Below are 133360 nucleotides of genomic sequence, written 5' to 3'. Positions count from 1 at the left end.
CTTCCTTAAAATGACTAATGAAGGAAATGAGAAGCCAGAGGGGTAGAGCCAAGGAAAAAGGGTTTCAAAATGAGAGTGAAAAACAATCAAAGATGTTGCAAAGAAGTAAGATGTGGGCTAAGGTGTATCTGCTGGGTTGAGTAAAGGGAGAGGACTTTGGTGGAGCATCTGGTCAGCCGGGGAGTGGGAGGGAGGGCCAGGGAGTCATCAGTGAAGGGATGGTTGTGGAAGCCTGGGGAAGGATGGGGGTGTGGAGTACGAGTAGACGATTTCGGTTGTTTTAGTAATCGATTGAGGGAATTCCCTGGCAGTCCAGTGGTTAGGACTCCACACTTCCCCTGCAGGGGCCATAGGTTCAATCCTTGGACGGGGAACTAAGATCTTGCAAGCCTCGAGGCGTTGACAAAAACAGACAACAAAAAGTTGAAGTTTTGAGCTTCCGAATTTTGACAGAAAGTGTGTGTGGTGGTGACTTGGGAGGGTGGTGATAAACAGCTAGCCCTCTTCTAGGCTTGCTACCGACTCCAGCTGCCTGGGATTGTCCCGAGTTTAGCATTGAACGTCCCTCGTCCTGGGAACCTTCTCAGCCGGGGTGGTTACTATCCACTCCCAGGTCGCTCCCACCGATATTAACTGGTCACTGCCAGCCTGCGAGGTTATGTTATATTTATTCGTTCAACAAGCTTTTGCTGGCGGTGGAAATACGATGGCCAGCAAAGCAGACACAGCCTCGATCCTTACAGACCACGGGAAATTCCTTCTTTGCCTTGAAGTGGTATTAATCAAACTGGGCCTCTTTTAAAAGAATCTTATTTTCCCTCATTATAATGGTAGAAAAATTGAGAAGAAAAGTGTACAAAGGCAGAGAAAAAAAAATCGCACTGGCAGATTTCCTTTCAGTATTTTTCCTACACATTTCCCCAGTCACTTCCTATCAGTGTCCAAAAAAATGCAAGTTAATTTTAATTTTGGCCGCAAACCAAGAACAAAAAGGTTAAGTGCATTGAATTAATTTTTCAAGCCAAAGTTAAAGGCTCTGAGGATGATCTGCTGTCTCCAAGGGTCCAATCCCTGTTTTTTTCCACTAGCAGGTGTGATCACAGGCCTGGCAGAGGCGGGTAATGACTTTCCCTCCTCAGCAAGGTTTCCTGCTTTGCAATTTTTTTTTCTTTTTACAAATTGAAATGCTGCATTCATTTGATAACGAATCAAGCAGAACAGAGGAGATTATGGTGAAAAACAACAAGTGCCTCGCCCCTTCCCATCCTGTTCCACCCAACACCCTCCTGTGACCTAGAGGCAACCCCATTTTTTTTTTTAACGACATAAATGAAACAGCCAATTTTATTCAAATTCTCCAAAATTTATGCTCAATATGTTAATTGTTTCTAAAATGTTTCACCTTTGTATAATGGTTTTATTATTTCATCTTTCTTTTATAGTTTTTTCATTTTTTCTGTATAGTTCTTCAGTAGAAGCCAGAGTCCTGAGTTGCCAGTTAGGAGCCTCTGACCTATTATTCTGATTAAGTTTCTTCTCAATATTCATGGCCAACATCTGGCTTCTAAATGAAAGGCTTTTAGTCTTTTCAATCACTTGCTGATAGGGTGAGACTGCACTGTTACCCATAACCACATGACCTAATTTAGAATCAATCTTGGCATCCAGTCTTGCATTTCTAATCAAATTTACAATTCACCTTTCAGCTTCTTCTGGAGTCATGTTCAGTTTATCTGCCAACATGTTTATGCTGCTACATTGATGGATGCGACAAAATGTCTCAAATACGAAGAGACGGGCATTTTCAATGAAATCCTCAAGACAAGCCACCAAGAAGAAATCATTCACTAGCATTGATTCACATTCCCTTAGCTTCTTCTGAGCCCCATCAAAGTCAAAGTTAACATATAAGCATTCAACAGACTCTGTAATTGGGTCTTTATATGTGTAAGACTCCTGTTGAATAACTTTGACCAGATCTTTTAGCACCTGCCGGCGTTTTCAGGCATCTTTGTTTGTTATGACTGCTGTGGTCAAATAGCGGAGAATATGTGGACACATTGTCTGAATTGTGTTAAGATACTGTGGCTGGTAAAGGAAGAGATCAATAATGTTATTGCACCCTTTAGGGTGATTGAAGAAAACAGAGACCAATGAACGAGCCACATTCGCTGCTGAAGAGGTTGAAGTGGAGAACTCACAGAATTATTATCTATGGTCTCTTTTAGCGGTGTATGGTCTTCCATGGCTGCATCCCAATTCTGCATTAAGATTTCAGAGGCCAGTTTTCCCCAGAATGAGCTCAAAGCATTTCTATCCGTTGCTGGAACCAACACTCTAAAGAAGTGAAGATATTCTGCTGCTCCAGAGTAATTTCCACATTCATATTGGAATTTTGCATGTCTGTAGAGTGTATCTAAATATTCCTGCCTAAAACCATGCTTATCTGCCAGGTAGTCAAACAGCATCTGACCATCCCTGGTTGACTGCATTTGAGGCAACCCCTTTTAATGGTTTCTGTTTTTATTTCTTTTGGAAGTTGTTTCCAAAAATCCTAGCTCAAATGCCCATACTTTATTCCTTTATATATCAACTTTAGTGAATGTTGAGTTTCCAATATAAAACATGAGGCGTTTAACTCATTTACCCTCCCTCTCCCTCTCTTCTTCCCAATAATGACTATTTATATATATATATATATATATATTTTTTTTTTTTTTTTGGGTGGCTTACACAACAGACATTTATTTTCTTGCAATTCCCGGGGCTAGAAGTCCATAACCAAGGTGTCAGAAGGTTTGGTTTCTTCTAAGACCTCTCTCCTTGGGTTGCAGATGGCCACCTTCTCACTGTGTCCTCACATGGTCTTTCCTCTGTGTGTCTATTTTTGTTTTTATATTAATTATTTTGGTTCCATCTACTTTCCTCAGCGTCTCTAGCAAGAGAGGCCAGCTTGTAACTCCTCTTTCTCTCCTCACTTCCACATGCAAACTTTTCTCAGCTTCACATTTATTGTACAAAGTCAAGATTTTGGGTATTTACAATTGTTCCTGTGACCACAAACAAGTCTTCTTGATTTTTCTATGTTGACTCCAAAGGTTGAGATCCAATGAACAGTATTGACATTATGAGGGCCTTGTGAATACTGGTCACACTCAAACAATGGGCTGGAACCCCGTGCCCCCTGCAGTAGAAGCGTGGGGTCTTAACCATTGGACCACCAGGGAAGTCCCAGGATTACACTTTCTATTCAATGCACTCAATCCCACAACCCAGGAGAATGTTTCAAGCATTAAGGTCATTGATTAATACTATGTCAATTAAATACCATCATGTCATATTATAACTTGCCTATCATTTAAACTATTATTTATTTATTTATTTTGGCTGCGCCGGGTCTTAGTTGCAGCACGCAGGATCTTCCTTGCGGCATGTGGGATCTTTTATTTTAGTTGCGCCACGCAGACTTCTTAGTTGGCCCACAGACTTCTTAGCTGGGGCATACGGACTCTTCGTTGCAGCATGCATGCGGGATCTAGTTCCCCAACCAGGGATCGAACCTGGGCCCCCTGCATTGGGACTGTGAAGTTTTACCCACTGGACCACAAGGGAAGTCCCTTGACTATTATTTAAATCAAGAATTTCTTCTTCAGTTTTTGAATTTTCCTAGAGATTCTGATGGCTTTTCTTTCTTCTTGTACTCCTTACCTATAGCATGTCTTTTTTTCCCCCGAGTTATTGTTCATACTATTTATACAATTCAAGCCACATTTTTGCTTCCTCCTCCAGTTAGAACCCATTACTCCCTAAGTCATCATCCTTCGTTCCCTGATCTTTGGGCTTAGATTCCCTGTTTCCTGTACATTATTTTGTCTTCTTTCTGGTTTGCTACCATATTTTCTGGAATACATCCTCAATTTTCTAGAAAAGTGTGTGTGGAAGCCAACTTTGTGTGTCAGAACAAGTCTTTATCTGCTTGACCAGATATAGAATTCTAGGTAGAAATTCTTTTCTCTCAAAATTGTGCGGGCATGTCTCCATTCAGTCTTCTAGGATTCAGTGGTATTGATGCAAAATCTGTAGCCATTTTGATTCTTGTTCCTTTGGAGAGGAATAGTTTTTCTCTTTAGAAACTTTTAACATCTTCCCTTTATTCCTGACATTCTGAAATTTCATGAGGAAGTATCTAGATATGGATAATTTTTCATTCATCATCTTGAGCATACAATAAACCCTTTCAGAATGAAGACATGACTTTTTCTGGAAATTATCTCTTATTTTTTTCTAAGAGAGTTTCCTTCCTTCCAATTTATTCATTATTATTTTCTGGGGTTCCTAATAACTGTATGATCCTTCTGGATTGGTCCTCTGTGTTTGCTATCTTTTCTCCCTGATTTCCATTTTTCCTCTTTTCTTTTTTTTTAATAAATTTATTTATATATATTTTTGGCTGCGTTGGGTCTTTGTTGCTGTGCGTGGGCTTTCTCTAGTTGCGGCGAGCGGGGGCTACTCTTCGTTGCAGTGCGTGGGCTTCTCATTGCAATGGCTTCTCTTCATTGCAGAGCACGGGCTCTAGGTGCTTGGGCTTCAGTAGTTGTGGCACACGGCCTCAGTAGTTGTGGCTCACGGGCTCAGTAGTTGTGGTACACGGGCTTAGGTGCTCCACGGCATGCAGGATCTTCCCAGACCAGGGCTCGAACCTATGTCTCGTGCATTGGCCGGTGGATTCTTAACCACTGTGCCACCAGCAAAGTCCCTCATTTTTCCTCTTTTTATTCTATATTTTTAGAGATTTTTTTCTTAACTCTACGTTGTAATCCTTCTATTGAACATTTATTTTTGCAACCACATTTTTAGTCTCTGCAAAATAATTTTTGTTCTCTGATTGTTCCTCTCTCACACAACATACTGTTCTTGCTTTATGGATATTTTGTCTTCTTGAATCTCCAAGTATATTAGATAGTTCTCTTTGTACTATGAATTATCTCTGTTTTCTCCAGTGTCAGTTTTTTTGTTTGCTTATTTTGGTCTTTCTTTGCATGCTACTGGTTCTCCCATATGCATGGTGATCATTGGTAATATTTAATAAAGAACTACCTAGGTATCCTGGATTTCCTCTGCTGGTATATAAATTATACTATTTCTCCTCTAGGTTTTTCCCTGGTGGAAATTTGGCCTAGAAATTCTTTGTGCATCAAGATAGGACATATCAACTGAAAGGCTTCAATTGGGGTAGGGAAGGTTGATGGTCAACTGTCAGGCAGTGGGCCACCCCAAATGCTAGAATGAGAAACACTTATTCTGAACCTCCAACATTCATACCAGAAGCATTAACTTCCCTCAGACAATTGATTCCATTTCTTTGGAGACAAGATGTCTGACATTTTGTCTGAGGGAAAATGCCCTCTGGTGAGGAAGGGAAGTAGAGTCATACTGATGCTGGTGGCCTGTCTTCCAGGCCTTCAATCAATTCTGGGTTTTCAGTCCCCCTTCTCCCACTTTCCTTTGCCTGTTGGCCAAGAACGTGGCCTCTCCTTGGCAGCCTAAGCAGCCAGGCTTGGCTGGACACCCCCTCCATCTTGGCTCTCTTTCCTTTTGATACTGTCTACTTTGATTTCAATGGGATCTGAGGGGAGATTGGTGATGAGGAGTATGCCTGACCTGGGATCAGAAATCCTGTTTTATTTCCTAATTTTTCCCACGTCCAATACCTAGACTGACAGAGGCCCATGGTAATGCCTCACTCATCAAGCTCAGTGAAAATCAAAGAACTATTTAATGAATATCAGGGTCATCTCTAAACACAAGGCTCGCATGTTCATCTCAGGGCTCTGGCCTCAGAGCTGAGGAGAGAGTAGGTAAACAGAGGAAGGAAACCGAATTACTTCAAGAAAACACAAGCATTGCCTTTATGTGGGTCAGGCTTTTCCAGATGGAGGTCTCTCTGGTCACCTGAAGGAAGGGGGCTTGTGCAGGAACAGATCCCCGTGGCTGACAAAACCAAGACCTTCCTCAGCTCAAGGCCTGGTGGGAAGAGCCAGCCACCCTCAGGAGTGCACACAAACTCCTCAGATTTTCTTCAGTTCCTCACTTGGCTCAGACAATGGTTTCTGGTACCAATTTGCATCTTGCTATTCTTTCCTTGACTTTTTCCAACTCTTGCCCAATAACCTCAGAGAATCCCTTTCCTCTCTGTCATCCCTTTCTTCAACTCATTTGTATGCACCCAGAAAACCCTAATCACACACCTATTAAGCACAGAATAATAACAGAGAAAACCTTGCTTCAAGGGAAAAAGGAAAGTCACAAGTTTGAAGTAAAATTAAATTTAAGTCAGTGTCATTAAGTGATATAAATCCTGAAAATGACCAGAATTCCTTCTGGGCTTTCCACCAAAGTCTCTTGGGCTTCTTCCTTCTCCCTGTATTAAATGTGAACCACTAGAATCCCAAATAAAGATCTGTCCATTCATTCATTAAATATTTATTGACTGCTCCCTGTTTGCGTGATACTTCGCTAGTCACCAAGTATAAACAGAGGAGAAGACATATGTCGTCCCTGTCCCCTTGGGGCTTTCAGTTCAATCAACCAACAAATGTCTATTAAGCATCTATTATGTAGGTTGAGAACTGAAACCAGGGATACTCATTCAGCTTAACATTGATTTTTTTTTTTTTTAAATTTATTTTTGGCTGCGTTGGGTCTTTGTTGCTGCACGCAGGCTTTCTCTAGTTGCGGCGAGCGGGGGCTACACTTCGTTGCGGTGCGTGGGCTTCTCATTGCGGTGGCTTCTCTTTGTTGCAGAGCGTGGGCTCCAGGCACGCGGGCTTCAGTAGTTGTGGCACACGGGCTCAGTAGTTGTGGCTCGCGGGCTCTAGAGCGCAGGCTCAGTAGTTGTGGCGTACGGGCTTAGTTGCTCCGTGGCATGTGGGATCTTCCCAGACTAGGGCTCGAACCCGTGTCCCCTGCATTGGCAGGCAGATTCTTAACCACTGCACCACCAGGGAAGTCCCAACATTGATATATATATATATATTTTTTTGGCTGCGTTGGGTCTTCGTTGCTGCGCACAGGCTTTCTCTTGTTGCAGCGAGCGGGGGCTATTCTTCGTTGTGGTGCTCGGGCTTCTCATTGCAATCGCTTCTCTTGTTGCAGAGCACGGGCTCTAGGCGTGCAGGCTTCGGTAGTTGTGGCACACGGGCTCTAGAGCACAGGCTTAGTAGTTGTGGTGCACGGGCTTAGTTCCTCCGCGGCATGTGGGATCTTCCCGGACCAGGGCTCGAACCCATGTCCCCTGCGTTGGCAGGCGGATTCTTAACCACTGCGCCACCAGGGAAGTCCCTTAACATTGATATTAACATGACTATTCCACTGCCTTCATTGGCATAACATTCCAAGAGACTTCTGCCCAGAAAGATGAATGTTGCAAATTAACTTTATTGCTTATTTATTGCTGACAGTTTGCACCCTAAGACTGTTTGAACCCCTCACCTCAAAATCCTCATTATTCTGTGTTCATTCTAAACTATTACGCCATGACCCTTCCCCAACCCTAATCAACCCCCGCTCCTACCCCATCATGGAAAGACTCTCCCCCTTTAAATGAGACTTCAGAGTCTCAATAAATGTCATGGCCTTACTCATCTCCCTGTGAAGTGTTGTCAGACTGTCAAGGGGTAAGCAATAAACCTGGCTTTATCTTGTCAACAGGTTGCTCTTGTGATATCTGGGGAGCCAGCATTTGACAAGGTGCTGGGAGCACAGTAGTAACTGATGTCCTCATAGAGTTTACATTCTAGAGATAGCCGATAAGCAGATAAACCAGGAAATATGTAATTTGTATTTTACAATGTAGTTGGGGAGATAGTAGCCAAACAGATCATTACAAATTACAAACAGATCATTACAAAATAACTAAGAAAGAAATAGAGAACGGGGGAAGTTGGGAACCTAATTTTAAAAAATGATCTAGAAAACTCTCTTTGAAATGACTTGAGCTGGGGGTGAGGGTGGTCTGAGTGTTCCAAGTAAGGGGAGTAACTGGTGTTGAGACCCTGAAGCAGGAATGTGGTTCAGAAAGGTTCCATAACGGAAAAGAAACCAAGACAGGAGGGCAGCGGGGGAGCGGGCAGGACTGAGCAGAGGGGGAAGGCAGAAGGTTCTCCACATCCTTAACTTGTTCAGAACCACTGCTTTACCTTGCTGTTTAACTATGACTTTTGCAACAGAGTTTTTTTCTAATACAGTACTTTTCTTTGCAAATATGCAGAGGTGAACATTGCATAGTTTAAATGAATTTTGGAGGGTCTTACTGTTTACAAAAGTGTTTTCATGGCAAAAAGGGTCCAGCTTTTATGAAATTCAACTGAATAAATTTGAAGATCTAATTGGCTTTATTCAACATTCACGAATCGGGCAGCATCCCATTTAACAAGCAGAAAGGCCTCTGAGGAGTTGAACCAAACGGATCTTTTATAGGGACAAGGCATTTATTAGCAAAAGAATAGAAAGGATTGTTTCAGGCAAGGTCCCCTTCCCTTTGGGGCCAGGAAGGGCAGAAGTCTTTTGGAGACTACCTCACTAGTGTGGATCAGGAAATTCCAGACTGATTGGTTGAAAACTCAACTCCTGGGAGAGGCTGTAACTGCAATTAGGTTAGGTATTACGTTTTGGTTTTGCTAACGTGGCTTAGCGCCACGTTAAATTTAAAGAGTTCTTGTAGCTCCACTTGAGCTCAGGTTAGCCCTATTTTTTGCTTAAGTGGCTTCTCTGTTTCCAGAGAAGGGCGTTTGGGGAACACACTTGGCGGGGTTGGGGGGGCTATGTTTCTGGCATACAGGTCTAGAAGCTTGCTCTCTCCAGCTGCATGACCCCGGGGTTTAAATCAACTACCAACTGATTTGCTAAAAGAAGTGAAAACCCAACCCGCGCTAATGGTTGCCCTCAGGCTCTTTCCGTCACTTGCAGGAAAGAATTGTCTTTCGGTGCCGCTGCTAAAATCCAAATGCGCCTTGGCCTCTGACCGTGTTGACGGAGGGATTGCCTAGTTACCTTGGTCTGGAGGCCTAAATTAGCAATCTCGCTTGGGCAGGACTAGACCTGCAGGAGCTGCAGTGCTGTCGCCCCGGCCACCCGTACACAGCCCGAGTGGAGTTTCTGCTTCTTTCAGCCCTCGCTCCCTCTCTCCCGCCGGCCGGCCGCGTGGAGGGCGCTCCAGCCGCACACCCCATCTCGCCCGCTGCACACTCACACAAACACTGCCCCGCTTTTCCACGCCTGGGCGGTGCGTGCCCCCGGGCCGGGACTCGCTCTGTGGTCTGCAAGCGGAGCGGCGCGCGCCCCGCTGCGTGCACTGCTCTCGGCCGGGCTCGGAGTTTAATCTCACACACAGTGTCCGGCTTCCTGTTCTCATCCCCCCCCTCCCGCCCCGTTTCCCTGGCCCCTCCCTCTCTCCAGCCCGATCCGCCCGCCGGCTCCCCCTCCCCCGATCCCTCGGGTCCCGGGATGGGGGGGCGGTGAGGCAGGCACAGCCCCCCGCCCCCATGGCCGCCCGTCGGAGCCAGAGGCGGAGGGGGCGCCGGGGGGAGCCGGGCACCGCCCTGCTGGCCCCGCTCGTGCTGGGCCTGGGCCTGGCGCTGGCCTGCCTTGGCCTCCTGCTGGCCGTGGTCAGCCTGGGGAGCCGGGCATCGCTGTCTGCCCAGGTGAGGCCCGCCTGCACACCCCTCCCTGGGCAGATCAGGAGCGGACTCTACCGAGTAGCTGATGGGGCCGGGTGGGTCGAGGGCAGGGGGCCAGGAAGATGGGTGGAGGGTGAGATGTCAGGTGGAGAAGGACAGGGTGACGCTGCCTCCTTCCCAGCAGGAGCCTTCCCAGGGGGACCTGGTGGCAGAGGAGGACCCCGACCCGCTGGTGAGTGGGGGTGGGTGCTGGCCTCCGGCTGCCGGGCATGGGAAGTGTGTGCCCGCTGAGGATGCAGGGTGTGCCCCGGTTGTGCCAGCCGTGTGCGGGGGTGTGCACCAGCCGTGCTGTGGGGCATGGGTACGTGAGAGAGAGGGTGACAACTGTGTGTGAGGGGTTTGTACCGCGCTTGTGTCAGCCGAGTACGAAGTGTTTAGTGGCCGTGGTGGAAGTGGGAGTGTGTGGGTGTCTGCGTGGGAGAGGGATGCTGGCTGTGTGTGCGGTGCGTGTACCCACTGTGCATGCTGACTGGGTGTGGGCGTGTGTGCAATGTACCAATGGCTGGTTGGGCAGAGCAGGATAGGGGGATGTGGCTGGTTGTGGGAACGGGGGCGAGGGCTGCAGCCTGACCCTGGAACTTGCCTCCTCATGGCCCTGGCCACTCTTGGCTGAGGGGCTTGGTCTCTCCCTAAGACTTCTGTGGCTCTTGCTGGCTGGGGCCTCTCGTGACGGGCCCCCTGTCGGTCTCAGTTTATGTCTCTGGGAGTCCCTGGCAAGATCCTGGTTTAGCCCTGCCCTTAATGTCCCTAGGACCTGAATCCCCAGACAGAGGAGCGCCAGGATACCCTGCCTTTCCTGAAACTGGTTCGGCCTCGCAGGAGTGGTGAGCAGCCCTTTATCCCAACCTCAGGAATAATAATAGCGGCTGGTCTGTGGTGGCTTCTGGACTCATTATTGCTTTTGTTCCTCATAACAGCCCCGTGAAGCAGGCAGAGCAAAACCCATTATCCTCATTTACGGATAGAGAAACTGAGGCACTGAGAGTAAAGGGGGGGTTCAGAGTCATGGAAACTCGAACCTAGAATTCTGACCCTCCCTCTGAAGCTCATTCCATGGCATAGACCTGCTTCTCACTTCAGACCCTACCCCAGATATGAAGGCGGGATGGCCAGGAATTAGGAGAACCCCTGGGGTCCTGATGAAGATGAGGTGGGGGAGTCAGAGGCCTGAACCCCAAGAAGCAAAGAGACTTATGACTGGGGTGACCGTGTGACCACATATCCAGGTTTGCAGGGGGCTGTCCTGGCTTACACCTGTTAGCTCAGTGCGATGATTAATAACACCCCTATTGCTCTCAGAAGCATCCCAGTTTGGATGATAAATTATCAGCGGCTCTACCTATGGAGGAAGATAAGGCCTGAGGTTCTGAGGCCAGGAGTCTGGAGGAGAATAAGGATGCCAGGGTTTTGAGGGGGATGGAGCTGAGAGAGCAGCTCCTGGCCCCTCTAGACGTGGGGACTGCTTTGCCCATCTGTCTTTCTTTGATTCTCAGCACCTAAAGGCCGGAAACCACGGGCGCGCAGAGCGATTGCAGCCCACTATGAAGGTGGGTGACCGTGAGCCATGCCCAGGGAGAAGGGGTGGCAGAGGGGCAGGGCAGAGCTCACCAACCCTTCCCTGTGTCTTACAGTTCACCCACGACTGGGACAGGACGGAGCGCAGGCGGGTGAGACCCCATCCCCACCTCTGAGCTCTTCCCTGACCCCCACAGCACTGGCCTTCTAGACAAGGCCCCCCCCAAAACCTTGACTTCCCACCCTCATCCCCGCCTTCAGCCTCAGAACCCCAGAAGCCAGTTCAGGAAAGTGCTTAGGGCTCGCTTCTCTCGGCTCCCGAACCTGAACTTTCTCCGTGACTCAGACATAGGACCCTGGGGGAGGCCCCTTCCCCTCCCAGAGCACAGGCAGATTCCCCCCACCAAACTACCAGCCCAGCTTCTTCTTTAGCCCTCGCTTGTCTCCAAGAAGCATCTTTGATTTTTTTTTTCCTCTTCTTTCCCCTCCATATTCCAAGAGTCTTCTTGCTCTGATCATTTTTCTCCAAATGTTTCCAGTCTCTCTGCTCTTCTTTTCCATCCCTACCCTACTCCCCACCTCAGCGCCATGACCTCGGAACCGCAAACTCATTCTCCAGTCCCTTCCCCATTCTAGACTTTCCCCGCCCCTACTCTGTCCCACCTGTGTTGCCAAGCTAAGCCCCCCTGAAGCCCGCCTTCCATTATTCTGTTGCTTTTCTGCTTGGATTGCAGCCTCTCCCCGGTCTGGTCTCAACCTCTTTTCCTGGCACACCCTTATGCCTTCTCCACACTTGTTGGGCTGACACCCCCTCCCCATCAGCGTGCCTCGTCTGGACTTTGCACATCCTATTCTCTCACCTGGAATGCTCTTCCACGTGACAGGTCAGGAGGCAAGACATGAGAGTGGCTTAGTCTAGGGGTCTGGCAGCAGAGATGGAGAGAAGTAGACGGATTCAGAGTGTGGCTTGAAGATAGGGTTTGCTGTGGGGATGAGAAGGATAAGGGAGAGGGGGGAATCAGAAATGACTTCTAGATTTTTAACTTGGGCATCTTTGAGAATAATGGTGCCATTTATTAAAACGGGGGTTAACCAGGGAGGAAATAGGTTGCGAGGTGTGTAAATTAATAATTGAATTTGAGATCTAATAATAACTAAGTGGATACATAATAATAAACAAGTGAGTTTCACAAATAGATGGCTGCACACGGTAGAGTACACATCCTGGGCAGGATGTGTAGAGTCAGGAGTCATCACCAGATGGGGGCATTTAAAGCTATAGGTCTGGATGAGACACCCAGGGGAAAGACGGGCTCCACAAGCGAAGCCCTGAGGCTCTTGGACCTTTACAAATGGAGCAGAGGAGGAGAACCCAGCAGAGACTGAGAAGCAGCCAGAGAGAGGGGAAGAAACCCAGGGAGGGTGGTGTCCTGGAGTCTCGGAGGGGACACAGTTTTAAGAAGGAGCATGTGGCTGTCTGTGTTGAATGCAGATGACCAGTCACGTGAGATGAGAGCAGACAAATGGCCCCTGGGTTTGGTAACATTAAAAGTCAACTGGTGACCTTGACAAGGGCGGTGTCAGTGGTGTGGTTAGGATGGAAGCCAGCACGGATTACGTTAAGAGAAAATGGGAACTAGGAATCGGAGACAGTGACAACCCTTTCCAGAAGTTTCTCTGTGACAGGAGCAGAGAAATGGGCCAGGAGGGAGAGGAGGATATGAATCAAGGAAAAGTTCGGTCCTTTTAGTGATAAACAATACTGCATGAGTCTTAGCTAATACTTATTCAGTGTTTAATCTCATCTAATCCTCGAAACAGTCCTGAAAGGAAGATAATCCGATCATCTCCATTTTACAGATAGAGGTGATGTAACTTGTCATGATGATACTAAGAGGTGGAGCCAGGATTTGAACCCAGCTAGTGTGTGCTTGTGTTCCAGACATTGTATGAGAGGCAACTGCTGGTGCATGGGTGGGGGAACCTGCAGGGCAACATCAAGAAGGTGGGAGGGGGTGGGTTCCAGAAGGAAGAGAGGGACACATCATCCCATCACCATAAGAGGCTCAATGGCAACCATGAGAACAAGTTGGTTTGTGGTTTCAGTGGCAGGACGTGGGGGAGCCCTTACCTGATGACTTCTAGGTCCTCTGGAGAACGAGGGAGACAGGGGCAGGAGAGATGGTGCTAAAGCAAGCGTAGTTGCCATGCAGTACTGCCATGCAGTAAGGAATGAGTTGTGACTGTGAAACTGAGTGACACCACGGTCCCAGACACACCATGCCCTTAGCCACAACCAGCTCAAACTGGTTCCCTAGCCAGGAATGCCCTCTCTCCTTCTCGCCCCCTACTCTTCCTGCTCCAGGCCGACCTTCCTCCCTTCTGTATGGACCATTTATTTCAGCGGTTACCCAGACATTCATTCATTCATTGACTCAACACACACGCCCTGAGATCCCACTGTTTGTAAGGACCCGGCTAGGTGCCCACAGTGAATAATACCCAGACCTATTTACAAGGAATTGCTGTCCAGGAGAAGAGACAAACATATAAATTTGTAAATTACAGTGTGATACAACAAGAACAATAAAGAAAGTAGCCAGAGGTGTATGGCGGCACAGAGGAAGACAAGTTTACAATGGAGTAAGGGACTCCTTCCCCAAGAAGGTGTGGGCCTTGAAGTGTGAGTGTGAGATGGACAGGGGGGCAGGGGCCACTTGTGCAAAAGCCCCGAGTCTGCCAAGAGTATGATGAGGCTGGGGGACCGGAGCAGCTCGATGTGGCTGAGGAGACAGAACTAGAAGAGCAACATGGGGTGAGGCCAGAGAAGAATATGGAGCCAGGTCACAAATGGAATCTGGAAGTTATCCTGAGGTCAAAACAAGAGAGGCAGGCTCGCATCTGCATTTTAGAAACGTCACTCTGTGGCTCTGTGTCGCGTAGCGAGTAAACTGGACCAGGCAAGACTGGAAACAGGGAGTCCAAAAAGGAAGCAGGCTGGGAAGAGTCCCAGTGGGAAGTGGCAGGGGCCAGACCAGGGAGGGAGACAGAGCTATTTAGGTGGCAGAATTGCTAGAAACTGGTGATCAGTGAATGAAACTGGTAAAGGAGAGAGTGGCTTGGCTGCCTGGTAAGAGGTAGAACCAGGAACCCAATGTGGAATGCAGACAGTCAAGCAAGTTTGGGATGGGGCAGCACCAGGCTCAGTTTTGATCTAGGTGAGTTTGAGGTGCCAGGGGCTATTCTGATGGCAGGCAGGTAGCAGTGTCAGGAGGGGCAGGCAAGGGCAGGGCTGGAGACTCAGGTTGGAGTCTGCAAAATAAAGGCCAAGGGAACCCCTAGGTGGGGATGAAAATGCCCAGCGAGCGTCATGTTCTCCTTGAGAAAGCAACAAGAACAGTGCACAGGGGCAGGCAGAGGGTGGGGCTGCTGGGGAAGGAAGCTGGCCAGGCTACTGAGATGAAGCAGTGAAGCCCTGGAGAGTGGCCCATGGACCCAAACAAGAGAGAGCTGTTGCCATGGCCGCCTCCTTCCCTCTATCTTCCCACCAGCGTGTGCTTGGTGCCCACTCAGGGCAGGCCCAGCTCCAGGGGCTGGGGTGCAGTAACAAGACCAATACCTCTGCCCCCTGGGGGAGTCAGACCCCAAACTATCACAGAAGGAAATAAAATGATTTCCCTCCTTGGTGACTGCTGTGAGAGAAACGGGGTGAGTGGAGGAGAGATTATCGGAGACAAGCTATTTCAGGCTGGGAGGACTGGGGAGGTCTCTCAGAGGGACCAGTCTGACAGAAGGGGCCAGGCAGGGGAGGAATCCTGCGGGGAGGGAAGAGCAGTAAAAGCCCTGTGGAAACAATGAGCTTGGTGCGCAGCGGGAACAGAAAGTGGTCTGGAGTGGCTAGAGTCTTGTGACTTGGAGGAATGTGTGAGATTAGATGCGAGAGGTAAACAGGGGCAGCCCATAGAGGACCTGGGAAGCCACTTGAGACCCTGCTCTGTCATTTGATTATTTATCTTCTTTACAATTTGCAATTACCCTCACTCTAGATTTTTTTTTTTTTGGGTAATGGCTTTATTGAGATATAATTCACATTCTATATAATTCACCTGTTTAAAGTGTACAATTAAGTTTTTAGTATATTCACAGAGTTGTGAGATCATCACTACGGTAATTTTAGAGAGTTTTCATTACCTCAAAAAGAAACCCTGTACCCTTTACCCACCACCCCATATTTCCGTGATCCCCCCAGCCCTAAGCAACCACTAATCTACTTTCTGTCTCTATATATTTGCTTACTTGGACATTTCATAGAAATCGTATAATTTGTGATCCTTTGTGACTGGCTTCTTTCACTTAGCATGATGTTGTCAAGGCTCCTCTATATTGTAGTGTGTATTAGTATTCCATTTCTTTTTTTTTTTTTTTTTTTCCCCTTGGCCCCAGTGCGTGGCTTGTGGGATCTTAGTTCCCCAGCCAAGGATCGAACCCGCAACCCCTGAAGTGGAAGTGCAGAGTCTTAACCACTGGACCGCCAGGGAAGTCCCATTATTGCATTTCTTTTTATGGCTGAATCATACCTCATTGTATGGACTTAACACAATTTTCCTTATCCATTCATCAGTGGATGGACATTTGGGTACCATTTTATTATTTTTAATTTTTTTTTCTTTTTTCCCCTCTTTTTAGCTTTTTTTTCATATTTTCCTTTTCTCTTATTTTTAATTTTAATAATCCAAGTAACGTATGATTCAAGTAATGCATCGATACATTCTCTAAGTAGAAGAACAGACAATACAGACACAAACTATAAAAGCCCCCATACTTCTTCAGTCCTCCTCTTCTCCCCAGAAGTGGCTGGTGACAACTTGCCCTGTATGTTCTGGTCATATATGTGGGGTTTCTTCACCGAACTTCCTATTACACTCCCAGCTCCCTAGGCCCTGGCGCCTCCCTTGCCCTGGGCCCTCTAGATATCTTCTGGGTAAGGTAGGCCCAAAGGTTTATAAACTCAGTGGCTGGGGAGTGTGAGAAAGTTCTATAAAGGGATTTCCCCCTGTCTCTGAACATCCACATTCAGGTGTGGACGGGACGGTGAGTGGCTGGGAAGAGGCCAAAATCAACAGCTCCAACCCACTGCGCTATGACCGCCAGAGCGGGCAATTTATGGTCACCCGGGCTGGGCTGTACTACCTGTACTGTCAGGTAAGCCCCACCTGGCTCCACGGGTAGAGCAGGAACTGAGGGAGAAGGGCTGGGCTTAAGGGGTGGGGGCAAGTTAAAGGTGGGGAGTAGGAGCTTGGGGTCTGGGCTGGAGAGGAGCCCAGGGCAAGCAGAGGCCTGGACTCCGCCCCCCCTCCCCCACCCCCTCCCCCGCCCCCCAGGTGCACTTTGATGAGGGGAAGGCTGTCTACCTGAAGCTGGACCTGCTGGTGGATGACACGCTGGCCCTGCGCTGCCTGGAGGAGTTCTCGGCCACAGCGGCCAGTTCCCTCGGGCCCCAGCTCCGTCTCTGCCAGGTGTCCGGGCTGTTGCCCCTGCGGCCAGGGTCCTCCCTGCGGATCCGCACCCTCCCCTGGGCCCATCTCAAGGCTGCCCCCTTCCTCACCTACTTTGGACTCTTCCAAGTTCACTGAGGCGGCCCTGGTCTCCCGGTGGTTTGCCAAGGCCGCTGGCTCCCCACGGCAGCTCTCTGAGCACCCCAGTCCCCTCTGCCCACCCTGAGCGGCTCCTCCCCCAGACCTGCCTCTCCCTCTGCAGGCTGCCAGGGCACGCTCAAGAGATGTCCATGCCACAGAAATAGTCCCCTCATCTCTGACAGCTCCCCGCACCTCCAGCTCTCCACCTCACTAGCTCCCAAACCCCCATTTATCTCCTGACTCCCCACCCTGGCCGCAGCCCCCCAGGACACTGTGTTTACTGTACTCTGGGTGACGATGGGTCCTGAATACCCCTCTTCAGGCACTAAGAGGGGCTGGATGCCAGAGAGACTGGGACTAGGCCAGGAGTTCCCGAATGTGAGGGGTAAGAGACCAAGACATGATAATTCCTCCCCTGATAATTCCCTGTGGATTTTTAAAACAGATATTATTTTTATTATTGTTGTGACAAAATGTTGATAAGTGGATATTAAAAAGAATAAGTCATGGTCGCTCTCTTTATTGGGCCTTAGGGGACATCCTCGGGGTAGCTGAGGGCCATGCGAAGGGGGTCTGGGAATTGGGGAGTGGGGGGCAGGACGCCCGGAATTCCAGGGCGACGTCCAGGCTTGGGAGTGGGGACCTACATGCCTCTAACCCCCAAGCATGAGCAGAGAGCCGAAAGGCAAACTGCCAGGAAAAAAAATCAATCCTCTGCCCAAGGTCCAGCAGAAGCAGCCTCATTTACCTATAGGAGGCGGGCTTCCTCCTGCGGGGAATCCCTGGGCTGGGAGGAGCAGGAGCCCTTCCTCCTGGCAGCCTCGGAAACTTCAGCAGGTGCTGGCACAAGCCCTGGCTGGGACGCGGGGTGGGAGCAGGCCCAGCATGGGGGCTCAGGGTCAGGAAGCGGGACGCCGGGGCCCAGGAACACGGACACCTGCGTCCTTGGGGCCAGGGAGGAATCCTACAGTGGCAGGGTGCTTGGGCTGTCTCTTTCTCTCTTTGTCCAGAGCCTTATGTAAGAGCTTTTCTCGGGAAACAGGAAGTCCTGCCTGCCAAGTTCAGCACAGGGAGTAGTGCAGGCCTTATTCCAACACACCCGGCCTGGCCTTAACCCCAGAACTCAGCCAGTTTCTTGCTTCCGCGACCCTGGTTCTCCTCCCCACTGACGCCCTCCCCTTCTTTCCCACCTTTGGTCTCTCTCAGCAAACTGCCCCAGAGATCTCGCCTGTGCCCGGGCCAGAGGGTCTTCCACTCTCACCCCTTGACCCTCAATGCTGCCCAGCTCGTCCCTCCATCCCGGCTCCTGGCACCATGCCCCATAGCCAGCCAACCTTCCCTCCCCCACTTCTGGGGCCGCCCTGGGGTTCCTGCGCTCTGGCCGCTCCTCCCGGGTGTCACTGGCAGCCCTGTCCTTCTTAGAGAGACTGACAACAAATTCTCCTGAGGCTGGAGGAGGGTGAGGGGTCTCAGGACAACACTGGCCCCGCAGCGGGGTGCCAGGAGCACCAACAGTGCCCCGAGCTTGCTTTCTGCCTCCCTCCTTTTTATTCTCAAGTTCCTTTTTATTTCTCCCTTGCGTAACGCCCTTCTTCCCTTCTGCACCACTGCCTGCACCCCGACCCTCCCCGTCACCTCCTTGCTACCCCACTCCTGAGGCTACAGCTGTTGGCAGGGTCCCCAGCTCATGCCGGCCTTATCTCCTTCTTTACTAGCCCCCAAAGGGCCCCCGGGAGACATGGGGGGCCCAGTCCGAGAGCCGGCACTCTCAGTTGCCCTCTGGTTGAGTTGGGGGGCGGCTCTGGGGGCTGTGGCTTGTGCCATGGTTCTGCTGACCCAACAAACAGAGCTGCAGACCTTAAGGAGAGAGGTGACCCGGCTGCAGAGGACCAGAGGGCCCTCCGAGAAGGGGGAAGGGTATCTGTGGCTGAGCCTCCGGGAGCAGGTGAGTGAGGGGAGAAGGGTGTCTGGGAGAGAAGGATGGGTGGCAGGGTGGTCTCCAGGCCTCTTGGTTCCAGCCGCCTGCTCTGCAAAGTTTTCAATGGGTGCAAGAGAGGGTCCCAGGTTTGGAGGTCAAGGGAGCAACCATTCCAGGAAAGGAAATGGTTAAAGATTAATGCTTCTCGTACCTAACAGATCCTGGAGGACAGCCAGCACCAAGACTCAGGTTGCTGGGGAAAGGTGCAGGAGAGATGTGAGGCATTCCTGGGGCGGGGGAGGCCTGGGGGAAAGGCTTTCTGGGACCCTTGCATCTTAGCCTAACCCTGACCCTCTTTCCATGAGCAGAGCTCTGATGGCGTGGAAGCCCGGGAGAATGGGGAGAGATCCCGGAGGAGGAGAGCAGTGCTCACCAAAAAACAGAAGAGTGAGGCCCCCAGGGTGCAGCAGGGGTGGGAGGTGATCAAGCAGCACGGGGATTTGGAGACTGAGACCCTGAGCCAGGGGTGAGGGTGGAGGGCTGACAACAGAGCAACGGGGGTAGGTGGGCGCTGCTGAGATTTCCTCCTTCTCTCCCCAGAGAAGCGCTCAGTCCTTCATCTCGTTCCCGTTAACATCACCTCCAAGGGTGAGCACTATTTTCAATAATGGCTTTTGAGCAGAGGCAAAATCTAGGAACTGTGGGGCTGGCACCTGGGCCCAAGAGAACCTTAGAGGAGAAAGTGTCTGAGTGTGCACAGAAATCCTGACTGCCACACTCCTTGCCTCCAGAGGACTCTGATGTGACAGAGGTGATGTGGCAACCAGCTCTCTGGCGTGGGAGAGGCCTGGAGGCCCAAGGATATGTCATTCGAGTCTGGGATGCTGGAGTTTATCTGCTGTACAGCCAGGTAACCCCAAACACCCCCGGAGCCTCACCTGAGGGCCTGTTCTCCCAAAGCCTTATGCCCCAGCACTGAGGGTTCCCAACCCCTATGCATACGCAACTTAGAGGACCCTTCTTCATTCCTCGGCTCCCTTGTCAGGGCTCCTGAGGCCGCCCAGACCTGAGCCACACTATCCCGTTTTCTTCATCTCCTCCCCTCCCTGCCAGGTCTTGTTTCATGATGTGACTTTCACCATGGGTCAGGTGGTATCCCGGGAGGGCCAGGGAAGGCAGGAGACTCTATTCCGATGTATACGAAGCATGCCCTCCAACCCCGACTGGGCCTACAATAGCTGTTACAGCGCAGGTGAGAGCCTGAGAGGCGGGTGAGCAGTGGAGGGTGGATGCGAGGAGAGCAGGGGATCTCTGACCTGGGGGCACTGGTGCGGGAGCTACAGCAGGGGGATGGAAGAAGCGTGGGTGTAGAGGCAGAGCTGAGGAGTGAAGGACAGAATACCTTGGTCCTTACAGGAGGCAGAAAAAAGGTTGAGCTGGAGAAGGGAGGGTGAAACATCACAGTATCTTTATGGCCGTGCTTCACTGAGCATCTCTTTTCTCCCTTTTCTCAGGTGTCTTCCATTTACACCAGGGGGATACCCTGAGTGTCATAATCCCCCGGGCAAGGGCGAAACTTAGCCTCTCTCCACATGGAACCTTCCTGGGGCTTGTGAAACTGTGATTGTGTTGTAAAAGGTGGTTCTGAGCTTGGAAGACCAGGGTGGGTTCATTTTGGAGACAGCCCAGAGCTGACCAGACAAAGGACAGGGAACAGTCAGGAACAGAGGCCTCTTCTGGGTTTGACTGGAATCCCAGGTTTGACAGCTCGTGACTCTCCCTTCCTCCCTTCTCCCCCCCCACCCCACCCCCAGGACTTCGAATTCATGGATATTAAAGAGGTAGTAGAATATCTTGCTCTTAGTCTCCATCCAGCCCCAAATTCTTGAGGGAATTGGGCGGGGGTGGGAAATGCCCGGCATTGTCTAGACTTGCTCTGGGTCCCACTGGAATGCTTCCAGAACAGCACCACCATCTAGCGGCAATCTGAGACAATGATCCTGCCTGTTGGCAGATGACCACGAATCCTTCCGCCACTCAGGAAAACTCCTGGTTCTTTACACCACACCTCTCCAGGTATCCTCTGCCTCTCCACTCCACAAGAAGCCTCATCTTCACTCTCCTCTCTCCATCTATTGGGGCCCAGTTTCCATCACTGTCTCCAGAGGTGTAATTATTATGCGCCCGTCTGCAGAAGGTGCCCAACGACGACGGTCCCCTTGCAGCCACATCATTACTCTTCGGGTGCCAACTTTTGCCTTTCACGCTCTCCACTGCCCTGGCGCGGCAGGCCACTCTAAGCCTCTCTGGACTGGGAGGGGAGCCGGGGAGCCTCGGATAAATCGTACGCCCTAGTCCTGATCCTGTCTCACTCCTCTGATCTCTCCTTTCTGCGCAAGCCCTGCCTAAAGTTAAAAAATAAAAGAGAATAAATGGAACCTCGGATCCAATTCCCCTGCTGCTGTGCCTCAGCTCCGTCCCCGTACCAGGATCTCCCGGCCCCCCCGGCCCTCCACCGAAGCGCCTCACTGGACCGAGGCGTCTCACTGGACCAAGGCGTCAGGGTCCCCAGCTGAAGCGCGGCGGCGCGTGGAACGCAGGGCTACGCAGCGCGGGGGCGGAGGGCGGGAGAGCGGCACGGGACACGCAGGCGCAAAAGAGCGAGTGGAAGCACCGCCCGGCACGGCTCGGGTTAAGCGGCTGTGCGCAGGCGTGGGGATCGTGGGCGGGACGGTCCCGTGGCGTCTGCGCTCTCGCGCAGGCGGGACTAGGCGCGTGGTGGCCGCGGCGGCGCTGTTCGCCGGCTGTGACGTACTAATTGTGCGCCACCACCGCCGGTGGGCCTGGGGCTCGCGGGAGGGGAAGGAGGAGGAGGAGGGGGAGGTGGTGGAGGTGGAGGCTGAAGCAGAGCGAGAGGCGGCCGCGGCGGGGCGGCTCGGCGGGGCGGCGCGCGGCCCAGAAGCACTAGAATCCTGAATTGAGACGGCTACGCCTGAAGACAGCAGGAGTGGCGGGGCAGCCGCCGTCGCCGGAGAGATGAGCCGGGAAGCCTGAGGCCGGAGACGCCCGCCCTCGGGCCTGTCCGCCCGGCTTCCCCGCTCCCGGTGAGGACGCCCCCTCCCCTCCCCCCAGCTCTGCCACGGCCTCTCCCATTCCTGGACCCCATTCCTACCTAACCGGTGCCCAGGAGGCCCTCGAAGGGGCTTTTTAAGGCCCTTGCACGCCGAGCCGCCCGAGCCTGTAGGATCATACCGGTGCTGGGACGCATTCTGGTCCCCGGGACGGAGCAGGAGAGGGGGCTGGGCCAACCTAGCTCGGCTCAGTTCAGTCCCAGCGCGCCTTGATTCGGCTACCTAAGCACCGCTTCGGTTCTGTTTCAGTTTCCTCTAAAATCATTCCCTTTCCATTAGATTTTACGACCTGAACCATAGCCCTGGTATCCCCATTCCTTCCTGAGACTACCTGAGCATGCCCACACACCCCACTCATCCCACGGTGATGGAGAACTCTCTTCCCACTCTAGATCACGGTTTCTCTGCGGAAATTGTGTTCTCCTCAGGTATCTCTGTACCATGTCAGGATTCCCGTACTGAGCCTTCTCCCTTATTAGGCTCTCAACTAGGACATTCTTGGTGGTATTAAAATAGAGAAGTGGAGGCTGAAAATACTAGGTTTGATCTGGGGATCTGAGAAATAAGAGCCTCGAGGCCTGCCGCTTAGCCATTCTTCCTTGCCTCTATCTGAGCAGGAGAGAGATGATGGCACAGACTCTGAAGGGCACCTTGTGGACCATATTAACTAGAAAGATATGAAGTTAGGAGTTTTGAAGTTTTTTCTCTTTTCCTTAGTTTATTTGCATTTGATTGCAGAAGAGGCGTGCTGAGGAAGAGAGGCAGAATCCGGGGTGTAGGATGTTTGGATTCTGACGCTCTAACCTTTGTTTTACAGGTTACTGGAAGATGAAAGAGACTATACAAGGGACCGGGTCTTGGGGGCCTGAGCCTCCTGGACCCGGCATAGCCCCAGCTTATTCAAGTCCCAGGCGGGAGCGTCTTCGTTGGCCCCCACCCCCCAAACCCCGACTCAAATCAGGTGGAGGGTTTGGGCCAGATCCTGGTTCAGGGACCACAGTGCCAACCAGACGCCTTCCTGTCCCTCGGCCCTCTTTTGATGCCTCAGCTAGTGAAGAGGAGGAAGAAGAAGAGGACGACGAGGAGGAAGATGAGGAAGAGGAAGTGGCAGCTTGGAGGCTGCCCCCAAGATGGGGTCAGCTGGGAGCCTCCCAGCGGCCTCGCCCTCCCCCTCCCCGCCCTGCTCATCGGAAAACGTGTTCACAGCGCCGACGCAGAGCTATGAGAGCCTTCCGGATGCTGCTCTACTCAAAAAGCACCTCGCTGACATTCCACTGGAAGCTTTGGGGGCGCCACCGGGGCCGGCGGCGGAGCCTTGCACACCCCAAGAACCATCTTTCACCCCAGGAAGGGGGTGTGACACCACAGGTGCCATCCCCCTGCTGTCGTTTTGACTCCCCACGGGGCCCACCTCCCCCCCGGCTGGGTCTGCTAGGTGCTCTCATGGCTGAGGATGGGGTGAGAGGGTCTCCACCAGTGCCCTCTGGGCCCCCCATGGAGGAAGATGGATTAAGGTGGACTCCAAAGTCTCCTCTGGACCCTGACTCGGGTAAGGTGGGAATGGGGCAGAGGAGGGCATGGGGAGAGCTAAGATCCTGGGAGACCAGGAGCCTCTTGCTGTGGTGAGAACTGGGTCTAAGGAAAGTATGAGGGCAGAGAGAGGGAGGGTCCAGAACAGCAGTGAAATGTCTTCAGCCCCACTTTGAGCAGGAACTAAGTCTGGGAAGAGAGTCAAGGCCGGGATACAGGATCCATAAGTAGGTGTCCTGTGCATAGATGAGAAAGGGAGTCGCGGTTTAGAAAAGTCAGTCATGTCTGCTTGAAGTCCCTCTTCGTGTGGCCTCTCAGGATAAGTGCCCCTGCGTGTACATTTCTAGAGGGTGCCGTTCTTATAGTGGTGGGATGGGATCTTTCTGAGTAGTGGAGTACATCACCTGGACAGTTGTGTGTGACATTCTCACTCAGAGTATTTCTCTTTCGGAGAACCCCACTAAACTTCAGGCTTTCTTTTTATTTATTTATTTATTTATCTATTTTTTAAAAATGTTTATTTATTTTGGTTGTGCTGGGTCTGAGTTGCGGCAGGCTTTCTATCTCTTTATTAATTATTTGAGTATTTATCGAGCCTTTGCTGTATGCCAGGTACTATGCTAGGTGCTAGGCATATTGTGGTGAGAAATATTTCTGAAATTTACATCTCTCTGAATCCTAGTGTTTTCTTGCTTTCCTCCTGTTTATGAGTACAGGCATACCTCATTTTATTGCGCTTCGCTTTATTGCAATGCAAAGACATTGCATTTTTTACAAATTGAAGGTATGCGGCAACACCGAGTAGAGCACGTCTGTCAGCGCCATTTTTCCAACAGTATTTGCTCAATTCATGCTTGTATCACGTTTTGATAATTCTCGCAATATTTCGAAGCCTCCACCCATGAAAAGATTACAACTCACTGAAGGCTCAGATGATAGTTAGCATTTTTTAGCAGTAAAGTATTTTTTTAAAAAGTATTTTTATTTTATTGGCATATAATTGATTTACAAAGTTGTGTTAGTTTCAGGGGTACAGCAAAGTGATTCAGTTATACATATACATATATTCATTCTTCTTTTAAGATTCTTTTCTCATATAGGTTATCACAGAATATTGAGTAGAGTTCCCTGTGCTCTATAGTATATCCATGTTGGTTATCTATATTATGTATAATAGTGTGTCTTTGTTCATCCCAAGCTCCTGATTTATCCCTCCCCCCGCCACTGTTTCCCCTTTGGTAACCATAAAGTTTGTTTTTGATATCTGTAAGTCTGTTTCTGTTTTGTAAGTAAGTTCATTTTGTCTTTTTTTTTTAATTAGGTTCCACATATGAGTGATATTGATATTTGTCTTTGTCTGACTCACTTCACTTCGTATAATAATCTTTAGGTCCATCCATGTTGCTGCAAATGGCATTATTTCATTCTTTTTTATGGCTGAGTAATACTCCATTGTGTATATATACCACATTTTCTTTATCCGTTCCTCTGTTGATGGACATTTAGGTTGCTTCCATGTCTTGGCTATTGTAAATAGTGCTGCCATGAACATTGGGGCACATGTATCTTTGCGGATTATGGTTTTCTCCGGTTATATGCCCAGGAGTGGGATTGCTGGGTCATATGGTAGTTCTGTTTTTAGTTAAGGAACCTCCATACTGTTCTTCATAGTGGTTGTACCAATTTACATTCCCACCAGCAGTGTAGGAGGGTTCCCTTTTCTCCATCTCCAGCATTTATTTTTTGTAGACTTTTTGATGGTGGACATTCTGACTGGTGTGAGGTGATACCTCATTGTCGTTTTGATTTTCATTTCTCTGATAGTGATGTTGAGCATCTTTTCATGTGTAATAAAGTATTTCTAAATTAAGGTATGTACATTTTTTTTTTAAGACATAATGCTGTTGCACACTTAATAGATTATAGTAAACATAAGTTTTACATGCACCAGGAAACCAAAAAGTTTGTGTGACTCGCTTTATTACATTATTTGCTTCATTGTAGTGGTCTGGAAGTGAATCCGCAATATCTCTGAGGTATGCCTGTAGTAACTTTTCCTCTCTGTCTTTTATAACCTCTTGGACATAATTATCTCATGCTTTAGGGTTTTCATCCTTTAGAGTTTATATTGGTAGATTTCGTTCCAATTCATCCTTTTTGTGGTCTTACAATTTGTGTGCATCATTTAATCTTCCCATTGGCCTTTGATCTGAGCCAGTTTCTTGCCTCCATTCTGTTTCCCCTGCCCTGCAGGCCTCCTCTCTTGTACTCTGCCCAACGGCTTTGGGGGACCACCTGGGCCAGAAGGGGAGCGAAGTCTGGCACCCCCTGATGCCAGCATCCTCATCAGCAATGTGTGCAGCATCGGGGACCATGTGGCCCAGGAGCTTTTTCAGGGCTCAGATTTGGGCACTGCAGAAGAGGCTGAGCGGACTGGGGAGAAATCTGGCCAGCACAGCCCCCTGCGGGAGGAGCATGTCACCTGTGTGCAGAGTAAGGAACCCTAGAGGATCTAGTCTCTTTCCCACAGCTGACTCCTAGATCGGAGTCCGGAGGCCTTACCTCACTCCTCTCTCTCTCCTCCACTCAGGCATCTTGGATGAATTCCTTCAAACTTACGGCAGCCTCATCCCCCTCAGCACTGATGAGGTAGTAGAGAAACTGGAGGACATTTTCCAGCAGGAGTTTTCTACACCTTCCAGGTGAGGCATGAAAGAGATGCTCTTTGGAAGAGGGCTGGGACCGGGGAGATGGGGTGAGAATGCTGCTGCCTTTTCTCCCATAGGGATGTAGTCAGGGAGGAGGAGGGAGCTAGAACTGAGGGGAGGAATCTGCAGGCAAGATGCCAAGCCCCTGTGAGCCAACCGGGAGGGGCTTTACGTGGGACCCTGAAATACCACGTGTACCTAAGTATTCATGTACCTCTTACTGGGGAGTAAGCCTTTAGCAAGTCCTCAAAAGGACCCATGACCGAAAAAAAGAAAAAAAAAAAAAGGTTAGTTTTAGATTCTTATTCTAGGCAGTAGAAGGTACTTCTGTGTGCCCTAGCCCCCTCGTCTCTTGTGTGACTCCACCCTTGGCCTACCCAGGAAGGGCCTGGTGCTGCAGCTGATCCAGTCATACCAGCGGATGCCAGGCAATGCCATGGTGAGGGGCTTCCGAGTTGCCTATAAGCGGCATGTGCTGACCATGGACGACCTGGGGACCTTATATGGACAGAACTGGCTCAATGACCAGGTAAGGAGGCATGCAAAAACAGGCCCAAGAGGGGATTCAGGGAGCAGGGTGTCTGGGGCCCTCTGCATGGGGGAGCCCTGTACCCATGCCACACCCTCCATGGCAAGTAGCCTCCCATCTTCTCCCCAGGTGATGAACATGTATGGAGACCTCGTCATGGACACGGTCCCTGAAAAGGTAGGCCTAACCAGATACTTCAGTCCCTGCAAGAACTTCTGCAGTTTTAAGCAGCTTTTTCAGTCCCTTTCATCTCCTCCATTTTACATGAAGAGGGTCTTTCTTTCTGGGGAGAGGGAGTAGAAGGTAATTTGTTCAATTCAAATCTGTAATCTTGGTCCTGAACTTAACAATTCTAGTCCTTTCCTCCAGTCTGTAGTGTTTTTCCCCTATGGCTAACCCCACAGATTGGAGTGGGAAGCTATAAGATGAGGTTAAAAATAGTTTGTGTTTTTACCCTCAGTGAGTTGGACTAGAGTTTGTTGAAACCAGTCCTTAGAGCCATAATGAAATGGAGTGGGCTGGGGAGAGGACACTTAGCAGGAGGGCCTGAGGTCTTTTAATTCCATCCAGCTCTTTTGTATCATTGGCACAGGTGCATTTCTTCAACAGTTTCTTCTATGATAAACTCCGTACCAAGGGTTATGATGGGGTGAAAAGGTGGACCAAAAACGTGAGTTATGAATTCACCTCTACTTGTGTAACTCCTTGCCTCTAAAGAAGAGTTCTGTTTCCTGTGAGCCCTTTCCTCAACCCTGTTTATTCAAACTTTCAAGTATTTATTAAATGTCTTCTGTGTGCCAGGTGCTGTTCTGGGCACTAAGGATACAGTATTAAATAAGGAAAACTTCTTGCCTTTATGGGGTGAGAGTAAATATGCAAGTTAAATTTCAGCTAGTGATAAGTGCTGTGAACAAATTAAAACAGTAATGTGGTAGCATGGGGGTGGGTACTTTAGATTGGGTGGTCTGGGAAGGCCTCTGTTAGCTGAGACTTGAATGACAAGGAGCTAACCCTGTGCAGATCTGGGGCAAGGGTGTTCTAAGCAAAGGGGACAGCAAGTACATGGGACACAAAGTGAGAAAGAACGTTTGAGGGTCAGAGGGCCTGTGTGGTTGGAGCAGAGTGAGCAAAGGGAAAACGATAGAAAATTTGGTCAGAGAGTAGATAACGTGAGGCATGGAGGGTAGATTTTTTTTTTTTAAATAAATTTATTTATTTATTTATTTTTGGCTGCGTTGGGTCTTCGTTGCTACGCACGGGCTTTCTCTAGTTGTGGTGAGCGGGGGCTGCTCTTCATTGCAGTGCGGTGGCTTCTCTTGTTGCGGAACACGGGCTCTAGGTGCGCGGGCTTCAGTAGTTGTGGTGCACGGGCTTAGTTGCTCCGCAGCATGTGGGATCTTCCCGGACCAGGGATCAAACCCACGTCTCCTGCGTTGGCAGGTGGATTCTTAACCACTGCGCCACCAGGCAAGTCCCGAAGAAGGGTAGATCTTATTCTTTGTGTTCTGAGAAGCCATTGAAGAGTTTTAAGCAGGGTGGGAAGTGCCTCATGTTTTAAACTCCTGTTTCAATGATAGATTGAAAGAGGCAAGAGTGGAAGCAGGCAGGCTAAATGGAGTAGCCGAGAAGTCCACATGAGAAACTTGGACCAGAGTGGTAAAGGCAGAAATAGAAGTAGTTTTATCTAGGATAAATTTTGCCGGTAGAACCAATAGGACTTTCTGATGGATTGGACATGAGAAATGAAGAAAAGATAAGATTCAAGGGATGAAGGGGAGCCAGCTTGGCGGTGGGGGGGGAGTTCTTTTCCCCTGTCCAGTTAGTTTACCTGCCCTCTGATTCAAAGGCCAGGAAATTTCTACATTGAGGTGGGGCCGTTGACTCCAGCATTTCTTAATTCCTGTCTCCAGGTTCAACAGCTTACACCCTCAGGGACCTGGCAGGCCTTCTTCTGGTAGAGGCAGGGTGACATGCAGTGGAAAGAACTTGGCTTTCTATATGCCGGTGTTTAAATCCCACCTCTGCCATTTCTTACTTCTGTGACCTTGAGCAAGTTACTTTACTTTTCCAAGCCACAGTTTCCTGATGCGAACTTTCTCAGAGGATTGTTGTGAGCGTTAACTGATTGAGCATCTATTAGGTGCCATGCATTGTTCTTAGTGTATCATGGATATTAACTAGTTTAATCTGCATAACAAACAGGTGAGGGTAGGTACTGTTATTTTCACCCTCTTACAGAAAAGGGAACTGAGGTACAGAGAGTTATTAAGTAGCTTGCCTATGGTCATACGCTAGTAAATGGAAGAGCTGGGTTTGAACCCTGAGAGTCTGGCTCCAGGATCCTGAGCCTGGGTTCTTAGCTACTAAGCACTTGTACCTTTAATGTGTGAAAAGTACCTGGCCCTGTCCTGGGCTCTCGAGTGTTTGTTCTGCACCACCTCCTCTGGCCTGCCTTCCTCCTTAAGCCCAAGAATCCAGACATCCAGATGCTGAGCCTTGCCTCACAGTCCAGGGGCTGGGTATTGAGTTCTCCCACTTGGCTCCTTGCCTGCTCCTCCTTTAGAACCCTCCTGGCAATAGGCAGGATTCCTGTGCTGTCTTACCTGATCTCCAGCACTGCTTCCTTAGGTGGACATCTTCAATAAAGAGCTACTGCTAATCCCCATCCACCTGGAGGTGCATTGGTCCCTCATCTCTGTTGACGTGAGGCGGCGCACCATCACCTATTTTGATTCGCAGCGCACCCTGAACCGCCGCTGCCCTAAGGTTTGAGAGGGAACGGGAAAGATGGGCAGAATGTGGGGAGGAGATCCAGTGGCAAGGCATTTCAGGCAGAAGGGTGGGTTTGGGGTCGCTGAGGAGCAACCTGGGCTTGGTGCCTGTGACCACCACAACTTGGGTTCCGTTGGGAAATGTAGGGGCATCACTTCCTCCTTTTCTCCATCTACATAGCATATTGCCAAGTATCTACAGGCAGAGGCAGTGAAGAAAGACCGGCTGGATTTCCACCAGGGCTGGAAAGGTTACTTCAAAATGGTCAGTTTCTAGAGGAGGGTTATTGGGGGGGGGGTTTGGGGGCATGGTAGGAGGCAGAAGTTGAAGCCATACTTGTAGGGTCTCCTCCAGGAGAAGGGCTTACCTTCTTTTTATTCTCTAGAATGTGGCCAGGCAGAATAATGACAGTGACTGCGGCGCCTTTGTGTTGCAGGTAAGCAGATACCAGTTGGGTTAAAGAGTTGGGAGGGAGGCGGGAAGCTGTTCTGCCTCTCTCATTTGGCTCACAGCCACTTAGGGAGCGGGAGTAAGCTTCTGTGTTAGAATGCAGAAACCCTGATTTCATTGTCCTCTCTTGGTTTCTCCATACTGCATGGGGACTGGGTGTGTGGTCCTTGGTCTCTGGCCCTGATATAGCTGCCTTCTGATCCCCTAATGCAAAGTATTTTCTCTGTTAACACTAGGTATTTTATGTACCAAATAGGAACATTGGCTTTAGAGTCAGACTTCTTTTGAGCCCCAGTCTATGGGACTTTGGCTTCCTTTGTGAAATGGGAATGTTCTCGGAAAGATCCAGTGAGATGTGTATCATACAAAATATGTAGCACAGGTCCTGATTTGGGGGGGATGCTCAGTAGATGGTTCTCATGGCCTGCTTTGTTAACACCCAGTATTGCAAGCACCTGGCCCTGTCTCAGCCATTCAGCTTCACTCAGCAGGACATGCCCAAACTTCGTCGGCAGATCTACAAGGAGCTGTGTCACTGCAAACTCACTGTGTGAGCCTCGTATTCCAGGCCTCAAGCCCATTCATTAATGGGCAGGGGGACATGGGAGACCCTTCCTTCCCAAGAAACTCCAGTTCCCTTTGTCTCTAGCCTCTTCCCACCCAATTCCCTTTGGATTTTCATATTTAAATGTTTTAATTGATTTCTGTATTTTTTTTTCTTTGAGAGAACATTTGTTGATTTCTGATGTTCAGGGGTTAGCCATGGAAAATCCCCTTTTTCCTTCTGTCTACAGGGGAGTATGGCCTTGTGGCCTGGGTGGGGCAGTCATCTCCCTTCCATGTGCAGGGCGGGGGGGGCAGGAAAATCTGTGCTGGGGTGGTGGGCGGGCAATGGGATTACTGCCTGCCAGATCTTCAAACTTTTTTTTATATATATATATATATTAAATACCATGGTCCTTCTCTGGTCAATAAAGGATCCTTTGGAGATACATAGTGGTGGTCTTCCTTAAGGGGCCTCAAACTAGTGGATATCTCTCTAGCTTTCCTCCAGTCAATGCTGTTAGCTACCCTTTCATGGATCTTGAGACTTACGGGGGGCGGGGGGCCAGCTTTCCATCCGTGGCTCAGACAGTGCCAAGACCATGTCTTCAACCAAAAGGATCCCCCAGCAGGGGGAGCCAGGGCTGGAAGGAGGGAGAGTAGGTAAGCCTCAAAAATACGGGAGCTTGAGAGGTGCTGAGGTTGGGAACACAGCATACTTAAGGGAGCCCACCAGGATTCATGACAGCAACCCCAAATGCTCTTAAGCCCGTTAAGTCAGTTCCTTCATCCTTTCTCCCTCCAGCCCGGGGCTATGGCCCTTGATTCCATTATCGCTGTACATTCGGAGTTGGTGTCCGATTTATCTTTGCTGCAGGAGAGAACAAAATTAAATGTGGGTCCAGTGGAGACCTGCAGCAGAGGTAGAAGGAAGTGCTGGTCCCGGGAGCCCGGAAGTCCCTGGAGGCTGAAACCTCGCCCCCCTTGCGTGATAGGGTCTGCTAGGCCACATGACCAGGGCACTCTCGCCTCCGCACGTGTAGGGGTGCAGGGCACCAAGATGGCTGCCAGGCCTCGAGGCCTGAGTCCTGTATGTCACTTCCGTACCGGCAAGAACGGCGGGCCCTTTAGCCAATGAGGCTGTGGGGCGGGCCTTCACCTTGATAGGCACTCAAGCTATCCAATGGTGGCTGCGTGCCAGAGCGCCGACGAATGAACGTCACGCCGGGTTGCTGAGCGGCGGCAGGCGGAGCTGAGGAGGCCAAGCCAATGCGATGGCTGGGGCGGGGTCGGGCTCTCTATAAGTTGTCGGTAGGCGGGCACTCCGCCCTAGTTTCTAAGGATCATGTCTGCGAGTCAGGATTCCCGGTAAGAAAGACATTTGCAAGAGATTGTGGCTACTTACCCTGCCGTCCCTTCCGAGGACCCCGCCGGGGGACGCTGAGGTTCACCGCCCTAGGCCCCCCCAGGGTTGCGGGGCGACCAAGCCGGGAGCACCCTTGGGGGGGGTGAGGGGCGGGTCCACGGCCGACGTTGCCGCCAGGGCCTAGGCAGAGGCCGAGGACGGCCCAGGTTTCGGGGCTCGGCGCGCGAGGTGCGCGAAGCCCCGGCGCTGAGCCGGGCGGCGAGGTCGCGACCTGGCGTGGGAAAGAAAGGTGGAGGCGACCGTGCGTGGCCCGGAGCCGCCGGTCCGGTTGCCTCACTGCCGGAGGGAGGGCTCGCGCGATCGGGATTCCGGAGGATTCTGACGGTACCACTCGCCGAAGGTGGGGGTGCCTGCGTCCTCAAATCCAGTCGCTGAGTCGCGTGGAGCTATGGGTCGGGGGAGAAGAAGCCGGCCGTTCAGTGTGCTGGTTTTCTTGACGGCCAGGACCGAGCCTAACCCCGAGGAGCGGCCGCGTGAGGCACCAGGAGCCCACCCGGCGCCGGGCGGGCGGGTCCATTTTGCCGCACAAGCCGGGCAATTGGCAAACTGCGGATGGTCAGGTCCACTTTCCTTCGGGGGTGAGCGGCCTGAGGTATGGGAGGGCGACGCCATTTCGCGACGGGGGCGGGCGGGATGTGGTTTGTTCCGGGGGGGGGGTGGACGCCGCCGAGTGGTCGAGGGAGCAAGCACATGGCGTCCCGAGGTGTTCCCCTCCCCCAGTCCGCTTCGCTTCTAAGTGTTGTGCAATCTCCCCCTTTGCTAGCTCGGCTGGGGCTCATTGTGCGCGAGGCCGCCACCGCCCGTGGCCTCCCACATCCGGGCACTGCGAGGGGGGGAGATGGGCTCGAGGGAGTGGGGGAGGGCGCGGGCTGTATGACGTGGGGGGAAGGGGAAGTCCTACCCTGGCATCTGGGGAGGGGAGGGCGGGACTTCCGGCGCGCAGGGGCCACGGTGGGAGGTGCACGCGTTGGGGCTTGGAGCGTCAGGCTCAGGACACGTGGACCCGGAGGCAGGCACCACCTCCGCGCCCCTTAAGCGCAGATCGGTTCCTTCCAGACTCTGGGTCTTCTAGGAAGGTTATTCTATCATGTCGGGGTCGGCTTGACTTGATCCGCTCCCGAGATGGGGCCTGACTCAGTTGTAAAGTAACTATTCTGTTTTCTGGGAACACGTGGGGCTTGGATTAGGGAGTGAAGGCTGATGGCATCATGCAAGGTTGGTTTGCTGGTAGGAAGAGGCCGGCTGTCAGGATTTCTACATACTGTATTTTTAAACCGACAGATCTAGAGACAATGGCCCCGATGGGATGGAGCCCGAAGGCGTCATCGAGGTGAGGTTGGACCCCTCCCACCATTATCCTTTAACTCTGGGAAAGGCAGTGCCACTGGCATTGTTCTTTGGCTTTTGACGTGGTGGTTTAGTGAATACACCAGTGATTGAAATCCAGGATTCAACTGTACTACGTAACATAAAACTCCCAGGTAGTTAGACATGACACCTTAACTCCCTTGCAGAAATTTGTTTAAAATACTTAAGTTTTTAAAGTGTGTTTAAAACATGTCACTCAGATTCTGTTCTCCTTTCTACAACATCCAGGTTCACTGTTTACAAGTGGGCTGGCCCCTTAGGGGGGTTTCCCAGGTCATGTAGAACCATCAACCATCTGGCTTCCATGGGGAGAAGAGAGGTTGTGGGCTCTGAAGCTATGGTGCAGGCACAAGGTCCTGTTTACTCCAATGCAAGAGCACAGCCTTATTTCTATTTTAATTTCTTTGTTTTCTGTAGAGTAACTGGAATGAGATTGTTGACAGCTTTGATGACATGAACCTTTCGGAGTCACTCCTCCGTGGCATCTACGCCTACGGTTTTGAGAAGCCTTCTGCCATCCAGCAGCGAGCCATTCTTCCTTGTATCAAGGGTAAGACCCTTCTGCCCCAGAACAAGTTCTGGACTGTCCCTGGCCTGGGTAGAGTGGCGCCTGGTTGGTGGTGCCTGTCTCATATCAGCCAGGGACAAAGTAACTCCTTGTTTATCCCAGCTTGGCTTTTGGTTTGTGCCCATGTCTGGTTCATGCCCTGGAAACATGGATTGCTGGTTTAATTTCAACAAGGTAGTGTTTTAGCCAGATCATGCTGGCTTTTTACAGCTGTATTTCTAGCCCAATTTTGTGCAGTACTAAATGACTGAAACCTGGCCTGATTTTCCAGATCTGTTCTTGTTTGGATACTGTGTTGTCATGTAGAGTCTGAAGCACTTACTGCTGGGCACATATTTCTATTGGTTGTTTATTGATCTCATTCAGCAGGGCTGTTCAATGTCCCACGAGTCCAAAGAATGCTTTCTACCATATCAAATATCTCTCCTAATTTGTGTTTAGGTTACGATGTGATCGCTCAAGCCCAATCTGGGACTGGGAAAACGGCCACTTTTGCCATATCAATTTTGCAGCAGATTGAATTGGATCTAAAGGCCACCCAGGCCTTGGTCCTGGCACCCACTAGAGAGTTGGCTCAGCAGGTGAGTTTACCTTTCTTCCCTTGGAGGACTTATTTAGAAGTGATTAGCATAAACCAGAAATCAGAAGTTATGTGCCCCAACTCCTACCACTTTTGGAAGACCTGAAGTATGGGGAAAAGAGATGATGTAAAGTCAGTTGATGACTTTTATGTCTCAAGACTTACTAGGTAAATTGTAAGCCTTTTCCTCACCAAACACTGTAAGCATCCCTTACTCCACCCATTTCCTGAGTCAGACGGGAAGGCTGCTGGGTGGAGCCTGGCCGGCTGGGCAAGTTTGGCTGTTTTATGAACAAAACCCCCTGGCAATGGGCAAAGAGACACCTGATTGGTGGTGGTGTCTTGTATCAGGGGCAAAGCAGATGTCTAGTCCTTTCTTCATCGTAGCTTGATGCCTGGGTTGGTGGCCAGAGCTGTTTCATGGCTGGGGCACATAAAATGTTGGGCTATTTTCCTGGGTCTTGGAGGGGAGGAAGATCAGAAACACTTGTCTCATAAGTTGATTATTGAGTTTAAGGGAATGTATTCTTACAGTGTTCTACGGAGGTATCGTGGTCATTCTATGCCTAACTTCTGAACAAAGGCAGTGTAAGCAAGAAGTTACAGTAGAGCTCCACTCGAGGGCCCTTAACGTTTAGAACATGCTTTAAGAGTGAACATGCCATCTAATATAGGCAGGAGTACAACAGTACATAGGTGTCATTCCACGCACAAAACTAATTGCTGTGACCCATCAAATAAATGGGTCACACAGTTGACTTCCAGAAAGCTGTGAGGTCTAATCGGTTAAGAAGCCATATTGAAGTTATTTCAGGGGGCCATTATTGTGAATCAGTGTGTACATTCAGGAGCCAGACTGAGTTCAAATTCTGAGACTGCCATTTATCAGCAGTCTAATCTTAATTAGATAGTTTAACCTACCTGTTTCTTGCTTAAGAAGTGAGCTTAATAGTGTTTGTCTCAGAGCTGGAAAGAATAAAATACATAAGCACTTAAAATGGTGCATGGCAGTTGTAGCTAATATACAAGCACTTATGTTTTTCTGCTTCAGATACAGAAGGTAGTTATGGCCTTAGGAGATTACATGGGTGCCTCGTGCCACGCCTGCATTGGGGGTACCAATGTGCGTGCTGAGGTGCAGAAGCTGCAGATGGAAGCTCCCCATATCATCGTGGGTACCCCAGGCCGTGTGTTCGACATGCTTAACCGGAGATACTTGTGTGAGTGTACAGTTTTCTAGCCCTCTGGGTCACTTCCTTATGCATGCCTTTCCAGTTTCTTAACGTGGCCACAATTTGATTCCCAATGATATCCTCTGAGAGTTGCTCTGTGATGAACCCCATGCGTGTCACCTGAGCCTGGCTTCCCTGTCATCTCAGCCCAGGTAGTGTTCTACTTCCCAGGGCTATTGTCTGGCCTGGCAAGGGGGTCCCAGGCAGAGGATCAGTCTTTGTTTTCTGAGAGCAGACCGCCTGTCCCTGTTTTTTTTTTATTGGGAAAGTTAGGTGTAGTTCACACTTCTCTAGTAACTACCTGTTGGTGTTCTTCTTTCTGCAGCTCCCAAGTACATCAAGATGTTTGTACTGGATGAAGCTGATGAAATGTTAAGCCGTGGGTTCAAGGACCAGATCTATGACATATTCCAAAAGCTCAATAGCAACACCCAGGTGAGGAGGACATTGGGGTCTTGCTTGCATGGCTGACAGTTGCTTTGTATAGGTTGTGGTGTGCTTGGGGTGATGATGGAGCATTATCAAGTGCCAAAGGAGGGACTTCCCTGGCAGTCCAGTGGTTAAGATCCGGCACTTCCAATGCAGGGGGTATGGATTCGACCCCTGCTCGGGGAACTAAGATCCCACATGCCACGTGTTGTGGCCAAAAAGTTAAAAAAAAAAAAAAAAAAAAAATCTTGGATGATATCCAGGTATCTAAAAAAACACAAAAGTTCCAGGGGAACCATGGAGTTCTGGAGTATCCCCTACCCTGAGACTGCTCTTTTTTTTCATTAGGTGGTTTTGCTGTCGGCTACAATGCCTTCCGACGTGCTTGAGGTGACCAAGAAGTTCATGAGGGACCCAATTAGAATTCTTGTCAAGAAAGAAGAGTTGACACTGGAGGGTATCCGCCAATTCTACATCAATGTGGAACGAGAGGTGGGGCCCAGTGCAGGAGGCGGACCTGGTGGTAAGTTGTTGGGTATAGCCCCTGACTGATCTCCCCCCACCCCACCAGGAGTGGAAGCTGGACACACTGTGTGACTTGTATGAAACCCTGACCATCACCCAGGCAGTCATCTTCATCAACACCCGAAGGAAGGTGGATTGGCTCACTGAGAAGATGCATGCCCGAGACTTCACTGTCTCTGCCATGGTGAGGTTTCTCCACCTTGTTTTACCAGCAGTGTCACATGTCAGGGTCCTACTCACAGTCAGTTCTCTCAGAACCAACACACCTACTTGTTACACCGTTCTATTTCCTGTTCTAGCACGGAGATATGGACCAAAAAGAACGAGACGTTATCATGAGGGAGTTCCGCTCTGGCTCTAGCAGAGTATTGATTACCACTGACCTACTGGTAAGTAGAAGGGCATTTGGACAAGAGTGGAAGGAAGATGGAAGAATCCAAGGTGATTCCCTCTTCCAAGGGGCCTGCTAGTGCCCCTCTTCAGGAAAGTAGCAACTTGGAATAAAATCTGGCATGCCTCAGGTTTCTGGGGAGAGGGGATGTTTGTTTCCTTGCCTTCCTTTGGCTGCCTACATGTATGCTTAAGTCTCTTCTGAATAGACTTACGGTGTCCTCTCATTCACACACTGAAGCTGCCTTCTTTCTGGACATAGGCCAGAGGCATCGATGTGCAGCAGGTTTCCTTAGTCATCAACTATGACCTCCCCACCAACAGGGAAAACTACATCCACAGGTAAATGCAGATCTGGACTGTTAACCAACCCAGTCCCCTCCTGCCCAATCCTCCCTGCACGGAAGCTTCTGATTTTCTCCGTCTCCCTTATCCTCACTTACTCTAAGGGTCCCCTTGTTTTCCAGAATCGGTCGAGGTGGACGTTTTGGCCGTAAGGGTGTGGCTATTAACATGGTGACAGAAGAAGACAAGAGGACTCTTCGAGACATTGAGACCTTCTACAACACCTCCATTGAGGAGATGCCCCTCAATGTTGCTGACCTCATCTGAGAGGGGCTGTCCTGCTACCTAGCCCCAGCCAGGGCTCAATCCTTGGGGGGCGCTGAGGAGCAGCAGGAGGGGGGAGGGAAGGGAGTCAAGGGATGGACATCTTGTCATTTTTTTCTTTTTTTTTTTTTTCTTTGAATAAATGTCACTTTTTGAGGCAAAAGAAGGAACCGTGAACATTTTAGACACCCTTTTCTTTGGGGTAGGCGCCGTCTCTTCTCCCAAAAACACTAATCCATTTCCCTAACCTAGTCAACCTCCAAACCCCAGAGGCTCTCCCCACCCCACCTGAATTCCTCTGAAAATGATTCAGTGGGGGCTACAATGTCACTCCACCTCATTTGCTGGACCAAATCTGGAGGGAGAACCCCCGAGTTAGGTGGCCCAGGGGGTTGTCCCCAGGTGGGGGGAGTAGGGGAGAGAAAATGGTAGCCATTTTTACATTGTTTTGTATAGTATTTATTGATTCAGGAAACAAAGACAAAATTCTGAATAAAATGACTTGGAAACTGCCTGCCTTGGCTTGTCATTTCTTACCTCCCCTTCCCTCCCATCTGCTATTGGGTACAGCTCTACTCCCTTCTGTTGAGCTTTTGTTGTTGTTGACTGGAAAATGGTCGTGTTAACTGGATAATATGACCTTTCTGGAAGGGGCTGGGCAGACCATCATAAGTACCTCACGTGTCTCAGCAAAGAGGAAGCAACAGACGGAGAGGAAAGGGAGTGGAAATAAATGTTCAAATCGTACATCCTATTGAACTCTCCCAGGGAGGGGCTGCTGGCTCCATAATCACTTGTCACAACCACTAAGCATGTTTTGCTGAGGCAGACAAATGAATCCCCAAGGATCCACTTACCCAAAACTCCATCTCACTATCCACATGACACATGCTGATAGCCCCTACTTCGGTGACACCAGAGCCAATCATCTAACTCTGACAAAATTTTAATGACTAAGAGATTGGTGGCTGGGACTGAGGTGCCTGAGTCAGGCTGGGGGTTGGGTTACCTCAGTTACAGGAAGTCGAAGATTTATTTCCTCTTTTTCCAAACGAACGAAGGCAGAGGGTATAGGGTTGATTGAGCAGGCAGCTGGTACCGACACAGAGCCAAGCTGGACTCTGGGCGGAGGCTGCTCTGTCATGAGGTTGGCTGTGCTCTTCTCTGGGGCCTTGCTGGGTCTACTAGCAGGTAAGGAGAAAGGGGACCGAAGGGGAGGGGGCCCCTGGGAAGGAGCCTGCCCCTGGGTTGCTAACCAGTCTTTCCTCTGAAAGCCCAGGGGACAGGGAATGACTGTCCTCATAAAAAATCGGCCACTCTGCTGCCATCCTTCACGGTGACACCTACAGCTACAGAAAGCACAACAAGCCCTGGAACAACCAGCCACAGAACGACCACTTACACAGCTAGCACCACTCATAAAACTACCACCACAGGCACCACCAGCCACGAGTCTTCAACAGCCACTCAAGCCACTCACCATCCTGCTACCACCACCAGCCACGATTCTTCAACAGCCACTCAAGCCACTCACCATCCTGCTACCACCACCAGTCATGGAAATGCCACAGTTTATCCAACAAGCAACAGCACTGCCACCAGCCCAGGACCCTCCACCAGATCCCCCCGCCCAGGACCACCTCCACCCTCTCCAAGTCCTAGCCCAGGCTCCAAGGAGGCGATAGGAGACTACACTTGGACTAACGGTTCCCAGCCCTGCATCCGGCTCCAAGCCCAGATTCAGATTCGAGTTCTGTACCCAACGCAGGGTGGAGGAGAGGTAAAGCTAAAAAACAGTAGAGGACATAAGGGGAAGGGAATGAGGCCTTCTGCTATGGTTCAGAAGGGAAAGAGGAAGAGTAAAGAAGTAGACGAATACAGGGCGAAGACAAAGGGAAAAGGGAACCTTGGATGGCACAGCTGTGTAGTCTTGTGACCCTCTCTCGTCTTTAACTTCTGCAGGCCTGGGGAACCTCTGTTCTGAACCCCAACAAAACCAAGGCCCAAGGGGGCTGTGAGGGTGCTCATCCCCACTTGCTCCTCTCATTCCCCTATGGACAGCTCAGCTTTGGATTCAAGCAGGTACTTAACCCTCATCCCTCACTCTCACCCTCCAAGTGCCCTACCCCTACCAACTTCTTGCCGCACTCCTTACTCTGTGTACCTGGATGCCACTCTCCCCTGCTGCCCTGAGTCTTCCTGGTCACCTCCCCAGGAGCCACTGCAGAGCACGGTCTACCTGAACCATGTGACTGTGGAGTACAACGTGTCCTTCCCCCAGGCAGCGCGTGAGTAACCTTCCCTTTCTCATCACTTGCACTAGATGTCTGGGCTCCTGAAGGGACCTAGGCTGGGGGTATGGTGGCGATGTGGATATGGAGCTGACCCTTCCTCGTTCTTTCAGAGTGGATATTCTCCGTTCAGAATTCATCCCTTCGAGATCTCCAAACCCCTCTGGGCCGGAGCTTCAGTTGCAGAAACGCAAGCGTCATTCTTTCACCAGCTTTCCACCTTGACCTGCTCTCCCTGAAGCTACAAGCTGCTCAGCTGCCCCCCACAGGGGCCTTTGGACCAAGTAAGACCTATTCCTTCCCTCCTAGAATTTTCCCACTGCACTGAAAGCCCTCCCCCCCAAGGCCTATAATCTCCCTTCCTGCACCCCCAAATTTCCTCCCCCTCTCAAGCTTGTCAGAGCTAGGGTAACTGTCCTCCCCTCCTCTATAAGACTCTGCCCAGGCTCCCCTTTTGTTTTTTGCTCTGAGTCATCTAGGTGGGCCAGCCCCTCACCAATCTCCTACTTCCCAACATCCCCCATTCCCTCCTCCCTCCTTCCACCTTTATTCCAACCACCACCGTTGTGATGCCTACTTGCCCTATCTTTCCGCCAGGTTTCTCTTGCCCCAGTGACCAATCCATCTTGCTGCCTCTCATCATTGGCCTGATCTTACTCGGCCTCCTCACCCTGGTGCTTGTTACCTTCTGCGTCATCCGGAGACGCCCACCCACTTACCAGCCCCTCTGAGCATTTGTCCCAACAGCCAGGGCACCAGGAGGTGCCCTAATGTCTCACCACTCAACTGACTCAGAGACAAAGTTATCTTCCTTCCCTGTCTTGATGAACAAAAGCAGAGATAATGCAATCGGGAGGCATGAGGAGAGAGATGTTTATTAAATATGACTGATTCCCCCTCCCCCATCTCCAGTGGGAGAATAATAAAACTTGATCAAATCTTTATCCTTGGTTTTCCTTGTCCTTCCTGCCAGGATTAAAAGCCATAAGTTTCTTGTCACACACCTTTCTGTACCTTCCATGGTTGAGTCTTGGGGAGCCAGGAACAGCTGGTGAGGGGGGATGAAAATGTCGCTGTGTGGCCCAATGCCCTCATGGGTTCATCCTTCGAAGCCTGACACAGCTGGTGTCAAATCGGCCTCGCCTCCCTTCCTCCTCTTCTTCTGGGGCCCCTGGCTACTCCAGTTCCCTCTCTCCTCCAATCCAGTGGAGCCACCCATCCCAGCAGCCTTCTTCCCAACCTTCATATTACAGTTACAGGCGAAGTAGACAGCAACAGCAATGAGTGTGGGTGGGATGGTCACAGCCCTGCCCTGCCCTGTTTCAAATGCCCTGCCCTACCCACTGTGCCCAGGCCTAGCGAACAGCCTGGATTAAACTCTCCCCGCACCTGGGATGCTCCTATCTCACCTGCAAAGGGTTTTCATCAACCACGGGAACAATGCGTACTCTGAACTCCACATACAATCACCCTCTGTGCTCCTGGGAACAACATGCCTCCAGCCTGGGCTACCCACGGAGCCAACCCTTAAGTCCCTGGTGGTGGCGCACCTAGTGGTGGTGGATGGCACCTCCCAAGGCAGCCTGAATCCAGATTCTTCAAAGCACCTCCCTGACCAATAAGTGCCAGACCCTTTACAGTCAGCTATGAGCATCCCCGAGGCCAGAATGGGACCCTTCCAGTTGTAGGAGCCGTGTAAGGCTACAGAAAGCAGCCATCAGGACCTGCAGACCCAGCCCTTTGAGCGCAGCACGTGGCAGGGACCCAACAACCACACCACCGCCTCGCCGACACCCCGTTATGACCTTGCTGACTGTGGTGCGGGAGTCCCCGAAGGATGTGGTACTCCCAGCAGGCGCCCAGCCACCAGAGCGTGATGGCCAGGCCCATCTCCACCGAGATGGCCGAGAGCTGGCGTCCCGGCACTGGGGGGCGGAGCGCATCGCTCCCGCCGCGTAATCCAAGATGCCCTTTCCCAAGGCTAGCTGCTGGGCCCCCTCGGCCTGGCCCAAGCCCTGGCTCAGCATGTGGTCACAGGAGGCCGAGGAGCGGGCCTTGGCCTAGAGGTGGCGCCCTCGGGCCAGTGGGGTGAGAGGGAACCCCAGGGCCCTCGTTTCACAGCGGCGGCCAGGGCTGAGCCCGCAGGCGTGTTAAAGGCGTTGCCGTCCCCCGAAACTGGTCTCACCTTCCCCACCTCCCCCTCCTCTGCTTCACTGTCCCGGCCCAGCAGTTGCTGGCGCACCCATCTGCGAAGGCCTGGGCGAACCTGAGGAGGGAGAAGCATGGGCCCGGCGCCTAAGGAGGGCTGCCTGGCTCAGACTGTCCCTCTCCCGTCGGTGCCGTGTCCTCTGGAGACGCCGAGATCACAGGAGAGAGAAAACTACAGAGGCCCCGCCCAACGCCATTTTGGAGACTCACGCTCCTTCTCTCTCAACTTCGAACAATGTAAAGTCAGCTGAAAGAAGACAAGATGGCGCCGAGCAGGAGGAGCGGAGAAAGGATGGAGGATAAATCTTGTTGCCGAAGCGGAAGCGTAAACAAAGGCGCGAATGATGGAACTGCGCAGGCGTACAGCTTTGGCACGCTTTAAAATTCGAGCACCAGGGTGGGCGCGTACAAAAACGTGGTCTCCGGGCGAGACCTATTTTACGCGAACGAAGGTGGGATGGAATAAGGCAGGGGCAGCCCTGCTTAGTCGCGAGAAGACGGGAGGCGGAGTGCCCGGAGCGCGCATGCGCACCGTAAGTCAATGGCGGTTTGAGGGGTTGGCGGAAGCTAGCTTTGCAATATGGCGACCGGGGTAGACGGGCCGCTCAAACGGATGCTGGTGCCGATTCTTTTACCTGAGAAATGCTACGACCAAATTTTCATCCAGTGGGACTTGCTTCACGGTGAGTTTTATTCGGCATCCGGTCAAAGTTGTGCTCCAGAGCCCTCCGGCCGTAAATGGGGCGTGAGTGCGGACTAAGTGACAGCAGTGACAGCTGCCACGGCGCGCGGGGCGGAAGTCGCTTCTGAGAGGGGCGGATATGTCTCGGCTCCGTAGAGGGAGGACTCCATATTTGGGCGAGAGGGGGGAGTCGCCGGGTGGGAGTAGTTCTTTGCTTTAGCGACGGTGAAAGACGAAAAGACTCAAATTTTACAAAACAAAGTTTAAAATCTGATTAGATCGTTCCAACCTTTAATAGATCTCTATACCTTCAGGAGCAAGGTTACACTTGATTCAAAGCCTCTGATGAATCCAGGCCTTCTGCGGCGCCCCCAAGAATCCTGCCATCCCAGTGGCTTTCCTTCCAGCCTCCACGTTTGCTCATGGTCGAATTTTGGAATTAACTTGTCTGCCTTTCTCCTTCTATCTACGAGGCGACGCCAGAGCAAAACCTGCTTCCGACATCAGACCTTTAGGGAAGGCTTCGCGGTCTGCCCCCGTCAGTTCTTGGTACCCCAGCTGTGCTCCCGGGACAGTGTTTTAGCCGCGTTCGTGACCCACGAGAATCTGACTACTACTGGGCCAGGCACCTTGGGGGTAGCGCTTCAAGGCTAGAGAAGATGTAGGTGGCTAGAGCATAAAAGCAAGCCCTGGAAGGGTCAAGTCCCTGAGTAGGGGCCAGAGACAGTGTTCAGGAATGAGTGATACAGAGGAAACCTATCCTTGGAGAAAGAAGACATGTGAAGTGGTTGCCTAGTGGCTCAGAGGCGGGGAAAAAAGGATCAGAGGACTCTTGGGCATTGCTCAGCTCTATACAGGGAAGCAAGGGAGAGGTTTGGAAGTCAGATCAAGGAGTTTAGATGTGATGGCAGGGAATGGAAGGTTGGGTCAGAGGAAAGGAATGCTAAAAGATGTTTTGGAAAGTCACCTTGTCTGAACGTGATATGATTTGGAGTAGGAAGAACTAGGCCTTTTTCACCTGCCTCCAGACCACCCAAGGCTTCCTTTGTTTGGGTATGTCAAGGTCTAAAGGAGCACTTCAAGCCTTTAGACCTGAGCTGCCTCCTGGAACCCCTGGCTTGGGTTCCATAAGTGTCATCTCTGCTTACCTCTTTTTGTCTTCTTAGTTCCCTGCCTCAAGATTCTCCTCAGCAAAGGCCTGGGGCTGGGCATTGTGGCTGGCTCACTTCTGGGTATGTTTCTTATCGTCTTCCCTTCCTGCTGTTGGGAGGTGGGTGGAGTGCTAAGATGCCATGAACTGGATGGGTCCCTTAACCAGAAGCGGGGCTAATATGCCTCCCAGTCTGCTCTGTAGCTGTCGTGCTGTGCTCCCAAGGGATGTCAGCCCCTCAGCCCTGCCCTTTTCATCCTCTTTCTCCAGTAAAACTACCCCAAGTGTTTAAAATCCTGGGAGCCAAGAGCGCGGAAGGGTTGAGTCTCCAGTCGGTAATGCTAGAGCTAATGGCGTTGACCGGGACCGTGGTCTACAGCATCACCAACAACTTCCCCTTCAGGTGAGGGGCCCCGCCCTTTATCTCCAAGGGTAAATGCTCACAACTCTAGTAAGGATTAGGGTGAGGGAGGTAAAAGGGCAGGAAAGCTTAAGCCTTTCTGGAACTCTAGCCATCATCTATGGTGATGAGAGGAGGTGAGAATCCCAAGAATGCCCAGTTTCCAATCCTGAGTCAAGCGGGTGGGGGCTGCCGGGAGGCAGGAGGTAAGGAACCAGCAGGGCTGTGGAGGACAGGGAATAATCAGAATTGGGTCCCCAAGATGGATGGGCTATGGAGGCTTTCCCTGCCTCTTTCCAGGCCCACGTTTCTTCCCCCCAACTCTTGACTCTGCAGCTCTTGGGGTGAAGCTCTGTTCCTGATGCTCCAGACAGTCACCATCGCCTTCCTGGTCCTGCACTACAGAGGACAGACTGTGAAAGGTGCTGAGGATTGACCCAAGAGCTGGCTGCAGCTGTTGGGAGCCCTGCTGGGAATGCAGGCCTGGGAAAGCCAAAAGACTCAGAGGTTGATGAGGACTCCTTATCTCCCTGTCTCCCAGGTGTTGCCTTTCTAGCGTGCTCCGCCCTGGTCCTGCTGGTGCTGCTTTCACCACTGACGCCCCAGGCTGTAGTCACCCTGCTCCAGGCCTCCAACATGCCTGCTGTGGTGGTGGGAAGGGTGGGTGCTGGGAACAAGGGAGAGGATGTTGGGAAGGGGGACTGGGTGAGGAGCAGAGGGGAAACCCAAAGTTTGGGGGTGTTGGACTGAGGGGAATGCAGAAATGTCATGGGAACATTGGACAAGTTCAGATGACAAAACGAAGGTTCTCAACTCCTCCCCAGCTGCTCCAGGCAGCCACCAACTACCGCAATGGGCACACGGGCCAGCTCTCAGCCATCACAGTCTTTCTGCTCTTTGGGGGCTCCCTGGCCCGAATCTTCACCTCCATTCAGGTGAGTGCACCTCCTCCCCTCTAGAGGGCACCCAAACCTCACCTTACCTCTCTCTCTCCCCATGGACTTAAAGCTGCTCCCTCTCTGGAGCCTTTTTTGGCTATGCTGAAGAGTAACCCTACCTGTGTCTCTCACCCAGGAAACTGGAGACCCCCTCATGGCTGGAACCTTTGTAGTCTCTTCCCTCTGCAATGGCCTCATCGCTGCCCAGCTCCTCTTCTACTGGAATGCAAAGGCTCCCCACAAGAAGAAAAAGGAGCAGTAGAGTTGAGCTGGCTCCTGGAGTACATTCCATGTTTCTATTTATCCACCCAATCTTGGGATCCTTCCCATCTGAACCAGTCTGCTGGTGTGACTTTTAATCATTCCCTGTTCTTCTGCAATTGCAGCTTTAGTGGAAATGCTTCATTGACCCAGATCCTTAGAAACGATAGGGGTAGCAATTTACAGGCTGACATTTAATCATTTAGCTGAGATTCTTTCTTTAGCAGAAGTTTCCAGCTACTTACCTATTCTGGGCAAAACTTACCCTGTCCCCCCCATTTCCCCACTTCCCTTCTGACCCTAGAGGACAGAGGCTGGACAGTGGAAGGGAATAGGTGCTTGTGGCTTCCTCCCTCCCGCACCCTGGCTCAGACTGTCTCCTGGACCCCAGTGCTTGGTGGGGGGCGGGGGAAGGGGGACAGAAGAATGACTCAGGCAGGGCCCCAGGGTGGGGTGTGGAGGTTCCTGCTCTGGCAGGTCCAGGCGGAAGGGAGTGGAGACTGCTGGTTCCTGCTGCAGTAAAGGGGAACAGAGATGGAACAATAAAGACTCAGAGACGTGGTGTAATCGTACAAAACTGTGTTCAGCCTACAAAAAAAAAACTGTCTTGTTTTGTTCCCATTGGCTTTCAGGGCTTTGGGGGGTACTGCCCACCTCCTCTGAACTGTGGTCCAACACAGTACTAGAACAGGGTTTGCAGCCTGGGAATGGTGGTGGTGGTGGTGGTGGTAGTGGGGTGTTTCTGGGTAGAAAAGGAGGATGGAAACCTTTCTGGGAGGTCCATGTCCATGAGGGTTAGAGGTGGGTTAGGGGCATGGGGGCCCCTGGGAGGGGAGCGTTGTACAGAGTGGGAGAGCCTGGGGGTGGGTAGGGGCTGTAAGGGGGGAGCAGCTCCCCCTGGAGCCTTGGGTTACTCTGAGGGAGAGAGCACGGCGAGGGGGCCTCCGGTTTACAGTGGGAAGAGCTGCAAAGAGAAACACCGGGGTTAGAAGGCACTTGGTCCCCTGGGTTGGAGGTGCCGAGCAGGGTCCCCAGCTTGCATATGGGGGCGGTTCTGAGCAGCTCTGCGCAGACAGGTATAACTTGTCACCCACCTACCCATCCCTGGCTCTCTGGGTCCCGCCGGTAGGGAACCGGACCCCAGGACGGCTTAGAGCAGCGCCGCCGCAGCCGTGTTGGGGCACGCTCAAGAGCGAGCTTGCGTGCTGCGCGCCTGTTTTCCTCTTTTGGGGCGGCAGGCCAGGAAGGGGTAGAGCTGGGCTTGGCCTGTCCTTGCCCCGGGGGCTGGGAGAGGAAGCTGGGTCACACGAGGGCCAGAATCGGGGGTGGGAAACGGGAAATTCTGGTAACTAGAACACGGTCACATCCAGGGCGCTGTGGTCTGCTCCTGCGGTGCCACCACCAACAGACTGTGATGGAAACGTCCTCTAGGAAGACCCTGTCTCCCCGGAACTCTCCCACCCTTCACGGGGCGCCCCCCAAACTCCTCCGGGAGTATCCCCTTCTTGGGTGGGCTCGGGGCCCCTGCCAGCCAGGCCCTCTGGTATCCGCCCCCACCCAGGCTGCAGGAGGGGGGCACATCCTCATCCCGCTCCCCGGGCACTCACCCGTAACCGCCAGGCAGGTAGGCTGTCGAGTAGTTGGGGGGCTGGTACCCAAAGCCTCTGCTCCCCTGGGTGGTCGTGTACCCGGGCCCCCAGACCGGCCCGCCGCCAGCCACGCCGCCGCTTCCCTGGCCGAAGTGGGGCGACCCGGCGCCCGCGCTCTTGGTCTTGCGCCGGGGCCGGTACTTGTAGTCGGGGTAGTCGCGCAGGTGCCGGGCCCGGAGCCGCTTAGCCTCTTCCACGAAGGGCCGCTTCTCGTCCTCGCCCAGCAGCTTCCACTGCGCGCCCAGGCGCTTGGAGATCTCCGAGTTGTGCATCTTCGGGTTCTGCTGCGCCATCTGGCGGCGCTGGGCGGAGCTCCACACCATGAACGCGTTCATGGGCCGTTTCACCTTCTCTAAGGGAAGCCCCCCGGAGACCACTGGGCTCCCGGCGCCCTCCCGCTCCTGGGAGCCCGAGGACGAGGAGGGAGGGGCCGTGGGAGTGGGAGGTTCCAGGCTCCAGGCCTGGTCCTGTGAGGAGCCGGGTAGCGCCATCGGGGGTGAAGGGAAGCCTTAAGAGGGCGTCCTACACGCCCTCCCCTCCAAAGTGAAACGTTGATCCCCAAACCCGGTATCCTTAAAATGGAAGTGCCTTCCTAGTCCGGAGTCGTTACAGAGAGACTCGTGTCTTTAAAAGGTATATATATCGTCCCCAAGTTCAGAGTCCTTATAATGGAGCCCCTGCCACCAACCAATCCGGCACGTTCGGGGAGTCGAGCGCAAAATCCGCTGTCTGGTACCCAGTCCTGGATAGGTTGTGCTCTTTCCTTGTGGCTGCGAGGTCCCCGACCCAGCCTCGCTCCCCCTACTAGCTGCCGGCCACTGGCCCGGGCTTCGGTGAAGGCGGTAAACCTTCGCGCTCTGGGGTCCCGCAGCTGCCAGGAGGCACAGCCCAGGTGCCACAGCCCTCTCTCACCTGGCCTCAGCGTCTCTGGCTGCCGGGTGCGCCAGGCCCGGGAACAGCTTTTAACGACTGACTCCTCCCTACTCCCTCCCAGCCGACCGCGCCTCCTGAAGGGCGCCAACCTCCCCCTCCCTTAGGCCAACCAGGTGTCCTGTTCTTCCCAGCCCCCAACACTCCCCCCCCCAGGGGACCACGCCCCCTCCCCACCCAAGACCCAAGTCAGGCCTTCCAGCCCCAGTAGCTCTGAACAGCTACCCCTCCCTTCTTAAGCACTGGCAATTTAAAGTCAATGCCTTTGCACAGTGGGACCAGGCATCGGGTGATCAAAAGCCCTCAGGCTCAGAGTTGTGCTGGGAGGGAGGTGAGGACACCCAACCCCCCAATCCAAACCCAAACCCTTTTCTGGTGCCTCCTGCTCCTCAAACCCCTGACCTGGCCCGGGGCAAAAAAGTCTGGCAGTCAGGAGGTAGGCAGGCCATTTTTGTTTCCTGAGGTGCTTGGGTGGTGATTCAACCCCTTTCCAGGTGAGAAAATTTAAACCCTCCCCACTATAGCCCCCAAACCTAGGTTTCTCCACTGCATGTTTTATCTTTAATCCTCAGAGTTGGGAGGCAGGGAGCAAGGAAGCCCAGGATGACCCTTAAGGCTGAGAGGTCAGTGATGTGGATGCTGGAGAAAAAGCCGGAATCCAGGGCAGAGAACCCGCAGGAATGAGGGCTGGACACCTAGGTCCCAGAGGCTGTCTTGAGGGAACCCTGCTCCCCACTCTGCCCAAGGCCCAGCCCAAGCCCCAGGCCTCAGGTAATCAGATTAAGCAGCCTGCCTTGGCTCTCAGCTCTTAGCAGGAACAGCTCCAACTTTGAGCAGCCCTACCTAGCGCGCTGTGACTCAGGGTATAGGAGTGGCCCAGCTCCCTCTACCAGCAAACCTGGGGGAGGGGAGAGGCAGCAAGGCACAAGCCACTCTCCTCTGGACCAGCAGGGTACCTGGGCCTGGAGAATTTAGGAATGTCAGAAATTCCCAGAAGTAGACCATCTTTGGAACGCTAGAGAAGCTAGGTGTGGAGATACAGGAAACAAGGGTCAGGGCAGGTCAGTCCTACACAAACAGATGGACCAAACTGGGTATAAGGAAGGTGCAGGAACCAGAGAACCATTTGGATTTTTTTATTCTCTTTTTAAATACTGTACAGTGAAAAATAAATACGCCTTCTCATCCACCAAAAGTTGGTCCCCCCTCCCCTGGGGGACCTTGTCACCCCCCTTCATACACACCCCTGGTTCTACTCCAAAACCTTGCCCATGCCTCCCACCCACTCATACCCTTACTATCCCCGTCTTCCACAGTGATGAGGCCCCAGAAATGGGGGGTACAGGACGGGAGGAGGGATAGCAGGGGAGCCCCCCTGAACTGTCCAATCTGGGTGGGTCAAGGAGCACCCCGCACCAACAGGCGGAGAATGGGGGTGTTCAGAGAGAGATTGGGGCATTAGAGGATAAAGGCACATCCAGTCTGATGGGGAAGGAGAGAGGCTCCCCTCACCCTGGGGGTAGGGTGGACAAGAGGGAGGGGGGTATGACCCTGTTACACACCCCTCCACTAGCTCCTGGAGGCTGGGGGGGCCCCAAGCTGCTGTGCCACCCCCCGCCCCCCTAGATAAGAGCAGCTCCAGCGCAGGTCAGTTGGGCCTGTGAGGGCCATGGTGTTGGGCAGCAAGCGAGATGGAGAAGGGAGGGATGCGGGCTGGAGGGTTTATGAAACCCCATTCACCAAACTACCCAACTCCACGGGGGCAGAGAGCTCCCCATTCTCTGAGGGGCCCTTAGGAAGCTTGCTGACAGAGTCACCCTGAGGGGGGAGTGGGAAAGAAAATGGAGAGGAAGGAAAGAAAAAGGTCAGTAGAAATTCAGGTAATGCCATTCCCTACCATCTAAATGCTCCAAGCATCTCCAGGGTTGGTCCCCTGTAGTCACTTTTACTGGGATCCAGAAAATGTGAACCAAATTCTCTTCTATTCAAACTTTTCACTATTCTAAATGCAGTCTAAACTCCATCAGACATGCCTTCTCTACAATTTAATGAGAGATTTCTTTGGGAGTTTTCTTGTGCCCCCTACCCCAGAACAACAAAAAAAGAGGTGGGGTAAACTATATCTTGCTTGCCTACCTTCTGTCCTGAAAGAGAATCCTCTGAAGGTTTAGTGCGTTCCAGGGGTGGCCGCTGGCGGCTCTGAGACTTTGCTCGGGAGATATAGTCAGCCACAGTCACTGGGGAAGGCAGAGGACCAAAAGTTTCAGAAGGAACCCAGGTACCCAGCCCCTAGACACCCACTGAACCCCAACCCCTAGCTTTCACAGGATAGGAGGCATCCTGTTCTCTGAGGAAGTCTGCTGACATCCTGTGTGAGCTGACCTGGCTGACGGTCTCCACTGATGGAACCATCAGTCCGGTTACCACGGTTACGGCGGCGGCGGCTCCGATTACGACGCTGGGGTCTTGACTCATCTTCTGTGGGGCAGGGGAAAATGAGAGTTGTGCATCAATCTCCCATCCCTCAATTCTTGCCCAGTTCTGATTTTTCAGATCCAGGTACACCCCTTACCCAGGCCATTCTCTGTCATGCTGGGCCCGTCAGATTCTAGGCCTCCATCCATGACAGTCCTGTCTTCATCAGTGCGACGGCGGCGGGAGCGGCGGCGCCTGGCACTTGCTGGGGGGGGTTCCCCAGGCTCTGAATCAACTGGGGGCTCTGGTTCGGATGTGTCCAGTAGGCTGTAGGGATTACTGTCTGGGTCCTTCAGCACTGGTTAGAGGAAGAAGAGGAGTTGGGAGTCAGGTGTCCATCATCTTTCCTTTTGGCCCACATTCGTGAACCTAGCTGTCTGCTTCTGGTACCTGAGCTAATTGATGAAGAGTTGTATCTTGAGGTGGGCCGGGGGGCAGGTGGGGGTCCCCTACCCCGGCCCCCAATCGGCCGCCTCCGACTTTCTTCCCCCCGGGTCGGGGGATCCCGGTCACCAGGCCCAGCTCGGTTGGGCTCCTCCCTCTTCTCTGACTCAGTCTCAGAAGCCGTGGATAGGTCTGAGATGGGGCCTGAAGAACACAGTAGGGTTCAAACAGGGTCACTCACCCTACCCCAGGATCCATCCCAGCCCCCAGGCTGGAAGACTCTCCCTCTCACTCCTAAGTCCCCCAGCCAACCACTTCTTCATCTTCTCCATCACCCTTTCCTCAAACTTCCACCCAGACTTCTGCCTCCCACACACCCCAACACTGCTCGCCTCCCTCTCACCACAGGCAGGACCGCCTGGCCTCCGGCCCCGGCCCCGGCCCCCATAGCTGCCCCCATAGGTTCGTGTGGTGTGGAGGGAGGAGGAGGAGCTCTCATCAGTGGTGTATCCAGCCTTGTCACTGCCACCGCTGCCCCGCCCACTCCCAGGAGGGCGAAAGCCCAGCCCAATCTGCCGAAGCTGTTCATCAATTTGCAACCTCTCCAAGCGAAGCTGCTCCACCTCCTGGTTGGGGAGAAGATGGAGAAAAACAAGGAAGGAGGAATAAGTATAAGATCAATGAACAGTCTCTTTTTCCTGCTTCTCTGCCCTGACTGTCCCTATGGATCTGAACTCTCAGGAATGCAAGAAGGCTTAAAACAGGGAAAATTCTGGGTTCCAACTCCACAGCCCCAATTTTCCACCTAATGGTTTCTATTCTACTCAGAGACACAAACTGGGAACCACCACTTTTAACTTTATCCACCAGCATCCTTAGTCCCCTTGTATACGTGGATCTCTCCTCTCCCAGGCTTCTTCTGGTTTGGGTACCTGCAGGTAGGAGAGGTGATATTCCAGCAGAGCCTGAGCATTGCTGATATTCTCTCGGGTGCCAACAAATATGAAGGGAACCATTCCCTGGAGAGCAGAGGAAAGGACAGAAGGATTAGAAAGAGACTCAAATGAAGTATTAAGTCCACCCTGTCTCCTACAGAAGCCCACCCAAATGGGATCTTTCTGGGCTCTACATCTACTAGGAAAAACCAAAGTTCCCATGCCCCAACTCCTAGAAATCCCATCTCTCAAGGGAATGGCTTGGAGAATAATCCCATCTACTTCTGGCAACCAATCTCTAGGTGTAGCTGCCCCATACCTCCTCCCTGGGGTTCTTCTTGTCATTATCACCTTCTACGCGAACCCTCACCACACCAGATTTATCCACAATCTCCTGGATCACTTTCCCGTTCTTTCCAATCACTTTGCCTGAATGGGTAAAGGAGGAATTAGGCCTTTTTTTTTTTTTTTCAAAGGAAAGGAAAAAAAAAAAAAAAAAAGGAAAGAAAGAAGAGTAAAAACAGACAAGATAAACAGTCTTCCAGCTGCTATATAAGGATTCTGTTTAATGATTCTCTTGCTTCTAAGCTTCTGGTGTGTTTTCACTGGACAAAATATCACAATCCCTAGAAATCTGTTCTCCCATTTTTGTCACTCCTACTACAGACTGTTTGCTCTGTCCTTGTGAAACTGGAAGTTCACAGGGAGGTGGCAAGCCAGAATCACTTTACAGCATCTCACGTCTGGTCCCCAACTGTATTCTCTTATACACATATACATCCCCAACTCACCAACCAGGTTCCTGGGCACTTGCACAGAGTCCTCAGAAAACTCAAGGTAGCTCCGGGCCTGTCGGCATGCCTCGGGAGTCTAAGAGAAGAGGAGTGGGGAGTCATTAATAAAACAGAGGACCTGGATCTCAAACAGTGATCTTCCTGCCACTCTCTGTCTTTGGGAAAATGTGCTGCCACCAAAGTCAGGGAGGGAGGTCAACACGACAGGTTTCCTTTCTATTTCACACTCTCTTCTTTCTATCCCCTAAGGGACCTAGACAACAGGTATCTTTTGCTGACCTCCCCATAGATACGGAAAGTGCAGGTCTCTTCACCCAATTCGATGGCAGTCACCCCAGGTACTTTTCGGGCCTGCTGGATGTTGGCACCATGAGTCCCAATTGCTAGTCCCATCAGGTCCTCTCGCACTGTGAACTCCTCTTGGAAAGCTGCCGCCAGCTGCTTACTTGTCTGAAAAAAGAAAAGGCACTGGACCACTGGACTACAGGAATCATGGAGAGATCTCAGAACACCTGTCCCAGATACCTGATGCTTTGCATAACTTAAATGAGAAAAGACTGTACGAAAGAAAGCCAGAACTACCTGGGAGTCCACTGACCACCAGGACCTGTGAAGAATTCAGGAACTTTTCATTCCACTCCTACCTTCCAAATACCAATGGCTTGGTGAGGAGGGGAGGTAATGATGGCCGAATCTGGGCTGAGATCCATCAAAGATCTGGATTTGGCTCTAACACTATCTGGTTGTGTGATCCCAAACAAAACATACTCTCTGTGCCTCTGTTCTGTCATCTGCTAAATGATTACACCTGACCTACCCCATTCCCAGACTAACAAGAGAATTAAATAAAGTTGGTATGAAAAAAAGGACTTTTCACAAGGTAAATGCAAGTGTAAGGAACTATTTACCTTAACCAAACCAATATCAACTCCCAAAATAAAACCTGAAAAGTTGAACAGAAAGCAAGAGGTTGAGAAAAGCATAAAAAGAGATTATGGTACACCATGCTACCACTTCATTTCTCAACCAGTCCTTAGAGGGATACCTGAGTACAAGGGCAGGAAAAGGGAAAGGTTCTGGCAGTGCCCTGAGTAGCATCCCTGGAGAAGTAAAGATTACCATGGTCCAGAATTTGCACAGGCTCCCGAAAAGATCAGTTCACTTGATAAAAAGGAAACAGCTGTTCAAATACACACACACACACATATATATATATACCACCCTCATTTAGGATGGTATAATTCCTAAGGGAATCTGACCATCATAAGATGTCAGAACACAAAAAGACCTTGTAGAAACACTCACATTCAATTACCTCATTGTCACAGCTAAAGAAGAAAAAGCTCATTGAAATCAAATTATTTGACAAAGCAAGACTTAGGATTGATTCCAAGTCCAGTGGTCTTTCCAGTGTACAAATGGTTCCCAAACATATCCCACAAAGCAGTCTGGTTCTGAGAGGTAATTTGGGGGCAGCCAGTGGAGGTAAGAGCCACACCCTCTTGCACTTTTAAACAGACCTGTTCTGATTGATCTGTTTTATGCATTGTGCTTTCAAGTAAAATTTCACTTGATCAAAGGGTCCCATATCTTAAAAAAAAAAAAAAAGAAAAAAAGCTTGTACTAAAACATGATGGAGCTCTGCCTTCTGGAGGAGTCTGAGATAAAATAGCAGACGCAGGTTTAATGGCCCAGAAAGACCTTAATGTCTGTTCACAAGAGCATGGGTGGAGGATGGGGTGGGAGGAGAGAAGGACAATACCAATCAGCAGTAAAAAGTGAAGCCAAAACTTACCTCGAGGTGCTTGGTAGCTTCTTCATTGCGGGACATGAGTAGCAGTTTGGTGCGCAGGCTTCGGAAATGCATATCACCCAGCAGGGATGCTCGCTTCACAGGGGCTTCTGTGGTTGACTGCAAAGAAACCAATGGAAAAGTCATTAAAACTGACTGACTACATTTTAGAGAAGAGCCAGGAACTGGGAATCAGGATGCCTGAGTCTCTGGAAAAGGGTGGGAGTTAAGAAACAAAGTTGAGGAACAGGAAAAATCATTGTCAGTTTCACAAGGGCCTACTAACTGGGTGCTTAAGGGAAGTGATTTTAAGTAGCAAGCGCAGGTGAGAATCATACTGTCTGTTTTTGAGAGTCCAAATATGCAAGGAAGGGTACCCAGCCCAGACTGCAATATGATGGTCAGGTTGAAAAAAAAATTAAGGTCATACATGAGAAAGACTAAGGAAAGGTAGGGCTAACCTGGGTCCACAGAGGTCAGGAGCAATAAAGTCCTCTCTGACAAATAAATATAAGCACATTTTAGCTCTTCTCTTCTTGCAAAGTTGTTAAAAGGGGAAAAGGGCTTAGGTGAAATTCAGGCAGAATAAACTCACCAGAATGAAGAGCTCACTATTTGTGATGTTGAGAAAGATGCAGTTTGCTCCCAATGCTTTCTTGAACTCTTTATGGACGTTTTCATTGGAGCAGCTGCAGAGAAAGAGAACCGTGTTCAGAGGGCAGAGTGTAGAGTACAGTTGAAGGGGAGAGAGAGGGGGACTGAGAAAAATAAGGACTGCAGTAAAAGAACAGGGATGAGGAAACAGAGGAACTGGGAGCAAAAGGGACTCTAGAGGGCCTAAGGAACACAGAACACTGAAGCTGGGACAAACAAGGGCAGAGATGAGGACCGTAAAGAGGGCCCCCCACTCCCGACATCCCAAACACTCACGCCTCTCTCAGATCCTCAGGCACAGCCATGGTAACCTTGAAGAAGCTGCCTTTGGTTGCAAGGGGATTGGGATTAACTGGCCGAAGCCGTTCCAGGGTGACAATCTCATTGTAAGTGGCATCACAGGCAGCATATTCAATGACATAGAACTGGCAGAAGGAAAGAAAGGAGAAGCTGTGGATGACCTGAGTTTCTATCTCCCACCTTTCTCTGACTAAAATATGTGTTTCAGCTGTTCTCCAAAGGCCCTGACAATCACTCACATCTCCCTTCATCATCCGCACCCGGGCCAGCCACCAGCCACAAGGTTCTTGCTCATTGGCTCGAGAATAAACCTGAAGAGAAGTTGAAAATAAAAGAGATACTGAGGACCATCCAAAAATATCAAGAATGGAATGAGCATTAAGACACTTGGGAGGCATCCTAAACTAAGATAAAGGAATCTAGAGGAAGGAGCTGCTAATTAAAATCAGAGAACACTGGATTTTAGATGTTGTTATCATAAATGGAAGAAAAGTGAATCCCCTGAAAACAGGAAGCTCCCTGAGAGCTTGACTGATCACAGCAATGACGGACAGAAAACTGCTGCATTTCACTCTTCCACAGGCTGCCTAGCTGGATGGAGGAAGGAGCGTGAACCAACCAGTGAGGAGCCTACGGTACTGGTATCAGGGTAAGGGAGATGCAGAATCCTGGGAAAAGGGACATTTAGAAAAGGTGGACTCCAAGGCCCTTACCTCCACTTCATCCCCTTCTGTGATTTCCTTATTATAGTCAGCTGGAGGTGGTAGCCGGACATCCCCAAAAGGAATTTGTCTCTCACTCTGCCAGCTGCAAGGGAAAACAGTGATATGAAAGCTATTCAGGCTAGTGTGGTTGCCCGTTTCTTCAGGAAGAGGTTACTTCCTCCACTGGGCATTTTCCACCTTCCCTAGTGATAAGACGCTAAACTCCAGGCCCTGCTCCATAGTGGTGCCTTCCATCTCTTGCTAGAATCTAAATATGGAGTCAAATGACCCCCACTCTCACCACTTCCTCTCCTGGGATCCATATAAGTTGCCCACCCAAACCCTCGGCTCTCCCCCACCTATTATACATGCCTCATGGGACTCAGCCGCCCCCTCTTCTCCACTCTCCTTCTAGGACCTAGTATGCTGGATTCTCTATTCCCAAGGTCTTACTTGTTTTCAAAGAAGATGGTGACAGAGTCTTCATGGACATCCTTCACAAAGCCCTAGAATGGATTTTAGAACAAAGTAAAAAAAAAAAAAAAAAAAAAAGACAACCACCACCTCAGCCATCAAGGGAACAGACAGTTTTAGAGGGCCTTAAACTAGAGTTTTTTTGTTTGCTTTTCTTTTTTTCTTTTTGCCCGCACCTTGTGGCTTGCGGGATCTCAGTTCCCCAACCAGGGACTGAACCCGGGGCCACAGCAGTGAAAGCCAAGAGTCCTAACCACTGGGCCACCAGAAAACTCCTTTTTTTTTTTTCTTTTTTTAAACTAGAGTTTTAGATGGGGACACAAGCAATCTAAAAACAGGGCTAGAAAAAGCTGTATTGGTGAAGGAATACGAATGTTGAGGTAGCAAGAAAAGAAACAATATTGGCAGGGAAAGAAATGTTGCAGAATCCAGAAATAAGATGAGACAGAAATTAAGTAGAAGGGAGAAACATCACCTGCATCAGAACAGCCGGGAAACTAGTGGTCTCCTACGGCTCCCACAGAGGCCTCCCTATCTGTCTGCCTCACGCAGTGCTGAGCAGCTTGCCAGAGTTCAATTAAAATACCAACAACATTCAGCAAAGCTAAGAATATCCCATGAGACAGTGTGAGGTTGTCCTGGAACACCTAGAGGACATCAGGATCTGCCAAGAGAGAAAGGGTCTAGCTCCTAATACAGCAAGAGGCCTGAGCGAACTTGGTGCCTTGATGCCTGGGTCGTAAGAAAATAATCAGAACACTGGAGAAATTCAAAACAAACACAACTTACGAAAGGAAAAATTAGGATTTAAAAGATGTGAGGGAATTGCCTGATGGTCCAGTGGTTAGGACTTTCACTGCCGTTGGCCAGGGTTCAACCCCTGGTCAGGAACTATGATCCTGCAATCCTGTAAGCTGAGCGGTGCGGCCCAATAAATAAATAAAAGATGTGAGATTTCTAAATGCTAGGACACTGCTAAGAATTTGAAAAGAGTAATAAAATTTGTAGAAGACCCCAAACTTGAGATGATGACAAGGGAGAGGAACAGGGATGACTGAATAGCTGGAATCGCTGGTCTACCTCCTATTTTCTCTCTCTCTCTTTTTTTGGCCAAGGCAGTGAAAGCTCTGAGCCCTAACCACTGGACTGCCAGGGAATTCCCCACCTCCTATTTTCTGTCTTCACTGAGGAAGCCAAAGCTATGCGTTCAATCCTGTGCTCCCAATTTTCCTACCTTCTCTCCTGTTTTTCACATTATCAAAATTAGCAATCCCCAATTTTGAGTAAGTCCAATTTTTCAACTTGTTCTTTTGTATCTGAGCTTTTGGTTTTATATCTAAGAAATCTTTATCTAATGTCCTTGTCTAGAGTTTTATAGTTTTTATTTTACATTTAGGTCAATGATCCATTTTGAGTTAAATTTTGTATATGGTGTCAGATACAATCAAACTTCATTTTTAACCTATGAACATGCACTTCTTTGAGCACAATGTGTTGAAAGACTATCCTTTCTCTACTGAATTGCCTTTTCGCTTCTGTCAAAAATCAGAAAATGCAAACTAATGTATAATGACAAAAGGCATTGGTGGTTGGTGGAAGACTTTTGGGATTGATAGAAATTGTGGCGATGGTTTGTTTTATATATATGTCAAAACTTAACAAATTGTATGCTTTAAATAGGTGTACTTCATTGTATATCAATTATGCCTCATTAGATTTTTTTTAAAATTAGGGGTTTCAAAAAGCTAATATATGAAGAACTATTCCTGAGCTTTGCAGGTAGGAACAAAATATGAGCTTAGGAGAGAAAACACCAAAAATGTACACTTGTGTCACTCCCACCTCAGAGAACTGATCAATCATAAACACTTAATACACTGTTTTTTCCTTAAATCTAAACCTAAAATTTCACTCTTGATACCAGCCATCTTTCTCTTCTTTCGGAAAAGGATCTTGTTATGGAGTCTTACTACTTAGAGCCTTACTTCTGCCCAAGGCATTAGTACTCCTGGTACTGCCTAGCCTCTTACTTACCCATGCTTTAGCCTTCTCTGCCATTCCCTTCTTCGGTAATATTTTTTCCACTCTTCATTCAGCGCCATCAATACCCATTCCTACTCTTCTCCACTCACATCTTCTATTTGCCCGAATCCCTCTCTTCTCTTTTGGGTTCTTCCCTTAGCTCCTTTTTTTTTTTTCTTTTTCTTCTTTTTTCCTTAGCTCCTTTTTAAGTGTCCTCCTCTTTTCTTCCTTTATAAGGATTTCTCTAAACATTTCATCTAGCCTCTACAGCTGACTTTATCCAATTCTTTATCCAAAATGTTTATCTCTAAGCTTTAGAAACAGTTTATCAAGAGAGAGTTAGCTATTTTCAAAACATTTCAGGGATGAGATAAAACATAGTGGAAGAGAATCACTTGCCTGCCTCTTTTGTGAAGAGATTCCCACTCCTAGATACACTCATTCACAAAGGATATGTCTAAAGCTCTAATCCAATTCTCCTCCAACATGTCAGGGTTGGCCCTCAGGCAGAGGTAGCAACATTACCCTGGTTTTTCAAGCTACCATGATCCCAAGGCAGAAATGCAAAGCTCAGAATGGAGTTTTCCCTCACATAACTCAGCAGTTCAACTAAACGTCACTCATTCTTATACTTCTAGGGTCTTTTTCCTTCAAAGATTCTCCAAAACAAGCTTTCTCCTCAACTTCATATTCCAAGTCAGTCTCTGCTCCTTAATTCCACCCACATTACCCCAGTATTTTTCCTCCAAAAATACCAGTGGTATAAAGTGAGCTCCTAGTTCTGCTCAGTCCATGCTCATTGAGAAGATAAGCAGAGGAGGGCAAGAGCAGTTGAGTGAATCTCTAGAAGGCTACCTAGATCCAAAGGATAACTCAATTCAATTCAATGGCCAGGGCATATGGAGCTTTGGCTTATAGAGCCTAGGACTGGACAGAGGAAGTGAGAGTCCTAGGTTCCTAAGTACTTCACTTTCCTCAAATTATAAGATACAAAATTAGGTCCCACCTTCAACCTATCTTCTAGTCCTGGGTTCTCAAAATAAAGGAGGGAGTTCTAGAAGAAAATCAGGAAGGGTCTGGATAAAAATCACGTGTTGAAGGTGAGGATGCCATATTCCTTAACAAAGGAATTGGAATTGGGATATCCAGGTAAGGTCTGGAAAGTTGGGTGACTGTGCCCTGGAAGGTGAACAGATAATTTCATTTGGGAGAGCACCGCTTAGAGAACAAAACACATTAGGTTCTGACAGAAAAGGAAGAGCTGACGGGATAGCTAAAAGATAACTTAGATCCCAGATCTGACATTTGCAGTTCTATCCTGGAAGAAGATCAACAACACTAGGACCCAATTCTGAGAGGGATGAAAGGAACCTTCCCAAATTTATAGTTCTAGAAGCAATGTAAACACTCCTTGAACCACACTGAAGTTTGCTGAGTCATGAATATTAAATCAGCAGCAAGGACAGATTGGATAAGTATCTATATGGCACTGAACGTTGAAGAAAGATTAGTCTGAATTTAAGGGTTTACTGTTGTTTTCAACTGAGGCATGGGGCAGAAAATGCTAAAGTGGCCAGGACACAAAATCCACATTACCTGGCTTTCAGCTCAAGTCCAAACTCTATTCTCTGATTCAAAACATCCTAGCCCCAATTCACTCAATCAAGTCTATCACTGCCATAGCCCACAGGAGAAAAGAGAAAGATTCAGAGACACATTTTCTGTTGGACACTTATATGTGGAAAGGGAAACATGTCCCTTCCCAGCAGTCTCACACAGTTAATTTGAACTGGATACCAATCTTTCCCAGCTGTGTCTGACTCCCAAGCTTCCTAGAACAAAAGCAAACATCATATCTTGATCTCAGGCTCAGTTTAAGAATCACTTTTCTTAGGGATGGGAAAGACCCAGATGAAGGACAAGATACTGTGGGAAATGAGGCTAAAATCTTATGAGGAAGGGTATTTCAACAAAGGTAATGCAAGTTTGGGGGAAAAGGATATAAGAGACAAATGCACTCTATCAGAATCAGAAAGGAATTAAGAGACTTTGCCAAAGAAAACAGAAATGCTATGGAGGCAGGCTAGAAGAAAAAGTCCCATGAGTTAGGAAAGTATGCAGAAAAAAAATGACAGAAGGGATCAGCTGGGAGCTTCCTTCTTCCATCTTAGCTGGGTAATGGAATAGGTAGTTTCTGGGTATTACACAGAAATATTAGGATAAAAAGCCAAAGACTTATATTGAGAGGTTAAGTTAAGATAGATGTGGGTACCCACAGGCACTGAAAGATATAAAGAAATCTGGTGAGGGAAGTAAGGCAGAAATGAATAGGCATTTAGAATGGGTCAAAAATGACTACACTGAACTTATCAGTCGAAGTTGGGGCAGAAACCTACTCCAAGGGCAAATATGAGACCCTTTCCAGTTATAGCAAGATATGACTTCACAGGGAAGGAGTTCAAGAAAGTCATTTCCAAGGGCACGAAGGTGGAGAGGTCTATTATGGGAGGAAAGGCTTGAGGGGAAGCGAAGGAAAGGGGGTTCTTCTCCTCACAAGTAATGTTATGATAAGATAACTCTGCTCTTGCTCCTCAGGGTAAAATGAGAGAAGACAGGAATCAGGAAAGTCTCTGAGACAATTCCAGGCATAAAGTCCAAAGAAGTTCAAAATAACAACAGTCACATAAAGAAAAATTCCTGAGAGGCAAGAGGGGTCTCCCTCTGGCTTAATCTACATGGGAAAAAAATGTCCTAAAAAATAAGATTCAGAAGATTTAAAAGGTGGTAATAAAAGGAGTTCTAAAAAACCCAATCCTGGGCAACGGGGGAGCTGAAGTAAACAAGGATCTTTTAAAGATAGTCTCCTTCTCCTTTAAAAAAAGGCTAGTGGATTCCCAAACTGGGCGAGTTGGCCAAAAGTCTTCTAGAAGTGGAAATCCTTAAGAAGAAGATAAACAGATGGAATCCTTGTGAGATCCCCTTTTAGAGATCAGGGATATGAAGCTTACACTCCTTAAGATGAAGAAACTGTATGAATGATCTAAATGTATGAGGTCAAAGTGAGATGACAAATACAAAACCATCCCTGGGTAGAACAGCAGACCAGCTAGTCTTGGAATAAAGGGGTGGGGTGAGAGACTTGAGAAAAGATGCCACCTTATGGCTATGAGGCAACTAGACGGGTACAGCCCAGAGTTCCTGAGGTCAAAGATACTAAATGTCATAAACAGATTCTGACCGTTTCTCCTTGGGGTGGGAACAGAAATATAAGATGAAAGTGGGGTGAGTCTTCCAGAGCCAGTAAGCAGAGGCCTCTCCGAGGAAGATGAAAAGATCTAATATGGGACGGCCTTCCCAAGGGGGTAATAGGGGAGAAGAAAGAGAATTCTCCATGTGCTTGGACTGTGGGGAAGACGTGATTCAGATCCAAGGTAGCTCTTCTACCAGAGATAGGAAAAGTCAACGAGACGCTGGGTAAATGGGGTCTCTTCTGGGGGGTTGGGGGGGAGCTGATCCAAGTACAATAATGCCCTGATGCTCAATCCCGGAGATGCGGGTAAAAGCAGATGTAATAGAGGGGTCAAAAATAAGAGGAAGGGGTTAACTTCTAGAGGTCTCCCCCCAGGACGGCCGCGGGTGGGAGCGTGGGTCTAAGGTTCTAAGGGTCAGGGCTTAGCTCCAGAATGTCGATCCCGCCCCACTCTTCCCTGCTCTGGCTGGAGGGAGGGGGCTGAAGACCGCGTCCCTGGCCGGCGCGCCGCCTCACCTTGTAGAAGGCCCCGTTGGAGCCGCGCACCTCGACCGGCAGTCCCGGCTCCACATCCCCCCCAGAGGCCAGGCCGCCCATGGCGCCGCCACCGCCTCCGACTCCCCCGGCGGCGGCTGCAGCAGCGCTCTGAGTACGGGCCGGGCCAGGTCCCCGGCGTCTCCCCGGAGGAGGAGCCGGAGGGGGAGCCGCGGGGGGCGGGAGCCGGGCCGGCCCCACGGCGGCCCTGCCACAGCCAACGAGCAGGGGGCCGGGGCCGGGCCGCTCCCCGTCCGCCGCCGCCGCCTTGGTCTCCGCCACCGTGAGGGAAACGGCCGCCGCCGCCGCTGCCTTCGTCACCTCAGCTTCCGCCCGCCGCTGCCCCCGCTGCTGCCTCAGTCCCGGGACCCGCTGCTGCCGCTGCCGCTCCACGGCCTCCACCTCCCCCTGCCGCCGCCGCCTACTGCGCAGGCGCACCGGGCACCCGCCCGCCGCGCGCGGGCCCCGAGGGCCAAGGCGCAGGCGTCAAGGCTGGCGACCCAGCTCGCGCTGGCCAGCGCATCAGGGCTTCCACACTCCTCTTCACTCTCTCACGCCCCCTCCTGGTCGCTTACTTGCGCTTGCGCAGAACCAGACTGGTTCTCTTTCCTCGCCACCCCACCTCTCCACGGCCCCTGTCTCTTCCTTTTCCCGCCCCACAACACTGAGAGCTAACCAATCATGGGGAGGGAGGGACAGAGCTCACTCAATCGGATTGGACTTCTGATGCTCCTGGTCAGACCACACCCACTTCACCACGGTGCGCTCCAGCAGGCTTGTACAAGTTAGGGATGGGCATGCGCCTGAATGATTGCTTGGTCACTTTCCTCACCTTTGTCTTTCTTGGTGCGCACGCTCCGAAGGGGAAAAAAAAAAAAAAAAAAAGGGCCTGGTGCGCATGCGCTGGGCTTTACAGTCCACAAGGCGGACTGGACTCTCTTGAGCCTCTGTGTCTCTGCACGATGCGGTTTAAGAGTCACGTTCTTGTCTTGAGAAGATTCTGATCATGCATACAAAGAAAGGTTAAAGAAAGATTTCAAGGCAGTACCGAAAGGCAAATGCAACTTAGCACAAGATTTGATATCTAAATGCGGAGAAAATTCAAAAGAGGAAAAATTGTTACGGAGAAAGGATAGTAGAGGGGAAACTTAGGATTCGTAAACTAAGATAAGTAAGAAATTTCGGTAGAAGTGAATAAAATAGCCAAGAAATTAGGATCATGTGTTGTGCAGTAATCATTTAGCAAATATTTATTTAGCCCTCGCTGTGTTCCATCCACTGTGGTAGGTCGTAAGGATACAAAGACAAGATGTGGTCCCCAAAACAAGGATTTTATAATATATTGGGGAAGGAGCAGACAAACACATTTAAACAAGTAAGTGCATGGAGTTCATCTGAACTCTGATAAAGATAAGGACTAAGTTTTGAGGGAATCCCAAGGAGACGAACAATGGTCAGTTGTTCTTCAGAGTGATAGGGAAAGACTACTGCAGGGGAGGTGATGCAAATTGAGATTTGAGGGATAAATAGGCATTTGCTAGAGGAAGAGTGCAGTAAGAGTATTCTTGAGAGAACAAGGATTACAATGGTGCAGAGGAGCAGAAAGAACATGTCCTTTGGGGAACCACAACTAGTTCAAATAGCGTTTGGCTTGAAGTAGGGAAGCTAGACTGTGAAGGACTTGTAAATCAGGTTAAGGAAAATGGTCTTCACTTTATCCATACTGAAGAGCCACTGAAAGATTTAAAGCAGTAGTATAATGTAATAAGATTTATGTTTTACAACTGTGGGGAATAGATTAAAGAGAAAGGGCATCCCAGAAGGCAGTGAGAGCTGTGAGGAGCTGTTGCAGGTGAGGAAGATGCTGAGGACCGCCTTGGATTAGGGCTGTGGGCAACAGAGGTACAGGTTGATTTGAGCCTGTTAAATTTGCAATAGAATCAACAAGAATTGGTGATAAGGATGGGGTGGAGTCAGTGAAGAAGTGGGAGGAACACAGATTTCTACCTTGGATTGCTGAGTGCATGGTGATGCCAGTCATGGAAGAGAGAACATACGAGAAAAAGTTTTGGAGGAGAAGTTGATGAGTTCAGTGAGTTTGATTTTGCTCTTTGAGTTTGAGGGTCCACCATCCAGGTGGTCATGTTCCCTTGTCTTCAACAAACTTCTCTTTCAGATCCCAATTTAAATATAATTTCATTAGCCTTCCATTATGCCCACACTGGTTTAGGTCCCCTGCCTCACACTGCCAAAGCATCCCATACTCCTTTGTGGCACACATCATGGTTGTAATTTTAATCATTTATCCAGCATCTGTCTTCTGCCATCACACTATGAGTAAGCCCTATGAGATCAGAGACTGGGTTCCAGGTCTGTTTGTCCCCAGCATTGTATACTCAGTACTTAGCACAGTTCCTGGCACGGCAAATATTAACTGAAGGAACCAATGTCCTGTAGGTCAATGGACACACAAGTGTGTGGCCCAGGAGACGTCTGGGCTAGAGAGGTGAATGTGAGAATTATCAGTGTATTAGACATAGTTAAAGCTATAAGAGAAAATTAGATGTCTAAAGAAAAGTGACTTAGAAATGGATTGGGTCCATGATAAAACTCTCAACTACAACAGTATTTAAAGGGCTGTCAGGGAATTCCCTGGTGGTCCAGTGGTTAGAACTCCATGCTTCCACTGCAGGGTACCGGTTGGATCCCTGGTTGGGGAACTAAGATCCCACATGCTGTGCAGCATGTCCAAAAATTAAACAAAGAAACAAACAAATAAATAAAGGGCTGGCAAAAGAAGAGGTGCCTTCAAGAGTGCCTGAGAAGGAACATCAGTAACGAGGGTAGCAGAAATAATAAAAGGGACTAGACTATCAGCAGTGATTCTGTTAAGGAGTAGGGAGGGAGAATTAGAGAAATTAAGTGGGACAGATTATCAGGAGTGCTGGCTGTCAGACTAAAATGTTTGGGTTTGGACCCTTAAGCAACAGGAGTGGCTGAATTTTGTCTTGGAAATGGCACCATCATCAATTTCCAAGCCTCTGGCAGCAACAGTCCTCTCAGATTTGACTTTTGCTCTTTTTCATCTGCTTTAGCCATTGTTCATTCAGGCCAAGGATGAGAGTGGGAAAAGGGGGAACAGCATTTCAGATGGGGAAATGGCATGTACAGAAGGCCCAGAGGGGAGACTACAGTGCATTTGAGGTACCGGAAAGAGTCTAACATGGTCAGAACTGACTTGCTGGGGAAAAAAGGCTGGAATAATGTTTCAGATAATGGGGATTTGGGCCAGAGCCTGGAGGGATTAGCCAGAAGTTTGGACTTTGTGCTGACAGCAGTGGGAGCTGTGACTGGATTTTCAGCCAACTTGCCTTTAGGTGAAATTGCCTGTAGGTGAAATTACTCTAGCTGGACTATACAGAATGTGTCAACAGAATGCCCCAGCTTGCCTTAGGACTTCTTTTTTTTTTTTTTTTGGCCGCACCGCAAGGCATGTGGGATCTTAGTTCCTGGACCAGGGATCGAACCCATGCACCGTGCAGTGGAAGCACGGGGCTTAACCACTGGACCGCCAGGATAGTCCTGCCTTAGGACTTCTAAATACACAGAGAGATTGAGAGAGGAAGATAGAAAGATGGATAGATTGATAGATGGATGGCTAGATAGATACTGAAAATGGGGATTAAATGAAAGTTTACAGATTGAATGTTGAGACTTGCCCCAGACTCCCTCTTCACCCAGCTCTGAGATTACCTACAACCAGGCTTACACCCTCCAGGCAGGAGTTTGGAAGCATCTTCTCTGGGAAATCTAACCAGACAAGGAAAAAGACCTAATGGTACTGACATCAGGGGTTCCTCAAGGAAATGGCCTCATGGCTCACCCTATCGTAAAGTTCACGGTCCACATGCCTCCCTACATCCGATACAGACACACTCACAGTTTCCAATCAGTACCTTAGTGTCCCAATCTTAAATATGAGCAGACAACTGAGGATTACCAGACATTTGAGGAAAGCCTTTAAAATGAAAGATAGAGGCCAAAACAAAGAAAGAAAGAAAAGTTTAGAAGAAATACAGACTACACAAGGAGAAAAACATTTTTTAAAAAACCTATGATGAATATTCTCAGATGAGAAAAGAACATATATCCATGAAACAAAAACAGAATGTTTTTAAAATTCAGAGAATAAGAGAGCTCTTAGAAACTAAAAACATGAGAGCAAAAATAAAAATTCAGTAGAAGGAGGTATGTAATGTACAACATGATAAATATAATTAACATTGTTGTATGTTATATATATGAAAGTTAAGTTCTCATCACAAAAAAAATTTTATTTCTTTAATTTTGTAGCTATATGAGATGATAGATGTTCACTAAACTTATTGTGATAATCACTTCATGATGTATGTAAATCAAATCATTATGCTGCGCACCTTAAACTTATACAGTGCTGTTATGTCAATTATATCTCATTAAAACTGGAAGAAAAATAAATAAATAAAATCAATTAGGGAATTTAAAAGATTTCAGTAGAAGGGTTGGAAAATAGAAATTAAAGAAATCTCCCAGAAAGTAGAGCCAGAAAATGAAGATGGGGAAAAAGGAAAGAAAGAAAAAATTTTTTTAAATTATAGGATTAGTCCATGGGATTCAACATCTGAATAACAACAAAAGTTCCAGAAAGAGAACACAGAGATAATGGAGGGAGAAAATCATCCAAAAAATAATAATAAAAATTTTAAATGTTTCCATAACTGAAGAACGTGAGTTTCCAGATTGCAAAGACCCACTGAGAAAACACTAAGACATTTCCATGGAAGATTTCAGAATTCTAGGATAAAGAGACGATCCTAAAAGCTGTGGTTGGGGAAAGAGGGAAGGAAAATAAAAATTAGCTTCATACATAGGATTCAGAATAAGAAAAATTTCAGGTTTCTGAACAGCAATACAGCAAACTTTCAGTTTCTGAAGCTTGAAGACAATGGAGAAATGCCTTCAAAATTCTTAGGGTAAATTATTTCCAATCTAATATTTGATACCCATCCACACTGTCAATTAAGTACAAGAGCAGACCAGACATTTTCAGACTTGTAAGGTTCCAACAATTTACCTCCCAGGCATCCTTTCTCAAGAAGCTCCATCAAAATAAACCGAGAAAGGTGAGTACATAGGTTCTGGGAAACAGGCTGTCAAGAGAGGGGCAAAGGTCCCTAAGATGGATGTGAAAGGGGACTCCAACAGTGCAGCCTAAAGATCAGACTGTGTGCTGGAGCAGGTCTAAGGGCTCCCTGAGAAAGTTCTTCAAAATGAAATAGATCAAATTCCTTACGTGTTTGTATATTCTTAAGAAGAGATTAACATAACTAGGGGAGAATTGGGGGATAAATTAGAGTACACAGAAAACTAAGCAAATGAATAAAGGAGACAAGGCAAGTATTAATTTCAGGGAAAACAAAAATGATGCAAGAAAGAAAAACACCTATAACAATCCACATGGCTCAACTGTGAAGAGCATTTGCATAATCATAACATGTAAACATGAAACACAGATCCATCCAGAGTTATGATATAATATTGGAAGGATGGGAGGATGGGAAGTAGGGATGGGGTGAAAGAGGGGTTGGAAAAGAGGGTTAGCAATGGGAGGTCAATACTAGTGCTCGAAACAGAAACACTGCGCCCTGGTGGCGCAGTGGTTAAGAATCCGCCTGCCAATGCTAGGGGACACGGGTTCAAACCCTGGTCCGGGAAGATCCCACGTCCTCGGAGCAACTAAGCCCGTGTGCCACAACTACTGAAGCCCACGCGCCTAGAGCCCGTGCTCCGCAACAAGAGAAGCCACTGCGATGAGAAGCCTGCGCACCGCAACGAAGAGTAGCTCCCACTCGCCACAACTAGAGAAAGCCCGTGTGCAGCAAAGAAGACCCAATGCGGCCAAAAAAAAAAAAAAAGTAGCAATATCTGTATGCCATTTTGAATTTGAAATATGAAGGTGAATACAAAACCCCCCCATAACAATACAATTTTAAAACTCAGTTGAAAGTGATTGACTCTGAAGAGCTAGGGGAATTGGGAGACTACTGTTTTCTTATATAGATCTTGTAGAGATATTTGACACTTTAAATAGTATACTGTATATCTATGATTAAAAAAAAATAACCCCATGGAAGGGGGGTAGTTACAGAAGGAGGCTGGGAGATCAGTTAGGAGGTTATAGCAATTTTCAAAGAGAGGTGATAGTGGAAGTGGGGTTAGGGATGTGGACAGATTTGAGAGATATTTTAAGTTTTCTCTATTCTTTCTTTAAAAATCCCTCCCCCTAAATGCCCTCCCCTCTGTTCTCCCTGGAATGGCCAGAACCCAGGTGATTTTCACTCCATACTAGTCAGCCCCAGCACTTAATAGAATCACCTTACAGGAGGTTAATGAAGTGATGAGTGGGTGGGAGACCATGGGGTGGCTGCAGAATGGATTGATGCCGGGGTGCAAAGACACCCTATGAAAACTGGCAAGATCTGGGTCAGGGTGAGCGAATAACAAAAAAACAAGTGTAAACTCCGGAAAGCAAAGACAAAGCAGGACGGGGGCAAGATACATTTTGGAAATATTAAGTTTCCTAGTTCATACTCTTTTCTTCTGCATTAGCATTTAAAGTTTTATTTATTCATTTTTCTGAAGTACTACATGGGCGAGGCACAAAATTCAGAAGATCCAAAGTGGTATGGGGAAAAGTCCCCTTCCTTCTGTTACCTGGACACCCAGTTCCTCTCCCTGGAAGCAACCACTCTCTGCTTTTTGTGTGTCCTTCCAGAAATAATTCATTCTGAGTTAAGTTTAAAAAGTGCCATCAAAAGATAACTTGTTCATGTTTAAAAGATGTTCATCCCTGCCAGATTAGATGAGCCAAGGGCATGAAACTGGATTCTTCTCGCTCCCATCTGTGGAAGGGGCTGACAAGCTTCATTATTCCAAACAAGTTTGTCCTAAAGGCCCATCTGTTGTAAACTCATTTTAAGGGCCCAAAACTGGCACCACTCTGGAAGAATTTGGGCCTTTGAAGTGTTGTTTGGCTGAATTGTTTTTTTTTTTTTTTTGAATTTTAAGATGGATCTTCAACTCTCTAGACTCCATTGATCCTGTTTTTTACAATTTACACATTTATGTTACCTGCTTGTCCACTTTCAGTGTCTAAATTATGACCATTTAACCAATGGTTCCTCCACAAAAGGAATAATATGTTACCACTGAAAGTGATGATGTGTTTAATAACTTAGGAAGATGTTTCTGATTTATTGTTAAATGAAAAAACAGGTTGCAAAAGAGTTGATCCCATAAATCCCCACATACTTAACTAATTATATGTATATATGTACATTGAAAAAATCTAAGGAATCAATACCAAAGGGTTAAGAGTAAGAGATGTAAGTAAGGCTATGGATTTTATTTTTATATGTCCCTTCAAACTTCTCTACAACAAACCTGCATTACTTGTATAATAAAATATTATGAAAGTAGGAAATGAACCTGTTTCCCTTCTTGTCTCCATGGGTCCTAAAGGTTTGTTTTGGTTCTGCTGAACTGAAAATAAAGGCTTTGTGACTTTTGAAAAAGAAAAAGCACTTGCTAGCTGAGTGGATTTTTTAAAAAGTTGGGGCCAGTGGTCCTTCCCAGTGTCCCTAAAATGCCGCCACCAGGTGGCAGCCTGTTCCATCTGTTGAGTCGGTGGGCCTGCTTCAGTCTCGGATTCCACAGAGCCCAGTCCAGACACTGGAGGCCTTTGTCTGGGTCCCAAACCTGACCAACAAGCCTGATATATATGCTAGAGGCCAGAGCTAATACTCTGGTCCATTGTGGGTGAAAGTCATCTTAGGCCCACTTTTATCCCCAGGAGCAATATCCACTGACCAGAAAACACTGAGGAAGGGTCGTAATAGCTGAAGCTTGTCACATCCTCAATTCCTCCACCCAACACCACATCAACACATGGGAATTCTCATTTATTTTTCACCCTTAACAAGGAGGTGGGAAGGCTTGCCTCTTCCTCACCTCTGTTCTTTCCATCTGGGAATATTCACCTCCAACCCTCCTTCCCTTCCTTCCGGGAGGCCTTGGTCAGTGGAGACAGTCTCTGAGGACTGCTTGAGCTGGTGGGGATGAAGAAGCTGAAATGGAGATCCCCAAGGGATGGCGTCACTTTCCTGCCAACTCCCTCATCGCCTCTCCTTCAAAGCGAAAGCAGTGCCAACCTTCAGCTTCCGTCAGATCTTGGGCTCCTAGGGCCTTATACAAGTCCATAGCCCCCTTGTTCCAGTCTAGGACTGCCAGGCGGAACTGGGAGCAGCCCTTATCCAGGGCCACCTGTGGGAGAAGACACCACTCACTTTCCTGGGTCAAAAAGGAAAAGACTTTCTCGCCCTCCATTCAACCCAGGTGCCTCCCATACAGCTCTGCTTTGCCAGGGCCCAGCTTGTAGCTCCATCCCTCTCCTCACCTCAGCCACTTTTTTGATTATTTCGGAGCCAATTCCCTGACCTGATGTGGGGAGAAAAAGGCAAAAAGAGGGATTGTCTGAGTTGAAGGGGATCAGAAAAGACCATAGGCTAGGATTAAGAGGCAAGGGATGGTGGTCCAGTCTATGGGTTGCTTTTCTCCCAGCCCGGCCTCTGCCCAGTACCCCGATACTCTGGCTTCACGTAGATGTCTTCCAGATAAATGTTTCGTCCCTTCCATGTGCTGTAGATGAAGTAGTATAGCCCATAGCCCACCACACAGGGCCCTGAGAGAGAAAAAAAGAAGGGTCAGGCCGCTGGGCACCTGGGGGAGAGACCTTTGAGGCTGACTGGAGAAGGCACCTCTGAGATAGGGGTGCTCTTACCCTGTGGCTCCCCGGGGACAGGAAGAATCTCTGCTACCAAACAGTGATAGAAAGGATTCTCTCCAAAGCCATCTTCTCTCAGGGCTGCAGAGACCGGAGTTGTGACAAAGAGATGGAGAAAGAAGGCCTGGGTGTGTGCCCAGTCTGGAGTTACTGCCTGGGGAACCCATCCGTCACTTCCACCCCAGCCTCCGTCAGGACTCAGGTGTTGGGTCCGTACCTTCTTCACTGATCTTCACCTGGTCTGAGAGTTTCTCGTACTCAGCGAGTTCCTACAGCGTGCGGACAGAGGCTAGATTAAGGCAGGAGGGCCTCGCTGCTCCCAGAGCAGGAGCCCCCGGCGTGCTCCTCCCTCTGCTTTCACCTCCTCCTTCCCGCCCCCACTCCAGCAGCGCCGCTCTGACCCCCTCTGGGACCCCGGTTTCCGGCCCGCAGCCCTCACCCGAATCAGCCTCAGGATATTTCCACAGTCTCCCTCCTTGGCTTCTCGGATCAGCACGGAAGCCATCCCGATCTCCACCGTCTGGGACCGAAGTCCAGGATCCCCACTTCCGTTCTGCAGGACCGGGCGAAGAGCAACGGGGACCCTTTAAGGAGCCTCCAAATTCGGATCCCGGAAAGCCGGGGGAGTGGTGGGGGCGCCGCGGGCTGGGAAGCAGAAGCCCGATTCCGGCTGCCGCGGGGCCGAGAGAGTGGTGGGACTAGCGGTCCTCACGGCCTGGTAGCCCCTAATTTCGGGCCCCGCCAGCGCGCACCTGCCAGCCAATCAGCTTGCAGAGCAGGCATGTCCCCGCCCCCCGCCCCGCGCCCCCCCCCCCCCCCCCCCCCCCCGCCAGCTCTGCCCCTATGGCCGGGTCTCTTGACCGCACTCCCCGCAGGGGTCAAGGCTGGACTGCCGAGGCTTCCTCGTTGTTGTTATCTGGGTGTTCCAGCCTCCGCTGGAGAAACCCCACGGCTCAAAAGATACCTCCTTCTTTAACTGAAGTGTGCAGTGATTACCTGCTCTACCCTTCACCCCAACTCACCCATTCCAGCCCACCCAGACTCGGGGTGAGCCCCAAGACCTCCAGCTCTTGCCTACTCGCTCAAAGTGTTACTTCTCTTGGGGGCATTTGTATTTTAAGATGGGTCAGGGAGAGGGTGATGAATTTCTACTGGTAAATGGTTAGGCCTTGTAGTAGACGGCTAAGAGAAGATAATGGAGGGGAGGGACCAGGACTCTTAGTATCCACTGAATCACACTCAGAGACAACACCTCCCTATGCAGCAAGCCTCAGAGGCCTGGGAAAATACTGAGGGAGGCGCTCAGAGCAGATACCAGGCACTGTGCCTGTATCATCTCGATTCATCCTCATTCACAGTAACTCCGGAAAGTAAGTATTTTTCACATTTTGCAGACAAGGACACTAAAGCACACAGGTGGGGTGACTTGCCCACAGTCACCCAGCTAGTATTTGGGATTCCATGTCTCAGCTCTAGGCCTTACGGAGGATGCTACCTGGGGATCCGGGCATGGCTGTTTCTAGATCTCATGTTTGCCTTCAAGGCAGCCTCCGCAGGTGGGCAGAAGGCTTGGAGGACCCAGGTCAGGCTCTAGAAGGAGAGGGGAAGTGAGGTGTCCTCTCCCAGCTCAGAAACTTTCTCAGCAGTGGTGGAGGGTAGTGGAGGAACTCTGTCCCTCACTGCATTTGTCCTCAGAGGGGCCGTAGGGTCAGTGGCCCTGTCTCCTGCCCCCCTTCTTCCCCCGGGGCAACCTTTAACCCTCCACCAACCATGTGCGACGCTGCCTGCCCCCACGCATTCTCCTCAGAGTTGTCTGAGGCGCAGAGAGGACCGCGGCTGATTATGGAGAGCGGAGGTCCACCGGCCACATGGCATGGGCTGCCGCTGCTGCTGCTACTACTGCTGCCTCCCAGCCACGAAGGACGGACCGTGAGACATACTCTCCCCAGACAGGTGCAGGAGCAGGACAGGGCGCTAAGCCCTGTGTGTGTTTAAGTGAGCTACACTTTAGCTCTGCTGTCTTCCTTCCTTTCCTCCTCTGGCCTTGTAGCAGTGCTTCTCCCTCCTGTCTGTCTCTGGCACGTCTCATTTCAGCTTGTTTATTTTTCTCTCTGGCAGAGGACTCAGGACCGGCCTGCTCTGCACCTCAGCAATGGCCCTGGACAAGAACCTGTAACCATCATGACCTTTAACCTCACCAAGATCATAAAGTATGGGGTTGACCTAATTCTTTGACCTAGTCCCCTGACCTCACCCTCTCTCCATCAGCTTCTCTCTCTTTTTTTTTTTTTTTTCTTTATTTAATTGAAGTATAGTTGATTTACAATGTTGCATTAGTTTCTGGGGTACAGCAAAGTGATTGAATTTTATATATATATGTATTTATGATACATGTTATATATATATATATTCTTTTACAGGTTCTTTTGCATTATGGTTTATTACAAGATATTGAATATAGTTTCCTGTGCTATACAGTAGGACCTTGTTGCTTATCTTTTTTTTTTTTTTCCAAAAATATTCTTTATTGAGGTCATTGCTCCTAAAACAGAAGCAAAAAGCAGAGATTATACTTGGTAGTAAGATGTGATTAAAAAAAAAAAGATGATAAAATATAAGCTGGCACATTTCAAGGAATAAGCAACAGAGGTTGCTTATCTATTTTATATATAGTACTTTGTATCTGTTAATCCAAACTCCCAGTTTATCCCTCCCCACCTTCCCCTTTGGTAGCCATGAGTTTGTTTTTTATGTCTGTGAGTCTGTTTCTGTTTTGCAAATAAGTTCATTTGTATCAGTTTTTAAATTCCACTTGTAAGTGATAGCATATGGTATTTTGTCTTTGTCTGATTTACTTCACTTAGTATGATAATCTCTAGGTCCATCCATGTTGCTGCAGATGGCATCGTTTCATTCTTAAGTATTTATTTATTTGGCTGTGCCGGGTCTTATTTGCAGCATATGGAATCTTCGTTGCGGCATTCAGGATCTTTAGTTGCCGCATGTGGGATCTAGTTCCCTGACCAGGGATTGAACCCAGGCCCCCTGCAGTGGGAGCTCAGAGTCGTAACCACTGGACCACCAGGGAAGTCCTTGTTTCATTCTTTTTCATGGCGGAGTAATATTCCATTGCATATATGTACCACATATTCTTTATCCATTCATCTATCGATGGACCTTTAGGTTGCTTCCGTCTTAGCTATTATAAACAGTGCACCAGCCCCTCTCTTTTCCCTGTCTCCCTGTCCTTCTCTCTCCCTGAACTCCACCTCCCTCAACCTCACGTCTATGCTCAAAGAGCACACCCCATACACAGTCTTTCCTTCTGTGTCCTTCCAGAACCTCCTCCTCCTTTGAGTTTCGGACCTGGGATCCAGAGGGAGTGATTTTTTATGGTGATACCAACCCAGAGGATGACTGGTTTGTGCTGGGACTTCGGGATGGCAGACCTGAGATCCAGCTTCATAATCACTGGGCCCAACTTACAGTGGGCGCTGGACCCCGGCTGGACGATGGGAGGTGGCACCAGGTAAGCCAGATCTGGTCCTGAGGGAGGGGTGTCTTGAGCTGGTCTGAGGAAGGGAATGGAACCAAGTTATTGGGCATCCCTTTACCATTGTCATCTCATTGAATCCACACAAAAGCCCCATGAAATTGCTTTTTTTTTTTTTTTTTGGCCATACCTCTTGGCATGCAGGATCTTATTTCCCTGACCAGGGATCAAACCCATGCCCCCCAACAGTGGAAGCGCAGAGTCTTTTTTTTTTTTTTTAATATAATTTTATTTATTTTTTTGGCTGCATTGGGTCTTTGTTGCGGTGCGCAGGCTTCTCATTGCGGTGGCTTCTCTTGTTGTGGAGCACGGGCTCTAGAACGCAGGCTCAGTAGTTGTGGCGCACGGGCTTAGTTTCTCCGAGACATGTGGGATCTTCCCGGACCAGGGATCGAACCCGTGTCCCCTGCATTGGCAGGCGGATTCTGAACCACTGCACCACCAGGGAAGTCCCGGAATCGCAGAGTCTTAACCACTAGACCACCAAGGAAGTCCCAGAAGTTGCTATTCTTGTCCCCATTTTTTCAGAAGGGAGTTCTGAGGCTTAGTTAGTATGTAAGTGACAAGTCCAGAGTGAGCTGGGGATGCCAGCTGACTCTTCAAGTACATGTTCTTTCTGCCGTACTAGACTGCCTCTGGTAGGTTCAAGTCTTTTTTCGTAGATGGTTGTTCAGCAGTTAGTTGTGATTTTGGTGTCTTCGTGAGAGGAGGTGAGCTCAAGTCCTTCTACTCCGCCATCTTCAGTATGGCATTTTCTAGACTGCCTCTGAAGAAAGTAGTGGAGGCAGGCCCCAGGAACCTCTGATTCTTCTTCTCTTTTTCTTCTTGCAGATGGAAGTGAAGATCCATGGGGATTCTGTGATGCTGGGGGTGGATGCGGAGGAGGTGCTGCACCTGAGGCAGGTCTCTGGGCCACTGGCGAACAAACCCCAGCCCATCATGAGGATTGCTCTGGGGGGGCTGCTCTTCCCTGCCTCCAAACTCCGGTTGCCGGTAACTGCGTCGCAGGGGCAGGAACCATGACCAAAGCTCGTAAAGCATTGCTGGCTGGATGGCTGTGGGGGTCTAAGTCCACACTTCAAGGAGGGGGGATGGGGTGAGAGCTGCACGGGGGAGGCCAAGTGCTTGCGTCTTGGAGGGGAATAAACAGGGTGGGAGTCTGGGACTGGGGCTCAGATATCCTGATTCCAGCATCCCCCGCATCTTCCCTTCCCCCCACGGGCTCCAGCTGGTCCCTGCCCTGGACGGCTGCCTGCGCCGGGATGACTGGCTGGACCAGCAGGCCCGGACCTCAGCATCTGTCCCCACTAGTCTCAGAAGCTGTGCTGTACAGTCTCAACCTGGGATATTCTTCCCGCCAGGGACTGGTGCAGAATTCAGTTTCCAAGGTAAAGGTTATTTTGCCCTCCATGGCCAGCTCTGTGTCCATTTCCCTCCAGCACTAGCCCCTTCCCTCCATGAATCCCCAGCCTTCAGACCTCAGGAGGATCATTTCTCCCCCCAGACATTCCCCGGCCTCATGGAGAGCCCTGGGCTTTCTCCTTGGACCTGGGACTCCAGCTAGCAGCAGGCTCAGGCCACCTCCTTGCCCTTGGGACCCCAGAAAACCCTTCTTGGCTCAGCCTCCAACTCCAAGATCAAGTAAGAGGGGGATGCTGCCCGTATTCAGTGGAACCTGGGAGGAGTGGGAGAAAAGGGGACTCTAAAATGTCAATATTACGAAAAAATAAAGAAATCAAAATAAAATAAAATGTCAATATTACGATGGTTTAAGGGTTGGGGTGGGCGGGCAGAGACACATATTAAAGCTGCCCACAGCAAACAGTGACTTTTAGTTAGATTATATATTTACTTGGGGAGGGTGTGGTTTTATAGAGGGCCAAGCCAGGAGAGTTAAGGCAGGATGGAGGTGGTGGGAATGGCCAGTAGATAGACTGCACGGCTAAGAGATGGAATTAAGGCAGCCAGGGGTGGGGCCACACAGAGCAGATGCAGTTCATTCTTTCCTCCCCCACTTATGTCCCTTCCCACACACTCTGCAGGAAGTGGTGCTGTCTTCTGTGTCAGGGCCAGGGCTGGATCTGCCCCTCGTCTTGGGGATCACTCTTCAGCTGAAGCTGACTGTGTCCAGGGTGGTTTTGAGCCAGGGGACAAAGAAGGAGATCCTTGCTCTGCCTCCAATGGGCCCTGGCTCCCTCCTCAACCTCTGGGCCCAGACGCAGGGGCGTCTCTTCCTGGGGGCTTTGCCAGGTAAGAAAGTGATGTTGAAGTTTCTCAGCACACCATGGGAAACAGCTAAGGGGAAGGGAAGAGGTGGGAAGGGATGCATTTTTAGGGGAAGGAAATTTCTGCGAGGGAAGAGGAGAAGGCCACAAGAAGAGAGAGGATAAGGGGACAGTGGGAGGAAGTGCTTTAAAAAATTTAGGTTAGAGGACTGGAAAAGTGGGGAGGAGCTTCTGGACCCCAGCCACCCTAATGCCTCCTCCATACTACCTCCCTCTAGGAGAGGCCTCTTCTGCATCCTTTTGCTTGGATGGCCTTTGGGCACAAGGCCAGAGGCTGGACATGGACCGGGCCCTGAGCAGAAGCCAGGACATCTGGACTCACAGCTGCCCCCAGAGCCCAGGCAATGGCACTGACACTACCCATTAAATCCCCACCTAAGAACCTCCTTTGAATGTCACTCATTCATTTATTTAACAAATATTTACTGTGCATCTGCAATGTACCAGGCACTGTGCTGAGCATCGGGTTGCAATGATGAACAAAACTAACCCTGCTTCGGGACTTCCCTAGTGCCAGTGGTTAAGACTCCGAGCTCCCAATGCAGGGGGCCTGGATTCGATCCCTGGTCGGGGAACTGAGATCCTGCATGCCACACATTGCGGCCAAACAAAACAAAACAAAAAACTAACCCTGCTTCCTGCCCTCTCGGTGCCTGTGGTCCCCCGGGAGAGGCAGGCATCCATCAAAGACTAACAAGTGAGTGGATAATTGGAAACTCTGATATGCACCATAAAGGAACAGTCAGGGAACTGAGAAAGCTTGAAGGCCAGTGGCCTTGACCTAGGCTGGGGATCAAGGAGGGCTTCCTGAGGAAGTGGTGACTTCTTAGGCTGAGATCCCAGCAACAGCACCCACAGACGCACACACCCCAGATGCGAGTCACTTCCTGGGAGCCAGGAGCCCACCTCCTTCCCCAGCAGCTGCTGCCTTGGGGCTTTAGCTTTGTCCCTCTGAGGCTGGTCCCCAGAAATCAGGAGGGAAGGAAAGAGATGAGATTTTGTTGTCCTTTAGACAGGCCACTGCTATCCAAGAAAGGAGCAGCAGGGGGCGTGAGTGGGTCATAGAGAGATGGAGCCCTTTGGGAAAAGGGGTAGAGGCAGCAGGGAGAAAGAAAAGGGCGGGGGGGGGGGGGGGAGAGCAGAGGGAGAAGGCTGCCTCTATCTCTCCTCATCTCGGCCTACTAACTGCGTTCCCAGACGAATTTGTCTTTACTCCATTAAACAGGAACTGGCTTGTGCTGGTCCCAGCTGGAAAGAACAGACAGAGTCGGGAATATCTCTGCCCTCAAAGAATATATAGTGACCCAGCCCTCAGCCCCCAGACCTCTGGAGAATCCTGGTGCCCCATCTCCTCCCTGGGGTACCCTCCTGCCTCAGCCCCCAGCTCCCTGGGAAACTTCATGCCCATCCCCCATCTCCAGACCCCATGGGGATCCCAGTGTCCCAGCTTCCTAGGTTACAAGGATTTTCCTACCAGTAACCCAGGCAACAGGGTGAGTCACTCTTTGGACCTGCTGTCCCCCTTCTACAAGGATTAGCCAGGACCTAAATGACCCCAGAGAGTCTCTGGGTTGGAAGACACATCCTAGGCCCCTCCTTGGACCCTCACAATCTCAAGTTTGCAAGTCTATAGCTGCCTCCTTCCCGTCAGAGTGTTTTGCAGGAGAGTCCTCAGCATGTCCAGAGAGCCCAAATTCAACTCTGGTCCCTGGGCAATGTTCAGGGTCAGCCTGGGCCACTTGAATAAGTTCATTCAACTGATATTTACTGAGCACCTACTGTGTACCAGGCACTGTTCTAGACACTGAGAATGCATTGATGAAAAGGATAGACATAATCCCTGCGCTTATGAAGTTCACAGTATAAGAGAGGAGACAGCCAGATAGTCCATAAACAAAAATAAATAAGCAAGGTCATTTCAGATAGTGGTTGTCTCTATAAAGGGAATAAAATCCTGTAGTAGAATCAAGGGTGGTAGGGGAGGGGCAGCATTAGCCGGGTGGTCAGGGAAGCCCTCTCTGAGGCAGTGTCATTTGAGCAGAGACCTGAATAGAAACCTGAAAAGAAACCAGTCCTGTGGGGGTCTCGGGTATGAGCAATCCAGTGGGGAGAGAGGCTCAAGGGCTTGAACACACCTGGTCCCCACCAAGGGGGTTGTTCTGAGTGGCAACTTCCTGGCCTTGTGTCCCTGAGGAATCTCCCAAGGGCTAGCTTTTCTCTCCTCCCTCTACCCCGTCCTGTCCAGGACACTGTGCTCCCAGCCTCTCTTTCTCCAGCCTGCCCTAGATTCCAAGATTCCTGATTACCATCCAGAGCTGTCTACACTCTTTCATTAAGACTCACTCTGCTTTTACACAGACTCTGCCAGGCTCCCACCAAGGGCACCTACAATACCAGCCCAGTGTCCCCTGCCTCTCCCACACCCCTAAAAACCATTCTGGAGCTTGACAGCATATGCTGTAGGCTCCAAGCCTGGTCTACCCACTCACTCCACCCTGTGTGTTACCTCTCTTCCCTTCCCTCCTTCCTTCTCTCTCGCTCTCTCTCTCTCCCTCTTTCTTTCTTTCAACTAACATTTATTGGACCCTGATAGTATGCCAAACACTGTGTTAGGTACTCCATAGGGACTCCAGAAATGAATAAGACTTGGTCCTGGCCCTGGAGAACAGGGGTCTGGGGAGAGAGATAGATATGTAAAATGATTTAATAGGGATCTCTTAGGAAGTGCCAGGAACTTGAACAAATGACTAAACCTCTTTACCTTTCAGGTTCCCCATCTACAAAATGGGCAAGTCACCCTACTCAGGGTTGCCGGGAGGGTTTGGTGGAATCATGTAAGTCAGATGTGTAGCGCAGTGCTTGGCATATAGAAAGTGCTCTCTGTATGAGAGATGTTGCTCTTGTTGATATCATTAGCCTCCTGCATAGTTCTTGAAATATAAGTCTGAGCCTGCCGGGTATGGAAGATAAGGAAGGGTGTGTGATGTGGCTGAACTGGGGGCAGGCTGAGATGGAATGAGGGCAGACTGGGAAGGCTCCTTGGGCCACGGGGTGAGAGGCCTTGTATGTCCTGCTGAGGAGTTGGGGCTTGATCTAGTCAGCGGAGGAACATCTGTGTTTCTTTCCTTTTTTTTAAATTGTGGTAAAATACACATAACATAAAATTTATCATCTTAACCAATTTTTTGAGGAATTTACGATTTAATCAAGATATATTGAATACATGGATGAAATGAAAAGCCGACAGATAAAAAACATTTATACATTCGTTCCAGGTGGCATGGTTTAAAGTCAGGCTAAGTCTTTTAACGGTTACAGAATACAAATATATACCTTCATAAAATCACACATACCTTCATCACATAAAATAAAGACACTCTAGGCCATTACACAGACCATGATAAATTGCAAGAAAGGAGAGGTGCTACAATAGTAAATTCAAGACAGTCAGTTTTCCTCAGTCTTTTACCATCTTAACCATTTTTAAGTGTCCAGTTCAGTGGCATTAAGCTTCACAATGTTGTGCAAGTATCACCACCATCCATCTCCACAACTCTTCATCTTGTAAAACTGAAAGTCTGTACCCATTAAATAATAACCCCCTACTTTTCCTCCCCCCGCCCCCATATCTGTGTTTTGGAGCTCTCTTCTTTCCTTGTCCTTGTCTCTACAAAGACCCATCTTGCTGGGAACCCAAACAGCTGAGTCCCTGGGATTTGGTTGGTATGGGGAAGGGAGTCATTGGGCACAGACCTAAGACAGGCTCTGGGTATGGGAGAGGGGATGTGGGAGCTCTTATTCCCTTCCTCCTTTCTGGAGATGCTGGAGGGAGGGCTGGGTTCCGGAAAGAGGTTGGAGGTTTGTAATGGCTCTTTGCCCCCTCACTCCTTCCTCAGCTTGTTTCCCTGTGAACACCAATGCTGCATGGAGTAGCGTGTTCTTTCCTCCCTACCCCCAACCCTCCTCATGCTGACCTCACCTTTAGGAGAAGGCATGGAAGGCAGCAACACTATCTCAGCCTTACCCCAGAACTGCCCTAAAGGTACAGAAGACATTCATTCTTTCTTTTCCAAGTGAGCCTGGGGTACAGGGCAGAGACTGAACCAACAGTCTGGAGGCCATCTGCAGGCCTGTGTTTGTCAGGCTGTGTGTGTTGAGGGTAAGATCCAGGCCTCATCTCTCCAGATCGAGACTGGCCCATTTCTGTGCTCCTTAACTGAAGAAGGAAAAGGCAAGTTGCTTCCCTGAGGTTTCTCGTAGAAGGAGCCATTCCATGTTTAAGCCCAATTCAGCAACCAGGCATTATCTTCGGTAGCTCTGTGGGTTGCTTGGGTATGGAGGATATATAGAAAGCCTTGCTCTGAAAGAGCTTACAGTCTAGCTGAAAAGATAAAATACAAGAGTTTTCAGCCCAGTTGCTCAAGACAAAAACCTAGGCACTAGCCATGGTCATCATTCTACTTCCTAAATAGATTCTGAACCCATCCTCTTGTCTCCATCTGCAAAGCTGCTGCCCTGGTCCAGGCCATCCATATCTCCCACCCGGACTGCTGCAAAGCCCTGCTACCTGGTCTCCTCGCTTCCCATGGTCCACTCTCACACGGCAGCCATGGTGATTTTCATTAAATTTAATCATGTCGATCCCTTGCTTAAAACCGTAGAATTAAGACTTCCCTGGCGGTCCAGTGGTTAAGACTCTGTGCTTCTACTGCAGGGGGCATGGGTTCGATCCCTGGTCGGGAAACTAAGATCTCATGTGCTGCACAATGCTGCCAAACAAACAACAACAAAAAACCCACAGAAAAATCCTAGAATTGTTTCTGTGATGGTTGGATTAAAATCCAAACTACTCCCTTTGGCGTACAAGGACCTGTACGATTTGGCCTCTGCCTACCTCTCAGATCTCTTGCTGTACCGATCTTGCTGTCCCTCATTCAAGCCCAGCCTTTGCACTCACCCTTCCCTCCACCTGGAAAGCTCTTCCCCTACATGTCGCTATGGCTCCTTTGGGTTACTTGCGGCAATTAAAAATTATCTCCTCAGTAAGGCCATCCATGCCCATGCAGGCACTCTGGCACATCACCCTGTTTTATTTTTTTCTGCATAATATTAACATTATTTAATTTGTTTGTTTTTATTGTTTATTGGAATGGGAGTCCCAGGAGCACAGGGACCAGAATAGTGCCTGGCTCTAAGCAAATGCTCATTAGGTACACATTGAATGAATGAATGGGAGTCGGGGCTGGACTCTGAAGGGTCTTCCAGGATGCGGAAATGAAATGGACAAAGGTGTAAAGTCAGGAGTAAGCACAGCCTGTCCCAGGAGTGGCCAGCTCAGCTCCAGCAGAGGACTAGTTGGGGCCTAGTGGCAAAGGAGGTTGGGGATACAGACTGGGTCTAGATATGGAGTACCCTGAAGGTTAGACTGAAGAATCAGGACTGCATCCTGCAGGGTCACAGGAAGCCACCGAAGACCTTTGAGCTGAGGGGTGGCCTAATTAAAACTATATTTTGAGGGGCTTCCCTGGTGGTGCAGTGGTTGAGAATCTGCCTGCCAATGCAGGGGACACGGGTTCGAGCCCTGGTCTGGGAGGATCCCACATGCCGCGGAGCAACTAGGCCCGTGAGCCACAACTACTGAGCCTGCGCGTCTGGAGCCTGTGCTCCGCAACAAGAGAGGCCGCGACAGTGAGAGGCCCGCACACCGCGATGAAGAGTGGCCCCCGCTTGCCGCAACTAGAGAAAGCCCTCGCACAGAAACGAAGACCCAACACAGCCAAAAATAAATAAATTAAAAAAATAAAATAAAATAAGGTACCGCTTACTTTAAAAAACAAAACAAAACAAAACAAAAAACAACAAAACAAAAACTGTATTTTGAGAAAATTAATCCAGAGTCTGCTGCAGAAGGGACTGAAGTAAGACCAGCTGCATAATTTGTGGGACCCAGTGCAATATGAAAATGTGGAATCCCTTGTTCAAAAAGCAGGAAAAAAGTGCTGTTCGGGTACTAAAGTATAAAATATTTTCCTTTCTTCCATGGTTCTTCTCTCGACTTTTCATGGTATTTTAAATTTATTTAATGTTATTCTAGATAAAGAAAATAACATTTTGGGGACTTCCCTGGTAGTCCAGGGGTTAAGAATCCGCCTTCCAATTCAGGGGACTCGGGTTCGATCCCTGGTCGGGGAACTAACATCCCACATGCCGTGGGGCAACTAAGCCCACGCACCACAACTACTGAGCCTGCGTGCTCCGGAGCCCGCACGCCACAACCAGAGAGCCTGCACGCCACAACTAAGAGCTGACACAGCCTAAATAAATAAATATTTTTAAAAAAGAAAATAACATTTTTAAAAATAAATTTATTTATTTATTTTTGGCTACATTGGGTCTTCATTGCTGCATGCGGGCTTTCTCTAGTTGCGGAGAGCAGGGGGTACTCTTCGTTGCGGTGCGCGGGCTTCTTATTGCGGTGGTTTCTCTTGTTGTGGAGCATGGGCTCTAGGCGGGTGGGCTTCAGTAGTTGTGGCACACGGGCTCAGTAGTTGTGGCTTGCGGGCCCTAGAGCGCAGGCTCAGTAGTTGTGAGCACGGGCTTAGTTGCTCCGAGACATGTGGGATCTTCCCGGACCAGGGCTCAAACCTGTGTCCCCTGCATTGGCAGGCGGATTCTTAACCACTGCGCCACCAAGGAAGTCCCAGATAATGATTCTGTTTTTTCTTTTTTTTTTTTTTTTATGGCTGTGTTGGGTCTTCGTTTCTGTGCGAGGACTTTCTCTAGTTGTGGCAAGCGGGGGCACTCTTCATCGCGGTGCGCCAGATAATGATTCTTAACAGGAGGTCTTTGGAGGCCCATGTACCTCCCTACTAGACTGTGGGTCTCTGGAGCCCTGTGAGAACCGCGACTTTACCTCCCCAGCGCTGGGTTGCACAAGGTCTCTAGTAGGTGCTCAATAAATGTCTGTTGACCCAAATGGGCAAATGAGAAGGGGAGTTCAGACATGGGGGTGGGAGGAGGCAGAACACCTAAGCAGATGGGGCTCCAGGGCTGGGGTCTCAGGGCAGTATTGGGGGCTGGGAATGCGGTGTTGGAAGGGCTTTTTTGTCCCCCTAATATTTACTTGGTCGCGTCAGGTTTTCGTTGTAGCAGGCGGGCTCCTTAGTTGCGGCATGCACGGGGGATCTAGTTCCCTGACCAGGGATGGAACCAGGGCCCCCTGCATTGGAAGCGCGGAGTCTTAACCACTGCACCACCAGGGGAGTCCCTGGAAGGGTTTCATGAGGGATGTGGTGGGAAGGCAGGGAAGCCCCCAGGCTTGGGGAGAACCAGGTGGTGGGAGAAGCGGCAGTGGGACTGGAGAAGGAGGTGTCGGGGGGATTGGTAGCAGCTCCCATAAGGGGACTTCCTCTCCTGTGGTGGCCTCTATTGATCTCTTTGAGGCCTGTTCTAGCTTCCAGCCCGGCTGGTGTAGTACCTCAGCTGGTCTCTTCGATCTGTTTTTCTTCATCTCTGGCTCCTTCTCTATTCGTCTCACATTCTGCCCTGTCTCCTGGATCTTAGTCTCTTTCTAACTCCCTGCCTGGGGCCCCCATCTCAGCATATATCTGCTTTCCTCTCTGTCTTCTGTGTCTCCCGGGGGTTATCTTTCCCTCTACTCCGCCCGGACACGCCCTCTATCCTCTCCACCCACCCAGATCTAGTCCAGTACCTGGGGTGGGGGTAAGGGAGAGACCTCTAGGTCCTGAAGAGGCGTCAGGGGGGCGGGCCCAATTCCTTTCTCCAAATTTGCGTATGCATGAAGTCGCCCAGGCCAGCAGCGAGGAGGCGGGGCCTCTGGGGGGGTGGGAAGGGGGCGGGCACCCACGGAGCCGCGGAGTATATAGACTGCGCGCCGCGGCTGCCGACCCCGCACTGCTGAAGAGCGGAGCCTCCGCCCGGGGGACCCCTATCCCTGCCTGTCCCCCCCAACTGCGCGTCCCCACCCCACCCCACCCCCGCAGCCGAGCCACCGCTGGTGCGGCGGTCTCCGCTCGGCAGAAGAGCCTTGAACGGTCACCACCCCCCTCCACAGCCTCTTTGCATCTCGGATTTCGGGGCGGCCCCCTCCCCCACCTCTCCCTGCCTCTTTGCACCCCGATTTTTTATGCGCTTCTCTCGGGTTTTGCAGCCGTCTATTTTTGCATCCCTTTTCGTTTTGCTTCTGGGAGGTTTGGGGGGTGAAGCTGCGTTCGCACCCCTTCCCCTTTTTATCCTCCCCTGCTCGGACAACCCCCCTTTTCATTGCAGTGGGGGGGGCCTAGGTTCTGTGCATTCTACGCCGCGCCGCCAGCACCCCGCAACGTGTGGCCCTGCGCCCCGGAATTTGCAGCAGCTGCATATCTGAGGGGGGGGGCTCTCCCTCGCCCCCGCTGCCTTTGCTTCCCGCGCGTTCTGGTGCGTGAGGGGGCTTCACGCGCCGCACCCCGGCTTCTCCGTAGCCCCCCGCCCCGCGCGGGACTCGCCCCCAGCCGTCAAGATGGTCATTCAGAAAGAGAAGAAGAGCTGCGGGCAGGTGGTTGAGGAGTGGAAGGAGTTCGTGTGGAACCCGAGGACGCACCAGTTCATGGGCCGCACCGGGACCAGCTGGGGTATGCGGGGCCGGCCGCGCGAGGGGTGGGGGGGGGTCCGCCGGGCGACGCCCCGGGGACACGAGGTCCCGCCGGCGCAGCCCCAGCTCCCTTCCCGGGTCCCCGGCGTCCGGCCCCCCTGCCGGGCTCTGGGCTGGGAGGGCGCCGAATCGCCGGTCTAATCTCCCTGGCTGGCCGCTGCGGAGGCGGAGAAAGTAGGTCACTGCCGCCTTCCCGCCCCCCGCGGAGCCCCCTCGCTCGGGGGGTCGCGGGCTCTGAGCGCGTGTCCGCGCCGCGGCGCTCGCGCTCGCTGTCGGGGGTCGGTCAGCTCGGCACAGTCGCCCCCCTTCCCCAGAAGAGAGACCCTTCCCTCCCTCTGACTCTCACTAGCTAGCCAGGCCCGTCTATTTTTAGCTCGAGCCCACCCCTTGGACCCTGGGAACGTTCATGAGCGGGCGGGTCTTGGAGAGGTGGGGTGTGTGTTGGAGGGGGTTCTTCACAGCGGAAGTTGTCTGTGTCCTACTACCGGGTGTTTTGGAGCCTTCTGTGACTGCTTGGCGGGCGGGGGGCTGTTGCGCCGGGGTGACATTGGGAGGTTTTCGGGGCTGGGTGTTCGGCTCAGATGTCGCAGGCGGAGGGAGTGGTCACTAGTGGTGAGACATGTACATCATCCGGCCCAGTGTGTCTGTGGGCTTGCGTGGCTTGGCTCCTTCCCCACCCATACCTTGGCGCCACTGGGGAGGCGTGGAGGGAGTTGCGTCTGGGTGAGGGTCCCGTGCTGGGCATAGGTGCCAGTGAGGGGTGGAATTCTTCCAAAAGGGATTTTCAAGCTGGGGAGTCGAAGCACAGGAGACATTGTGCGACACAGCTTACAGTTCATCCACACTAATTGAATGCTGTCCCCATTAGCCCAGCCACTTGGGGCACTTGAGGTGGGTCCGATGCAGTCCTTGCCGCAGGAAACTTGAAGTCCACTCCCTGGGACTGGAGGGATGGATCCACGAGTGCTTGGGAGAATCTGAGAAGGCTTCCTGAGTGAAGTGTCTTCTGAGATGGAAGGCCTGGGGGTCAGGGCTGGTGGAAAGAGCAGGTACTCACACTAGGCTGAGGAGTGATGGAGTGACGTGTCACATCCACCAAGGACCAGCTCTATGCCTGAAAGGCTATTGGAGGTCTACGTTTACTCCTGCCTCTGCCCTGGGTGCTGTGTGGGAATTGGGGGGTAGGGGGACTGTTGAAGGTTCTGGACAGCTGTCTCTGAGAGACTTTGTAGCTTGGCAGGAGCCTCATTCAAGGTTTGGCGTTTGTGGGGCTCTGAGAGAGAGATTTTGCTGTTTGAGTGTGGGCGTCCACACCCTGAGGGATGGGATAAGAGTTTGGCTGTGAATTGGGGCCAATGCCATCTTGAAAGTCATCGTGCTAGACAGCTTCAAGCATGAGTACCGATACAGTGGTATCAGATGTTGTGCCTTTTCAGGGCCACGAAGGTTGAGAAGTTGAGAACGTAATTTGTGGCAAAATGACTGTGGCCTATACTATGAGTTGTGCCAGCAACAAGAGTTTAGGTCTCTTGTGGCCTCCACAAGGTCGGGCTTCACTGTGCTGTGGGACCAGGAAGGGCTGGGAGTCATGGCTGGAAGCCAGACACAACTGCCGTTTTTCAGCTTGTCTCCTTTTGCTTCCAGGGGAAGGCTTCCCAAGGCTCTGCGATCCATTCCTGTGCAGAACCTCTGAGTGGGAGAGGGGTGTGTGGGGATAGGTCAGGTCATCGAGGGAGACCTGGAACCTGCTGACCCTGTTTCCTCCTCCTTAGCCTTTATCCTCCTCTTCTACCTCGTCTTCTATGGCTTCCTCACCGCCATGTTCACCCTCACCATGTGGGTGATGCTGCAGACGGTCTCTGACCATACCCCCAAGTACCAGGACCGACTGGCCACACCGGGTGAGTGATGAGGCTCCCCCACCAGCCACCCTAACTGCTCTCGTGCCCCCAGCTATCCAAAAGGAACTCACAGGCTGAGAACTGTCAGCTCTTCCCAGAGGTTTGGTTCTGATGATCCAGTCACCATGTGCTGGGGAGTTCTTTTTTTTTAATTACTTATTTATTTTATTTTTGGCTGCGTTGAGTCTTCATTGCCCACGCAGGCTTTCTCTAGTTGCGGCGAGTGGGGGCTACTCTTCATTGTGGTGTGCGGGCTTCTCATTGCGGTGGCTTCTCTTGTTGTGGAGCACGGGCTCTAGGCGTGTGGGCTTCAGTAGTTGTGGCACACGGGCTCAGTAGTTGTGGCTCGCAGGCTCTAGAGCGCAGGCTTGGTAGTTGTGGCGCACGGGCTTAGTTGCTCTGCAGCATGTGGGAGCTTCCCGGACCAGGGCTCAAACCCGTGTCCCCTGCATTGGCAGGCGGATTCTTAACCACTGCGCCACCAGGGAAGCCCTGGAGAGTTCTTCTTGAAGTCTGCCTTCCCATTTCCCACACCTGAGGGCTCTGTGATCTGGGGAGGTGGCAGATGTTCACAGGAGATCTCCCTCCCGGGAAGACGATCTCGGATCTTCACCTGTCCCTCACCCTGGTGTTCCCTATGTCCATCTTTTTCCCTCTGTGTGTGGTCCCTCATCGTATATATACCCCTCACTCTCGCCTTTGTTGATTAGGCTTGATGATTCGCCCTAAGACTGAGAACCTTGATGTCATTGTCAATGTCAGTGACACTGAAAGCTGGGACCAGCATGTTCAGAAGCTCAACAAGTTCCTGGAGTGTGAGTATGGGGCTGGTGATGTGGCTGTGCAGGACCTCGGGGCAGGGGACTGGGGACCCTGGGAGCAGAACATGAGGCCTGTGACTCTCCCCCCACCCCCCTTCCGTAGCTTACAATGACTCCATCCAAGCCCAAAAGAATGATGTCTGCCTCCCTGGGCGCTATTACGAACAACCAGATAACGGAGTTCTCAACTACCCAAAACGTGCCTGCCAGTTCAACCGGACCCAGCTGGGCGACTGCTCTGGCATTGGGGACCCCACCCACTATGGTTACAGCACGGGACAGCCCTGTGTCTTCATCAAGATGAACCGGGTACTCATGGCCTTAGTTCCCAGGGGGAACGGAGGAGGGAGCTGGGGCTACCATCTGCGGGCAGTTGCTTTCTTTTGCTGGGGCTCTTGGGCTTTGGGAGATCTTTAGATGTTTGAGTGGCTGAGAGAACAAGAGAGATGGGGCCATTGGAGGCTGAGATCGTGGTTGGAAGGCTGGATACTTGTGTCTTTGACAACTTCTTTCTTTAACCCTCACCACTCTCTCTCCTCGCTCCAGGTCATCAACTTCTACGCAGGAGCAAACCAGAGCATGAATGTTACCTGTGTGGGGAAGGTGAGTTTGTTGGGCCTTGTGCACCTGTTTGTCCTTCATTGTTTCCATGTCATTCACTCATCTCTCCCTATCTTCTTTGCTCCCAGAGGCTCCATCACTCTAGGGACAAGGGGGTAAGAGTGGGCTCCAGTATGGCTCAAACTCCAAGGGGCTGCCACCCGTCTTGCTTCTCTCTAGGATGCAGAAGTCTGCTCTTTTGTGTGGATAGACACCCCTTTCCTGACTCCACCCAAACCCCTGCTTCTGGCTTCTCTCCCTAATCCTTCCATGTTCTCCTCTATTCCCTGACCATGTCTTCTGCTCTCCATCCCATGTCTCTCCTATCCCTCAATTCTTCTTAGGTATCTGGTAGCTGCTGATCTGTAAGCACCACCTGCCACCACTAAGTTGTCCTTGGAACCCTGCTCCCCCCACCTCTGTCCTCTCTAGGAACTTCCTGCCCCTCTTCATTCATCCCCCTCCTTGTTTCCTACTGAGTCCTTACTCATTTATCTGTTCTCTCTTGGCTCCGCTCCAGAAACCGATTCCTGAGGATGGGGTAAGAATTTGGGGTGGGAGGGCAGTAGGAGGCTTCAGGCTCATTAGCGCCCTGGAGGCCTTCCCAGTCTGATGGAAGAGACGGGACACCCGCTCCTGCGCACGCGCAAACGCACCAGCCTCCGCGCTCAAGGGATACGGATATGAGACAGAATAATTTGGGGGTGAAGGAGGAACAAAGGGAAGTCTGGCGAGCGTCTGGGTTCCCTCACATGCTCTCCCCCACCCTCCTGCGCCCCCCACAGCGAGATGAAGATGCTGAGAATCTCGGCAACTTCGTCATGTTCCCTGCGAATGGCAACATCGACCTCATGTACTTCCCCTACTACGGCAAGAAGTTCCACGTAAGTCCCGTGGGAGGCCGGGTGCTGGCTCCTGCAGGGGAGCGGGGCCCTGGGGAGGAGGCTGAGTTGCCGCGGGCCTGGAGCCTCGCTCTCCTCCTCTGGCCCAGGTGAACTACACGCAGCCCCTGGTGGCCGTGAAGTTCCTGAATGTGACCCCCAACGTGGAGGTGAACGTGGAGTGCCGCGTCAACGCTGCCAACATCGCCACTGACGACGAGCGCGACAAGTTTGCTGGGCGCGTGGCCTTCAAACTGCGCATCAACAAAACCTGAGGCCCCTTCCTCCAGCCCCCACCTCTTTCCTACGGATGCTTCTGGAATATCCCTGACCCTGCCTGATCCCTCCCTCACCCACCCCAAAGGTATTTTTTATAACAGAGCTCTGGCTTGTCTGAGTCCCTTTTCCTTTACTTCTGAACCCGACCTGATGTCTGTCGTGATTGCCTGGCTACGCACATTTTCCACTATCTTCTTCCCACCCTAGCTCAGTCAGAGACAGGGAGATGGGACCCCAAGACGGTCACAGAGGAGTTGGGAGCCTTTCTAGTCGTGGTGTAGCTGTGAGTGGGGTGTCCTCACAGCTACCCACCTGTCCTGCCCTCTTATCCCCTGAGAGCTATAGAAAATGCCCACCCACCCACCTACACACACATCTCATTTCACCCCTTACTTCCAGACACTAAGGTGGCGCTGAATTCTGTTTTTTAAATTGAAGAATTGACTTACAACACTACGTTAGTTCCAGGTGCACAGCATAGGGATTTAGTATTTCTGTACGTTAGAGTGGTCACCAGTGTGGCCCTCTATCCCTCCATTCCAGCTCAGCTGCTGTCACCTTCCTCTGTCTCCCACACCTTCTGCCTGTCTACAACAGTCGCTGTCTCAGTGGCTTTTGACTTGTCTGGCTCCTCTGGCCGGTCTTTCCCCACTTCTCCATCCCCATTCCCTCCACTGAAAGGGGGACCGTTTGTAATTGAGGACCGGGTGGCTCTGTGGCCTTTTCCCTCTTTCCTGGCACATCTGGCTTCTCACCCCACGTTGACTACGTGAGCTGGGAATGAGGGTCTGAAGGAGAAGTCCATGTTGGTTCTTGAAAATTCTCTTCCTAGCGCCTCCTGTCACCCAGCTAGGCACTCAGAGGGGCGGGGTTGACCTAGGCTGAATGTCCACTTTGTTTTTGCCGATGGCTCCCTTCCCCCTGTTCGCTTTCCCAGAATATCCTGCAAGTTCCACTTCCCAGGCGCCCTGGGGGAGGGGCAGCCATTTTGGCTAGGTCCCCAGTGGCCACCTTGGAAACATCAGCTGGCTATGGGACTATTCCACCTCCTTCCCCTGGGCCCAGATATGCCCCCACCATTCTCTCTCTGGCTTCTCTTAGCAAGTTATCAACTAATCACTAACTCCTTCCCTTTTCTCTGCATGCCAGCCTGAAAATTGCAAATACCTCCTCCCTCTAAGGCTCTGAATTTCTTGGCTCCGTCTCCTTCAGACCCCTTTGCCTTCTTAAACAACCCCATAGTGCCCACAGAATGTTAAATGAGGGACTGCCTGTGATCTTGAGTTATAGAGGCATTTTAACTCTTTCTTTTCCCACGTCCTTCACTTCCTCACCTCTGACTTACTTTTTTTTGATGCTGCAGCTTCCACACCCCACCCACAGATGGACTCTCCCCTGTTTCTCTCTCGCTGGATCTGAGTCTCTTCCCTTTGGGTCCCCATGTTTTCCTGCACTCCCCTCACCCCAGTGGTCTTTCTCTGCAGTTATTTAATGCCTGTGTCAGATCTACTGTAAAAAGAGGATAAAGTACAATAAAATGAGAGCAATTATATATATAAATATATATCATACAGGGAGCCCTGTGTGCAGGTTGTTCCTTTCTGAGCATTTGGAAGAGCCCTGGGAAGGGGGTGGGGGGTGGATTTGGGTGACCTGGGAGTTACCCAACCCTGGGGGAGCCCCTCCCCAGCTTTGATCTCTTCCATCCAGTGTCCAACCTCCTAGATTGCTCCATCACGTATACTATCTTGAGATCACTCAATACAAGACAGGCAAGAAGCCTACATCCTTTCCTACAGCAATACTTATAAAGTGCCTACTATGTGCGTTCTAGGCACCAGGAAGACACAGTTATGAAAGAGGCAGTGTTCCTGCCCCCAAGGAACTCCCCAGTTTAACAGGAGAGGGGAGGAGCACACGAGAAACTCTCAAACCAGGTAGACCTAAATGTATTTCCAGGAAGGGGAGGAAGCTGGTGAGGACAAAATTCAGAGTGGTCACCAACTCCCTGTGGGGGCTTCGAAGGGCTTAAAGGATGTGGTGGTTTTGGGGGGAGAGACTAGCATCAGCAAATGCCTGGAGACAGATGAGGAAAATTGATCAGAAGAAACAGTTCTCAAAACAATATGAACCGTAGGAGCCCAGTTTTGTGCGTAAAAAGAGTACACACACAAGCATAGAAAAAAAGGATGGATGAGTCTATACCACAGTGTTGATTGTGGTATTTGTGGATGGCTTTAGAGCTAATTTTTTATTTTCTTGGGGCTTATTTGTTTTTGTTTGCAATGAGTTCCTCAATATGTGCCTTGAAAAATAATTTCATTACTTATGCATACACATATATACACAGTTTTATCATGAATGCATAGTACACACACACAGACACACACACAGAGGGATTGCTGGGTTTTGGTCATTGTTACACCAAAATTAGATCACATTATACACAATTTTGTGCATCTCACTGTGTTCACTCAATTTCACCTGGCCTGGTAGAGCTCTAATTCATCTTTTTAAATGGCTGCATAATATTTTTTTCTATTGGGTCATTCTTCCCTTGTTAATTTGTTAGAGCTCCTTGACAGTTGTAGATATAAACTGTTTTATGCATTGTAGAATTTCCCCCAATCGATTGTTTGCCTCTTGAGTTTGTGGTTTCTTTTACTGTTAAAAGTGGTTTCTTTTCCTTTTTTTTTTTTTTTGGCCACATCTCCTGGCTTGTGGGATCTTAGTTCTCCCGAGCAGGGATTGAACTCAGGCCCTCGGCAGTGTAAGCGTGAAGTCCTAACCACTGGACCGCCAGGGAATTCCTGGTTAGTTTTTCATATAGTCAAATATGCTTTAGTTGTTCTTTTGCGGTTTCTGGGTTTCCAGTCAGTAGTGTATACTCTTGTTTTGTAAATTTTTTTGACAGGATTTTATTTCATTTCAATTTTTACATTCATCTTAATTCATTTGGTCTATTTTTTAAAAAGTTAAACTGACTTTATTTATTTATTTATGGCCGTGCCTCTCGGCTTGCGGGATCTTCCCTAACCAGGGATCAAACCCGGGCCCCCTGTGGTGGAAGCACGGAGTCCTAACCACTGGACCACAAGGAATTCCCATATTTGGTCTATTTTTGTTTCTTTTTGTGTGTGGTGTGAATGAGGAGTCTGGTTTAATTTTACTTTTTAGTTGTGTCAGCTTCATTTAAAAAAAATCCTTAATTTACCCCCATTGAATTGAAATGTCAACTTCGGCTGTATAATACATTTTGCTGTATGCTGAGATCTACTTCTACTTCATTACTGGCTTGTCTACCACTCCATACACCAAGCCATACTGATCTAATTCCAGTAGTTTTATAGTATGTTTTCTGATATCTAGCAAGGCAAGTAAGGCTCCACCCATTCTTTTTTAAAAACAACTATTGGCTATTTTGGGGCACTTATTCTTCTCTATAATTTTTTATAAAAATAAATAAATTTATTTATTTATTTATTTTTGGTTGTGTTGGGTCTTCGTTGCTGTGCGCAGGCTTTCTCTAGTTGCATTGAGCGGGTCTACTCTTTGTTGTGGTGCGCAGGCTTCTCATTGCAGTGGCTTCTCTTGTTGCAGAGCACGGGCTCCAGGTGCACAGACTTCAGTAGTTGTGGCACATGGGCTCAGTAGTTGTGGCTCACAGGCTCTAGAGCGCAGGCTCAATAGTTGTGGCACATGGGCTTAGTTGCTCCATGGCATGTGGGATCTTCCGGGACCAGGGATCGAACCCCTGTCCCCTGCATTGGCAGGCGGATGCTTAAACACTGTGCCACCAGGGAAGTCCCACTTTTATTATTATTATTATTATTATAAATTTTATTTATTTATTTGTTTGTTTATTTGTTTGGCTGTGTTGTGTCTTCGTTTCTGTGCGAGGGCTTTCTCTAGTTGTGGCAAGCGGGGGCCACTCTTCATCACGGTGCGCGGGCCTCTCACTATCGTGGCCTCTCTTGTTGCGGAGCACAGGCTCCAGACGCGCAGGCTCAGTAGCTGTGGCTCACGGGCCCAGTTGCTCCGCGGCATGTGGGATCTTCCCAGACCAGGGCTCGAACCCGTGTCCCCTGCATTAGCAGGCAGATTCTCAACCACTGCGCCACCAGGGAAGCCCTGTTATTATTTTGAATGGAATATTTTTCATTCTTTTTTCCTCAATGCTTTTGCAAGAAGATAAAAATTTTTTTTCTATCTACTATCCATTTGCCTTATTGGATTTTCTTAATTACATCATCTATTATTAACTAAGAAGTTAGTTTTTAGGTACATGATCATATGATCAAAAAGGCAAAGAGATTTACTTTTTTAACCAATGTTTTGTTTTGTTTTGTTTTGTTTTTAATCCTCTTGAGTGTTCTAAAACCATTATTAGTGGGCATTCCTATATAGTTCATAATTTAAGTTTGAATTATCTTAGTCTTTAACCATTAGGATAATACCAGTATTCCATTACTATTTTTTTTTTAAACATAAAACAGATCGTGTCACATTCTGCTTAATACCATTTAACGGACTCCCACTGCTTTTATTAAAAAAATTTTTTTTTATTATTATTTTTTAATTTATCTAAATTTTTGGCTGCGTTGGGTCTTCGTTGCTGCGCGTGGGCTTTCTCTAGTTGTGGTGAGTGGCGGCCACTCTTTGTTGCAGTGCGCGGGCTTCTCATTGCGGTGGCTTCTCTTGTTGCGGAGCACGGGCTCTAGGTGCATGGGCTTCAGTAGTTGTGGCTCACAGGCTCTAGAGCGCAGGCTCAGTAGTTGTGGTGCATGGGCTTAGTTGCTCTGCGGCATGTGGGATCTTCCCAGACCAGGGCTCGAACCTGTGTCCCCTGCATTGGCAGGCGGATTCTTAACCACTGCGCCACCAGGGAAGTCCCTCCATTACTACTTTAAAATACAAATTTATTTATTTAATTTATTTTTTTGGCTGTGTTGGGTCTTTGTTGCTGCGCATGGGCTTTCTCTAGTTGTGGAGAGTGGGGGCTACTCTTTGTTGTGGTGCGCGGGCTTCTCATTGTGGTGGCTTCTTTTGTTGCGGAGCATGGGCTCTAGGCGCGCAGGCTTCAGTTGTTGCAGCACGCGGGCTCAGTAGTTGTGGCTCACGGGCTCTAGAGCACAGGCTCAATAGTTGTGGCGCATGGGCTTAGTTGCTCCGCGGCATGTAGGATCTTCCCGGACCAGGGCTCGAACCTGTGTCCCCTGCATTGGCAGGCGGATTCTCAACCACTGTGCCACCAGGGAATCCCGCTCCATTACTATTTTAATTGAGTTTTTTTTTTTTTTTAAAGGAGTGGCTGCTGAAATTTAATCAAATTCCTTTCAGCATCTGTTGATATGATCATATTTTTCTTCCTTAATTTGTTAATGTAATGAATAATGTTGATAGATTCTCTGTTAAACCAACTTTATGCTCCTGGAATAAGCCCTACTTGGTTATAGTGTTAATACTCTTTTGATTCATCAATGTATTCTGATACTATTTAGAGATTTTGTATCTCTATAAATTAATTTGGCTTCTAGTTTTTTAGTATCTTGATCAGGTTTTACTATTAATGAAACCACAATAATTTTACATGAATTGGAGATTCCACTCTTCCTATGGTCTGGAATAGCTTAAATAATATTATCAATTGGCCCTCACTTTTTTTTTCCTCAGTCAAGCTCTTGAGTTTTTCTTTTCTTTTAAAGTGTATTTTGGGCTTCCCTGGTGGCGCAGTGGTTGAGAATCTGCCTGCCAATGCAGGGGACACGGGTTCGAGCCCTGGTCTGGGAAGATCCCACATGCTGCGGAGCAGCTGGGCCCGTGAGCCACAATTACTGAGCCTGCGCGTCTGGAGCCTGTGCTCCGCAACAAGAGAGGCCGCGATAGTGAGAGGCCCGCGCATCGCGATGAAGAGTGGCCCCCGCTTGCCACAACTAGAGAAAGCCCTCGCACAGAAAAAAAAAAAAAACGAAGACCCAACACAGCCATAAATAAATAAATAAATAAAATTTGCCCTTGAATTAAAAAAATAATAATAAAATAAAATAAAGCGTATTTTTTTTTTAAAGCCCTGCTTTTGAATTTGTCCTTTCAACCAAGATTGCTTTCTCTGCCAATAAGTTATATCTTTAATTTTTAGGATGCATGCATGCTAGTTTCCTTTCTTTTTCTTTTCTTTTTTTAAATAGTGAAAGCATTTATGGCTTGACATTTTCCTCATTATACAACTTCTGCTGGGTGTTAATAGATTTGGGGACCCCTGTGTTCCTGAAGTCAAGGAGGTAAGTTTTTAAAATTATTCCAAACCTTAGTGGGACAGGACTTGGGCTCTCTGAGCCTGAGGGCAGGGGCCACGTCTGCCACAGGCCCCCACAGCCTAGAACAGTCCTGGGCACAGAGTAAGGCAACAATCAATGAACATCTGCTGGCTAGATTGTCAGAGGAATGAACACAACCAGAGGGAAGTGAGCAAGTGGGACCAGAGAGGTCAGGGACTCATTGGAGGTCACACAGCTTAGTAGAGCTGGCCTGAAAACCCAGGACTAATAATTCTCAGACCAGTAATCTATCAGCTCACAAAGGGATTGGCAGAGCCAGAATGGATCTGCTTTCTGAAGGAGTACAGCAGAAATAAAAACAGAGCTAAGGACACACTCGAGAGAAATGTTGAGCATAGGGGGGTGCCGGACACTGGTCAGAAAGAGAGCGTCAAGGTGACCTGTCTACAGGAGTGAGACGATGGAATGAGTTTCAAGTGCTCTGGTTTGCCAAGGGCACGGCTAGTGGGGAGAGATGGCAAAGTTAAAGATCTCTAAAAGAGGTGGTTCTGGGTCTCCTGGGAAGTGTTTGGCATTCCCCAGCAGGGAAGAAAAAAGGTGGTTTTGAGGCCAGGGAGGGTGGGTGGCTTCACAGCTGTCTGGGATCCTCGGGGTAAGCCAAGGGACTCCCACAGGCACTTTAAGCCAGGTTGAGAGGACAGTGGCCCCAGAAGCCCCTTTGGATCTTACTCCCCTCTCCGCCCCCAGGGTGGCAGGGTGAGCCATGTCCCCACTGTTTGGCCATCTTTCCGAGCATTGGCTCAGGCAGCAGCGGGTGATGGGGAGAGCTCGCCCCCAGCCCTCCTCCTTGGGAGCTGGCAGCACTAAGGGACAGAATGGCTGGGGAGAGTGCTGGGTTCCCCAGGCTCAACTCTCCTCCCTACCCCAAGAAGCCCTTTGAAAGGTTTTCCTGGCAGAGTTTAAAGCTTCAATTCATTCAGCTGGCTGGCATGAGGCCCGGATGAGGGGATGCTGGGAAGGCCCCAGTCCCACATCCCAGCCCTCACCTTAGTCGCCCCCACTTTCTGGGGACCCCGGCTGACAGGCCTCCCCCTGCTCTCTCTCCTCATCCATTAGCACCCGCCCTCCTTCCCCTTGGGAACCCAGGTATCCTGCCCCTTTCCCGTGGAGCAGATGGCCACCCCAGAGGCTCAGGCTTGCTAAATCAGACATTTAAATCCCATAATCCTTGGTGAGAGGCTGAGAGGGGGCAGAAGCCCAATCCTAGAAGCAGGAGCAGAAGACCTTGTGCCAGCCCTGGCAGGAGAGGAGAGGGGGACAGTTGGTTCCCGAGTTATGAATGGAGTCACCCCTTCCCTTATTGTCATGCAGCCTGCAGACTGACCCAGTCTCCAGGCTTTGTTCTCCTCCCGGAACCCGGGCGCTGGGCCCCCCCAAACATGCTCCCTGAAGACTCAGGTGGCTGCCTCCCAAACGCACCCCCTTCTTCACCCCCTGCACTGTGGGCCCCAGGCACCCTGCACTGGCACCGATCTCTCAGACACACAGGTGGTAGCAAAGTTTTATTGTAAAATAAGAAATCAATACAAAAATGGGATATAAAAAGGGAAGAGGAGGGGTGCGGGTGACAAATGCAGATGTGCCCTGCAGAGTACAAGAGAAATCTGCCTGAGCATTTGGGGGAAATAAAACAGATCTCGGTAGATACATCAGGGATGGAATCCTCCAGGATGTGGGATAGGGTGAGATTTCCCCTTGGGTGCTGAGGTTCACCAAGAGGTTAGATAGGATTTGGCAGGGCCAGGAGCGAAGGGACTTGGAAATTCCTTCCCCTTACCCAGCCATCCAGTCATAGAAACTATCAAATCATCCACCAAGGGGGACACAGAACCAGCACCCACAAAGGCACTAAGTCCCAGACATCATGTAATAAAAAGATGGTTTGGGGGTCAGACATACATTATTTCATTAACCCTCACAACAAACTCCGTGAGGTAGGTATGATTATCAGCATTTTATAAATGTGGACAATCAAGTTCGGAGAAACTCAACAACTTAAGATAGCTTCCCTGGCTAGTATGGTGGAGAACTGGGCTTCCAACCCAGTGTATGGCTGGTTATAAAATGTTCCTCACATGCAGGAACGTTTTCCTACCTCTCTCAAATTCTCCCCACAGTAAAAACCTTAAAAGCTAAGCTGGAAGGCCCCAGCTACCTCCCCAAAAAACCACGAGTGCAGGCCAGCCTCTTTAGCAGAGCCCCAGGCCAAGCAAACGGAAGAATTCCGGGGTGTTTCTGAGGCACACCTGCACCAAGCAGAGGTTTAAGCACCTGAGATCCAAAAAATGGCAGGGAAGGAGGGAACGAGGGTAGGGGTGTCAACAGGGGACAGGAAGCAGGAGATGTCAGTCTGAGTCAGGCCCTTCTCTCTTGAACATCAGTTTTTTATGGCGGGAGGGAGACTGCCCCTTCTTAGACTTCAGGTGGCTGTGAGGAGAGAGGGGGAGGGGAGATGACCTCATCTGACTGAGAAGCTCTGGGCCTCTCTTCGTGGACCTGGGCTTTGAAGGGCCTGAGGCGGGAGCAAGGAGAACTTAAGTTAAAATGGTCACCACCAACGGCAGACATGCTGACTGAGCACCTTGGGGTACCTGTGGGTATTAACCTCTCAGTCTTCCCTTATCCCATTTGACAAATGAGGAAACTGAGCCTGGGAAGGGAAGTAACAAGGCCACACAGGACTCCTCAGTACTTTGCAGGGCGGAGGATCTGACCCCAAACTCTGACACTGCGTCCTACACTCCCACGGTTATCACTCCCCTATTTGAGACCCTAGCTCTGAGGGTCTAGGGGTTGTTAGAAATGGCAAAGAAATATCCATGCCCCTGGACCCCCGGAGGCAGGAAAGTAGAGGAAGACTAAAGAATGTTTGGGCAGGGCTGGGACCCAGTGGCAGGGTCCCAGCCTTTTACCTTGAAGGCAGGATTAGAATGGAATCCCATGGCTTTCCAACACAGGAAGGCAGGGGAGGGGACCCGGGTCACTCACCTAGAGTGAGCCCTGCTTTCCCCTGGCTCCTTTCCAGCCTGAGCATCCTTCAGCTCCAAGGCCTCATTCAGCTCTCGGAACATCTCAAAGCGTTCACGCCCACGGATCTGTGGCAGGGAAGGAAGGGGATAAAGAAGTATTAGGCAAAATCATAGAAACCGTTTTTATGCTCTCTTTAACAATTTTCTTTTTGGAAGAGGCTTCTTTAAAATGTGTGTTAAGGTACAAGCTGGCATTTGAAGTTAGGCACAACCAGCAGCCACTGTCTCAAGGCACCACTGCCCCCTGATGGCAAACGTCCTAAATACAGGCAAAGCAGTCAAGAAGAAAATAGCATTTGGAGTGCTAGACTTGAAACTTAAATCTGTCAACCCAGTAATATTAACTACAAGAGTCAAGGCCATGGACAGAGGAAAGGATGGCTAGAGAAACTGGGCTTAACCTCACATCTGCTACATTTATATTTTTTCTCCCCTTATCCAACCCCCACTGAGTGGTGGCAAGAGCCTGCATCTCTCTCTCCCAGACTTCGTACCTGGAGAGTGAAATATTCTCCATCCAGTGGTTTCTTCTTTTGCGGTGGAGAGGAGCTGGTGCTGGTAGGCAGTGCTGGAAAATAGGCAAGGAAGGGCGAGAAAAGAGTGAATCTTGGGCAGAACTGCACCCTCTCTGCCTCCTCTTGTCCTGCCTGCTTACCTCGCTTAGCGCTCCCAGGGGGCGGCTCAGGGCCAGACTGCCCCTTCTTGCGGAAATTTTCTTCCTCTGTGCGGCGGTCTCTCCCAGGACAGGCACAAACACGCACCTCAAAGCTGTTCCGTCCCAGCAGATTACCACTACCCAGGTAAGAAGAGGGAAGCAGAAGGCACTAAGGAAGGTGGGCCCTGCCTCCCTGTTCTCCTGTAAACGAGGCCTCTCCTACTCCCAACCACCCCCATCCTACATGGAGCCTAAGGTCCAGCTCCAGGAAGATTTAGAAGCCACAGGCTAGAGAGATCCCAAAGCCGGAGAAAAGAGAACTGGGAGGGAGCAGCAGAGGAAGTCTACCAAGGGGATGCAGTGAGAGGGGAAGATGGCTGGTAGCACGGGAGAAAGTGGTGAAGGGCAGAGCCCAGGGGACAGAGACAGGCGGAGGTTAGGGAGGAGCATGCCAGCGTGGAGGGCGGCGTGTTGTCCCTACTTGGAGTCTTCCAGTGTGATGATGGTGAGGATGGGCCGCCGGTTCATGCCCCCCATGCAGGAGCTGTTACACATGAAGTTGTAGTGGATGGTGGTACAGTCAGAGCCAACCTGGGAGAGAGCACAGGCCCCAGGTGAGGCTACGCAGCCCCAGGGAGGCTGTTAGCCTTTGTGAGCCTCGGTTTCCTCAGCTGTGGAATGGGGATAACTCACCTGCTCTGCACACCTCACAGGGTTGTGGGAGATCAAGGAAGGAGAAAGCCCTCCATCTCCCACCTGGATGGTCACTGACAAACCCCTCTGGCCCCCTTCCCCCAGAGACCCCAGTGGCCAAACCAGACCTCGGGCGGCTCGTAGGGCACCACCACGCTGTGTCGAAAAGTGTTTCTGTCGTCCAAATATTCAGCACGTAAATTCCCTTCCACCCGGATGAGATGCTGAGGAGGGGCCAGACCTGAGAGCAATCATGGAGGAATTAGGGGTTTGGGGGCTCCGGGCACCAGCCTTGCCCATCCACAGCCCCCCGCTGCTCACCGTCGCTATAGTCAGAGCAGCGCTCGTGGTGGGGACAGCGCCTCACAACCTCCGTCATGTACTCTGACTTCTTGTAGATGGCCATGGCGCGGACCCGGGTGCCGGGCGGGGGTGGTGAGCTGACCCACAGCTGCACCGGGCAGGTCTTGGCCAGCTGGCAAAACAGCTTGTTGAGGGCAGGGGAATACTGGAGGAGAAGAAGGAAGAAGAATGAATGGAAGGTCAGGGGACAAGTACCTAGGGGTCAAATGAACAAACGCTGCATAAGTACCGACTGGAAGCCATGTCCTGTGCAGGGAGGGTAGCTAGAGATGGCACGGTCGGGCGTCTACATCCCAGAAGCTTACTTACAAAAGCCAAAGAATGAATGAGAGTGAAGAAAAAAGAAAAAAAGAATGGCCTCATGACAGATGCTGAGAATGTGATGGGAAGGATGAAAACCCAAGGTCAAGGGGGGAAATGCAACTTTGGGACTGGGGTCAAAGGTCATAGACTAACTAGGTAAAATGTAAAAAGACTGACAAAAAGCCAAAGGCTGAAGTGGAACCCTAGAGTTCCACACAGAGAAACCCTGGGGCACAGGGGCCAGGCATCGAATTGTCACAGGGAAGCCAGCCCCTCAGGGCCACTAACCGTGCAGGTTACAGACTTGGCTGTTCCAGAATGTAGGAAACCTAGACGGAACCCATAGCTGCCAGGGTAGGTCTTCTGGGAAGGGACAAAGGACGACAGGGGCCAGGAGGTGGCTGGTGCTGGGGCGGCTGGGGCGGGGGCAGCTAGCGCAGGAGGCTCTGGCATTTGGGGGGCTTCATCTGGACGTTCATCCAGCCAGTTTGCGACGTCTTCTGGGGACAGCAGCAGGTCATCCACGGCCGGGGAGAGCTCAGAGGACTGTGGACGGGAGAAACGAGAGTCAGAAGGCCAGGTTCTCAGCCCCCAGCTCTGCAGCCCCTGGGCCCTTCTCGCACCCCAGTCCTTACCAGAAGGTTGTTTTCAGGAAGCCTGAAAAACAAGAGCAGAACGTCAGTACTGGTTTTTGCTTCCCACAGGTCTCTACTTAGGGGGCTGGGGACTCGGGTGGGGCAGGGTTATTAGAGGCTGAGCAGTGAACCTGCCCCTCCCTCCAGACCTCCACTTACAGTTTCCACAAGTCTGAAAACGTCTCCTGACTCAGAGGGGGCTCCACGCCGAGTTCTGCCTGTGACTCCTCCATTACAGCTCCCTGGGAGGCAGTGTGGCCACTGGGGGGAGAAAGGCGAGGATCCAGTGTGAGACATACCCAGCCCAGGGCTACCTCGCCCTGAGGCGAGAGGGAGCCCTGTGCGCAGACCACACCAGGGTGTGGAGGATCTGCTACGGGGGCAGGACTCCCCCACAGCCCAGGCTGCGGCCTGCCCCACTCCTCACCACGCAGAGAGGGACTTCCAACCCTCCCACCACTGAATCCAGAAGCCTTCCTCAGTGTCTACCTATTTCTGCCCTCCTTTGTGGTAATAAGGATGAAGTAACTCTCAGCCCACTCCCTCCATCTGGGGGAAGATACCTCCCTTGACCCCCCCATTCCCCACCTGCTCCCTTGGGACGGCTCCTCACCCCTGGCTTACAAATCCCTTAGGACCCAGGCCCTGCCCACCTCTTTGATCTTATCTCCTAGCACCCTCTCCTTTCTCTGATGCTTAAGCTCCACTGGCTGCCCTGGTGCCAGAAAGGTTGGGGACCACTGCTCTACTGGAATATAAACTTCCGCGGGGCAGGGAAGTTGTCTTGTTCACCAGGTATCAGCCTAATGCCTTGCACCTGGTTGGGCTCAATAACTGGAGTGAATAAGTGAATCGTCGTACCTGGGCCATGAGCTGGTTATGAGTGGTCAAGGGAGCAAGGGGGACAGAGGGGTGGCTGCGGTCTGGGCCACGGCCCTGCCGCCATCATCTCTTCTCTCAGGCCAGCTTTCAAATGGTTTCATCATGCCCTCTTTCTTTTTTTTTTGTTCCCAGTTCATTTCCCCATATATTTATTCTCGGATTAGTGATTTTTGAACAGGTGTTCATCTCTTTAGAAATACCTGTGCCATTACCGCAGAGTACTCAGATTTCTTTTTGGCATTTGGTGGCATATGATGGGGAAAGTGACGAGGTGTATGACAGGAGAGGTACAAGGTGAACCTTAGAGTAAGTAAGACTTTATGCACAGTTCTTTTTTTTTTCCTCATGTGTGAATTCTTTTTTTTTTTTCACACACACACACTGTATTTTATTTTTACAAGAGATAAATAGACTGACACCAAGCATTGTAAATGGATGACCACAACAAAAGCAACAATGATTGCAATTACCAAACACGAAACACACTCATACTATGTCATAATATTGACATTCAGTCCAGTAATGCTCCACTGTTACAGCTCCTTTACTTTGCAGTGAAAATTGATTTGTATATTTTTTGCCTCTGAGTCCTTGTGGGATTTTTTTTTTATTCAAACAGAAAGTCACAAAAATTATAATCATCCTCATCAGTTCACTCAGTCCCATGTAATTAATTTTTTTTTCATCTTGATCTTTTGTTAGCACCGTGCCCTCTTTCTTGATGCCAAATTTGTCATCAGCTTTGCTCAGAAACATGCCCACTGAAAAAGTCCCTGTTCAGTACATTTTTCCTGCTGTCTCGATGGCACTGACAAACACCTCCCGCACCACGCCCCCCAAGCAAGCAGCTCTTTTCTAATCTCCCTTAAGGTTCACCTGCACCTTTATGTTGATACAGAACCTGCTTTCTTGTGTATTTAGAGTGTGCAAAATCCTTTCACGTGGGTTACCTTATCTGTCCCGATAACCACACCTGCCTCTTGACAGGTGAGAAAGTCTCACAGAGGTTAAGTGACCAGCCGACAACACACACAGGTGAGTGAATGAGCTTTTATGAAAAATGACTGTTCGAAGGTCTAGGATTGAGAGGCTTACTTCGTTACAGACTAACCTGCAGAGCTCTCATTTGTAATCAGTTAAGTCTGGAGGTGCAGATTTTAGCTGATGAAAGTCCGCCAACTGAGAGGTTGGCAAAGGGCCTCTTATCATAGCTTCCAAAGCTGATGGGGGATGGACTATGGAGGAAGGCAAGAGGGGACAGCAGCGGGACCCCAAACATTTGCCTTGGGGGGAAGGACCAGGGTTCCCCCTGGATCGATGATCAAAATAACTTTGAGACTTTTATGGAAGGGAGGCTCGTGTCAACAGAGATGGGGCTCAGAAGTCAAAAGCCCTTGGTTTGATGTTGTATTGTCACTTAAATTTGCTGCATGACCTCACTTATCTTAAAGCTCCCATGGCAAACGTGGCAGAGCATGGGCTCTGGAAGCAGACAGGCTAGGCCTGTATCCCAAGCTCACCATCTAATAGCTGTGTAACTTTGGGAGGTTGCTTAGCCTCTCTGTGCCTTAGTGTCCTTTGCTCTAAAATAGGGCCCCACTTGTTATGGGAAATATAAAGAGTTGAGAAAAGCACCTAGCACTTAGAGCTCAATAAATGCTTCTCTTTATATGATTATCCCAATTTTATTTGTTCTCTATTACTGTTGGAGAGTGAGAGCTTTGTGATTGCGAGGGGGTGGGGCTTTTGTGGTCCGGCCTGCATTCATGCTAGTTCCCCTCCGTCAGGCAACTCTGTTTAGTAAACATGCCAGGAGGGGCTGTCCTGGGATGGTGGGCCAAGGTCTCAGTCCCACTGCGGGGAGACAGCCCCATGGACATAGGAGGTCTCCCTCTCTCAGACCTCGGCAACAACTGAATTCTCAATGTTTCTTTCTCTAGGAAACCTCTTCAGAGTAGGTACTTCCCATGGGTATGAGCATCAGGGGGTCATGATGGTTGTGTGGAGGTAGAACATTTACACTGGCAGCCCTGGTGGGAAGGCAATAAACTCAGCTGGGACTCAAAGGAGGGGCAGGCCTGATCGCCATCATAACAGTGGCCTATCATAACAATGGCGGCTGTTTATATAGACCTTATCTGGATCCACTGCTTTCAGTGGCTAATCTCATTAATCCTCTCAAAAAGCCAGTAAGGTAGGTGCTATCATCAGAAGAGAGGAACTGAGGTTAAAGGAATTACCCAGGCTCAGAAAGCTCCCAAGGGACAGGGCCAGGGATTTGAACCTGGGCTGTCTGAAGCCACACCCAAGCTCTAAATAATTATGCTCCTCTGGCTCCACCCAGAGTCTGATGTAAAAAAAAGTTTTGGCTGAAAGCTATGTGATTGGGAAAAAAAAAAAAAAAATTTGATTCTGGGAAGAAATAAGGCAGCGTCTGGTAAAACTGAAAACACATACATTTTACTACTCTGCAAAACCACTTCTAGGTGGACACCCTAGAAAAGTGGTTGCAGGGGGCAACAGAAGAAGTCTTGCACAAAAATATTCATGTCGTTGTTCCTAATGGCAGGTGACAAGAAACAACCTTACTATCCATCAATAGGAAACAGGTAAATGAAACGTGGTGTATTCATTACAGTGGTTTAGGGAAATGAATTATCTGTATATGTAATCCAATACAGCTCAGAGACATGCTGGGTGAAAATACAATTTGCAAGAAAAAAGCAAAACACAGTAATTTGGTTCATGGAATTTAAAAATATAAAATGAGGGACTTCCCTAGTGGTCCAGCGGTTAGGATTCCGGGCTTCCACTGCAGGGGGCACAGGTTTGATCCCTGGTCGGGGAACTAAGATCCGGCATGCTGCGTGGCAGCGCAGGGGGAAAAAAACAAAACAGTATATATATACATATATATAGAAATATGAATATATATAACGACTATTGCTTATAAACGTGTATGTAAAGGTATGAAAGACAGGCAAGAAGAAGAAAAATTCACAAAATCTATGATAGTGATGGTCTCAGGGAGAGGGGGATGTATGCTTAGGGTACTGAGGGTAGAGTCAAAGGGGGTTTTAGCTTTATTAACAAAGAAAAAATTTAAAAGATGGTATCCATACATTACTTGTGTAATTAAAATATGGACAAAAATAAGACAGAATGTTAAGTGTTAAAATTATTTGGTGGGGATATGTGTTATGTTACTTTTGTACCTGTATTTTTCCAAAATAAAAAATATCTAAAAAAGAAAAATAAATAGAAATTATTTATTTCTAAAATTTTAACCATATAAAAAGGTAAACAGAAAAATGTCCCAAGTACCCATCACACAGCTTCGAGAATAATCAACATTCTGCCTTTATTGTCTCATCTATACCTCTAGCCACTCCCCACAACCCCACAAATGTTTTTGAGGTAAAACTTACATAGGTTGAAATGGCATCATGCTATTTTGATCACAAAACTTGACAAATTTTGATACAGCTCTGTAATCCACCCCTACCAAGACAAAGATGTTGTGTTCTCTGAAAGTTTTATGTTCAGGTCTATTAACCATGTCAAATTAACTGTTGTGTATGGTGTGAGGTAGAGGTCAAAATCCATTTTTCTGCTTCAGTTGTTTCAGCACTGTTTGTTGAAAGACTTTCCTTTCCCCACTGATTCACTTTGGTGCCTTTAGAAAATCATTTGACTCTATTTATGTCTTTTCCCATACTCTATTCATTGGTTGTTGTCCTACTGTAGCTTTACAGTAACCTTGGTATCAGGTATTTTAAGACCTCCAACTTTGTACCACTGTTTCATTTCGGAATCAGCTTGTCAATTTCTACAATGTTTTAAATCATTGAGTTAAATCATTCTGAAGAGTACAGACACCTTAACACCAATAAGTGTTCTAATCCATGAATACGGTATCTCCCCGTTATTTAAATCTTCCTAAATTCTCTCAGCAGTATTTTGCAGTTTTCAATATGGAGCTCTTGTCCATCTTTTGTTAAATTTATCCCTGAGTATGCCATGTTTTTGACTTTGGATTCAAGGTTGCTATTATATAAAAATACAATGTATGTATATTGCCTTTGAAACTTGTAACTTTGCTACAATCACTTATTAGTCCTCATAGTGTGAAAATGAATTTTCTATTAGGACTTTTTGTGTACACAATCATACCATCTGTGAATAAAGCAATTTTATTTCTTCTTTTCCAATTGTTATGTTTCTTTCTTTCTCTTGCCTGGTTAAGACCTCTAATTTACAATGCTGAAGAGGCCAGAGTCAAATCCTTTTCTAGTTCCTGATCTTAGAGGAAAATCATTCACTCTAGTCTGTCACTATTAGGTATGTTGTTAATGGTAACTTGGTTGGGGGTGCACTTTATCAGACTGAGGAAGTTTCCTTTCCTAGTTTGCTGGGAGGCTGGTTTTTCTTTTAAAATCACAAACAGGTGTTGCATACTGTCAACAGCTTTTTATGCATCTATTGAAGTTGATCATAGGATTTTTACCCTTTAATCTGTTAATGTGGCAAATTACACTGATTGATTTTTGAATGTTAAATCAACGTTGCAGTGCAGGAATAAACTCTACTTGGGGACGATATATTTATCATTTTTATATATTACTAGGTGTGATTTGCTAAAGTTTGTCAGGTTTTTGCATATATATGCTGACAGCATTATGCTGGCCTCATAAAATGAGTTGGGCAATGTTACTTCCTCTACATTCTGAAAGAGTTTATGTGAGATTGGTTTTGTTTCTTCCTCAAGTATTTGAAGTGAAGAACAAAGGATAGGAAATACCACTAAGACAGCAGATTTAAACCCAAATGTAACAATAATTGCATTAAATGTAAATGGACCAAGCACTCCAATTAAAGCAATTCAGTGGGGAAAGGAAGGCTATTTCAACAAGTGGAGCTAGAACAACTAGATATCTATAAGAAAAAATAAAACAGAACCTTGACCTCACATCATGAAAAAATTCTTAATCAGTCAATTAATTATGGCTCACAGACCTAAGTGTAAAACCTAAAATTAGAAGGTTCTGGAAGAAAATATATGAGCAACTATAAGAATATCTTCATGACCTTGGGCTAAGATTTCCTAAACAGGTCACAGCAACCACTTAAAAGAAAAAAGAATTTTCTGTTCCTCTTAAGAGCTGTTAAACAAACAAGCAAGCAACAGGTCAGGAGAAAATACATGTATCTGACAAAAGATACACTCTTCCTATCCAGAATGTACAAATAACTTCAACACCTCAACAACACAAAAAGCAAATACACCAATTTTTAAAATGGGGAAAAGACTTGAACAGTCTCTTCACATATAACACAGAAATGGCCAATAAGCACATGCAAACTGTTGAACATAGTTAACAAAGAACTGCAAAATAAAACCACAATGATGTGCCACATTAGAGAGACTGACAAACCAAATCCTGAGACAGGATATATCCTGCTGGTGGGAGTGTAAAACGGTACAACCACTTTGAATAATTAGAACTTTTTAATAGAATTAAAAAAATATGTAGATCTACTCCTCACTCTATGACCCAACAATTCCACTCCTAAGTATTTATCCAAGAAACATAAAAACATGACTACAAAAATAATTGTACAAGAATGCTGATAGGGATATCAGCTCGGTGCTTTGTGACCACCTAGAGGGGTGGGATAGGGAGGGTGGGAAGGAGGGAGATGCAAGAGGGAAGAGATATGGGAACATATGTATATGTATAACTGATTCACTTTGTTATAAAGTAGAAAGTAACACACCATTGTAAAGCAATTATACTTCAATAAAGATGTTAAAAAAAAAAAAAAAGAATGCTGATAGCAGCTTTATTCAAAATAATCTCAAATGGAAAACAACTCAAAAGCCATCAAAAGGAGAATGGATAAACAATCGATGGTTTATTCATTCAGAGGAATATATTAAAAAGGAGCAAAACACTGATACACTGATACATGCAATAAAATGGGTGAATTTCACAGATATCATGCTGAAGGAAAGCAGCCCGACACAAAGGAGCACAAACTGTATGATTACATTTATAAGAAGTTCTCCAACAGGCAAAAATAATCCATGGTGACACAAATCAAAATAAAGGTGGGGGTCAAAGATAGGGAAGAAGCAAGAGAAACTTGTACTCTGATAGGCGGCGGGTATAAATGCTACCCCCAATGTAGAAAAAAGCACGCAAGTACAGCACACAGTGTCTGGTTCGTAGCAGGTGCGTGGTGGGTGACCGCGCCCTAAACGATGAAAATGCGGGAAAATTGGATACAGGTCAGACTTCGCGCGGGGTCCGCCGCCTCCCGCAGGCCAGAACTAGCCGGGACTGGAGAGCTGCACAGAAGACCTCGGGCCCCGCCCCTCTCCAAGCCCCGCCCCTCTCCAAGCCCCGCCCCTTCCGCTTCAAGACGTTCACTCTGCGTCCGAAATGGGAATGGTTCAGACCAAAGCCGAATACAGAAGAAATTGTTTCTCCGCCACAAACAAACGACCCATCGTTACACTCTTTTATCGTTTAATGCTCAGATGTACCCATTCTCGAAAATACCCAGGGTCTGCCCTCAGACACTGCCGTCCCACGCAATGGTAGCGTCCGCCTGGTTAGCAGTCGACCGGGATGGAGCACACCATTCAAAGAGGGGGGAGGGATTGAGGTTTGCATGAAAACGAATACCTCTTCCTTTCCAAAAGCGGTGGCTAAGTAGTCCAGGAGGGGAAAAAAAAAAAAAAAAAGTAAAGGGGGTTAACAGCCTCCCTCCGCAAGCAATAGGAACTAGTCTAAAAGACCTTTTCTCTTTCTACTTCCCTCACATCGGGTGAATAGTGGTCTGTTCCGAAAAAAGAAACCGGAAATGCTCCTGCAAGTGGCAGAAATGTAAATGTAGAGTCAAACAATAACAGGACTCCCGGGCCTCTCAGGCCGGGTTAGTTCTGCCGGGCTTCGCGGGCAAATCTCTCATTTAGCACGTCCCACTTCCACGACTGACAGTCTTTAACCGGATTTTCTCCTTCTAGCGGAGCCACGGGCAATTTGGAAAGATCACTCCAGGAAGGACAAAGATCCGGAAGTTATGGGACCTTAGCAGCTTAGCCTTCCCGGATCACCCCGAATAACCACTTCGGAATGGAGCCCGAGGTTCCACTGGGATGCCATACGCTCTAAAATCCCGAGCCACGAATCCCCAATGTTCCGAGATCCGAAAGTCTCAGACCCTGATGCTTTGTGCGTCTTATTTCGGAATCCCCCACACCCTGGGATGGGGTGGTGGTGGTTGGAAGAACCCCTTAGGCCGGCTCAAGTTTCCCCAAAGCCCCACTCCCCCGCCCAAGTGTTCAGCTTGGAGTTCGGTTGGTCCTAACATCCCCATCATCTACACTCGGGCCTCCCAACATTGCATTCCTCTGTTGGTGCCGCTAGCCAAGCTTGCATTCCCCCCCAAAATCGCTAAATCCCCAGTGCCCCGCCCCCAGCCCCCTCTATTCCCGCGAGCTGAAAATACACGGAGTCGAGAGCCCGTGACTCACAGAGGACACATGAGGCTCAGTCAAGAGCTTACCCGAAGCTCAGGGGAGCGTGTCACCGTCCTGGGATGCACGCTCCGAGGCTGGACGCCAGGTGACCCCGGACCCCAGCTACTACCTGCGGCCAGGATGGTGGCTCTGGACTTTTGAGGAGCTCAAAACTTTTAGCGCCAGTCCGGAGCACGTGGGAGGGGAAAATCCCAATCCCAGCAACCCTCGCGAGGCTCCTGGCACAAAGCTGGACAGTCGCCATGACAAGTAAGGGCAAGCAATTCCCCTGCGGGCGGAGGCGATGGGAACTGAGATTAGGAGAGGAGGGTGCGGGGAGAGTCAGGATTCTCGCAGTATTGGTACTGTAGCTACTGAGAATTTGGGGTGGGGAAGTTCGACGAGCCAGAGCCGTGAGGGCAGAATTGGTGGAAACCATTTTGGTAGAATTCTGCTACTGTGTCAAATATGAAGGTGAAAGGAAGAAAGCCTTTGCACTTGTCATTCCCTCTGCCTGGAACACTCCTCTTCCTAGATAGCTGGATAGTTCTTACTCAACAGCTAAAATGTCACCTTTTAGGAAGGCTTTCCTTAATGTTCCAATGTAAGGTATACCCGCAGATACGCTATATTACACCATCTTGTTTAATTTCCTTTACAGCCCCTATCACTTTCTGAAATGATTTGTTCCTTGCCTTGAATACACAGCAACCTAAGCCTTAGGAGGGCAGAGACCTTGTCTACTATCTTATTCATTGTTGTATTTCCCAGTGCCTAGTACAGTACTGGGTAGCAAGTAAGAGTTCAGTAATAAATATTTATTGAATGAATGAAAAGAGACGGAGGTCTGAAGAATTTAGAGAATGAGATGCAAAAGAGGCTTAAAACCTGTAAAATCAAACATAGCGCTAGCGCCCTCTGCAGGTGGGGGAGAGGAGTAGGTGCTTTAAGAATGATCGCGGAAGACCGCAGGGGGAGCTCAGGCACTCCTCGCCGAGGCAGAAGCCTTTGGACTACAACTCCCAGCAGCCACTAGGAGCCCCAGGGCTTGATGGGAACAGTAACCCGTGACTTGTTACGTCCCTACCCTGTCCCTCCGTGGGTCGCCCGCGAAGTCTGATCCGGGATGCGGAGGTCCAATGGAAAGGTGTGTCCCAATCCCGCGAGAACAGGTGGCTCGTAGCGACCGAGCTGGCTGAAGCGCGCCGTGCTTTCTAACGTTGCTGTTCCGCAGTTCTCCTGGCCTTCTGCCCCCTCCCGGGGGAAGAAGGAAGGCACTGGTGGGTTTCTCCAGTTCTGCATCCCGATCCGTGCGAACTTTGAAGCGGTCTCGGCCGTTCCGCGGGCCCGGCAGCTGGTAGCCCGCGGGAAGAGGGCTGCCTGGCCGCGGCCAATGTCTGCCGCGCTTCCTCTGCAGTATGAAGACACCGGAGGCGCCACTGTTTGCTCCGGACTGCCTTCCTTCAGACCGGGCCCCAGCTCCAGCCCCTCTCTCTCCTCAGGCTTCCCCGATGGATAAAAATACGGACCCTGAACTGATGCCACCGACACCCGATGGCGATGATCCGCCCCGGGTGTCCCCAGATCCCATGGCTGTCTCAGCTGTGTCCCAGGAGCTGGAGGAGGGGGACCCAGCTTCTCTCTCCATTCCCCTGGAAACAGGGTTTGGTATTCCTAGTGGGTTGAGCCCTCGAGTCGAAGAGCAAGAACTTTCTGAAAATGTGAGCCTTCCTGCAGAAGAAACGAACAGGCCAGAGTTGGGGCCCGGAGAAGACGTGGAAGGTGTGTCTGAGGAACCCGCTGCAGAGGATGAGGGATACACGTAAGTGGTGATAGCAGGTGGCTCAGGAATCTGTGGAGATTGGAAGTGTGAGATATATCTTATCCGCCAGTCCTCAGCCCCACTTCTCCAGGCCCATTTCCACTTTGCTTTGGTGAACCCAGGTTTGTTGTTCCCCCATCTTCCTTCCAGCGTCTGGAACTACAGCTTCTCCCAGGTACCTCGGTTTCTCAGCGGTTCCTGGTCAGAGTTCAGCACCCAACCTGAGAACTTCTTGAAAGGCTGTAAGTGGTAAGTAAGCATAATAGGGCAGGGAGATAATCACGCTCAGGATTTCCACCTTAAAACACCCCAGTTATCTGGGAGAAGGATCCACCATGGTGGGAGAAGGAGTAAGAATTCCTCTGGATTGAGTTTAAATTTCATTTATGATTGTGTGTCTTCTACTTTCTCAAGGTCTTGGGGGTGCTTACCTATCCCAGAGGTCAGCTTAGCCCTAGTCCTACACGTGGGAAATACAGGTCTGTCCAGCTTTCTAACTCTTTCCTGCTCCTAGGGCCCCTGATGGTTCCTGCATCTTGACCAATAGTGCTGATAACATCCTGCGGATTTATAACCTGCCCCCAGAGCTGTACAATGAGGGGGAGCAGCTGGAATATGCAGAAATGGTAAGGGTAGGGGCTAACTCTGCCCCTTCATCAGACACTGCGCATTTAATTCTTTCCTGTAGATGGAGAAAGTACAGTCCACATGTTTCCTGTTCACAGGCAGGACATTTCTTCACCATGAGGTTCCACAGGTAGCATTTTCTACCCTGAATTCTGAAGTCATTTAAAGAGGTGTTTGTCCTTCTTTAGTTAGGAATATGTGTTTTCCGTAAAAGAGTAGTGGATTTCTCACGGTGGTTTTTAATTGACTTATAGGTATTTATTGAATGACTACCAGTGTGTCATTTACTGTGTTTGGTGTTGGGATAAAGTAATGAATGTGACAGATGAAGAGCTGCTTTGCTTTCTTGTATGGGACATAGACAACAAATGTAAACCAATAAATAACGAAGTTCATTACAGATTACAATAAAGGCTACGAAGGAAATCAACAGAATGAGGAGAGACTAACTAGAGGATGCCGCTTTAGTCCTTGGTGTTAGTTGGATGCAAGCATGGACTAGAAGGGAGTAGGAGGTCTGGCTGGGGTTTGCCAGGAGAGAAAGACCAGGGGTTTTTCGAGAGTGTCTGCAGGGGTACACCTGTTGTGCTTGACCAGAGTGTAAAGTGGGTGAGGAAATGGATTGTGAATGGGTTTCTGATGAAGCTGAACAATTGTGGTGGAAATGGCAGCGCAAGGGAGCTGGGTGGGTTGGAGATGGTGGTCAGAGATTGTGGTGATGACTCGACTGTGGGAGTGGGCGGCTGGTGTAGAGTGAGGGCCGCGGCCGTGGGTGCTAAGGAAGTCAAGGAATGGCAGAGGCCAGGGTGTTGGGTGTTTTGATTCATTCTTTCATTGATGCATTCATTCAACAAGTTTTCATTGAGTGCATTCTATGTGCCAGACCTGTTTTAGCTGCTGGGGGTCAGTCAGGAACAAAACAGACAAAAGTCTGTGTTTTTGTGAAGCTTCTATTCTAGTGTGAGAAACAGGCAATAAAAAAATAACACAGTGAAATATATATCTGACAAGTACCATGGAGAACGATAAAGCAGAGAGGAGGACTGGGGGAATTCATTGCAATTTTAAAAAGGGAGTTTGGGGGCGTTCCCTGGCAGTCCAGTGGTTAGGATTTGGTGCTTTCACTGCCATGGCCCCGGGTTCAATCCCTGGTCGGGGAACTAAGATCCTGCAAACCGTGCGGTGCAGCCAAAAATAAAATAAAAATAAAAAGGGCAGTTGGAGAAGCCTTCACTATTCAGGTGACATTTGAGCAGAGACCTGAGGGAGTCAGGGAGTGAACCAACGTGATATTTTGGGGAAGAATATGCTGGGCAGAGAGAACTGCAAGCTCAAAGTCCTGGTGGAAGTGCACGTCACCAAGAGTAACAGTATTTGTGTGGAGTGAGAGACTGAACCAGATGAAAGTCTCGGTGAATGAGGGAGGGAGACAAAAACAGGTAGCTAGTGTGATGGCAGGAACTACAGAGGAGGTGGAGTTTGGGGAGGTGAAAAGATTTGGAAATGACAGTAGGGAGCAAGGTTGACACCCACCCACCTCCTGTGCTTGATGTTTGTACTGAGGAGGGGAGTGAGAATGAAAGACATTTCAGCCTGAGAAAGCCACAGCGTCGGGCAGGTCCAGGTGGGTGGACAGGGCATTCTGAGAAGATGCAAAATAAGGGAGTTTGAAGATTCTAGAGTGGGAATTTCAGAGGCCAAGGGGTAAGGATTTGGGGGGCAGGGAGGAGTGTGGGATTGGGGCCGATCAGGGAGTGTGTTGAGCAGCGAGTAGGTGGTGGTGAGACCAGATGGCCCAGAAGCCTGGGACTTCTTTAGTGCCTGAGGTTCATGGGAGTGCGGGTCTTGATGGTGAAAGAAGGGTGCGTTCCGGGGATGGTCCTGAACGCCTGCCTAACCTGCATCTCTGTGAGATCGGAGGCTGCAGACATGTGAATTCTGTGTGCAAGCTGTAAGGCACTCCTAGCGCTGGTTCCTGGAACAGAAACCAGTGGTGTCCAGAAACCAGGGCTGGGTGGGCGTGGCACAGCCATCCTGAAAGAGTTCAGGAGTAGGGATGGTTAGAGGAGACTGGAAATGTGAGAGGTCGAATGTTTTTTGTACACATTCGTTTGAGAGAAATGAGAATGTTAAAAAGGGAAAAAGGTGGGAATTCCCTGGCGGTCCAGTGGTTAGGGATCGGTGCTCTCACTGCCGAGGGCCCAGGTTCAGTCCCTGGTCAGGGAACTAAGATCCCACAGGCCACGTGGTGTGGCTGAAAAAAAAAAAGGGAAAAAAGTCATTGTTACCTACTACTCTACAAGATTCAGCCCTTTAAGATTTTCTACATTCTTCCTAAGCTCTGTCCAAGTACTGAGCTTTCTGCGTGGTTGTAACTCTTTGGTATATGGTTTTGTACACTGTGTTTTTTCTTTTAACAATCATATCGTAAATGTTTTTCACGGTGCTCCAGTGTTCATAGTTATGTTTAATTGTGTATGGTATTTCATTGACTGCCTATGATAGTTTTCTTACCTGTTCACCTGTTTTGGACTTTTGGGTTGTTTCTAGGATTTTTATATCATAAATTATTTTTCAGTGAACATCTCCATGTGTTTTGATGGAGATTCTTCAGAGAATCAGAGAAGTTTTACAAGTAAGAAACACCCTAGGTCAGAGAGAATCAGTATCTTTTTTTTATGTCTTGTGATACAGATAGTCAATTTGTTTTCGAAAGCTTTTTGTGCTGCTTATTCTTTTTTTAATTATTACTGCTGTTAGCAATATGAGTGTACCAATTCTATCATATCCTAAATACTTATTAGGCATTTTCATTTTTAATGTCTGCAAGTTTAGTATGGAAATGGACAACATTTGTATAGGTGGGGAAATTGGGGAGGATATTTTGGGGTATTTTCGTACATCTGTGTACTGCTTCTTCCCACCATAGTTTCCCAATTCCTCCCCTCCCTTCTCCACCTTTTCACAGAGCTTTCTGGAGCTCCTGTTTCTAACTCCCCACTTCTTCCCTGAGTACTCTCTGTACCCCGTGGCTCTTGCCTGAGGCTTTCCCTTTCCTGTACCCTCTCTGGGAGAGACTGTGCATCCTCTGTGCCCTACATATCTCAGGTTGGGGAGGGAGTGTCCTCATTCCCAAATGCTATATCCAGACAATTGCTCTTTCACTTTGTAAAGACTTTTCCTTTGACGGTTATGCTGTCTGATTCTCCCTAACTCACAGAGGACATTGGCACCTCATAGCCTTCCTGTGCACCCCAAGTCATTCCACCATCTTGGTGACCTCAGGTATCCAAACCAGAAGCCAGGGTCTCCTCCTTTAATCTTCCTTTTCCCTAACCCCCACGTCCAATTAATTACCAAATCCCGTCAAGTTCTCATGATCTTCCTAATCTATCCACTTCACTTGACTGCCTCTGTTTTAATTCAAGGTGCTGTTATTTTGGGCCTTATGTTATTGGAACGGTCTTCTGTTTCCATGTTCCCATTAAAACATTTGACTGCTGATTGTACACTAGGTGTTGGGGAAACAGTGGTGAGCAAAACAGACATGATTCCTGCCTTCTCAGATGGGTAGGCTGTAGCGTGGAGGGCACAGAGGGCTCTTGGAACGTGGAGCAGGGCACCTGGCTCAGCTCGAGGGGTTGGAGAGGCTTCCCAGTGGAGGAAGTGTCTAAGAGACCCAAAGGATGATTAGGATTCAACCAGGAAGAGTCGCTGGGGGAAGTGAAGGAAGACTATTCCAGACTTGGAGACTAGTGTGCATGAAAGTGTGCAGTTCAGGAGTGTAGGGAGTTGGCACCTTCTAGGAACTGAGAGTCAGGATGATGGGATGTGGAGCTATTACAGGAGTGAATACAGGGATGAGGGATGAGCCTGGAAAGGTGGGTATGGGGTAGACGCCTGGTAAGGGAAGGCTTCATAGGAGATTGGGTTTTTTTTTTTTTGGAGATTGGGTTTTATACCGAGGGTTTTGGGGAGGCATTGCAATCTTTTAAGCAGGAGAGTGACGCTGTACAGGATTCCAGGGGCCTCAGTGTGGCTGCAGGGTGGAGAATGGAGGGGCAGATTGGAGTGTGGGGTGCAGGGAGGCTGGGGGAACGTGTAGAAATGCTAGCAAGAAGGCAGTGGCTTCACGTGGGATTGAAGGCAAGGGGACCAGGTTCAAGCGAACCTAGGAGGTGCAGTTGGCAAGCTCTGGCCTTGAGTTGGACCAGGAGAGGAAAGGGAGTGAAGGGTAGTAGTAGTGAAGGTGCTCAGATTTCAGGCTTGAGAACTGGGTGGGGAGCCCAGGAGGAGCAGCAGGGTCACAGGCGGCAGAGGCTGGGTCTGTTCCAGGCAAGCTGAGTTTGAGGACCCTGTGGGATGCCCCAGTGGAGCTTTCCACCAGGCAGTCAGATGCAAAGGTTCAGGGTGGAGAAGTGGACCCTGCATTCATGGCTGGGTGACATCACCCCGAGGGCCAAAAGGGTGACGTCACCCCGCCAAAGGACTGGTATCCAACTGATGTAAAGATTTCCTTCAAGTCAGTAAGAAAAAAACAGCAACCTAGGAGAAAACTGAGCAAAAACTATGAAAAGGTGCCCTTAAACATAAAAATGTCTAACTTCACTGGTTAGACATTGAGAAACGCCAGTTTATATCGTAATGAAATACCATTTCACAGCCTTCAAATTGAGAAAAATTTGAAAGTCTGACAACACCAAGAGGATGCAGAGCAACAGGCGCTCGTACACGCTGCTGGGGGGAGAGTAAATCTGGATGAGCACTTTGGGAGAAACGTGACATGATCTAGCAGAGCTGGCAGAGCGCAGACTGTAGAGCCCAGTGATTCCCTCTTTAGCAGAAACTGCAGAGGAACCCTCCCACACGGGTACCAGAATGTTACAGCACACTAGCCAGAAATTGGGAAAACACCAGTGACTGTCAGTAGAGAGGGATGGGTGAGTGGAGTGCTGTACAGCAGGGAAGATGCATGAATTTGAGCTCAGTGTGTCACCGTAATCTCACAATCGCGGTGGGATGCATACAGCTTGCTACCATTCATATTAAGTTTAACAGCATGCAAGACCATGGTATATATTGTGTTTTTCTCTGTCTGAATGTATTCCTAAAGAAATATACGAGAGTGATAAATTCAGGATGGTGTTTACCTCTGAGGGAGGGTTTCACTGGGAAGAGGTTTTAACTGTTCTGTAAAATATTTTGTTTCTTAAGCTACGTGGAGGACTCACAGGGTTTGTTTGGCTTTGTTTTAATACTTCTTTGCTTGTTTGAACTGTTCAATAATTTTTTTTAGAGGATCAAATGGCGCCTGGTAGGCACTCGGTAGATATTTGTATCATTGGTTGGTTCTTTGTTTCTGGGTTGGGATATTACTTGTTTCTTCCTCTCTAAGTGTTGAAAAAGCAAAAGGGTAAATCTGCATGGCTTTTGGTGGCCCAAGGCTGATGTTAAAGTCTGAGCTAAACCTTGAACTTTGAGATCAAGATCCTGTTCTTCATATTTACCCTGTCTGCCTTCTCCTGCCTGGTTAAGTGCCCACAGAGCATCTCCCTCTGCCATAAAACTGCTAGATTTCCAAGTGGGCCTCCTTTTCCCGCCAGTGACCCAGGCATCCCCGCATCTCTGTCCAGGCCCCCGTCCTTCGAATGGTGGAAGGCGACACCATCTATGATTACTGCTGGTATTCTCTGATGTCTTCAGCCCAACCAGACACCTCCTAGTAAGTGATGTCTTTCGCCTCCCCTCCCGGCCCTCCCATTTCAAGGGGACCCTCCACTGAGAGAGTCAGGGGCTGCCAGGGGTCTTGGGAGGAGGAAAGCTTGCTGTGCCCTTCAGATGTGAGCTGAGAGGGCCGGTCAGTTGGCTTCCTCCCCTTCCTTTGACAGCACTGGGGCCTCAGTGTCCGTGTCTCTCTCAGCGTGGCCAGCAGCAGCCGGGAGAACCCGATTCACATCTGGGATGCCTTCACTGGAGAGCTCCGGGCTTCCTTTCGCTCCTACAACCACCTGGTAGGGACCTCCCTGCCCAGCCCCAGGGCTCGTCCTGGCCCAGCTCTCCTTCCTTGAGAACGGCTGAGGCTCTTTGCTAGGCCTATTTCCAGCCCTTTCCCGCCCCCAGGACGAGCTGACGGCAGCCCACTCGCTCTGCTTCTCCCCGGATGGCTCCCAGCTCTTCTGTGGCTTCAACCGGACTGTGCGTATCTTCTCCACGTCCCGGCCCGGCCGCGACTGTGAGGTCCGAGCCACGTTTGGTAAGCAGTCTGTGCCTCCGAGGGAGGAGGAGAGAAAAGGGCCCAGCCACGTGCAGAGGGGCCTTGTGTGAGCCAGGGGTTCACGTGCAGGGGGGGAGGCGGGGGTCACATCATCCTCAGTACAGCCCTGTGGGGCAGGTTGGGCCCAGTGGGCAGGGAAGAAAACAGACTCAGGGAGGGGACGAAACTTTACCTCTGGGTAAAGAGCTGATTCACTCCTGAGCCCCCTGCCCTGTACCTTTTGGTCTCCAAAATCTTGGTATCTCCAGGAAACTGGAGGTGAAGCTGATTCCGTTTTCCTGTAAGCCTTCAGCTTTCCAGCCCTTCAGGGAAAAACAGGTTTGAGAGGGAAGAAGTGGGGCTTGGGCCTTTAGGTCCTTTGCAGGGGCTAGAAGGATCTAGGGAGCATCAGAGGTCTTCATCCTGCTTAAAACGAATGGGGTGGGGGAGGCACTGAGTCCAGCACATGGGCTCTGGGACGGGAGTCAGAGGTGCACCTCTGATTAGCGTGGTTAATGCCAGGTGCTCTTGCCCTCTCCCCGACTTTGTTCCTTCCCTTTCTAGCAAAAAAGCAGGGCCAGAGCGGCATCATCTCCTGCATAGCCTTCAGTCCAACCCAGCCCCTCTATGCCTGTGGCTCCTACGGGCGCTCCCTGGGTCTGTACACCTGGGATGATGGCTCCCCTCTTGCCTTGCTGGGAGGGCACCAAGGGGGCATCACCCACCTCTGTTTCCACCCCGATGGGAATCGCTTCTTTTCAGGAGCCCGTAAGGTAGGGATCATGTTCTGAGATCCCAAAGCAGGGGGGTAAAAGGCAGGAGTGGGGGTGTAGTCTGTGCTGTGTTGGGAGATGGGCATGGGAGAAAAAAATCAACCCAGCTAAAGGAGTGCTTATAAAACTGGAGGGAAGCAGACATGTGTTGGGAGTGGGGGAGTGGAGGGTGGAAACGATTCTAGGCTCCTGTTCTTTGTCCCGAGGATGCCGAGCTTCTGTGCTGGGATCTCCGGCAGCCTGGGCGTCCACTGTGGTCCCTGAGTCGTGAAGTGACCACCAATCAGCGCATCTACTTTGATCTGGACCCGTGAGTGACTGTGGGTCCTTCCTGCCCAGGGATGCCAGAGCCCACCTGTAGGGTCCCAGCCCCTGGCCGTGAAGGGTTCCTGCCCCAGGTGATGACTGCATGCCAGCAAGCCTCTCCTCTCTTCCCCAGGAGCGGGCAGTTCCTAGTGACCGGCAGCACTAGTGGGGCTGTCTCTGTGTGGGACACCGGCGGGGCTGGGCCTGAGGGGAAGCCGGAGCCAGTGCTGAGTTTCCTGCCCCAGAAGGACTGCACCAATGGAGTGAGGTCATAAGTTAATTCTACAGATTTTGGGGCTTGGGTTGGGGAGAAAGGTAAATCTCTGAGGGAGCAAGCATCCTGGCTCATGGTGCTGACTGGCGCCGCCCATCTCTCCCTACAGCCTGCACCCTAGTCTGCCTCTGCTGGCCACTGGCTCCGGTCAGCGTGTGTTTCCGGAGCCCACGGAGAGTGGGGACGAGGGGGAGGAGGAGGTGGACCTTCCCCTGCTCTCCATGCGCCACGTCCACCTTGAATGTCAGCTTCAGCTCTGGTGGTGTGGGGGCGGCCCGGATACCAGTGTCCCTGATGCTCACCAGGCCGAGAAGGGACAGGGAGGGACAGAGGAAGTTGGGCGTGAGTTTATATAAAAAGGTTTTATATGATATTAGAGTCTTTGTGTCTGTTTGGGGAGGCAGATGACGGAGATGGGGCCAGGAGGGGTACCAGTGGGCTCCCTGGTCCAGCAGCAGTGGGGACTGGCATATTGTTCCTGAAACCAGGGTTGAGAGGTGGGACTAGGCGGGAACCAATGGGGCTGCTGAGCTTGGTGTGAAGTCAAGTAAGTGGGGGTGGGGCTTCATGCCATTGACTGGCTGGTTGCTAGGCAACTTGGTAAACTGAAGGGGGGAACCTGTTTGAAATCTCACTCCCAAGGTGGGGGCAGCAGGGGTCAGGGTGAGTGTGGCAGAGCAGGAGTGGCAGGAGCTGTGTGTCAGACTGTTGGGTGTGACTGTGTGAGATTGTGCAGATGGTGACAGACAAGACACCCGCTCACTCCTGCTCAACACTATTTACCATCATCCAGCAGCAGAGGGACCATTAGTCAGCTCTGGGGGAAGGGGAGCAGGAGGGCTGCCTCCCCTCCCCTGGACTCCCCCAGGAGGCAGGTGACTGAGTAGCCAGAGTCAAGGGCACACATGAAGGAGTAAAGGTGCCGAGAAACACAGATGTCACATTCTGTATTCCCGTTAGATGCAGGACAAGGGCGAGAGTCATTCAGTAGCTGTCGCTGGTCTGGTTTCTTCATTTATCTGCTCTGTCTTTTTTGGGGGTATGTTATTTCAAGCAGTGGCTCCCCCCCTCCCCCCACCTTGCCACACACTGAGAAGGGGGTCTCTGAAGAGATACTGTCAGCAGAGGATTTGATTCTGGACCTCACAACCTAAGGGAAGGGACTGGAGGCCTGTGACGACTAGAGAGGGGAGAGGAATGTCACCTCTGCCCAGAGGTGCTGAAAGCCAGGGTTCTTACACCCAAAAAGGCAAATCCTCCTCCCTTCCCCCAGGATAATTGGAAACAGCCCTTCCGGCTGCATGCGGGTTTTGGGTTGTAGGTTCTCCCTATCTCCCGGCCCCATTTCTCCCCACAACCATCTAAGAAGGGCCCAAGTTTACTCCCGAATCTCTTGCCTTTCGTCAACCTCCAGATAGCAGTAGAGGGTCCAGGAGGCTGTGACAAAAGAGACCCCAGGAGTGGGAGTTCAGCAGCCTGGGTCTGGTTTCGGCTTTATCCCAGATTCCTCGTGTGACCTTGGGCAAGTCACGGGGCCTCTCTGAGCCTCAGTTTCTTCATCACTGCTACGGGGATCCTTAAGCTCTGCCCCTCCCACTTCACACAGGTAGTCAAGACGGTCAACTCAGCTCACTTTGTAAAGTGCGGAGCCTTCAAGGTTATTATTATTCTCTCCAGACCTCCCCGGAGCAGCGGTGTTGTTTTGGGATGGGGGAGGAGGGGGCTGCGGGAGCGAAAGGGGCTGGGTTCCTCGGGGTGGAGAGGGCGAGAGCCTTTCTGGATTTGAGGGAGCGGAAGATTCTAACCGCTCGGGCGATCCGAGGGCAGGAGGGGAGGTGGGCAGAAACTAAGCCAGAGCCGGAGAGTTGCAGAGACAAAGGGGGCGTGAGAGACCGCGCGGGGGAGTGAGGCGGGGCGGCGGGGTGAGGGCTGGGAGGTGCGCGAGGTGAGGGAGGTGTGGGGGGCGTGGGCTACATGATCGCCCGCTCCGACTCGGGCTCCAGCTCCGGTTTTTCCCTCCGCCATCCTCTCCCCCTCCCCGCCTCTCCTTTAACTCCCCCCTCCTGGGCTCAGGACTGGTTGGTTTCCTCCCTTAGCCCGCTGCCCTCAATCCCGGCGAGGCTGGGGCTCCGGCTCGGCGCCCCCTTCCCCGCTCCCTCGCCCGGCGCCCCATGCCGCCCCCGCCCAGTCCCCGGCTCCCCCAGTCCCCCACTTAGGCCCGCTCATAAATACCGGGGTGCCGGCGCGTGGGCTGGGGGCGCAGGGCGCCTGCAGACGGCCCCTGGAAGGGCTTCTGCGGGCTGAGCGCTCCGGAGAGGGGACGCGGGCGGAGCAGGAAGCGGGTCCGCGTGGGAGCGGGGGGCATCAGCCACCCGGGTGGCCGGGGCAGAATAGCCCGGGCGGCCAAGGCAGTCACCCCAGGGGGTGAGCGACTTTGGGGGAGTTGGTGCCCCGCCCCCCAGGCCTTGGCGGGGTCATGGGGGCCCCCCAGTCTGGGCCGGGGGGCGTGCGAGTCGGGGCCCTGCTGCTGCTCGGTTTTTTGGGGCTGGTGTCTGGGCTCAGCCTGGAGCCCGTCTACTGGAATTCGGCGAATAAGAGGTGAGCGGCCCGGGGGTGGGGATACCCCACACCCTGTGGGCAGGGAGTCTGGAAGCCTTGGGGACTTTGGGGGCTGGGTTCTCGGAGCTGGGAGGAGGCCGGAGGGAGGGTGCTGGTGATCGGATGTGAGCTGATGGGCAACCAGACAGAGGTGATCTTGGGAGCCAGACTCGCGGGTCGCACACCACCGAGCTGGATGCGGGTGGTGACAACCATGTGTCAGGAGTTTGAAAGACCCCCAAGGGGCAAGGATTTGAAAGATCATGGGTAGCCGGGAGGGCAGTGGAGTGGTTATTTGGGTTTGTGGGAGACCTGTGTGGTGTCGGGGGCTGGGCTTAGAGGGAGCCTGGTTAATGTCAGCTCTCAGGAGAGCAGCTGAGTAGGTGCTGCTGAGGCGCTGAGAGGAAGGGCAGGGTGCCTCCCTCCACAGAAGGGACTCAGTGGTGGAAATGGGAGGGAAGGGCTCTCAGTTGGGGGCTCTGGGGACAACTCCCCCAAGGCTTTTTGACCCTTCTTCACACATCCGTCTCCTAACTCTTGCCCACAGCCAGAGGGTCTGTGAGCCCTTGGTGGAACAATTTCCCAACCAGAAGATTTTCCTGCCTTCCTGGCTTGGAGATTTCTTTCTGGAAGAAGCCTGGAGCCCCCTAAAGCCCCCACTTTCCCTCTTGCATCTGGGGTCCTGAGGACTCCGTTGCCCCCTCCCCCATCTTTGCTGCAAACTCTTCCATCAGACCCTCTGTTCTGAGGCATGCTTGCTTTGCTCTGAAAAAAGGCCAGGGGTCAGATGAAACTTCAAGCCACACAGAGTAGGACAGAACCCTTGGGAGGTCATCTGGGTCCCTTGCCTCCATGCAGATCCTACTCCCCGTTAGCAAAAGAGTTTTGTGTTTTGAAAACTTCCTAATTCCCTGGGGAGGCTGTGTGAGGCCATGCAAAGAGGGTGTGCTTTGGAGCTCATCAAATCCTAGGTCTTAATCCTAGCTCTGCTGCTTTCTGCTGTGTGGCCTTGGGCAAGTCACTTAACCTTTCTGAGTTTGTATCCTCAATCCTTACAGGTTTTATGAAGATTAGAGGTAAGGTATTTGAACATATTATATGCTCATTAAAGGAGAACTAGGGTAATTATTCTTCCTCTCTTTACTTCACAGCTTCCCTCACATTTCCTGTCCTGGCCTCCCTCCCATATCTCTTGGGGTCTAATCTCAAATGTCTTTTCCCCTCTCAGTCTCCTACCCACCAACTCCCAGATGCAGTTGGAGTATCAGGAGCAGTGTGAGGATGTAAGTTAGGCTTAGCCTGATAGAGCTGAGAAAATGGAGTTAGGGTGTTCTGGGAGCTCTTTGGGATGTTGGGGCAGGGAGGGAGGGGGTTATTTGGGAGTCTGGGAAGATACCAAGCAGCAGTCCCCTGTGACCAAGTTCTGAGACCCTGTCTGCAGTTGTTGGCAAGTAGTGGCTGTGCTGGGCCAGTGGCTGCCGGGGCTGAGGGAGATGCGGACTTGTGTCGGCTGTGGGTCGAAAAGTCAACTCTTTCAATTCCAAAGCAATAGGGCACTTTCCCTAAGAAGTGTGGGACCTGGGGGAAGTGGGGTACTGAGCAGGGAAATGTCTGGGGCAGCTGTTCCGATTAGCCCCATTTAGGGCCATTGCCAGACCAGGCATTTGTGTCCTGTTACATTGCCTGGCTACTTGGGACACTGGTCTGGATCACCCTCCACACCCCCTCCCCCACCCTGCCCCCTTTGCCCTGAAATCACTGAAATTCAGTGGTGGCCTGTGGGAGGGGAGGCTCTGCCCCCATGGTTGACTGCCATGGAATAGTGAAATCACCCGGGAGGGGTGGGCTGTGTGGTTCCAGAGAGGCCAGCTCCTTGGTAACTGGCATCCTGTTGCCATGGCAACAGGACTGGTGATGGAGCGAGAGATGGCAGTGTGCATGTGGTGAGGGCGGGCTGAAGAGTGCATTTGGGCACACCAAGGGGCAGGAGACCTCTGAGCCTGGCTTCCTGCTGCTTCTGTGAGCTTCCAGAGACCTTAGTGCCTGCTCTGTCAGAACAGACTCTCCACTCAGACAAAGGCTGTCCTGCAGGGATGTGGGGTGAGGGAGGCAAAGCTCTGGGGACCAGACCTCTGACACCTCTCGTCCTTATCCACCTTGCCCTCCTCCCCATAGGTTCCAGGCAGAGGGTGGTTACGTGCTCTACCCTCAGATCGGGGACCGGCTAGACCTGCTCTGCCCCCGGGCCCGGCCTCCTGGCCCCCACTCCTCTCCTAATTACGAGTTCTACAAGCTGTATCTGGTAGGGGGTGCCCAGGGCCGGCGCTGTGAGGCACCCCCTGCCCCAAACCTCCTTCTCACTTGTGACCGGCCAGATCTGGATCTCCGCTTCACCATCAAGTTCCAGGAGTATAGCCCTAACCTCTGGGGCCACGAGTTCCGCTCACACCACGATTACTACATAATTGGTACTGCTGGGCAGCGGGCAGGGTCGAGTGGGGAGGTGCTCCTGGGATCGAGGGCAGATGAGGGAGGGGACCACTGGAGCCACCTCGGGTGGTGTTGGGGCCAGGCATGGAGACAGAATAGGGGTAGACTCTGGAGCGCCAACTTCTCCCTCTGGTTCTTCTCTCCCAGCCACATCGGATGGAACCCGGGAAGGCCTGGAGAGCTTGCAGGGAGGTGTGTGCCTCACTAGAGGCATGAAGGTGCTTCTTCGAGTGGGACAAAGTGAGTGGGGCTGGGGCACACCTCCTAGGGGCCGAGGGAGCTTGGGGCAGTACCATCATCGTCAGGGGGCTGCTGTCTCAACCCCTCTCTCGGCCCTTCCCCGTCTCCAGGTCCCCGAGGAGGGGCTGCCCCCCGAAAGCCTGTGTCTGAAATGCCCATGGAAAAAGACCGAGGGGTGGCCCACAGCCTGGAGCCTGGGAAGGAGAACACAGCAGGTAGGAACCAGGGGTCCAGCCTCCTGTCTTCCCTAGCCTCCTCTGCTCTCGGACCCCAGCTGCCCTAGCTTCACCCTCTCCCTCCCTCCCTCTTCAGTTTTGGGGGCAGTGATACAGGAAAGAGGAGAAGAGAGGATGGGAGGGTGGGAGGGGAATGGAAGCCAAATGAGGAAAAGACTCAATTAGAACTAATTAGCCAAGTCAGTGCTTCAATCAGTGCTGTCAGAGAAGGGGGGAGGACTACTTGGCATGGAGCTGAAGGGCTGGACACACCTGGATTCCGAGTGGGGCTTGGAGGGGAGGGGAAATGGGGTCCCCAAAGGGCCTGGGCACTGCTGGGGAAACCCATGGGGACCCGCAAGGATGGGAGTCCAGATGCCCGGGTGGCTCCTTCAGCCCCACCCCCTCTTTCCTCCTTCACCCCTTCCCTGCCAGGTGACCCCACCAGCAATGCAACCTCCCGGGGTGCTGAAGGCCCCCTGCCCCCTCCCAGCATGCCCGCAGTGGCCGGGGCAGCAGGGGGGCTGGCGCTGCTCTTGCTGGGCGTGGCAGGGGCTGGGGGTGCCATGTGTTGGCGGAGACGGCGGGCCAAGCCTTCGGAGAGTCGCCACCCTGGTCCTGGCTCCTTCGGGAGGGGAGGTTCTCTGGCCCTGGGGGGTGGAGGTGGGATGGGACCTAGGGAGGCTGAGCCTGGGGAGCTAGGGATAGCTCTGCGGGGCGGTGGGGCTGCAGACCCCCCCTTCTGTCCCCACTATGAGAAGGTGAGTGGTGACTATGGGCATCCTGTGTACATCGTGCAGGATGGGCCCCCCCAGAGCCCTCCAAACATCTACTACAAGGTATGAGGGCTCCTCCGACCTGGCTCTCCTGGATCCAGCCCTTTGTGGGGTGCTCCTCCAGTTTAATTCACGGTTTGAGGGACACCTCTAGCATCTCCTTGGCCCCCTTTGCCCCCCCAGCTCCTTTGCTCCTCCTGGCTCTTGCCTCTTCTCCACTTTTAGGATTCCCTAAGACATCCACCCAACGACTGCCTGCCCTCTGGTTGGCTGTGTGTGCCCCTCTCTGTCTCTGTGTTCCTGGGTCCTATTCCCCTGGGGAGGGGGTAAAGATTCAGCCTCTTCGTGTAACCATGACCCAGGGATCCTTGTCCCCCTCACCCACTGAGAGCTAGGAGTGGGAACAGTCTGTCTTTTGGTTGGCACCTCTTTCTGCCTCTCACTGTTTTTCTCTTTTCTCCTCTCTCTCTTATTTTCTGTCTCTCTCTTCTGTCTCTAGGTCTGTTCCTCTTCCCTAGCATCCTCCTCCCTGCTTCTCCTTTTATTTACCCTCTTGGCTTCTTATCCTGTACCTCTCCCATCTCCAGGGTGGGGGCATCAAAGCATTTCTCCCCTCAGCTCCCTCTTCTGACTTCCCTTACCAACCACTCCCCTCAGTCTGCCAAAAATGGGGGCCTTATGGGGAAGGCTCTGGCACTCCACCCCAGCTCAGGGCATGGGTAGCAGGGCCTCCTCCTCTGCCCTGCCCCAGGCCTCTACATACTTACTCCAGCCATTTGGGGTGGTTGGGTCATGACAGCTACCATGAGAAGTGTCCCGTTTTGTCCAGTGGCCAATAGCAAGCTATGAACCAGTCAGGACACATGTGGACTTGGTCTGATGCTGAATGGGCCACTTGGGACAGGAAGTGACTTGCTCCAGATAAGAAGTGACCAGGCCTGGACAGAAGTGGCCTGGGAAGTGGAAGCAGTGCAGCAGGAACTGGAAGTGCCTTCATCCAGGACAGGAAGTAGCACTTCTGAAATAGGAAGTGGTCTGGCTGGAACCGGAAGTGGCTTAGTCTGGGGGGTGGGGGGAGGTGGATGGTTCTTACTCTGTGGAGAAGGGTGGGCAGGAAGAACTTCCCATTTCAGGAGGAAGCTGGAACTTACTCTAAGAAGATCGGGTGGACTGAGGTTCTTCCTAGTATTCAGTGTCACGTGCCAGGATCTCCCTTCCCTTGTTCTCTGTGCTGCTTTTAGGACAGCTAAGGTGGCTGCCATCTGCCATGGCAGGCTCAATTTGTCTTGTTCTTCCCTTTCCATATCCCAGTATAATCTCTGTTACTCAACGGGATGACCCCAAGAACCCACGTGTTGTCCCCAGTAACCTGGATGGCTGTCTTGTTCATCACATCCTCCATTTCCTACTCCCTTCAAACTCAACACAGCTCCCTTCTTAGTGACCAAAATGGTGGCCTACTGACTGGTCTAGCTGACAGTGGTCCTTAGCAACAGCCACTCTTTCCATAGTGACCAGCTGATACCTCTTCCTGCCCACTAGTGCACAATTGGGTGTTGCCTCAGTTTCCTCCCAGCTCATTTCCATTAGGTCAGAGCTGCCTTTGGGCACCACGTCGGCCACCTCAATCACCAGCCAAGATGGTTGCTTTGTCCACCAGAGGTCAAGTTATCTCTCTGGTGCTGTAGTTCCCAGCTCCTTCCTGATTTTTCTAATCGCTCCTTCCAGGGAACAGGAAGTCGATATTGCCATGGGGGAGGTGGCGGGGTATGGCCGTCACCTCAATAGTTTTACTGTAAAAGGGAAATTTGAACAACAAAAACCAAAAAAAATAAAAAACTTCAAAAGTTGATGAGAAGGCTAGAGAATGACTGGACATGAATTGGGGCAGAGAACTGGTGATTAGAGCGGCTTTCCAGCTGAGGGTTGAATTGCATGAAACCAAGGGGTAGGGAGGGGGTTGGGTTGGATGGGTGAGGTGGACAGTGCATGGCTGGCGGAGGGGGGTGTGGTCATGGGCTGGGTGAGGAGGCTGAGGAAGGTAGCCACTGCCAGGGGAGGGAGAGAGGAACCCAGGTGGGAGTGGGTTGCCAATACATCCAAATGGGTCTGTCTGAATATACGTTCACACACGGGGGAAAGCCCAAGTGTCTATTGCTAAACCAAGTACCAGATTCAAGGCAAGTCTCAGTTGGAAACAAAGTGGAAAAAACATGCTCACGTGTTTAATCTATTCCCTCCCACCCCTGCCCAAGGCACTCCTGTGCCCAGAAGACTCAGGGACCCAGGCATCAAGCTGCCTATCCCCTGGCTCCCTGTGTACCCATAACCCAGGCTCTTCTCCCCCCAAAACCCAGATGCCCAGTCCCCTAGACTCAGCCCCATTCTCCAACCACAAAAGCAGCCGTGAGGAGCATCGCTGGAGCCAGTCGGTGGGGGTCACAACCTCTGACCTGCCTGCCCCTCCCCTGACTTTAGGTCCCCTCCCGCTGTCTCCCATCTGCCTGGAGGTCAAGGGGTCCTCCTGCCCCTCCTCTGTCCAGTGGGACCCCTGCCCCTCCCCCTGTCTGAGCAAGATGCCTGGGTCCTGAGAGGTGCAGGCACTGTAGGAGGGGAGTTGAAAACTGGGAGGCCAGGTGCTGGGCTGTCTGGAATTTACTCCTGCCTTCTAAGCCCACACTGGAGCTGCCCGAGGTGGGGAGGCTGGAGGGGGTGTGGAAGGGCTGGTTCCTGCCCCTTAGTGGGGGTTGGTTGTCATGGCAACATCCCCTTCTTCACACAATGGGAAGCCCCCCTCAGCCTCCCGCGTGGATGGAGCCGACAGCCCCATCGCTGGCTATCAGCCTCAGGGACTTGGCAACCGTCACTATGGCAACCCAGAGCCCAGCAACAGGGCCCAGTGAGAGAGGGAGGGGTCCACAACTGGGGCAGGGCTGTGTGTGCGAGGGGGCAAGGGAGCCAAGGAAGACTCCCCTACACGTATATCCAGAGGCACAGGTGGAGAGAAGAGAGGGAAGAGAAGTGGGGATAAATAGTCTCCATGACAGACAAACATCTCACCAAAGCAACTGAGACATCATAACATGCTGAGAGACAGGAAGACACCTGGGGACAGATGCACAGCTGGGGAGAGGAACAGCACATTCTGCACATTACCCTGGGACACACCCCTTCAGAGAACTGGTATCTATAGACTCTCCTCTCCCCAGACATTAACAACGCAAGACCTAGAGCCTTCCACATGTGTAGTGATCTTTTGAGCTATTTGAAAGCTCAGGTGACTTCCATACAGAAAAACACATGCCATCCTATTCGCTTTCTAGGTATAAATACACAAACACTCCTAGGGTAACAAGTACAACAAAGCAAGAAGAGGCGCAGGAAGACATTCATTCATTCATTCATTCATTCATTCACTCATTCACTCAGCATCATATTAAATGTCTACTTTGTTCCGGGTACTATTTCAGGCACTGGTAGTATGAGTTGAATAAGGCAAATCCCCTGCTTTCATGAAGTCCACATTTTGGTGGGGAACAACATAATAATATTTCTGGTAGTGATAAGTGATATAAAAAAACAGAGTGAAGGGGTGAATAGGATGGAGAGTATCAGGAAGATGCTTTAAGTTAGGAGGTCAGGAGGGTCCCTCTGAAGAGGTGACATTTGTTCAGGACCTTGAATAATGAGGAGTATGGAAGGCAGGCACTATGGGGAAGGGCATAGCAGAAAGAGGGAACAGGGCTTCCCTGGTGGTGCAGTGGTTGAGAATCTGCTTGCCAATGCAGGGGACGCGGTTCGAGCCCTGGTCTGGGAAGATCCCACATGCAGCGGAGCAACTGGGCCCGTGAGCCACAACTACTGAGCCTGCGCGTCTGGAGCCTGTGCTCCGCAACAAGAGAGGCCGCGACAGTGAGAGGCCCGCGCACCGCGATGAAGAGTGGCCCCCGCTTGCCGCAACTAGAGAAAGCCCTCGCACAGAAACGAAGACCCAACACACCCAAAAATAAATAAATAAATAAATAAATTTATTTTAAAAAAAAAGAAAGAGGGAACAGCAAGTGCAAAGCATAGAGGTGAAATCTCGACAGGCTTGGGAATAGTGAGAAAGACATCACAACCACACACATGTTCTAGCTGCGTCCTGTCTTTCCCCAGCCTCAGGTGTAGGGTAGCAAGTGACCAAGGAAGAATCCACATTTAGGAAGTTGATCTAACTCCGTCTTCCATTTTTTCCCCTTTGTTTCTTTCTTTTTTTTTTGACCTAAAAACATGCTTTTTTACTTCATTATAATCAATACAAAGAAATCAGCACAAAAAATACATTTCCAGACAAACAAACACACCAGTTTTGTAGAAAAAGATATAAACATTTACTTTAAGGTCTGGGGCGGGAGGGGGTCCCCTTTGTTTCTTGTGTGGATGTGAGCTGTTTCTTGTGTGGATGTGAGTTTTCCTCAACTAAATTTTATGCTCTGGGAGGGCAGGGATAATGCTCTGAGATTTTGGGGCTGTGGTACAGCTGCTGGTACAGAGTCTAGAGCAGAGTGGGAGTAAAGGATCTGAGAGAGCTGCGGACCACGGAACGTAAAGCCCCCACCCAGCATAGGGTGGAGGCTGTCCTGGGGGTTGTGCTGCAGACAGAAGCTCACACTTTTCCATCCTTCCAAACAGAAGCAGGATGTAAATTAGGTTGAGGTATGTATGTTTGTGTCTGTGGTCTATGTTGAGGATTTTAAGAAAAGGAGAACAGAGCAAAGGGTTGCAGTGGGAATTTCTGATGGGGAATGGTTGACATCACAACTGGAAATGTAGTTAGAATGAAAAACAGAGCTTCCTAAGTGGAATCACAAACATGGGGCATCCCCTTCCCTAGAGAGAGTTTCAAGATCTGTAGGCAGGCTGGGAGAAATGTGGCAGGCTGGTTTAGAGGCAGGGGGCTAGCTGGGATGGGCTCAGAGAGTTGGGTGGGGGTAGGGAAAAGGATACAGAATAAATGGGAGTGAAAACTCAGCACCGGAGAGATGTCTGAAAGGCAGCAGCGAAGGTGGAGTCCTGTAGGGAGTTCTGAGGGGACCAGGTCCTAGGGTCCCCTGATTCCCAGAAGGAATCGAAGCATTCCACGGCCTGGCTCTCCCACTTCCCTCAGTTGCCATCAGAAACTCAGGCATCAGCTCCCTCCAATCCAAGTGGCTAGTGGTGGTGGTGGGGAGATTGAGCAGCCTCGGGGGGCGGCAGCTGGTGAGTGGGGAGGAATCTGTGTGCTCAGCAAACAGCAGCCTCAGTGCCCAGTGGCTGCTTCCTCCCTCATCAATCAGCCCAGCCAAATGTCCTTGCATTCCCACCACCCCAAGGGGACTGGGGCTGGGCCAGGGTCCCCAGGGGAGTGAGATGGGATGGGTGGGGGGAGGGGGGTTGGTGCTTGGCTCCCCATCTCTTGGCCTCTGTTCTCTCCTCTCCTGGAAGCTCTCTGTTCGTGTCATGGAACGGACTCCCTCCTGGTGCTACCATCGTGAGGGCATCAGCTACAAATCACCTGTGGGGGTCTGCTGGTGGGGGGGGGGTGCAGGGGGGAAGAGGGATGAGTCAGGGCTGAAGAGGAATCTACTCTGGTTCTCACGGTACCGGCCCCGGGCACAGTCAGCAGGGAGGCTGCTGGCACAGGGGCTCTGCGCCCCCGGCTGGCCTCTCCATCCCTGATGGATGCTCTGGACAGCAGGCTGAGACCTGGACCACAGAAATGTCCTCCCTCTTCTCACCTTTTCCTAGCCCCCAGCCCTAATTCCCCACTTCCCACCACGATCCAGAGGGCCAGCCCCCAGCTCACCCTAAATCTGCTGCTCCCCCTTGGGGACTGGGGCCTCCAGACCTTAGCCTCTGGCTCACTCTCCCCCCTCCTCAGCCCTTGCTCCCCTCAGGGACCCAGGCGTCCTGCCCACTCCCTTCACCATAACAACCATTCTTTTGGAGTTGCTTAAGACTTTAATATCATTTCATTAAGTCAGCTAGTTCAGAGAAGGTTGGGGGCACAAAGAGACTGGGGTGGGCAAAAAAGGGCCAAGGTAGGGGGGAAGCAAGGGAAGAGCTCCCTCTCTCCGTGGAGATGGCTCTGAGAAATCAAATATTGACAGTGAGAGAACAGAACTTATTAAAGCTGGGACAGGGGTGTGTGTGGGGCGCTGTGGGAATGGCCGGATGCCTGGGTTCTGAGAGTAATGAAGGTCCTGGGAGGAGGGAGTGCCTGAGGCTGGGAGGATGCAGTGAGATGAAGGGTTCTGTCGTACAA

General features: G+C 50.4%; 13 protein-coding genes, 1 long non-coding RNA gene, 4 other non-coding genes and 1 pseudogene across 30 annotated transcripts in view; 13 read left to right on the top strand and 6 right to left on the bottom strand.

The window, feature by feature from the left end:
• Positions 1-9278, bottom strand: part of LOC133080358 (uncharacterized) — a 21569-nt gene extending 12291 nt beyond the window's left edge. Inside the window, exon 1 of the long non-coding RNA XR_009698475.1 lies at positions 9251-9278. This is a non-coding gene — a long non-coding RNA (uncharacterized LOC133080358). The remainder of the gene's footprint in view (positions 1-9250) is intronic.
• LOC133080003 (eukaryotic translation initiation factor 3 subunit E-like) lies at positions 1409-2492 on the bottom strand (annotated as a pseudogene).
• Positions 9279-9448: 170 nt separating the features above from the next.
• On the top strand, positions 9449-20658 carry LOC133079653 (tumor necrosis factor ligand superfamily member 12). Of its 8 annotated transcripts, none has more exons than XM_061175247.1 (11): positions 9449-9701; positions 9859-9909; positions 10489-10561; positions 11231-11284; positions 11369-11404; positions 18604-18833; positions 19175-19253; positions 19407-19454; positions 19598-19716; positions 19920-20058; positions 20321-20658. In XM_061175247.1, exons 1-11 carry the CDS (start codon positions 9543-9545, stop codon positions 20428-20430), a joined length of 1098 nt encoding a protein of 365 aa, XP_061031230.1. In that variant the 5' UTR covers positions 9449-9542; the 3' UTR covers positions 20431-20658. The 8 variants fall into 8 exon arrangements, with proteins under 8 accessions (XP_061031230.1, XP_061031232.1, XP_061031224.1 ...); XM_061175241.1 differs by having other exon boundaries at positions 9463-9701; positions 9862-9909; XM_061175243.1 differs by having other exon boundaries at positions 9463-9701; positions 18736-18833.
• Positions 20659-21689: 1031 nt separating this feature from the next.
• On the top strand, positions 21690-30793 carry SENP3 (SUMO specific peptidase 3). Its single transcript, XM_061176714.1, has 11 exons — positions 21690-21910; positions 22755-23486; positions 25721-25960; positions 26058-26169; positions 26557-26704; positions 26834-26881; positions 27297-27374; positions 29333-29470; positions 29657-29740; positions 29862-29912; positions 30370-30793. Exons 2-11 carry the CDS (start codon positions 22766-22768, stop codon positions 30478-30480), a joined length of 1731 nt encoding a protein of 576 aa, XP_061032697.1. The 5' UTR covers positions 21690-21910; positions 22755-22765; the 3' UTR covers positions 30481-30793.
• A 979-nt stretch (positions 30794-31772) lies between these two features.
• On the top strand, positions 31773-37773 carry EIF4A1 (eukaryotic translation initiation factor 4A1). Of its 2 annotated transcripts, none has more exons than XM_061176715.1 (11): positions 31773-31837; positions 33177-33225; positions 33681-33813; positions 34273-34412; positions 35463-35631; positions 35969-36078; positions 36421-36564; positions 36644-36781; positions 36897-36986; positions 37250-37329; positions 37455-37773. In XM_061176715.1, exons 1-11 carry the CDS (start codon positions 31815-31817, stop codon positions 37597-37599), a joined length of 1221 nt encoding a protein of 406 aa, XP_061032698.1. In that variant the 5' UTR covers positions 31773-31814; the 3' UTR covers positions 37600-37773. The 2 variants fall into 2 exon arrangements, with proteins under 2 accessions (XP_061032698.1, XP_061032699.1); XM_061176716.1 differs by lacking the exon at positions 31773-31837 and adding an exon at positions 32359-32487.
• Positions 33848-33982, top strand: LOC133080995 (small nucleolar RNA SNORA48). Its single transcript, XR_009698672.1, has one exon. It is a non-coding gene; the product is annotated as a small nucleolar RNA SNORA48 (small nucleolar RNA).
• Positions 34709-34848, top strand: LOC133080996 (small nucleolar RNA SNORA48). Its single transcript, XR_009698673.1, has one exon. It is a non-coding gene; the product is annotated as a small nucleolar RNA SNORA48 (small nucleolar RNA).
• On the top strand, positions 35736-35876 carry LOC133081012 (small nucleolar RNA SNORD10). Its single transcript, XR_009698687.1, has one exon. It is a non-coding gene; the product is annotated as a small nucleolar RNA SNORD10 (small nucleolar RNA).
• Positions 37032-37173, top strand: LOC133080978 (small nucleolar RNA SNORA67). The gene has a single exon (XR_009698654.1). It is a non-coding gene; the product is annotated as a small nucleolar RNA SNORA67 (small nucleolar RNA).
• Positions 37774-38628: 855 nt separating the features above from the next.
• CD68 (CD68 molecule) lies at positions 38629-40829 on the top strand. Its single transcript, XM_061175036.1, has 6 exons — positions 38629-38787; positions 38871-39376; positions 39559-39678; positions 39812-39884; positions 40001-40171; positions 40485-40829. The coding sequence occupies exons 1-6, from the start codon at positions 38739-38741 to the stop codon at positions 40616-40618; spliced, it is 1053 nt and encodes a 350-aa protein (XP_061031019.1). The 5' UTR covers positions 38629-38738; the 3' UTR covers positions 40619-40829.
• Positions 40830-42635: 1806 nt separating this feature from the next.
• MPDU1 (mannose-P-dolichol utilization defect 1) lies at positions 42636-45724 on the top strand. Its single transcript, XM_061176410.1, has 7 exons — positions 42636-42778; positions 43944-44009; positions 44198-44330; positions 44664-44749; positions 44869-44987; positions 45152-45262; positions 45402-45724. Exons 1-7 carry the CDS (start codon positions 42676-42678, stop codon positions 45525-45527), a joined length of 744 nt encoding a protein of 247 aa, XP_061032393.1. The 5' UTR covers positions 42636-42675; the 3' UTR covers positions 45528-45724.
• A 366-nt stretch (positions 45725-46090) lies between these two features.
• Positions 46091-47950, bottom strand: SOX15 (SRY-box transcription factor 15). Its single transcript, XM_061176411.1, has 2 exons — positions 47134-47950; positions 46091-46490 (listed from the first exon to the last, which is right to left on the bottom strand). Exons 1-2 carry the CDS (start codon positions 47664-47666, stop codon positions 46322-46324), a joined length of 702 nt encoding a protein of 233 aa, XP_061032394.1. The 5' UTR covers positions 47667-47950; the 3' UTR covers positions 46091-46321.
• Positions 47951-49226: 1276 nt separating this feature from the next.
• Positions 49227-62847, bottom strand: FXR2 (FMR1 autosomal homolog 2). The gene is made up of 17 exons (XM_061176409.1): positions 62406-62847; positions 56597-56649; positions 56153-56246; positions 55679-55750; positions 55416-55564; positions 55081-55174; positions 54489-54605; positions 52973-53143; positions 52691-52769; positions 52219-52328; positions 51897-51983; positions 51368-51590; positions 50971-51168; positions 50678-50878; positions 50488-50583; positions 50242-50342; positions 49227-49923 (listed from the first exon to the last, which is right to left on the bottom strand). The coding sequence occupies exons 1-17, from the start codon at positions 62484-62486 to the stop codon at positions 49828-49830; spliced, it is 2022 nt and encodes a 673-aa protein (XP_061032392.1). The 5' UTR covers positions 62487-62847; the 3' UTR covers positions 49227-49827.
• Positions 62848-70410: 7563 nt separating this feature from the next.
• Positions 70411-72044, bottom strand: SAT2 (spermidine/spermine N1-acetyltransferase family member 2). 2 transcript variants are annotated; one of them, XM_061175496.1, is made up of 7 exons: positions 71744-72044; positions 71522-71573; positions 71302-71385; positions 71101-71202; positions 70918-70958; positions 70673-70784; positions 70411-70588 (listed from the first exon to the last, which is right to left on the bottom strand). In XM_061175496.1, exons 1-7 carry the CDS (start codon positions 71807-71809, stop codon positions 70539-70541), a joined length of 507 nt encoding a protein of 168 aa, XP_061031479.1. In that variant the 5' UTR covers positions 71810-72044; the 3' UTR covers positions 70411-70538. The 2 variants fall into 2 exon arrangements, with proteins under 2 accessions (XP_061031479.1, XP_061031478.1); XM_061175495.1 differs by having other exon boundaries at positions 70411-70784.
• A 560-nt stretch (positions 72045-72604) lies between these two features.
• Positions 72605-77523, top strand: SHBG (sex hormone binding globulin). Of its 3 annotated transcripts, none has more exons than XM_061175404.1 (8): positions 72605-72674; positions 73423-73514; positions 74644-74833; positions 75689-75850; positions 76086-76245; positions 76362-76498; positions 76900-77107; positions 77361-77523. In XM_061175404.1, the coding sequence occupies exons 2-8, from the start codon at positions 73486-73488 to the stop codon at positions 77507-77509; spliced, it is 1035 nt and encodes a 344-aa protein (XP_061031387.1). In that variant the 5' UTR covers positions 72605-72674; positions 73423-73485; the 3' UTR covers positions 77510-77523. The 3 variants fall into 3 exon arrangements, with proteins under 3 accessions (XP_061031387.1, XP_061031385.1, XP_061031388.1); XM_061175402.1 differs by lacking the exon at positions 72605-72674 and adding an exon at positions 73125-73257; XM_061175405.1 differs by lacking the exons at positions 72605-72674; positions 73423-73514 and having other exon boundaries at positions 74697-74795; positions 75743-75850.
• A 7548-nt stretch (positions 77524-85071) lies between these two features.
• ATP1B2 (ATPase Na+/K+ transporting subunit beta 2) lies at positions 85072-91812 on the top strand. 2 transcript variants are annotated; one of them, XM_061175073.1, is made up of 7 exons: positions 85072-85772; positions 87565-87693; positions 88404-88508; positions 88618-88823; positions 89061-89117; positions 89900-89998; positions 90106-91812. In XM_061175073.1, the coding sequence occupies exons 1-7, from the start codon at positions 85661-85663 to the stop codon at positions 90268-90270; spliced, it is 873 nt and encodes a 290-aa protein (XP_061031056.1). In that variant the 5' UTR covers positions 85072-85660; the 3' UTR covers positions 90271-91812. The 2 variants fall into 2 exon arrangements, with proteins under 2 accessions (XP_061031056.1, XP_061031057.1); XM_061175074.1 differs by lacking the exon at positions 87565-87693.
• Positions 91813-98101: 6289 nt separating this feature from the next.
• TP53 (tumor protein p53) lies at positions 98102-110892 on the bottom strand. The gene is made up of 11 exons (XM_061177166.1): positions 110748-110892; positions 102450-102551; positions 102291-102312; positions 101944-102201; positions 101311-101497; positions 101118-101230; positions 100778-100887; positions 100297-100433; positions 100136-100209; positions 99601-99707; positions 98102-99039 (listed from the first exon to the last, which is right to left on the bottom strand). The coding sequence occupies exons 2-11, from the start codon at positions 102521-102523 to the stop codon at positions 98958-98960; spliced, it is 1164 nt and encodes a 387-aa protein (XP_061033149.1). The 5' UTR covers positions 102524-102551; positions 110748-110892; the 3' UTR covers positions 98102-98957.
• A 1027-nt stretch (positions 110893-111919) lies between these two features.
• WRAP53 (WD repeat containing antisense to TP53) lies at positions 111920-121126 on the top strand. The gene is made up of 10 exons (XM_061175342.1): positions 111920-112522; positions 112673-112771; positions 113037-113148; positions 118783-118871; positions 119070-119160; positions 119270-119402; positions 119967-120175; positions 120382-120485; positions 120615-120749; positions 120865-121126. Exons 1-10 carry the CDS (start codon positions 112119-112121, stop codon positions 121109-121111), a joined length of 1623 nt encoding a protein of 540 aa, XP_061031325.1. The 5' UTR covers positions 111920-112118; the 3' UTR covers positions 121112-121126.
• Positions 121127-122827: 1701 nt separating this feature from the next.
• EFNB3 (ephrin B3) lies at positions 122828-128169 on the top strand. Its single transcript, XM_061175296.1, has 5 exons — positions 122828-123353; positions 125529-125821; positions 125991-126083; positions 126194-126298; positions 126734-128169. The coding sequence occupies exons 1-5, from the start codon at positions 123232-123234 to the stop codon at positions 127141-127143; spliced, it is 1023 nt and encodes a 340-aa protein (XP_061031279.1). The 5' UTR covers positions 122828-123231; the 3' UTR covers positions 127144-128169.
• The last annotated feature ends 5191 nt before the right edge of the window (positions 128170-133360 follow it).

This window comes from Eubalaena glacialis, chromosome 19, assembly GCF_028564815.1.
Source record: "Eubalaena glacialis isolate mEubGla1 chromosome 19, mEubGla1.1.hap2.+ XY, whole genome shotgun sequence".
Taxonomy (NCBI): Eukaryota; Metazoa; Chordata; class Mammalia; order Artiodactyla; family Balaenidae; genus Eubalaena; species Eubalaena glacialis.
This window is presented reverse-complemented; position numbering and strand designations above follow the sequence as displayed.

Coding starts and splice junctions, on each gene's coding strand:
- LOC133079653 (XM_061175247.1), top strand. CDS start 9,543: ATGGCCGCCCGTCGGAGCCAGAGGCGGAGGGGGCGCCGGGGGGAGCCG. Junction 10,562..11,230: donor GGTTCGGCCTCGCAGGAGTG/GTGAGCAGCCCT, acceptor TTTGATTCTCAG/CACCTAAAGGCCGGAAACCA. Junction 20,059..20,320: donor CAATAGCTGTTACAGCGCAG/GTGAGAGCCTGA, acceptor CCCTTTTCTCAG/GTGTCTTCCATTTACACCAG.
- SENP3 (XM_061176714.1), top strand. CDS start 22,766: ATGAAAGAGACTATACAAGGGACCGGGTCTTGGGGGCCTGAGCCTCCT. Junction 26,170..26,556: donor GAGTTTTCTACACCTTCCAG/GTGAGGCATGAA, acceptor TGGCCTACCCAG/GAAGGGCCTGGTGCTGCAGC. Junction 26,882..27,296: donor TGGACACGGTCCCTGAAAAG/GTAGGCCTAACC, acceptor TCATTGGCACAG/GTGCATTTCTTCAACAGTTT.
- EIF4A1 (XM_061176715.1), top strand. CDS start 31,815: ATGTCTGCGAGTCAGGATTCCCG. Junction 33,814..34,272: donor CATTCTTCCTTGTATCAAGG/GTAAGACCCTTC, acceptor ATTTGTGTTTAG/GTTACGATGTGATCGCTCAA. Junction 34,413..35,462: donor CTAGAGAGTTGGCTCAGCAG/GTGAGTTTACCT, acceptor TTTCTGCTTCAG/ATACAGAAGGTAGTTATGGC.
- CD68 (XM_061175036.1), top strand. CDS start 38,739: ATGAGGTTGGCTGTGCTCTTCTCTGGGGCCTTGCTGGGTCTACTAGCA. Junction 38,788..38,870: donor CTTGCTGGGTCTACTAGCAG/GTAAGGAGAAAG, acceptor TTCCTCTGAAAG/CCCAGGGGACAGGGAATGAC. Junction 40,172..40,484: donor CACAGGGGCCTTTGGACCAA/GTAAGACCTATT, acceptor TCTTTCCGCCAG/GTTTCTCTTGCCCCAGTGAC.
- MPDU1 (XM_061176410.1), top strand. CDS start 42,676: ATGGCGACCGGGGTAGACGGGCCGCTCAAACGGATGCTGGTGCCGATT. Junction 42,779..43,943: donor CCAGTGGGACTTGCTTCACG/GTGAGTTTTATT, acceptor TTGTCTTCTTAG/TTCCCTGCCTCAAGATTCTC. Junction 45,263..45,401: donor GAATCTTCACCTCCATTCAG/GTGAGTGCACCT, acceptor TCTCTCACCCAG/GAAACTGGAGACCCCCTCAT.
- SOX15 (XM_061176411.1), bottom strand. CDS start 47,666: ATGGCGCTACCCGGCTCCTCACAGGACCAGGCCTGGAGCCTGGAACCT. Junction 46,491..47,133: donor TACCTGCCTGGCGGTTACGG/GTGAGTGCCCGG, acceptor TTCTCTTTGCAG/CTCTTCCCACTGTAAACCGG.
- FXR2 (XM_061176409.1), bottom strand. CDS start 62,486: ATGGGCGGCCTGGCCTCTGGGGGGGATGTGGAGCCGGGACTGCCGGTC. Junction 50,879..50,970: donor CTCTTCATCAATTAGCTCAG/GTACCAGAAGCA, acceptor TCCTCTAACCAG/TGCTGAAGGACCCAGACAGT. Junction 50,343..50,487: donor CAGTGGAGACCGTCAGCCAG/GTCAGCTCACAC, acceptor TGCCTTCCCCAG/TGACTGTGGCTGACTATATC.
- SAT2 (XM_061175495.1), bottom strand. CDS start 71,809: ATGGCTTCCGTGCTGATCCGAGAAGCCAAGGAGGGAGACTGTGGAAAT. Junction 71,574..71,743: donor ATATCCTGAGGCTGATTCGG/GTGAGGGCTGCG, acceptor CGCACGCTGTAG/GAACTCGCTGAGTACGAGAA. Junction 70,785..70,917: donor TAATCAAAAAAGTGGCTGAG/GTGAGGAGAGGG, acceptor CTTCTCCCACAG/GTGGCCCTGGATAAGGGCTG.
- SHBG (XM_061175402.1), top strand. CDS start 73,147: ATGGAGAGCGGAGGTCCACCGGCCACATGGCATGGGCTGCCGCTGCTG. Junction 75,851..76,085: donor CCTCCAAACTCCGGTTGCCG/GTAACTGCGTCG, acceptor CACGGGCTCCAG/CTGGTCCCTGCCCTGGACGG. Junction 76,246..76,361: donor TGCAGAATTCAGTTTCCAAG/GTAAAGGTTATT, acceptor TTCTCCCCCCAG/ACATTCCCCGGCCTCATGGA.
- ATP1B2 (XM_061175073.1), top strand. CDS start 85,661: ATGGTCATTCAGAAAGAGAAGAAGAGCTGCGGGCAGGTGGTTGAGGAG. Junction 87,694..88,403: donor GGACCGACTGGCCACACCGG/GTGAGTGATGAG, acceptor TTTGTTGATTAG/GCTTGATGATTCGCCCTAAG. Junction 88,824..89,060: donor TCTTCATCAAGATGAACCGG/GTACTCATGGCC, acceptor TCCTCGCTCCAG/GTCATCAACTTCTACGCAGG.
- TP53 (XM_061177166.1), bottom strand. CDS start 102,523: ATGGAGGAGTCACAGGCAGAACTCGGCGTGGAGCCCCCTCTGAGTCAG. Junction 99,708..100,135: donor GAGAATATTTCACTCTCCAG/GTACGAAGTCTG, acceptor TCCCTGCCACAG/ATCCGTGGGCGTGAACGCTT. Junction 99,040..99,600: donor GAAAGCAGGGCTCACTCTAG/GTGAGTGACCCG, acceptor CTCTCCTCACAG/CCACCTGAAGTCTAAGAAGG.
- WRAP53 (XM_061175342.1), top strand. CDS start 112,119: ATGAAGACACCGGAGGCGCCACTGTTTGCTCCGGACTGCCTTCCTTCA. Junction 112,523..112,672: donor GCAGAGGATGAGGGATACAC/GTAAGTGGTGAT, acceptor TCTTCCTTCCAG/CGTCTGGAACTACAGCTTCT. Junction 119,403..119,966: donor TGAGGTCCGAGCCACGTTTG/GTAAGCAGTCTG, acceptor TTCCCTTTCTAG/CAAAAAAGCAGGGCCAGAGC.
- EFNB3 (XM_061175296.1), top strand. CDS start 123,232: ATGGGGGCCCCCCAGTCTGGGCCGGGGGGCGTGCGAGTCGGGGCCCTG. Junction 126,084..126,193: donor GCTTCTTCGAGTGGGACAAA/GTGAGTGGGGCT, acceptor CCCCGTCTCCAG/GTCCCCGAGGAGGGGCTGCC. Junction 126,299..126,733: donor TGGGAAGGAGAACACAGCAG/GTAGGAACCAGG, acceptor CTTCCCTGCCAG/GTGACCCCACCAGCAATGCA.